Source organism: Oryctolagus cuniculus, chromosome 4, assembly GCF_051225735.1.
Source record: "Oryctolagus cuniculus isolate XC-2025 breed Fujian yellow rabbit chromosome 4, ASM5122573v1, whole genome shotgun sequence".
In the NCBI taxonomy this organism is placed as follows: domain Eukaryota; kingdom Metazoa; phylum Chordata; class Mammalia; order Lagomorpha; family Leporidae; genus Oryctolagus; species Oryctolagus cuniculus.
The window spans coordinates 147,663,803-147,787,809 of record NC_142870.1 but is presented as its reverse complement, the minus strand read 5'-3'; the positions used below and the strand labels follow the sequence as shown (position 1 = coordinate 147,787,809).

The 124,007-nt window shown below is 44.5% G+C and overlaps 1 protein-coding gene across 2 annotated transcripts; it reads left to right on the top strand.

Annotated features, from left to right (window-relative positions):
- Nucleotides 1-51,346: 51,346 nt before the first annotated feature.
- Nucleotides 51,347-100,199, top strand: LOC100345698 (inhibitor of carbonic anhydrase). Of its 2 annotated transcripts, XM_008266203.4 has the most exons (17): nucleotides 51,347-51,417; nucleotides 58,078-58,250; nucleotides 62,881-62,992; nucleotides 63,851-63,997; nucleotides 65,030-65,177; nucleotides 65,866-65,921; nucleotides 69,907-70,085; nucleotides 70,910-71,063; nucleotides 72,104-72,246; nucleotides 82,042-82,132; nucleotides 82,771-82,821; nucleotides 86,495-86,650; nucleotides 89,687-89,828; nucleotides 96,654-96,718; nucleotides 97,640-97,824; nucleotides 99,132-99,321; nucleotides 100,018-100,199. In XM_008266203.4, the coding sequence occupies exons 1-17, from the start codon at nucleotides 51,375-51,377 to the stop codon at nucleotides 100,050-100,052; spliced, it is 2,070 nt and encodes a 689-aa protein (XP_008264425.4). In that variant the 5' UTR covers nucleotides 51,347-51,374; the 3' UTR covers nucleotides 100,053-100,199. The 2 variants fall into 2 exon arrangements, with proteins under 2 accessions (XP_008264425.4, XP_089188374.1); XM_089332248.1 differs by lacking the exon at nucleotides 58,078-58,250.
- The last annotated feature ends 23,808 nt before the right edge of the window (nucleotides 100,200-124,007 follow it).

Here is a 124,007-nt window from a genome sequence, read left to right as displayed (position 1 = left end):
CTCACATAGGGATAAGAAGCAGGAGTTGGTTCCTTGGTTCTTTTCTGTCTCCCATCTCTGAGCCTCTTATTCATCTAGTTTCCAACAAGCACGACTGTCTCCTGAGAGCAGAAGGTGCAAAGTAGAGCAAAGACAAACTCTCACATTGTACTCGTAGCATTTAGAGAGTCTAGGAGGGACAGTAAGTGTAAGAAAAAGGAAATTATGAGGATCAAACAAAGTTGCATCTGTGGGAAGAGCTGCACTGGAGAGATTCACAGTTCCTGGGCAGAAATGTCAGGAAAGGCTCTGTGTAGAGAAGCTGAGTTAAAATTGGAAATGATGAGAATTCCTACATACAGAGACATTTGGCAATATGGAATTTAGAGAGTGCAAAGAACTTGCAGGAAGGACATCGTAGCTGGGATAGATGCTGGACACTGTGTGAAAGTAGAAAAGGGTGGGGGCTGGCGCCGTGGCATAGTGGGCTAAGCCTTCGCCTGTGGCATCAGCATTCCATATAGGTGCCAGTTCGAGACCTGGCTGCTTCTCTTCTGATCCAGCTCTCTGCTATATCCTGGGAAAGCAGTAGAAGATAGCCCTCAACTGAGAGACTTGGAGGAAGCTCCGGACTCCTGGCTTTAGATTGGCCCAGCTCGGGCCATTGTGGCTATTTAGGGCAGTGAATCAGCAGATCGAAAACCTTTTCTCTCTGTCTCTCCCTCTCTCTGTCTCTCCCTCTCTCTGTCTATAACTCTACCTATCAAACAAATAAATAAGATCTTTTAAAAAATAAAGAAAGTAGAAGAGGGTGAAGAAGTGGGCAGGAGCTGGAGAATTCTGGACTGGGTAAGGCATCTTTAAGAGTTCCCTTTCTAACTCCAAAGCAAAAAGAAAATTTATTTTGGTTCATGGTATTGGGGTTCACATCCCAAGATCAGATAGGTCCCACTGGTTATGCTGTCTAATGAAGCGTGAGGATGGCAGGGGTAGAACGTGGGAATATGTAGGAAGCATCACAAGGCAAGCCAGGAAGCAGAGAGAGAGAGAGAGAGAGAGAGAGAGCACGTACAACTGAGCCCAACTCAGGCCTTTATAACTGGTCTCTCACAAGAAGGGTTTTCCAAGAGCACATTACCAATGACCTAAAGACCTTCTACTAAGCCTACCTCTTAAATAGCCTATTTGAGTCAGGTCTCCATCCTCTCCATGACTTTGGGCCTTAATCAATGCATACATTTGGAAGCTGTATCCTATTCAAACCATACCAGGGCCCATAGTGGAGACCCCATCTTCCAAGGGCTCTGTGTGTTTCCTGCTCCCATTCAGCTGCCTCTAGCTCAGAATTCTTTCATTTCAACTAAAGCTACTTATTAAACCTCACAGCAAATTTCTATGTTTTGCTGGAAATGTCTATAGTTCTCAGCTTCTGGCTAGCACTTAGAATACTGACAGATCTTGAGTTGAGTGAATTCAACTTAGCTCAACTCAATCACAAATTCCAGGCTGGTTTGACAGCTGGTTTGACAGCTAGCTACCTCAAAGGGAATTTTTGAATCTCATGCCTTTGGTATCATAACAGAAAGATACTTGGAAAACACAGGAAGAATTACAATTCATTTCTTTCCAAAAGAGCTGGATCAGGTTCAACATATAGTTGTCTATTTTTAACTGTTGATTGATTCTTTCACTTATTTTTTTTAATTTATTCCACAAACTTTTCCTAGGCCCCTTTTCCTAGGTTGAATTAGATGGAAGAAGGAAGAATTACTTCCATGTATTTCACTTAGTAATTGGCAAAGGAAATGTCTGCTATTTAATTAATACAGGAAAAAAGAAATAATTCCTGTACCCCTGGAACAGTAATTTTTAACATATTTCATTACTTCAATTTTTTAAAATTTATTTTTATTTGAGAGGCAAAGAGTCAGGGACAGAGAGATAGAGAGAAACAGGGCTCCCAACTGCTCGTTCTCTCCCCAAATGTCTACAATGAGAGCCAGGAATCCAATCCAGGTCTCCCACATGAATGAAAGGAGCCCAACTGCTTGAACATCTCCTGTTGCCTCCCAGGGTCCACATTAGCATGAAGCTAGAATTGGCAACAGAGCTGGGACTCAAACCCAGGCACTCAGATATGAGATACGGTCATCCTACTGGTGTCAACCACTAGTCCAAAGGCTCAACCCTATCATTTTCAGTTGTGACTAAAGTATACCAACAGTACATTTTATGGGATACAGAACATTTTTAAGTTCTTTAGAAAATATATAAGTACATCATTGTGAACTATAGTCACTCCACTGCTCTGTGGAATACCTCCATCTGGCTGTGACTTGGTACCACATTTACACTCCTCCTCATCGCTTGCCAGCCTCTAGTAATTGCTATTCTAAATTCAGATCAACAGTTTTTTTTAACTTCTGCATATGAGAGAGAATATGTGGTGATGTCTTTCTGTGTCTGGCTTTATTTTACTTAATGATCCCCAGTTCCATTCATTTTGTTGCAATTGACAGAATTTCATTCCCATTTTAGGGCTGAGGAACATTCCATCATGTATACACGATTCATCCTTGGTTGATTTAATGCAGTGGCTACTGTGAATAGTGCTTCAATAAACATAGGAGTTCTGGTATTGCTTTCTTTTTTAAAGATTTATTTATTTATTGAAAGTCAGAGTTACAGAGAGAGAAAAAGAGAGGGAGATAAAGGAAAGGAGGGAGGGAATGAGAGATGAGAGAGAGAGAGATCTATCTTCCATCTGCTAGCTCACTCCCCAAATGGCTGCAACACCCAGGGCTGGTCCAGGCAGAAGCCAGGAGCCAGGAGATTCTTATAGGTTTATCATGTGGGTGGTAGGGGTCTAAGCACTTAGGCCATCTTCTATTGCCTTCCCAGGAACATTAGCAGGAAGCTAGATTGGAAGTGGAGCAGCCTTAACTCAAACTGGTGCTGTAATATGTGCTGCAGGTGTCACAAGCTTAATCTGTGCCACCATAGGGCCACCATACCAGGGTGCTCCTCCCACCCCCATTCACACCGAATAGTCCTTTATATTTTGTGGTAGCAATTAGGATTTTCTTTTTCATCACTGATTTTATTTATCTGAGTCTTCCTTCCTCCTTAATCTAGCTAAGAGTTTATCAGTTTTTTCTTTTCAAAGAACCAACAGTTGAGTTCATTGATATTTTTATATTTTTGTATTTTCTATTCATTTATGTCTGCTCTGATGTTAATTATTTTCTTTCCTTTACTGACTTTGAGTTTGCTTTCCTTTTGTTTTTTGAGGTCCTTGAACTACATAATTAGATTGTTTGTTTGATATCTTTTTATTTTTCTTCATTTAGGGGCTTATTGCTATACAATTTCCTCTTAGTTTGATTTTTGCTGCATCCTATAAGTTTTGGTATGTTGTGTTTCTATTTTTGTTCATTTCAAGGAATTTAAAAACTTAAATTAATTGCTTAATTTTGAGTTTTTCCGTGACCCATTGTTTATTCAGAAGTATATTGTTTGACTCCTATATATTTCTCCTGTAAATTTCTGCAGATTTTTTATTGTTGATTTCTACTTTTATTCCACTGTGATAAAAAAAAGATGCACCTGATCCCAATTTTTTTGAATTTGTTGAGACTTATTTTGTGACCTAATATGTAGTCTATCCTACAAAATATTCCATGTGTTCATTAAAGGGGCATGTATTCCATAACTGTTGGATGAAATATTCTCTAAATGTTTGTTAGATCCAGTTGGTTTATATATAGTTTAACTCTGATGTTTCTTGGTTGATTATTCTGTCTGGATGATCTATGCCTCAACAAAAGTGGGGTAGTGAAGACTCTCACTGTTATTGCATTGTAATTTATCTCTCCCTTTGGATCTAATATTCTTTGTTTTATAAAATTAGGTGCTCTGGTATTGGATGCATTTACACTTAAAAATCACATATTCTTATTGAATTGGTCCATTTATCATTATATAGTGGCATTCTTTTTACAGTTTTTTGTCTAAAAATCCTTTTTTTCTGATACAAATATAGCTACTATTGCTCACATTTGCTTCCCATTTTCATGAAATATCTTTTCCATCCTTTCACTTACAATGTGTGTGTGCCTTTACTGGTGAAGTGAATTTCTTATAGGAAGATATGTTATCTAAATGTTTGTTTTTTCAAAATCAGCTTAACCAATCGGTATCTTTTAACTGGGGTGTTTGACTATTTACATTCAAAGTTATTATTGATAAATAATAAATTAGTCCTTTCATTAAAAAATCCTTATGTTTATTTTGGACATCTTTCTTTTGATTTTTCTAATGGGGTTTATTTGACTACAACATATTATGGAGACGATCTTTCTATTTGGGGTCCCCTGGACCTCCTGTATTCCCAGGTCCATATCTTTCTCTAGTTTGGGGATGTTTGTAGCTACTCTGTCATTGAATAAGTTTTGGGCAATGTTATTCTTCTCTTCTCCCTCAGGAATTCCCATAATTTGAATCCTAGTTCCTTTAATGGTGTCCCAAAAGTCTCAGAAGCTTTCTTCACTCTTTCTCTTTCTATCTCCCTCTCTCTCTTTCTGTCTGATATTTCAAAAGACCTATGTTCAACTTCAGGTATTCTTTATTTTTCTTGGTCTGGTCTGTGCTTAATACTTTCAACTGTATTTTTTTACTTGAAATACTGAGGTCTTAATTTCTAAGCTTTCTGATTAGTTTTTTAAAAATGAATTTATTGATAGAGAAAGAGATACAGATACACATACAGATTTTCTATCTTCTGATTCATTCCCCCAGAAGGCTTCAATGGCAGTATCTGGACCATGCCAAAGCCAGGATCAAGGAACTCCATCCGGGTCTCCCATGTGGGTGCAGGGGCCCAAGCACTTGGGCCATCTTCTGCTGCCTTCTCAGGAGCATTAGCAGGGAGCTGGATCACAAGCAGAGTATCTGAACTCAAATCCAAACTCCAATACATGATAGCAGCATTATGAGGTGGTGGCTTAAACCATACATGCAGTGCCAGATCCCAATAGATTCTTTTCAAGACCTCTCTTTACAGAATTTTTCATTTATATCTCATATTAATATTCTAATTTCATTTAACTGCCTATCTTTATTCCTTGGTAACTCTTTGAGTATCCTTATAATCATTCTTTTGAATTCTTTATTGGGCATTTAAATCATCAGTGTCTCTGTGGAGTCTGATACTCAAGTGTTATTGGACTCCTTTTGGGGCATGATATTGCTTTTCTTTTCCATATTTCTTGTGTCCCTACATTCATACTTGCATTTTTGGCAGATTTGTTGTCTCTACTACTTTGAGAGGGTGACTTTCATGGGCTGAAGGCTTTTTCCTGATGATGTGTCTTTGGTATCAGTTTGGCATGCTGCTTTGGCTTAAGCTCCAGTTGGGTGCTGAAGTATAGTCTTCTTACATCTTCCTGTACTGTAATTGATGACAGTGGCAGCCGGGACATCATCTCAATCCCAGCAGAGGGTGTGGTCTAACTAGTAGTGGCCAGAGTCAGGGCAGTCTCAGGCCGAAAACCAAGGCATGTGTGCTTGGCCACCTGCACCACCAAGCCAGAATGCATTTGTACATCTATGGGATTAGAGTCCAGGCACTCACTAAAGCCAAGGAAGGCTCAACAAGGGAGCTGCAGGGTCCAGGTGTATGTGTGTGCTACCAACCAAGCCCACCAATACTGGTGTACACTTGGGCTGCTTTGGGGGTACTCACCAAAGTTGGGGTGGGTTGGGAAAGGGAGCCACAGAGTCTTGGTGAGTATGAGCAACCAATCACGACTACCAAAGTTGGGGCAGGCTTGGAAGGGATCCATGGAAGGGGTGGTCCAGTGCAGGGCTGGTATGTGCTTTCCTGGTAGGGAGAGAAGGAATGTAGGGGGATGGCTCCAAGTCCACAGAGATGAGCACCTGACTTCCAAGGTCCAGGGAGCAGGACCTACTCTGTTGTGCCACACACCCTGTCCTGTGTAATGCAGGACACTGCTTGGGCTAAGGTGCTGGTTGGATCTGTGAGCTTGCAGTCCATTTCGCTAGTGTGTGTGTTATATCTGACATGTCCAATTCCCACCATTTAAGACCACCAAGAGCCAAGGCTGCTACAAGCACAAGAGTTTAATTTCAAACTCGAGTTTGGACCGACGTCCGCACCAGACAAGCTGGGTTGGATCAGCGGCCCCTATAATAAGGTCATTAAGGTTTTCATAGGGTCCAAGCCACTAGGGTGTAGGTGCCAAACTGCAGGATTTCGGGATGTGATCAGTCACCTTAACTGCCTGAAAAGACACCTGCAACTTTAGGTATTTCCCTGTTATCTGCTAATTGGATGTTGCTAGGAGAGTTTATTGAAAGGGGAGTTTATTTTTTTTCTTTCAGGAGATTTTGGCTTAGGGTTCAGGGCCCAGTCAGGCCCAAGTTATAAGATGGAGGCCTCATCTAAAATAGCTGCGCCTTGATCCAGGCTCAGGTTCTTCCTATTCATGCGGAATATGTCTGTGATTCCAGGGATGGAGATGTGCAGCATGGATTCCAACAATGACTGGAGCAGCAAGGATTCCAGCAGTGACTGCTTCCTCTAGATGACGCCACACTGCCATTGCCTGTGCTGTGGGCGTTGAGGAGGAGGACACCACGCTGAGTTCTTTCAGTGCAGAAAAGTGACTGTGAGTTCTCCAGGTCACACCCCTTCGTGGGCACCTGCTCCGTGATGACTGTGGACCCCTCCTGCAGCTAAGGTGGCTGATGTCGCGCATCCCTGGAGGTGCAGTCTGCTGGGCCTCTCCTGCTTGTCCTTCCCCTGCAGGCGGGCTCCTCCAGCCATGGGGCACCGTCATGGCCGCTGTTGCTCTTTGTTCCTCCCTCTGTGCTGCTGCCCAGACCTCTGTGTCCGGTGAGGCTCCCATGTGTTCTCCCTCAGGCACTCACCTGGAAACGCAGCTCTCTGCTGTTGCTTTGATTCTTCTCTTCTGAGGAGGTGAACGCTATGGACACCTTTTCCCAGTCAGCTGTTGTCTGCAGGGTTAATTAAATCTGACCCAATGGTTTGAAAACGTAATTCTCAAAAAAAAAAAAAAAAATGCAGAAAATCCCTCAATTGTTTGCTAAAAGCACTTTATTTCTCAATATTTCATTCTTAGTACATTAAAGATGCTGACTGGAATGTTTAAAACTCATAAACGTCACTCACGATTCTGTCGAATCTACCTAGTCAGAAGATTCTTATTTTGGGAGGTAGCACTGTGGTATACCTGAGGGGTTGGCATCCCATATGGCCACCGGTTCGAGTCCTGACTACTCCACTTCCCATCCAGCTTCCTGCTGATGGCCTAGGAAAGCAATAGAAGATGGCCCAAGTGCTTGGGCCCCTGTACCCGTGTGGGACCTAGACGAAGCTCAGATCAGCCCAGTTCCAGCAGTCATGGAATTTGAGAGTGAACCAGCAGATGGAAGACCTCTTTCTCTGTCTCTCCCTCTCTCTGTCTGTAATTCTACCTCTCTAGTAAATAAATAAATCTTTAAAAAGAAAAAGACAGCTATTCTTATTTTTGTCTATGTAGAGTGCAGGTTACAGTTTTCTATACCATCTTTTAAGAATCATAGGTAAAAGTGTTATGTTAGATGATTTTAAAAACCTCACACAGATTCACAAAAGTAAAATAAGATATTTGAGTCATATAAGAAATAAGGAATATAATTTTATGTTGGATATATGAAGAAATTGAGTTGCAGAGCAGTGAAATATCCAGTAAAGATCATTCAATCAATGTGCAGCCTGTGGAGACAAATCCATTCTCTGGGAGCCAATCACACGGTTCAAATGGGTGCCGCTACATCCCCTCGACCACTATGCCCACTCCCTGGTGAGTCTGTACTGTTTCTCTTCCTTTAGAGTCTCTGTTACACACTCAAGCATGGCCAGTCTCATCCTGTTTATTTTTTGTTCAAATTCTGTTTATTATTGTAAGTGGTTTTGGATATAGACTGTGGCTGCTGGAGAGCAAGGGCTACAATTTATTTTCTCTCTCTGAGATAAACATACAATTATGGGCAGGAGAGTTTCTTCTGTTTCCTTAGTGGGTAGGCTGCAGTGATAAACATAGAATTAGTGGACAGAGGTTTAGCTAATTCTGGATCTGTGTTTCCCGTCTTGTAGTGTTTTGAGTGACTGGCTGCTGACGAAATCCGGTCATTGAGATCTTTTCCCCTGGGTATCTACCACCCAAAGCTTTGTATGTAACTATTCACAGTGGTTTTAGTCATCATAACCCCAGCTGGCAAATGAACCCAGGGCAAACTGGCAAATGAATGGGTCAATAAACTCTGCTATGTCCATACAACAGACTAGTACTTAGCCAGAAAAATAGCTGAACTAGTGAGAAAAGTAACAACATGCATAAGCCTCTAAGTCATCATGCCGAGTGAAAGCAGCCAGACACAAAAGAAGACACACTGTATGAGTCCATTTATATAAAATGCTGGGAAATGTGAACTGATGCTGATAGGCTGCCAAGGGTCCGTGGTGAGGGGAGGGGTCAGCTGAATGACCATGGAGGCAGCATGGAAATGCTCTGTTTTGACTATGGCCCTGGTTTCCCAGGTGTACACATGAATATGTCAAAACTCATCTAGGGATTAACTCAGCAGGTTAATGCACTGACCTGAAGTGCAGCATCCCATGTGGGCACCGGTTCCAGTCCCAGCTGCTGCTCTTCCCATCCAACTCTCCGCTATGGCCTGGGAAAGCAGTAGAAGATGGCTCAAGTCCTTAGGCCCCTACACCCATATGGGAGACCCAGAGGAAGATCCTGGCTCCTGGCTTCAGATTGGTGTAGCTCCAGCCATTGAGGCCACCTGGGGAGTGAACCAGAAGATGGATGACCTTTCTGTTTCTACCTCTCTCTGTGATTCTGTCTTTCAAATGAATACAATAAATCTTTTTAAAAAACTCATCAAACTGCACTCCTTAAAGAGATGCAATTTATTTTTTTCATAAATCGTACCTCAATAAAACTGGTGAAAAAGAGCATACATCAAATGATGAATAACCCATGTTCTGGACTTGATCAAAGCATCCTGGAGGGAACTGGAATAAACAGTGCCCTCCTACGATTCCACACCCCAAAGAAAATCCAAGCTAACTTGAGCAGCATGTGTGCAAGGGGGCAGGATGGCCCCACCCCCACAGCCTTGGTATTGGAGGGTTAGGGTGGGGAGAGCCCTGTGCGCAATAGGGGAAGGGGCTTGTCAAGTAGGTGCAGAAGACAGACAGCATACCTGTTATTGGACTGAAGGAATTTAAAGGCAAAAAGAGAATCCTGAGGTATGAGGGAGGTAACACTTGCAGAATGTGGCCACAGTCCTTGGAGCTGCAGGAAAAGATGGGATTGTTTAGAATGATCAAAATTAGAAACGAAAAGTCTCATCTTGCGGGCCAGGAATCTGACCTCTGAGGAGGAACCTGGGGTGCGATCAGGCCAGTTTCATAAGTGTTGAAGGAAAGGAAAGCTGAATCACCTGCTGGTGCTGGGTTAGCACTTAGGGTTAGGGAAGCAAACAGGAAAGCACCCCTCCTTCTGCCCCCTGTCTGCCTACAGCATGTACAACATGATGGCTGTGAAAACCCCAGCTGTGGAGGGTAGAGTCCTAGCTCCAGCCTCATGGAGCATACATAGCACAGAAAGGGGGGAACAGCAGTTTGAAGTTGAAATCGGGCCTCGGACTGCTTTGTGTTTAAATCTTGGCTTGGCCTATTACTTGTTGTGTGATTTTGGGCAACTTTCTTACCTGCTTTGAGCCTCAAACCCACAACAATAAAATGAAGATAATATTCCATGCTAGGTTGTGTTAGTGAGCCTTCTTTGAGACTTTCAAACTTCAACTCTTCGTTTATGTAGCACCAGTGCCTCTCCTTACCTCCTCTCATATTGCCCCCATACTGTGGACCAAACAACCTGATCCTTGGGATGACTTTGCTTGGAGGCACCTTCCAGTCTTCTCCTGGGAAGCCCTTAGGACTCAAGATTGGGAGCACTGACATGTGACGGGGTTGGGTTACAGTCCCTAGTGCAGTGCTTGGGTCAAGCAGCTGGCCAGTGAGATTTCCCTCCTGTTACAGAAGGGCATTCTAGGAGAGAAGGAAAGCAAATGGCTCAGAAACACACTCACAATTGACCTCCTGGCAAATAAACTAATGAGATGGATAGGAGGGGAATCCCCTCCCATGGAGAATTTCTAGCAAGAAAGACCATGGATTGCATTGCTGGTGTAACACTAACCTAGAATCTGTGGATCTAGGAGGCATTTCTCCTGCAGAATTTCACATCATATAATGATCTGGGTATAAAATGGAGAAGATTCATAACCTAAAATCTCCCTGCCGTATGAGGCAACCAACACATCTCATTGAAAGCTCTCTCTCTCTTTTTTAAAGTTTCATTTATTTCATTTGAAAGGCAGAGTTATAGAGAGGCAGAGAGGGAGAGAGAAAGAGAGAGGTCTTCCATCCCCTGGTTCATTCCCCAGATGACCACAACGACTGGAGCTGCGCTGATCCAAAGCCAGGAGCCAGGAGCTTCTTCCATGTCTTCCACATGAGTGCAGGGGCCCAAGGACTTAGGCCATCTTCTACTGCTTTCCCAGGCCATAGCAGAGAGCTGGATGGCAAGTAGAGCAACCAGCACTCAAACGGCACCCATATGGGATGCTGGCACTACAGGTGGTGGCTTTACCCATTAGGCCACAGCGCCCACACCTGGAGGTTCTCTTAATTCTTAGGGCCAGAGAATCCATGCCCCCTAGGCAGGATGACCCCAGGAGGTCTCCTTTTGCTTCATCAGGACTCCCACATTAGTCAAGGTTGTCTTTAGAAATAGGACCTACACAGAGGTTGTGAAAGGAATTGACTCACGTGATTACAGAGGCTGACACTGATGAGTCCCGAGACCTACAGTCAGCAAGCTGGTGACTCAGGAAAGCCAGCGTTGTAGCACTTGAGACCTGGGCCACTTCCACTTCTTGTAGCCATTGCTTTGGTTGTGCTTTGTCTTCCAGATCACACTGGTAAAGCCATGTTTCTTTCTTTTTTTTTTTTTTTTTGAAGATTTATTTATTTATTTCAAAGGCAGAGTTACAGAGAGGCAGAGAGAAAGAGAGAGAGAGAGAGAGGTCTTCCATCTGTTGGTTCGCTCCCCCAAATGGCCACAACAGCCGGAGCTGCAGCAATCTGAAGCCAGGAGCCAGGAGCTTCTTCCGGGTCTCTCACGTGGGTGCAGGGGCCCAAGGACTTGGGCCATTTTCTACTGCTTTCCCAGGCCATAGTAGAGAGCTGGATTGGAAGTGGAGCAGCTGGGAATTGAACCAGTGCCCATACATGATGCCAGCACTGCAGGCAGCAGCTTTATCTGCTAAGCCACAGCACCTGCTCCCATGTTTCATTTCTTGTTACAATCCTTGTAAGAAATGCCTCAGGGCCAGAATTGTGATGTAACAGGTTAATCTGCCACCTGCAATGCCAGCACCCCACATGGGCACTGGTTCCAGTCCTGGCTGTTCCACTTCTGATCCAGCTCCCTGCTAATGCCCCTGAGAAAGCAAAGGAAGATGGCCCCAGTACTTGGAACCCTGCACCCATGTGGGAGACCCGGATGAAGCTCATCGCTCCTGACTTCCACCTGGACCAGTCCTGCCTGTTGTGGCCATTTGGGGAGTGAACCAGCAAACAGAAGATCTCTATTTATCTCTCTATCTCTCTATATATATCTCTATCTCATTCTGTCTTTCAAATAATTAATTCTTTTAAAAAAAGAAATAAATGTTTCAGGATCTCGATGCCACTTGTTTAAAATTCCTCTAGAATGTTCTGCCTTTGTCTGCATCTGGTCTGGGCGTGATAGTTTTGGCATCCACTGAGCAAAGTCTGCCTCACTATAATTTCTCATTCAGAATTGTGTAATCTGAGCCAACTGAGAAGTCCTGTCGTCTATTGCTTCTGCTGTAATGCACCAGTCCTCCTCAATGAGGGCACCAGCAAGATGAACTTTTTTCCCATGAGTTGATGTGGATGCTCTGCTGCTGTGGACTTAATCTTCAACATAATCTCATCCTTTTATATATATATATATATATATACACACACACATATATATATATATATAAATATATATATATATATACACACACACACACAATGAGTCATCCTTGTCAAATTGCTGATTTCTTTAGAGGCATGGCACCTGTAAACTTCCTAAAGCATCAGTGATTTCACCGCTCTTCCACCCAAGCTTTGATGTTTGCTCCTGCTTCAGTTGCCGCAGAATTCCTGTTGCTCTGATAGGGACCTTTTCAAACTGATGTCTTAACCTTAGACTAGATCCAGTTCAGAAATGTTGAGTTTATTTTTGTGCAAAAAGTTTTGAAATTCATAGTTTTTTCATAAATCTTATTTTCTATGAAATTTTTGAAGACCTTCACATAAACCTTTATATAAACACACCTTTTCCTCTCTTTTGGACAAATACCTGGGAATTGAACTATAAAATCATAGAGTAAATGATATATGAGGGCACTTCAAAAATGTATGATAAAATGAAATTAAACATTTAATTTACGGCCAAAATTTTGAAATCCATGCAGTTTTTTTCATAATGTACATTTTCATAAGCTTTTTGAAGACTCTTATATGTTTAACTCTTTTTATAAGTTTTTTTTTTTATTTGACAGGTAGAGATATAGACAGTGAGAGAGAGAGAGAGAGAGAGAGAGAGAGAGAGAGAAAGGTCTTTCTTCCGTTGGTTCACTCCCCAAATGGCTGCTACCGCCAGCGCTGTGCCGATCCAAAGCCAGGAACCAGGCGCTTCCTCCTGGTCTCCCATGCTGGTGCAGGAGCCCAAGCACTTGGGCCATCCTCCACTGCCCTCCTGGACCACAGCAGAGAGCTGGACTGGAAGAGGAGCAGCCGGAACTAGAACCCAGTGCCCATATGGGATGCCGGTGCCTCAGGCGGAGGGTTAACCAAGTGAGCCACGGCGCCAGCCCTATATGTTTAGCTTTTTAAGAAACTGCTGAACAGTTTTCTAAAGTGTTTGAGAGTTCTGTTTGACTTTGTCAGAGTTTTCTCATTATAGTCATGGTGTCTCTGATTCCTTCTCTTTTAAAGTTTTGTTGGATTCTTAATCAGGTATCTATCTAATCCCTTTAGGTATATTCATAAAGTTATATGCACAACTGTATGCCTTCTTACCTTTTTGCAAAAACAGTCTGTTAATTTCACTTAAGGCAGTCCCTCATCTTCCCAAAAGTTAAAGTTATGCAAATAACAGTCTCCAAAGATGTGATTTCTGGTCATTCTGATAGGGTAGGCCATAATAAACCAACAAGAATAAACTATGCTCTCACTTTCTCAAATTTTTATTTTATTGTAACATGCAGTTAAATGTAACACAAAGTCTTACCAGGTTTTTATGTCTTAAAATACCACTTGGCCCAGAGGACGGCACTGTGGCGCAGTGGATTTACGCCCTGGCCTAAAGCGCTAGCATCCCATATGGGCGTCAGTTCAAGACCCGGCTGCTCCACTTCCAATCCAGCTCTCTGCTATGGCCTGAGAAGGCGGTGGAAGATGGCCCAAGTCCTTGGGCCCTTGCACCCACATGGGAGATCCGGAAGAAGCTCCTGGCTCCTGGCTTCTCATCGGCTCAGCTCTAGCCGTTGCAGCCAATTGGGGAGTGAACCATGAATAGAAGACCTCTCTCTCTCTCTCTCTCTCTCTCTTTCTCTCTTTGTGTGTGTGTGTGTGTGTGTAACTCTGACTTTCAAATAAATAAATCTTTAAAAAAATACTTCTTGGCCCAGATGGTCCTCAGTCCTTTCTATAAAAAAAATCATGTTCTCTGGGCCCTGTGCTATTGAAAGGAAATTTGTATTCTTTATTTGATTAAAGAAAAAATCATTCTTGGATCCTTCCACAGTGGATGTCTCTGGTCTCCCTGCAGCTTGAGTAAAGGAAACAGAGAGGGATCATTACTGAGACATTCTGCATCTCTGAAAGTCCCTAATTATGACTGTCATTAACTTCATCATTGCAGTCTTCTAGAAATTCACTTCCTAAAGTGTTGCTTATTTTCACATGCACAACCAAGCAAAGATTTTCCAGGCATCATTATAACTTACCATAAGTTATTACTATAACTTCATAAGCCAAGGATATTCAAAAGGGACAGAGTTTCCTTTTTGCAAATCCTCATGTTCTCTTTTATAATTCACACTGAATGGATTCAAGGATTAAAGAAGAAATTGAGAAATGCTTGTTCATTCTGTGGATGTCTTATTTATGCTTCATTCATAGTGTGTGATTAATTAGTAATAGTCATTTCCAGTATAGTCAGGAAAAAAGAGCTGGTTTCCTGCTTTCATTATAGAAAATGTCAGGAGTTTGAGTTAGGATAAAAGTAACATAGAATTTTGTGCTGGCCAACCCAAATTGACTGAATATTAAAATAATGGAGACACAATAGGATGGATGGTGCTGTCATTCTAAATGACCGGTCATACAGGCATCCATTTGTATCTTGGTGATGGCTGCCAGATATGAATAGGGAAAGTGGAGCAAGGTAGTAATAGTTTCATTGATATGTAATTCTCAAACTATGCAGCTCATCCTCTTAAAGTGGATAATTCAAGGGATTTCAGTATACTTGCAGAATTGTGCAATATTCATGATCAGAACATTTTTATCATTCCGAAGAAATCCCATGCCTGTTAGCAGTCACACCCACCACCATTTCTCCTGACCCTTCCCAGCACTGTGTAACTGTGGATCTACTTGCTGTCTTTGGATTTTTACAGATTTTCCTATTCTGGACATCTCATATACATGGGAGCATACAAAATATGGTGTTTTGTGACTGCCTTCTTTCAATTAATATAATATTTGGGAGGCTCATCCATATTACAGGGAGTACCTGTTGTTCTTTCCTTTTCATTGTTGAAGAATAATCCATCCTATGGGATATTACACCAATTTTGTTTATCCATTCATCACTGATTGCTGTTTATGTTCTTTGCACTTTTGAGCTATTGTGAATAATACTGCTCTGAACATTTGTGTAGAACTTTTTGTAACCTATGTTTGCAGTCTTCTTGGATATATGCATAGTAGAATTGTTGGATCCAATGGAAAGTCTATGTTTAGCTATTAAAGGAACTGTCAAACTATGCATGTTTTCCAAGCAGCTCCACACTCCTGCTAGCGTATATCAGGGTTCTGATTTCTCCACATCCTCAATAACACTTGTTATCATCTGTCTCTTTTATCTTAGTCATTGTAATGGGTGGAAAGTGATACCTAATTGTGGCTTTGCTTTGTGTTTCCTTTCTGGTTACGGTCTTACGCATCTTTTCATGTACTTTTTGATCATATGTATATATTCTTTGAAGAAATGTCTTTTCAGATCTTTTGCTAACTTTTTAATTGGGTTGTCTTATCATTGAATTGTAAGAAATTCTTGATATTCTTTTGAGTAATACCATAAAATAAATTTTTAAAAAATGTAATATGAGCATCTCCAAAATGGTAGTAACGTAAATGCATTGAAATACATGGATCATGGAACTTAAAAATCTTTTGTAGATGAAGAAACTAATTACCAGGAAGTTTAAAGGACTCCTTAAGTTATAGCCAGGAAGTCACACAACTAAGACTCAAGCCTACGTGTTCTTGTGCAGACTTTGCACTCTGTTGATGTGATTCATGATTCACTGCCTGGAGATGGAGCAAGAGGCTGTTCTGTCAAGCATTCTTCAATCTTTGTTTGACTCTTGTTCTTTAAAGCTGAGCACAGATTCATATGTATTCCTTTGGATTACGTTGGGTTTCGGTTTCAGGCAGGGCTAACAGATAGTGAGTTAGAACAGCAGTGCTTCTCAAACTTGGGAAAATATCAGAATTATCTAGTGATCTTGTGAAAACACATCATGGGCAATACATATAATATGTAATGTCATGCTAATATACTTTTTAAAAAAATAACTATATATGATAACAATTGCCTTGACAAAGGTTGAATGTTATATAGCACTTGACTCCAAATTAATACTGAGTGCAATTCGAGAAACAATATGTAATCATAGTTCTGAAACTGAGTATGTGTCAAAATCACTCAGAGGGGTTGTTAACAATACATGTTCGGTTCCCTCCCCAGGAGTTCTGATTCAGTACATTCAGGGAGAGACCCATTAGTTTGTGTTTCTAACAGGTAGCTCCCACACTACAAGAATCACTGTGTCAATGGAGGGAAGGCCATGGAAGCCAGACAGAGAGCAGAGTGATAAGGCTTTATTGGGGATAGGGCATTTGTCAGAGCAGAAGAGACAGTCGCTAGGACTGGGGGAGAGTAAGGTTACATGGTTGAACGGAGAGAATATGCCTGGGCAGGCCAGGTGGGCGGTTCAGCAGAGAGGCAGAGGGCTGAGCATGCAGTCTGTTTGGACTCCCTAGGTTTTTAAAGGAGTCTGTTTACCCACCTCCCCCTCTCCTCCACGACAAAGGATGGAGAGTCCTGGCAGAAGGATTTGTTGGGTGAAAATTAGCAAATTCCTCCCCAGATTTGCTGGTGACTGGGCAGAGTAGGAGGGCTTCCCTTAGGTCGTCTGAGAAGGTTTTATTGCCCTGTGTTATCAGGAAACCCATTTAGTCTTGAAGAGAGAGAATTCTCCTGGGAGCTTTCCTTGGTGGAAGGCCTGGGACCACCTGGAAGGTTATCAGGGTCTTAGCAGGATTTGAAGTGCAAGATGCTGGGCTTCTGGAGCTTCCACAGTAGGAGCTGGTCTTCAGGCCCTTCTCACACACACATAGGCTAAATCTGACTTCCTACCTAACAACTGCACTAGAGGAAAGAAGACATTTCAGTGCCTAGGGGCAGGAATGTTGTGGCAGAGGGCAGCCTAAAAGATAAGATAATGTCATTTGGCATCCATAGTCTTTGGATGCCCTTAAATCATTTCGGTCTAATTCAATGTATATTGTGCATACATGACTTATTTTTATGCTAGCTTCAAAGGGAGAAAATAACAAAATGCCAGTACTTTTTACTTCCTTAAGCATAAACTGCAGAATTTTATGCCATCCAAACCTTAGACCATAATTTTCCATAGAGAGTACTTGACAAGGATGTGACTTTTAAATATAATATTTGGCATGGATGTTTGTCTTCTCTAGTGACATGCAATGAGTACTTGCTCTAGAACAAGATAGCAAGAAGATACAGTTATTCAGCAGCTGGAAAGCCAACCAAGTTTTCTGGAAGAGGTGAGCCATGACTGGGCTGCTCAGAATCCAGGCGAAGCATGAGTGTTCTGCAAACATTTGCTCAGTGGATGACTGCTTTATCTTCCATGAGCATTACTTTGGCTCAGTCATGACAACTTTCAGGTTGTGTGAAATGACTCATGGAATTTAGCTGTGCTTGTCAGACCAATATCCAGGTGAGAGGCATATTCATTTCAGTGAGGCTTCTGAATTCCTGCTCATCTTTCTCTCCTGGGAGTTCTGAACCAATAGCTGTCCTTAGCCATAAGGCCTTAGGTGATAGATATATAAATGAGAGCCACACATCTAATACAAGTTATACTGCTACTCAATTATTCCTGAATTTCAAGACTAAGCATTTGGAAGCTACCCAATGAATAAGCATAGATAGAACTTTCTTTTTAAAAAAGTATTTATTTGAAAGAGACAGAGACAGAGATAGAGAGACAAAGAGAAAGAGATCTTCTAGCCTCTGGTTTACTCCCCAAATGGCCTCAGTGGTCAGAGCTTGCCTGGCCAGAACCAGGAGCCAGGAACACTATGTAGGTCTCCCACATGGGTTGCAGGGGCTCAAATGTTAGGGACATCTTCTGCTGCCTTCCCAGAGACATTAGCAGGGATCTAGGTCATAAGCAGAGCAGGTGGCCTCAAACTGGCACTCATATGGGCCGCCAGAACCACAGGCAGAGGATTAACTGGGTGCACCAGAATGCTAGCCCATCCCTCCAGATTTTGATCCTGAAAATATTCCCCAATAAACTTCCTGAACACAAACTCCAGCTCGGAAATTGCTTCCAAGAAACTCAATGTGCGACAGTGATCTTTTATACATTATTTAACTTCTTTGATCCTAAAAAAAAGTTCCCTATGACTGTGTCTCTCTCATGTAAAGATGTCATTAGAACCAAATTCAGTAATGTATTTGAATGGCCCCAGCACAATGTCAGACACAAAATAGTGTCCATGATGTTAAGTTCCTCTCTACTCTTTTTTTTTTTAAGATTTTATTTATTTATTTATATGACAAGTAGAGTTACAGACAGTGAGAGAGAGACAGAGAAAAAGGTCTTCCTTCCATTGGTTCACTCTCCAAATGGCTGCAACAGCCAGAGCTGCACCAATTCGAAGCCACAAATGTTTCAAATTGCCCCCATGTGGAATAGTACCATTTATTAAAAATATAGAAAAGTTATAATCCTTTTTTTAAAAAAGAACCCCATCATGTAGATGTCAGAGACCCAAGTACTTGGGCCATTATTTGTGGCCTTCCTGGGCATATTAGGAATTTGGATTGGAGGCAGAGGAGCTGAGACCTGAACCAGGCATTCCACATGGCATCTTAGCCTGCTATACCACACAGTATATACTAATCTCTTTTTGCTCCCGTTAAGACTATATATATAGTCTCTTTTTTCGTTAGACTATACAACCTTAAGTCTCATGCCTCTTTAAATGCTCAGAGTTTGGCAATGTGCTTGACCAAGTGTTTGTTGATTCTCTGTTGTTATGGAAAGAATGCTTGTGATTTCCCCAAATTTCACAGGCTGAAATCTAATCCTAGTGTGACAATATTTGGAGGCGAGGCCTGTAGGAGGTATATCAATCCACTGTTCACTGATATAATGAAATGCCTGAGGCAGTTTCCTTAGGAAGAAAAGAGGTTTATTTTAGCTTACAACTTTAGAAGATCAAGTGCCCGACACCTGTACTGGCTCAGCTCTGGTGAGTACCTGCTCAGCTGTGTCAGATCTTGGCAAACAGCAATGGTGGGAGCACATGATCACATCTCACTTTGGGAAGAGAGAAGCTGGGTAGAGCCTGGCTCAAGCTTCTACAGCAACACTCTCATGAGAACTAACAAGATCCTATGGGAAATGCCTTATTTCCCCTTAAGGACCCGCCTCCCAATCAACCTCAGCACCTCGCACTGGGCCTCTCCTCTTAACAGTTCCACATCATCACCCAACGCCACCACCTGGGTGCAAACTCTCAACACATGGACTTTAGGGGACAAGTTATGTGCAAATCATTGTAGGAGGCAACCAAGTCTTGAGGGTAAGGCCTCACATCTGAGATTAACACCTCGCACGAGAGGCCAGAGAGCTGTCACCCCTACCCCTTGGCCATGTGAAAATGCAAGAGGCAGGAGTCTGCACTCTGAAAAAGTGCCTTTGCCAGCCAAAAACCTGCTATACCCTAATATTGGGTTAAACAGCAAAGATTTGATTCTCATAGTTCTGGAGGCTCAATACCCAGTATTAACATTAATCTATATTTAGTGCTGGTTATAGCTTCCAAGCTGAGACACCTGTATAACCCTGCCTTGCTTCTATGCCCTTAAAGAAAAGGAGTAATCTCCTTCCAGAAAAAAAAATGTATTGTACAAACCCCCCTTAAGATGCAGAATTGTCCATAACCCTAGACAGTGTCCCTGAGATCTGAGCACTTGGACAGTAATTCTGTTAGGTAGGAAGTCAGAAATGAGCTTATGTGTGTGTGACAAGGGCCTAAGGAACTGACAGCAACATCTCAAAGTCATCCCGATAGCCTTCCAGGTGTAGTCTAATATCTACACTTCAAAGTCCTGCCTGGATCCTGATAACCTTCCAAGGAGTCCTGTCCTTCTACCTGGCTTGATAAACATCCTTCCTCTAAGGCAGGCAAAGCCAGCCAGGCTTCCCCTGTCTGATAACTTCAGTGGGAAAAACTCAGAAAGGAATTTTTCTTATTTACACCCAACAAGTCCTTTGTTCGGGAGAAGAAGGAGAGGGGGAGAGAAAAGGCTGGAAGGCAAGACCCATCCCCTTAAAAACCCCAGCCTATATGTGAACTACGCACTCTCTCTCAGGTTCTGTCTGGAGAGGTGCCCATCCATTCTTACAGATGTCCCTACCCTAATAAACCTTGCTATTTTACTTTCCACTGCTCTCTGTCTCATGCCTGAATTCTTTCTTGCACAAAGACAAGGACCCTTTGCTTCTCTGGTAACAATTCCAGTGAACTGTGCACAGCCCACTCTGTTCTCTTTTCACTATGCCTGGAAGAGCAAGCACATTGTCTTCTGGTGGCTGGCAATGTCTCTGTGGAAGATCTCTCCAGCAGACAAGGAAGTTGGAAGCCAAAAGAAAAGCAGATTATGTAAGAAAAATAAACACATCGCCCAGCGGGGTGAGGAGAAAATCATGCTGCCAGTTTAAAATGTTCTTTTCTCGTGGAAACTCTGAACAACAGTGCTGGCTTCCATCCCTTACCACTGGATTCCCAGAGATGATGTGATTTTAAATCTTTTTTTAAAGAACAATATTCTGTTTCCTGGCCTCAACCCAATCTCCCCAAGTGCCAACCTGAACCTGGGTGTTTCCAAACAGTCCACATGATTTTCCTAATTCAGAGGTCTAACTTGTTACTATGTTTTACTGATATTTTAATAGAAACAATCAATCAAAGAGAAAAATGTCTTGGATATCCCCAAAGCCAGCAAGGGTCTTCACACAGAATAACAGGCGAGTTCTTGAATAGTGTTTAGCTGTCTCCCCTTACAATTAAGTGTTGAGATGATGCAATTTCTGCATTTCAGACCAGAGATGTATATAGATAACCTCGTTATTTCCAGAAATCCATGATCATAAGTCTATTGATCGTGTGATTATGTAAGCTAAGTTATCTTAAATCTGCTATATTCAGCCAAGATCATTATATAATAAGGACTCTGCCACAAGAATAAATAGTATATTTACCCGGATATCCAGGTGTCAACTGATTCCATTGATCACATGCAATACTTTTCTTCCTGATCATTTGCTTTTAGAAAAAAAAATAACTGGCCAAGTTACTTTTGTTTAATTGATTAAATAATTAATCAGGTTGAAAGAAAACCATAATTCCTGCCAGGAACAAATCAGTTACCATCTGAGTACTTGGTATCTTCTGCACCTCTCACACATGTTTTAAATTTTTGATTATTTACTTTTTGTTTTATGATTAAAACAGGTTTATTTTGAATTAAAAGTCATAAATTAAGTTGAACTCCCTAAATTTTTCCTTTTTTAAACTTTATGTATTATTTACTGAAATGGCATATTTTTAACATACATTATGGTCAAAGACTTAATGCTCCACTAGATAAAGAGTTCAATAGTTAAAAAGTAAAAAGCCCATAGTTCAGCAGGAATATAGGCAAGGGCTTTAAACAACAGTCAAATGGAAAGACGTTCAACTTCATTCATATAAAGGAAATTTTTAAATAGTCACAAAATCATTAATAATTCTTCAAAATTTATTTGAAAAAGGTTGAAAGCAAAGTTTGACAAAATACTGTATTTGCAGCAAGACTGATACACACAGGCATTAATTTTTTAATTTTGCTTTTTATTTTTTTTGTTATATGGAGTTCATAGATACAGTTCCAAGAATACAATGGTACTTTCCTCCCTCCCACCTTCCTCCTTCCTTTCCTATCTATCAATTGTTTGTGATAACATACTTTGAATTTCCTTTGCAATCACAGGCTCAGTGCTTCTCTAAACAAAGAGCTGCAGGTGGGCCACTGCTCCACAGGGGATAGACACAGACTAATCACAGAGTGCAGTTTGGCTTGATATACATTCAGGGTTTGCTTTTTGTTTTTTTTTTTTTTGTTTTTTTTTTTTTGTTTGTTTGTTTGTTTTTCTCTCTATATTAGCTACAACTAATCAGAGAAAACATATTTTTTGGGGGGTCTGACTTATGTCACTAAGAATAATGGTCTCCACTTTCATCCATTCTGTTATTTTTTATGGCTGAGTAGTATTCCATTATGTATATGTATCACCTTTTTTAGCTCCCACATTTAAGGAAGAACACGCAGTATTTGTCTTTCTGTACCAGGCTTATTTCACTCAATATGATGTTCTCCAGTTCCAACCATTTTGTTGTAAATGATAGAATTTCACTCTTTTTTTCTTTTTAAAGATTTATTTATTTTATTTGAAAGTCAGAGTTACACAAAGGGAAAGGAGAGGCAGAAAGAGAGAAAGGTCTTCCATCCACTTGTTCACTCCCAAGCTGGCCACAATGGTCGGAGCTGCGCCAATCTGAAGCCAGGAGTCAGGAGCTTCTTCCAGGTCTCCCATGTGGGTGCAGGGGCCCAAGGCCTTGAGCCATCTTCTACTGCTTTCCCAGGCTACAGCAGAGTGCTGGATCAGAAGTGGAACAGCTGGGTTTCGAACTAATGCCCATATGGAATGCCAGAACTGCAGGCGGAGGCTATGCCTGCTATGCCACAGAAGTGGCCCCATGATTTTCACTCTTTTTATAACTGAATAATATTTTGTTATGTGTGTATTAACTTGTTTTTAAAATCCATTATCCAATGATGGACATCTTGTTTGAGTCTGTATTTTGGTTATTATGAACAGTGCTGCTATAAACATGCAGGAATCTCTATTTTTATATATAAAGATTTATTTATTTGAGAGGCAGAAAGAGGGAGACACAAAGATAGAGTAAACCAACCACTGGTTTACTTCCCAGATGACTGCAACAGCCAGAGCTGAGCCAATCTGAAGCCAGGCACCAGGAGCTTCTTCTAGGTCTCCCATGTGGGTGCAGGGTCCCAAGCACTTGGGACATCTTCCACTGCTTTCCCAGGTCATTAGCAGGGAACTGGATGGGAAGTGGTGCAGCCGGGACTTGAACCCATATGCAGGCGGAGGCTTAACCTACCATACCACAGCTCCAGCCCCCAACAGCTATCCCTTTGATATAATGTTTTCATGTCTTTTGGGCATATGACCAGTAGTGGGATTGCTGAATCATAAGGCAAGTCTATTTCCAGTTTTTAGAGAAATCTCCACACTATTTTCCACAGTGGTTGAACTAATTTACGTTAGCTAATTTACAGCAACATTGTATAAGAGTTCCCCTTTCTCCACATCTTTGCTGGCATTCGTTACTTTCTATGTTTTGGATTTTGACCATTCTAACAGGGGTGAGGTGGTTTTGTTTGCATTTACGGTTGGCTAGTGATGTTGAGCATTTTTTCATATGTTGGTTGACCATTTGCATTTCTTCTTTTGAAAACCGTCTCTTCAGGTGCTTTGCCAGTTTCTTAACTGGATTATTTCTGTTCTTGTTTTTGAGTTGTTTGAGTTGCTGATATATTCCAGATATTAATCCTTTGTTACGTAAGTGGCTTGCAAGTGTTTTTTCACATGCTGTTGGATGTCTCTTCACTTGATTATTTCTTTTGATGTATAGTAGTTTCTGAGTTTGATATAATCCCATTTATGTAATTTTGTCTTTGTTTCCTGGACTTTGGGGGTCTTATCCAAGAAGTCATCACCTACACCAATGTCTTGAAGTGTTTCTGCTTCATTTTCTTCTATCAGTTTCATAGTCTCAGGTATTAAATTTAAGGCTTTCTGGCCAGCACAGTGGCTCACTAGGCTAATCCTCTGCCTGTGGTGCCGGCACCCCGGGTTCTAGTCCTGGTTGAGGCACCGGATTCTGTCCCGGTTGCTCCTCTTCCAGTCCAGCTCTCTGCTGTGGCCCCGGAGGGCAGTGGAGGATGGCCCAGGTCCTTGGGCCCTGCACCTGCATGGGAGACCAGAAGGAAGCACCTGTCTTCTGGCTTCGGATCAGCGTAGTGCGCCAGCCACAGCGGCCATTGGGGGGTGAACCAACAGAAAAAGAAGACCTTTCTCTCTGTCTCTCTCTCTCTCTCCCTGTTCACTCAGCCTGTCCAAAAAATAAATAAATAAATAAATAAATAAATAAATAAATAAAATAAAAAAAATTTAAGGCTTTCGTCCATCTTGAGTTGGTTTTTGTACATGGTGAGAGGTGGAGATAGAATTTCATTCTTCAACATATATATACCCAGTTTTAGCAGCCCTATTTATTGAGGTGACTATCCTTTCTCCAGTGTGTATAGTCTGGGTGCTTTGGTCAAAAATCAGTTGGCTATATGTTCATGGATTAGTTTCTGAATTCTCTATTCTGCTCCATTTATCTATGTGTCAGTTTTTATGCAATTTCCAACTGATTTAATTACTATAGCTTTATAGTATGCTTTAAAGTCAGGTATTCTGATGTCTCTAGCTTGATTTTTATTTTTTGCTCAGGATCACTTTGGCTATTCTGAGTCTTTTGTGATCCCATATGAATTCTTTCATCAATGCTTTATCATGTTCATTGCAGATCTTTCCCTTCTTTGGTTTTTCACTAATATTTAATTTTTTGTGGTGGCTATCATGAAAGAGATTTCTTTCTTGATTTATTTTTGTTGAATTAATTATTGGCATATAAGAAACTACTTTTCATATGTTGCTTTTGTAACTTGCAACTTTACTGAATTGGTTTATCAGTTCTAGCAGTTTTCTCATCTACAACATCATCTCCTTTTCAAACTTGGATATTTTGCCTTCCTCTTTTCCAGTTTTGGAGCCCTTTCTCTTCCCTAGTTGCTCTTGCTTAATACTTCCAATACTATATTGCTTAAGTGTGGTAGACGTGGACATCCTTGTTTTGTTCAAGATCTGAGGGGAAGGATGCAAGATGGCTGAATAGGGGGTGGCTACGCTGACTTCAGCTGCCCTAGGAGACACACGCACATGCACACGCACGCACACACACACACACAGAAAGGAAGAAAGGAAGGAAGGGAGGGAAGGAGGGAGGGAGGGAAAGAGGGAGGGAGGGAGGGAGGAGAGGACGGGCCATGTTTTCAGGGATGAGATAGAAATTACCAGTGGAGGGGTCAGCGCCTTGGCTCACTAGGCTAATCCTCGCCTGCAGCACCGGCACCCTGGGTTCTAGTCCCAGTTGCTCTTCTTCCAGTCCAGCTCTCTGCTGTGGCCCGGAAGGCAGTGGAGGATGGCCCAGGTGCTTGGGCCCTGCACCTGTGTGGGAGACCAGGAGGAAGCACCTGGCTCCTGGCTTCAGATCAGTGCAGTGCAAGCTGTAGCGGCCATTTGGGGGGTGAACCAATGGAAGGAAGACCTTTCTCTCTGTCTCTCTCTCACACTGTCTAACTCTGTCAAATAAAAAAAAAGAAAAGAAAAAGAAATTATCAGCGGAGAAGTAACAAAACAATGAAGACTCAGTAGAACAATGAAGTAAGAGGACAGAGACAGACACTGCTGAGACCGGCCTTGCGCCCTAGCCATCTGCCCAACTGGGAGTTGCCATCTTCTCAAGCCCAGGTAGGAAGAAATTTCCACATGCCTGTCACTGGCAGCTTTAGCCAAGAGAGAATTCTGTAGTCAGTCACCCATAGACTTTTACTCCAGCCTGGGGAGCTGACTGGGGTCTGAGCAACTGCTGGTCTATGAGAAGGGAAGGCACATTACCTCCCTCCCTCCCCAACCCCTGCAGAACACCAGACTCGGCTGTGAATATCGTGCAGTTAGATCTCTGTCCTGCTACTACAGAAGCGACCAGAGCCAGAGTGAGGGCAAGGTTCAGGGCAGAGATCAGATGAAACTGTGGGAGTTTTGGCACATCAGCCCTAGATTGTGCTCACTTACTCTGTGCGATCCAAAGCAGTTCCCCCTTAGCTTCTGGGGCTAGGACCAGCAGCAGCCCATTAAAAAATCTCCCATGCTGGGAGATCTGGGTAATGACCCCACTGTACCCTATGACACCAAGACTATAACAGTTCTAATTTCCTCAAACCCACTGGAATCTACCGGGGACCAAGGAAAGAACCTGCTTGCATTCCACCTCTCTGGACACAGATCCGCCAGAGCAAAATCTTTGTACTTTATAGTCACCTGGTAGCTCTAGAGCAGGGTTCAGTTCATGTCCCCCAGTCCCAGAACTAGGGCTGCTGGTGTTATAAGCCACGTGACCAGTTGTACTGTCCTGACAGGATCTGAGAAAGGGCTCATCTACATCACTCAGACCTAAAGCCGCAGTGATTTGTGACACAAGCCCCAGCCTCACTCGGGCTTGCCAGTGGGACAAGGAGACAGTCACTGCGTCTCCCTTAGCGCCAAGAAGGAGGTCCTGGTTATGGCTGACACAGAACTCTGTGGACTGAAGACACACACCCTAGGAAACCTCCATTCATTGCAAAGCCACACCTCTGTCCCAAAAACTTCAGCAGACTACACCACTGTGTCACTTACAGACACAGCTGACATTGATTAAAGCAAAAGAAATCACTCAGAGACCACATTTCTGGGTTCACCTAGAACCAAACCCAACATAACAGGCCAAGTGATACCCTGCATTCTCTCTAAAGCGTAAGTTCTTTTCCAATAAAACCAACTCCATAAAGAAGACTCCAGAAGACTGTTATACCAGATGTGCAGACATCAACATAGGGACACAGGAGACATGAAGACGCAAGGTCGCATGGCACCTCCAAAAGAACACAGGAGTTCCCCCGAACTGAAGAAAATCTATGAAATTCCTGAAATAAAATTAAAAATAATGATTGTAAGGAAACTCAATGTGATGCAAGAGAGTACAGATAGACATCTTTAAGAAATGAGGAAATCAATGAGTGACATGATTGAAAATATTGCTCAGGAGATATAAATCATTAGGAAGAACCAAATAGAAATGATGGAGATGAAGTCATCAAACAATGAAATAAAAGAGAATAAAAGCCCCATCACCGGCACTGTGGCACAGCGGGTTAACACCCTGGCCTGAAGCACCGGTTCCAGTCCTGGCTGCTCCTCTTCTGATCCAGCTTTCTGCTGTGGCCTACAAAAGCAGTAGAGGATGGCCTAAGTCCTTGGGCCCCTGCACCCACATGGGAGACCCAGAAGAAGCTCCTGGCTCCTGGCTCCTGGCTCCTGGCTCCTGGCTTCAGATCAGCACAGCTCCAGCCGTTGCACCCATCTGGGGAGTGAACCAGCAGATGGAAGACCTCTCTCTCTGTCTCTGCCTCTCACTGTAACTCTGCCTTTCAAACAAATAAAATAAATCTTTTTTTAAAAAAAAAAAGCCCCATCATATGCTTCTCACAAGACTGAACGCGAAGGGCTGGAAAAATATATACCAGGTAAGAGGAAACCAAACTCAAACAGGAATAGTCAGCCTCACAGCAGGTAAAAGGCTTTAAAATAAAAAACGCTAAAAGAGACGAAGAATGGCATTTTGATAACATGTGCATTTCAGCAAGAAGTTACAACAACCACAAATATATGTGCAGCCAACACAACACCACCCAGATAGTTACAGCAAATACTATAAGACCTAAAGGGAGAGACAAACTCCAATACTATAATAGAGGGTGATGTTAACACCCCACTGTCACCAATGGCAGGCCATCCAGATTGGAGTTGAGCAAATGGACCTAACAGGCATTTACAGAACATTTCATCCAATAGCTACAGAATACACATGGAACATTTTCTAGGATAGACCACACACTAGGCCACAAATAAAGTCTCAGTAAATTTAAAAGACTGAAATTATACCATGTGTCTCCTCAGACCACAAAGAAATAAGACTAGAAATCAACAGAAAGAACAATGGAACACTCATAAATTCATGGAAATTAAATAACATGCTACTGAATGATCAATGAGTCACTGAAGAAATTAAAAGGAAATAAAAAACTTACTCAAAATAAATGAAGTGAAAACACAACACATCAAAACCTGTTGAAGCAGTAATCAAAAATCTTCCATCAAGGAAAAGTCTAGGACATGAAGCCTTTACTACTGAATTCTACAAGAAAATTTAAAGAGAAACTAACTTCAATGTTTTTCAAACTACTCGGAAATATTGAACAGGATGAAACTCTTCCAAACTCTTTTTATGAAGCCAAAACTGAACTAAGACACAACATGAAAAGAAAACTATAGACCTACATCCTTGATGAACATAGATATAAAGATTCTCAAAAAATACTAGCAAACTCAATCTAAAACCACATTGAAAGATTATAAATCACAATCAAGTAGGATTTATCCCAGAATTGCAAGGGTGGTTCAACATTCACTAATAAATAAACTTCCTAAATCACATCAACTGAATGAAGAACAAAAACCATATGGTTATCTCAGTAGATGCAGAGAAAGCATTTGATAAGATCCAACACCCCTTCATGATAAAAACCCTCCACAAATTAGGTACAGAAGAAACATACTCAAAATTATAAAGGCTATATATGACAAACTAACAGTCAATATACAGCATAGAGAAAAGTTGAAAACATTTCCCCTCAGATTTGGAACAAGACAAGGATGTACACTTTTACCACTTATTCAATTTAGAACTAGAAATATTGGCAAAAGCAATTAGGGAGGAGAAAGAAAGGGCATCAAAATTTGAAAAGAAAATGTCAAAATATCTATATTTGCTGATGACGTGATGTTATACGTAGAATAACCTAAACACACCACTAAAAAGCTATTAGAATTAATCAACCAATGCAGTGAGTTTGTACATTACAAAACAAACACACAAAAAAGTACTATTTTATACACTAATGATAAACTCACTGAAAGAAAAATCAAGAAATCCCATTCACATTAGCCACCAAATAAAATATTTATGAATAAATTTAACCAAAAAAGTGAAATATGTCTACAACAAAAATTGCAAAATGTTGATGAAAGAAATTAGCAAGACACACAAAAAATGGAAAGTTATCCCTTGTTTATGCATTGGAAGAATCAATACCACGAAAATGTCTATACTACCTAAACATCTGCAATTCAATGTAATCTCTATCTAAATAAAAGTGACATTCCTTACAGAATTAGAAAAAGGAATCCTAAAATTCATATGGACTCACAAAACACACAGAATACCCAAAGTGATCCTGAGCAAAAAAAAAAAAAATTATTCAAGTTGGAGGCATCTCAATACCTGATTTCCAAGCATACTACTGGCATAAAACAACATGATACCAGCATAAAAACTAACACATAGATCAATGGAACAGAATAGAGAGCCCAGAAATTAATCTATATACATATAGCCAGCTGATCCTTGACAAAAGTGCCTAGACCCTGCAGTGAATTAAGGATAATCTCTTCAATAAAAGGTGCTGGCAAACCTGGATGTATACCTGTAGAAGAATTAAATTAGATCTATACCTTTCACCATATACCAAAATTAACTCTAACAGGATCAGACACCTAAATTTATGAGCTAAGACTATGAAGTTGATGTAAGAAAATGTAAGGGAAACACTCCAAGACATTGATGTGGGTAACAACTTCTTAGATAAGACACCAAAACACAAGCAAAAGCGAAACTAAACAAATGGGATTCTGTCAAACTTAGAAGCTTCTGCACAGCAAAGGAAATAATTAATACAGGGAGGAGACATCCAACAGAATGGGAAAAAACATTTGTGAGCTATGTATCTGACAAAACATTAATATCTAACATATGTCAGCAACTTAAAGAACTCAACAACAAAAGAAACCAATCCAGTTAAGAAATTGGCAAAGGATCTGAACAAATAGTTCTCAAAAGAAGAAATACAAAGGGCTAACAAACATATGAATAAATACTCAACATCATTAGCCATCAGGGAAATGCAAATCAAAACCACAATGAGATAGCACCTCATCCCTATTAGAATGGCTAAAATACAAAAGGCAGAATAACAACATGTTTGCAAGGATGTAGAGAAAGGGGAACACTTATACACTGTTGGTGGGAATGTAAATTAGTGTAGCCACTGTGGAAAACAGTATGGAGTTTTCTTAGAAGCTAGAAATAGACCTTCCATATGTTCCAGAAATCTCAATACTGGGTATATATCCAAAAGACATGAACATTTTGTATCAAACAGATATATGCATCACAATAGTTATAGCAATACTGTTCACAATAGCCAAAATATGAAATCAACCAAGGTGTCCATCATCAGATGAATGGAAAAAGAAAATATTGTATAAATGCACAATGAAATATTATTCAACTATAAAGAGAATGATACCTTACCATCTGCAGCAAAATCAATGCAACTAGAGGACATCACGTTAAGTGAAACAAGCCAGGCACAGAAAGACAAATACCACATGTTCTCCATTATAAGTGGAAATTAAAATTTTTTAAAAATCAAAACACAGAAACTAAAAAAAAGAAATGCCTGTATCTATCAGTATTGCTGCCAATATAGTTTTGTCAAACTTTGTTTTATGTTTGTCAAATTTATAATGAATAATGTTACAATACTATAGTCTTAATGATCTGTGATTATTTTAAAATTTAGAATATTTGAGTGAAGTGGTCATATTTCCATTTGGTTATTACATATAGCTCTTGTCTATATTCTTGTTAAACTGGGGTCTTTTTACACTTTACTTGTTGAACTCATTATTTGGTGGAGCATTAAACTCTTGACTGTAACGTAAACTAAAAATAGTTTACATCAAAAGCTGAAAGAAAGAGAAAGAAAGAAAGAAAGAAAGGGAATATTATTATTTTTCCCCATAAACCTTTTATTTAAGTAATGCTAGCTTCACACACTTCATAATTACAACTTTATGAACAAGGTGACTCTTCCCACCATACCTGCCCTCCGACCCCTCTACCTCCTTCCTCTCCTATTCTCATTCTTATTTTTTACTAAGATCTATTTTCAATGAACTTTATACACATATAATTAACTCTATGTTAAGTAGAGTTCAACTAGCTATTGTGAATGGGATTGATCTTAGAAATTCTTTGTTGGGGCTGGTGATGTGGTGCAGCTGGTTAAAGCCCTGGTCTACAGCGCCAGCACCCCATATAGGCACCAGTTCAAGTCCCTGCTCCACTTCTGATCCAGCTCATTTCTATGGCCTGGGAAATCAGTAGAAGATGGCCCAAGTCCTTAGACCCCTGAGCCCACATGGGAGCCCTGGAAGAAGCTCCTGGCTCCTAGCTTTGGACCAGCTCAGCTCTTGCCATTGCGGTCATTTGGGGAATGAACCAGTGATGGAAGACCTCTCTCTCTCTCGCTCTCTGGATATACCTCTCTCTGTGACTTTCAAGTAAATACAACAAATCTTAAAAAAATAAGTTCTTTGTCAGCTGTGGCATTGGGCATTGTCTGTGTATAGAAAGGCTGCTGATTTTGTATTTTGGTTTTATATTCTGTCACTTTACTGAGAATATTGCTTTATTCTTAGAATTGTATTTATGAACTACATTGAATCTGTTAAAAAACTAAGAAGCTAAATAAATTTTTAAAAATGGTCTGAGGGGAAATGCTTTCATCTTTTAACTTGTGGAATATGACATTGCCTATTGGTTTGTCATATATAACCTTTATAATTTTAAAGTATGTTCTTTCCATACCTAATTTGTGGAGGGTTTTTATCTTGAAGGGATGTTAAATCCTATCAAATGCTTTTTTAAAAGATTTATTTATTTATTTAGAAGTCAGAGTTACACAGAGAGAAAAGGGGAGGCAGAGATAGAGAAAGAGAGAGAGAGATGTCTTCCATCTGCTGGTTCACTCCCCAATTGACCACAAGGGCTGGAGCTGTGCTATTCCGAAGCCAGGAGCCAGGAGCTTCTTCTGGGTCTCCCACGTGGATGCAGGGACCTAAGGACTGGGCCATCTTCCACTGCTTTCCCAGGCCATAGCAGAGAGCTGTATTGGAAGTGGAGCAGCTGAGACTTGAACCAGCGCTCATATGGGATGCCGGCACTGCAGACAAAGGCTTTACCCGCTACACCACAGTGCCAGTCCCAAATTTTTTTTCCACATCGATTGAGATGATCCTATGGTTTTTGTTCTTCATTTTGTTGATGTGATTTATAACCTTTATTTATCTGTGACTGTTGGACCACTTCCATAGCTCTGGGATAAATCTCACTTGATTGTGATGGATGATCTTTTTGATGTAGTGTTGGATTTGGTTAACTAGCATTTTGTTGATAATTTTTACATCTGTGTTAATCAAAGATATTGGTCTGTGGTTTTCTTTATGTGTTGTCTTTTGTTCTGGTATCAGAATGGTGCTGGCCTCATAAAAACAATGCAGCAGAGTCAATCTCATAAAATATTTTGGAATATTTTAAAAGAATTGTAGTTCCTCATTAAATGTTTTGTAGAATTCATTAGTAAAGCCATCAGGTCCTGCACTTCTCTTTTTTAAATTTATTTATTTATTTGAGAGGTAAAGTTACAGAGAATGAGAGGGAGAGACAGAGAGAAAGTTCTTCCTTCTGTTGGTTCACTCCCAGATGGCCGCAACAGCCGGAGCTGCACCAATGCGAAGCCAGGAGCCAGGTGTTTCTTTCCAGTCTCCTATGCAGAAACAGGGCCCAAGCATTTGGGCCATCTTCTACTGCTTTCCCAGGGTTAGGGTTGGATAGCTGGATTGGAAGAGAGGCAGCTGGGACTAGAACCAGCTCCATATGGGATGCCGGCACTGCAGACAGAGAATTAACCTACTGAGTCACGGAGCCAGCTCGCTGCACTTCTCTTTAATTAGAGAATTTTAATTCCTACTTAAATTTTATTGCTTGTTTTGGGTCTGTTTAGATTTTCTGTATATTCTTGGCTTAATCTTTGTAGATTCACATGTATCTACGAGTTTATCCATTCATTTGAAGTTTTCCAATTTGTTAGCATACAGTTGTTCATAATAGTTGTTATGATTCTTTGTATCTCTACTTTGGCTAATATTTTGTCTCTTTTGTTTGTATTCTCAAAAAGCCGGTGTTTCTAAAAAGATCTATTCATTATTTGAAAGGCAGAGTTACAGAGAGAAAGGTCTTCCATCCACTAGTTCACTCCCCAAATGGCCTCAATGGCCGGAGCTGGGTTGATCTGAAATCAAGAGCCAGGAGCCTCTTCCGGGTCTCCCACATGGCTGCAGGGGCCCAGTTGCTTTCCCAATTGCATTATCAGGGAGTTGGATTGGAAAGGAAGCAGCTGGGACTCAAACAGGCACCCATATGGGATGTTGGTGCTACAGGAGGAGGTTTTACCCACTATGCCACAGGACCAGCCCCCCAAAAACAGTGTTTTGTTTTATATTATTTTAGCTTCAATTTCATTTATTTCTGCTCCAACTCATTATTTCTCTCTTCCTGCTAATTTGGGGCTTAGCTTGTTCTTGTTTTTTTCTGTTTTTGTAATGCATCATAAGATAAATTATTTGAGAATTTTCTATTTTTATGTAAGTATTTATTGTAATAAATTTCCCTCTTAATACTGCTTTTACTGTATCTCACAGGTTTTGTTGTGTTTTCATTTTCGTTTATTTAAAGAAAGCTTTTTGTTTACTTTTTAATTTCCCATTGGTCATTAAGTGGTATGTTGTTTAATTTCCACGTTTATAAATATTCTTTGTCAATTTTTCTTCTTGGTTTTTAGTTTTATTCCTTTGTGGTGTAAGAAGATACTTGGTATGATTTCAATGTTTTAAAATTCACTGCGAGTTGATTTGTGGCCTAATGCATAATCTATCCTAGAAAATGCTCCATCTGCTGCTGAGAAGGATGTATGCTCTGTAGCCGTTGGGTGAAATGTTCTGTAAATGTCCGTTAGACCCATTTGCTCAATAGTATGTTTTAACTCTGATTTATCTTTGTTGATTTTCTGTCTGGATGATCTGTCCATTGATGTCAGTGGGGTGTTGAAGTCTCCTACTATTACTGAATTGGAGTCTTTCTCTCCCTTTAGGTCTAATAGTATTTGCTATTATATATCTGGCTGGTCTTGTGTTAAGTATATATATATATATGTATGTATAATTTTTATATCTTCTTATTGAATCCTTCCTTTTATCAAAATACAATGTCTTTCTTTGTCTCCTTTAAAAAAAGATTTTAATTTTTTTACTTGAGAGTTAGTTACAGACAATGAGAGGGAGAGACAGAGAAAGGTCTTCCATCCAGTGGTTCACTCCCCAAATGGCTGCAATGGTAGGAGCTGGGCCGATCCAAAACCAGGAGCTTCTTCTGGGTTTCCCATGCAGGTGCAGGGGCCCAAGCGCTTGGGCCATCTTCTACTGCTTTTCCAGGTCATAGCAGAGAGCTGGATCAGAAGACAAGCAGCTGGGACTAGAACCGGTACCCATATGGGATGCCAGTGCCACAGGTAGAGGATTAACCTACTACACCACAGCGCCAGCCCCTGTCTCTTTTTACAGGTTTTGAATTAAAGTCTGTTTATCTGCTATAAGTATAGCTATTCCTGCTCATTTTTGGTTTCCATTTGCCTGCTATGTCTTTTTCTATTCTTTCACTTTAAGTCTACATGTATCTTTACTTGTGAAGTGAGTTTCTTGTAGGCAGCATATAATTAGATCTTCTTTTTAATCCATTCAGCCAAGCTACCTATTCTGAATGGGTAATTAAATCCATTTATATTCAAGGTTAGTATTGATAGATAGGAAATTACATCTGTCATTTTGTTGATTGGTTACTGATTATATCTGCTATGTTAGTGAGCTTGGTGGTGTTTTGTTTTCACAATGCTTACTTCTAATGTAGGAATCCCCTCAGAATTTCTTGTAAGACTGGTCTGGTGATGAATTCTCTATTTTTGCTAACATGGGAAAATATTTCTTTTCTCCTTCACTTCTAAAAGGATATCTTCACTGGATACTGTCGCTCCCCCTCTCACGGAGGAATGACACCGGACCCTGCGCTGTTCTCTTTTCCTGGCCCTTCCCAGGTTTGCTGCCGCCCCCCACCCCGCCTCCGCAGAGGGGCGGCACCCCCGCCGCTTCCCGCACTTCTGAGGAGGAGTGGCACACCACCGGCCGGCTCTCTCAGGGGTTGCTCAGATGTTCCTGGTGCATGTTGTCTCTCTCCTCCTTTATAATCCTCTTCCACCAATCCCAACCCTGCTGGCGTTCTCTCCCCACGCGCTGAGCACGCTGCTCTCCTCCAATCAGGAGCAGGATCAGCTCCTGCAGCTTGTTAGTCGAATTGGTGAGGCAGCTGTGTGGAAGTTGTTTATTCTCTCTCAGCACCATATGGTGGGAGATCAGATGCATAGAATTAGTCTTAGCAGTTCCAGGAATTTAGTCTAGTCTCGGTTGCTCCCCACAGATAACAACATTCTTGGATGGAAGTTCTTTCTGTTAAGATTGTTGAATATATCATCCCGCTCTCTCGTGGCCTATTGTATTTCTGCTGAGAAATATGCTGTTAGCCTAATTGAGGTTCTATATACATAATTTAATGCTGGTCTCTTAGCTTCTGTAAGATTCTCTTCTTGTCCTTAACTGTTGATAATTTGGTTACAATATGCCCTGGGGAGGTCTTTTTTTGAGCCTGCCTCAGACCCTTTGAGCTTCCTTTATACAGATGTCTATGTCTCTTTCAAGATTTGGGAAGTTTCCAACTATTATTTCATTTTTTAAAGAATATTTATTTATTTATTTATTTGTTTTTAAACTTTATTTAGTAAATATAAATTTCCAAAGTACAGTTTATGGATTACAATGGCTTTTTCCCCCCATAACTTCCCTCCCATCCACACCCCTCCCATCTCCCGCTCCCTCTCCATTCACATCAAGATTCATTTTCAATTATCTTTATATACAGAAGATCGATTTAGTATTTATTAAGTAAAGATTTCATCAGTTTGCACCCACATAGAAACATAAAGTGAAAAATACTGTTTCAGTACTAGTTATAGCATTAATTCACATTGAACTACACATTAAGGACAGAGATCCTACATGAGGAGTAAGTACACAGTGACTCCTGTTGTTGACTTAACAATTTGACACTCTTGTTTATGGCATCAGTAATCTCCCTAGGCTCTAGTCATGAGTTGCCAAGGCTATGGAGGCCTTTTGAGTTCGCCAACTCTGATCTTATTTAGACAAGGTCATAGTCAAAGTGGAAGTTCTCTCCTCCCTTCAGAGAAAGGTACCTCCTTCTTTGATGGCCCGTTCTTTCTACTGGGATCTCACTTGCAGTCATCTTTCATTTAGGTCTTCTTTTTTTTCCAGGGTGTCTTGGCTTTCCATCCCTAAAATACTCTCATGGGCTCTTCAGCCAGATCCGAATGCCTCAAGGGCTGATTCTGAGGCCAGAGTGCTGTTTAGGACATCTGCCATTCTATGAGTCTGCTGTGTATCCCACTTCCCATGTTGGATCGTTCTCTCCCTTTTTGATTCTATCAGTTAGTATTAGCAGACACTAGTCTTGTTTGTGTGATCCCTTTGAATCTTAGACCTATCAGTGTGATCAATTGTGAACTGAAATTGATCACTTGGACTAGTGAGATGGCATTGGTACATGCAATCTTGATGGGATTGTATTGGAATCCCCTGGCACATTTCTAACTCCACCATTTGGGACAAGGCCAATTGAGCATGTCCCAAATTGTACATCTCTTCCCTCTCTTATTCCCACTCTTATACTTAACAGGGATCACTTTTCAGTTAAATTTAAACACCTAAGAATAATTGTGTGTTAATTACAGAGTTCAACCAATAGTATTAACTAGAACAAAAAAATACTAAAAGGGATAAAGTATTAAATTGTACATCAACAGTCAGGACAAGGGCTGATCAAGTCACTGTTTCTCATAGTGTCCCTTTCACTTCAACAGGTTTCCTTTTTTGTGCTCAGTTAGTTGTCACCGATCAGGGAGAACATATGACATTTGTCCCTTTGGGACTTGCTTATTTCACTCAGCATGATGTTTTCCAGATTCCTCTATTTTGTTGCAAATGACAGGATTTCATTGTTTTTGACTGCTGTATAGTATTCTATAGAGTACATGTCCCATAATTTCTTTATCCAACTATTATTTCATTTAGTTGGTTCCAATGGTTTTCTCTCTTTTCCTTCAGCCCAGAACCATTTCCAAGCCCCGTACAGCTCCTCAGTTGAGCTCTGAAGAGAAGAGGATCTCAGGGAAAAGTCTGATCTTTCGCAATGTTTTTAGACGTTTTGTTTCAAGGTTTCTACAGGCCCTGGTGTACCAGATTCTTGGTAGTTAATTGGTTTAATAATATAGCTGACCATCAGGACATGAATATTATGTCTTATTCTTCCCAGGCTTCTGTATCAAAGCACTCCAGACTGGATGTCTCATCAACAACAGAAATTTATTTCTCACGGTGCAGAAGGCTGGAAGCCTGTGAACAGGGGACCAGTCTGTGTTCTGGGGCGGTCACCTTGCAGGTTGGAGACCACTAGCCTCTCATCGTAACCTCACATGGCGGAAAGCATAGAGCAGTCAGCTCTTTCATGACTCCTGTAGGTCTCATGACTGGTCCCATATCCTCTCCTAATCCTTATTACCTCTCCAAGCCTCACCCCTCACTCACACTGCAGTATAAATTTGGGAGGACACAAACATTCAGCCCATAATAATATTCTATAAAAACTATAATGTACAACTACAATTTTCTTTTGTTGTTCTAATGTGGATACAGACCATGGTGGTTGACCTTTTAGAAAAAGGCAGCGTGAGGGCCAGCACTGTGTAGTAGTGGGTAAAGCCACCAACTGCAGTGTCAGCATCCCATATGGGTGCCGGTTCAAGACCTGGCTTCTCCACTTCTGATCCTGCTCTCTGCTATGGCCTGGGAAAGCAGTAGAAGATGGTCCAATGCTTTGAGCCCCTGGGAGACCCAGAAGAAGCTCCTGGCTCCTGGCTTCAGATCAGCTCAGCTCCAGCCATTGTGGCCAACTGGCAAGTGAACCAGTAGATGAAAGACCTCTCTCTCTCTCTCATTCTCTCTCTGCCTCTCCTTCTCTCTATGTAACTCTGTCTTTCAAATAAATAAATAAATACTATTAAAGAAAAAGGCAGCATAACTACAAGACCCCCACTTTACCATAAGATGGCAAGGTGAGACAGGCTGAATCACAATGTTGACTTTTATTGAAGTAGGATCTGTATACTTGTGAAACATTTAGTGTTGGTCCGGAAGCAGCAAATACATGACTGTCAGACTGCACTCACCTGACCCAGCCCTGCTGAGCCCAAGCACATCTTCAGAATCCTCAACAGAGCACTAGGTTCTATGGGGGGAAGCCTGGGCTCTGAAGTCAGAACAGGCTGTGTTGGAGGACATGCTCCCGTACTCACTAGAGACTTGTCCTTGAGCAAGGGCCTAATTTCTAAGCCTTAGTGTTCATCAACAGAGGTAATAGTACCTATCTCACAGAGCTCCAATAAACTTAAATAGTGGAAGGCACACACATCACCAACCCAAGGTTCTTCAACTTGCTTACAAGAGAAATTGACAAGAAGCCATACATTTAACCCAGACAAGGTGTTCTAGGTGCTTTTTCTTGAGCACAAGGGAGACAGCAGCACAGAGAGGGGTACCACCAACTGGCTCTGATGAGAGCTGAGCAGGGGCTTTTCCTGGGCTGGGGAGATGTGGCAGTGTTCCTCTCGCTCGCTGACTTGCTCTGCTCAGCACATGTCATGTAGGTTTACACCTGGCTCAGCACTCTCAGCAAGTGCTTTGGCTCCTCTTGCACGGGACATGCTCAGAGTGGTGGCGCTGCTCACAACCACCTGCCCAGGAACGTCACGTGTAGTCTGGGCACACGTGCACACGGGAGTGCTCTAAGGGAGCTAAAGGGAGTCTTGAGCATCTTAGAGTCTGGGTACTTTCTTTCCCCTCCTTATTGGTTCAGAGCTGGGTGGAGTGGCCTGTGGTTGCAGTCAGGTGGGTTGGTGCCTGACTGGAAATCCAACTTGGTGAGCCAAGTCCTGTCCCTATTCGGCCTCATACCACCCCTCTCCCCAAGAGCTGTTACCCTTTTATCCCTCAGGAGGGTGCACTGAAGGTCTCTTTTCTGCCATTGCTTCCATAAGAGGAGGAGAATTTGAACACTGAGTCTTGGAGGCATGAAAACTTCTCACTGTCCATTCTCATGACTTCTATGGATCTGCTCTTCTGATGGAGGAATGGGTTTACACCTAAAAATTCCATTCTGTGGGTGCAGAAGTGTGGCATAGCAGATGAAACCTCGACCTGCTGTACTGGTTTGTGTCCCAGCTGCTCCACCTCTCCAGCTCCCTGCTAATGGACTGGGAAAGCAGCAGAGATGGCTGAAGTGCTAGGGTCCCTGCACCCATGCGGGAGACCTGGATGAAACTTCTGGCCTCTGGCTTTGTGGCCATCTGGGCAGTGAATCAGTGGAAGGAAGATCTCTGTCTCTCCCTCTCTATGTGTAATTCTTGACTTTCAAATAAATAAATCAATCTTTAAAAAATAAATTCTATCCTGCAAATGAAAAATTATTTTGCCTTTTTAAGACATGTTTTAAACATTTTTCTATTTTCATTTTATTTAAAAGGCATAGAGGCAGAGAAGGATCTTCCATTCATTGATTCACTCCCCAAACACCTGCGCAACCAGCACTAACCCGGGCTGAAGCCAGGGGCCTGAAACACAATCCAGGTTTTCCACATGGGTGGCAGGGACCCAAGCCATCATCTGCTGCTTCCCTGGGTACATATTAGCAGCAAGCTGGATTGGAAGTGGAATAATCAAGAAGTAGATACTTGGATTTGGCATGCAGGTGTCCCTGTGGTGACTAAACCCTTGTGCTAGTAGGCCCTATACCCCGCACACACTTTTTAAATGTCATATCCGGCCGGCACCACAGCTCACTACCCTAATCCTCCGCCTGCGGCACTGGCACTCTGGGTTCTAGTCCCAGTTGGGGCACCAGTCCTGTCCCAGTTGCTCCTCTTCCAGTCCAGCTCTCTGCTGTGGCCTGGGAAGGCAGTGGAGGATGGCCCAAGTGCTTGGTCCCCTGCACCCGCATGGGAGACCAGGAGAAGCACCTGGCTCCTGGCTTCGGATCAGTGCAGCGCCGGCCATAGCGGCCATTTTGGGTGTGAACCAATGGAGAGAAAGACCTTTGTCTGTGTGTGTCTCTCTCTCACTGTCTAACTCTGCCTGTCAATAAATAAATAAATAAATAAATATGTCATATCCACTAAAGCAAAAAAAAAAATAGAATTCCATTTTGTGCATTTTCTATGTAACCAATTATACTACAGGAAATACCCAAAGAAACACTCTCAAACTGTTACTATGTTAAATTGATTCCCCTCAAATTATTATAAAGTTGTCATTTGTATCACTTCTTTTCTTTTTAAAGATTTATTTATTTATTGGAAAGTCAGAGTTACACAAAGAAAGAGAGGCAGAGAAAGTGAGGGGAGGGGAGAGAGAGAGAGGTTTTACATCCGCTGGTTCACTCCCCAATTGGTCGCAATAACAGTGACATTTGACCTCATATGCAGAAGCCAAGGAAACAGATGACAGCAGTACCTCCAAAGCACTTACGGCACTTGCCTAGAACTGGATGCCCAGCAGAATTTCTTTCAAGGAGAAAAGTAGACGTCCTCAGGTAAACAAAAACTGAAGGAATTGGTAAAGGATATGTTTCAGGAAGAAAGTGATTCCAGAAAAGAGGTCTCAGATACAAAAATAAATGGGGAACAAAGAAATAAACTTGTTGGTAACTCAATACAAATACTGCATGAGGCACTGGTTCGAGTCCCAGATGCTCCTCTTCCCATCCAGCTCTCTTCTATGGCCTGGGAGGGCAGTGGAGGATGGCCCAAGTGCTTGGGCCCTGCACCCACAAGGGAGACCCAGAAGAAGCTCCTGGCTCCTGGCTTCAGATCCACCCAGCTCTGGCCATTTCAGCCTTCTGGGGAGTGAACCAGCAGATGGAAGACCTTTCTCTCTGTCTCTTGCTCTGTCTGTAGCTCTGCCTCTCAAATAAATAAAATCTTAAAAAAAAAAAATACTGACCATGTAAAACAATAATGCCTAATTGTGAGATTGAAAAAGAAAATATGGCCAGTGCCGTGGCTCAATAGGCTAATCCTCCACCTGCGGTGCCGGCACCCTGGGTTCTAGTCCCAGTCGGGGCGCCGGATTCTGTCCCAGTTGCCCCTCTTCCAGACCAGCTCTCTGCTGTAGCCCCGGAGGACAGTGGAGGATGGCCCAAGTCCTTGGGCCCTGCACCTGCATGGGAGACCAGGAGAAGCACCTGGCTCCTGGCTTTGGATCAGTGCAGTGTGCCTGCTGCAGCGGCCACTGGGGGATGAACCAACGGCAAAAGGAAGACCTTTCTCTCTGTGTCTCTCTCTCACTGTCCACTCTGCCTGTCCAAAAAAAAAAAAAAAAAAAAAAAAGAGAGAGAGAAAGAAAGAAAAGAAAGAAAGAAAAAGAAAAAAGAAAAGAAAATAAAAATACTAGACAAAAAAACACAAAAGATACATGAGCATGTGTGTGGGAGAGAGGAGAGGTTAGTTGTGATCATAAAAGATGAAGTACTCTGGGGCAGGCATTTGGCCTAGAGGTTGAACCATCAGTATCATATCCTGTATCAAAACATCTTGGTTGAGTTCCCAATTCTGGCTCCTGATGCCAGCTTCCAGCTCATGCAGAGCCTAAGAGGCAATGCTAATGGCTCAAGTAAATGGGTCCCTGTCACCCACATGAGAGACTTGGACTGAATTCTCTGCCTCTGGTCTCAGCTCTGGCCCTGGCCGTCATAACCATTGCAGGTATTTGGGGAGTGAACCACTTCTTCTTCAGTGTGTGCTTTCATTTTGCACATAAATACATCTTTCCTCTCTGCCATGAATTCCTTCTTGTGTCAGAGACAAGAACCCAGACCCAGCCATCCCATGGCACTATCGGCAGTTAGCAAGACATTTTAGTAAGTAAATATTTACGTATATTGTTTCTGCTAAGTTTCCCGAGTTTTAAGTTAAACTCACCCCTTTCTTAAAGTTTTATATTTGCAGCTATTTTTCTGAGCAGGCACAGCCATTGGGTTCTGAACATTTTAACCCTCTCTCTTCTCTTCAGTCGGCTGGCTCCATTTTGATCCGTTCAACATGCAGGCATTGGCTGGTTTGTATGTGGGTTTGTAACAGCAGGACCTTTTTATTGAAAGCTTGTAACAGATGCCTCTCCACAGAATTACTGTGGTTTTTAATGCAAATAGGCTGTACTGTGGGCCTGATCAATGTGGTATGGTACATTGCCAGTCAAGAGTCATGGTTCGGAGCTCCAGTTCCAGTGTACACACTGAGAGGCAATAGGTGATGGTTCAAGTCCCTGAGTTCCTGCTGCCCATGTGGGAGACCTGGGCTGAGTTCCAGGTTCTGCCTTTGGCTTGGCCCAGCCCTGGCTATTAAGAGCATTTGGGGAGTGAAACAGTTGGTGGAAGATGTCTGTCTGTCTTTCAAATTAATGTTTTATGAAATATTTACATTACCCAAGAAGATATAAAGAGTAATGTGATGAGTAAATGAATAGTACTCTCTAGTTATAAAAAAAAAAAAAAAAAAAAAAAAAAAAAACCAGGAGCATGGGGTGGTGTCTGCAGCTAGGCTTAATTACATATGCAAAGAGGGTAGAGTTAGGGGCAGGGCTTGAGGACCACCCACTTCATTGCCTTCTCTTGAAAAGTGGGAAGTGTGTGTGACAGATAGTAGGAGTGTAGGCCATGGTAGTTTTATGATAAATGGCATTGTAATGAGATAAAGGCCATCATCAGGGACATAGGTGACAGCCGTATTAGATATGTTTAGCTGGTGCCAGTTTTAAGTGAAAAAAAAAACACAGAAGCTGTGGTTTTCTGCTGCACAGAAGGTCGGGATTTGGGTGGTGCAGGCAGGACTGAGGGGAGGTACTAGCAGGGAGGAGTGGATCTCAGCTACCTCCCTGCCTATGGGATACTACTCCACCAGTTCTTACCTACTGCGCGGTTATTACATATTGAAAGAGCACATTGTTGGCCAGCTAATCCTCTGCCTGCGGCGCTGGCACTCTGGGTTCTAGTCCCAGTTGGGGCGCCGGTTCTGTCCCGGCTGCTCCTCTTCCAGTCCAGCTCTCTGCTGTGGCCCAGGAGGGCAGTGGAGGATGGCCCAAGTGCTTGGGCCCTGCACCCCACGGGAGACCAGGAGGAAGCACCTGGCTCCTGCCTTCGGATTGGCACATTGCGTCGGTAGCAATGCACCGGCCATAGCGGCCACTTGGGGGGTGAACCAACAGAAAAAGGAAGACCTTTGTCTCTCTCTCTCTCTCTCTCTCTCTCTCACTGTCTAACTCTGCCTGTCAAAAATAAATAAATAAATAAAAATTAATTAATTAATTTTAAAAAAAGAGCACATTGTCGTCAGCTTGCCCATGCTTTACATTAGGGGCCACGTCTGTCTTAGAAAAGCTGTTATTCTCTTTTGAAAGAGATATTTTAGTTTCAAGTTGATCTTAGGACATCCGCCGCCTGGTAGTTAGCATGAGTGTGTGGTTCTCCAGGAAGCACATAACTAAACTCACTCGTAACCATTGCCCCACTACAGGGACTGAGCAAAACAGCTCAGTTACCTATTACAGACGAAAAGACCACATCCTGCTTGCCCGGCAGGTGTATTCCAAAAGTGCTTCCATGCATCACCATAATCTCCCACAGCATGAGTTACATTTTGCTAAGCTGGTTAAAACGGCCTCCGCTGTAGACGAGCCTTCTCTGTTTATCTAGCTTTCTGCTGCTGGAATCACATGTATCTGTGCAGAAAACAAATATTTCCGTTGGTGTATTGAAAATTCTTAACTTTTTTCCATAGAAGGAAATTGATTACAAAATCTATTTCTAAATGTGTATCTTGTTTATATCTTCATAAAGAAGACAACTGTGGACATTTTAAGAAGCGAAGTGTATTCTGAAACTTTGACTTTTTTCTTAGCAATCCAATAGCATTATTCATTTCTTTTTTTATCAACATTTGAGGACTTAAATAAAACAAAGCAAGCATCTAATGTCCTCTGAACGTTTGTGCATAGCAGTTTCTAAAATGTAGGTAGCTTTTTAAACTGTGAAGGTTTTACCACTTGTGAATCTTAATTATAGAAATAATCTGTAGTTAAATGTCTGAACTCAGAAAACCTTTGCTTAAATTGTTTTGTTGTGTGTGTGTGTGTGTGTGTGTGTGTGTGTTTCAGGTACTAACAATTAGCCACATGATCACAGGCAAGTTCCTTAAGCTCTTTAAACCAACTTCCTTCCCTGTAAATTAAGCTATTTTTTTCAGAACTGATTAAAATAACATGTCCTCAACATGGGTGTTAGGGACCCAGCTGTTTGAGCCATCACCTGCCTGCAGGAAGCTGGAGTCAAGACAGGAATCCAGGCACTCTGATATGGGGCGCGGGCATTCCGTCCAGTGTCTTACCCACTAGGCCAAGTGCTCACTCCACTTGGTATCATTTTAACGATCTGTGTTGCCCGATGAAATGTCATCTTCCTACAAAAGCCCATGGAAAGAGGAAAGTGTGGATTTTGCTCCAGAGACAAATGTCAAGCAGGGAAGAACAGAGACTGTGGAATGGAGATGCCTAGTCTGAATGCCAGCCCAACATGTACTCACTATCTGACCTTGGCGAGTTTGTTAATTTTCTCTGCTTCATTATTTTCGTGTATGAAAATGAAGTGACAATAACACCTACCTGTGGGATTACTATAAATCAATATTTGGAAAGCCCTTAGCATGGCACTTGATACACAGTTAGTGATAAATTTACAAACTGCTTGTTTTCCAAACACCATCCTTGCCGCAAATATAGTCTTCTGCCCTATCTGTGACAGCCTAGGCCAAAGCAAAGAGATGGCTTTAGCACTTTGGAAGTCCTTACCTTGCAATATGACTTTGTCCTTGCACTTAGAAAGCCTGCCATTTGCTCCACTCTGGGTTCAGAGGGTACCTTGACCCTACTGGATTTGGGCTGTGTTAGCTTTAGGTGGATCATTAATCTGGGGAGGAAGGGTCACTTCTGGCCCTATTTTGTTTTTGTCCACCAACCTGCAACTATTACTCAATCTATTTTTTTCACTCTTTAATTTTTAAAATTTTGTATTTATAGAAAGGAGCAATTTCATGTATTTCATATATGCAGTTTCAAAAGCATAACTGTACTTACTACCCTCCCTACCCCCTCCTTCCTTTCTTATTTTTCTTTTAATTTTTACCATGACATGCTTTCAATTTACTTTTAATCAGAAGCTTAACCCTTCACTAATAAAGACTTCAACATGTAGTAATATAAAAATCACTCCTCAAGGGTACAGACAGAGCTATAAACAATAATCGAATCTCAAAATGTCAACTGCTCATATACATTAATTTTTTTGTACTCTGCATATTAATTACCACAAATCAGGGAAAACACATTTGCCTTTTGGGGACTGGCTTATTTCACTATGCATAACTATCTCCAATTGCATCCATTTTTGTTGCAAAAGGTGGGATTTCATTCTTTTTTATGGCTGAGTAGTATTCCATCATGTACACGTACCACATTTTCTTTATCCAGTCATCAGTTGATGGCCATTTGGGTTGATTCCATATCTTAGCTATTTTGATCTTAGCTGCTAAGAACATGGGGCTACAGATAACTCAATCCACTTTTAAGACATTTATGGGCATATATCTACCTATTTGGTAAGTTTTTGAGCCTTAGATGTATCAAGCACTATTTTTCAACCTAAGAGTAGAATGTTGAGTGGTACCTTTCTCTGAAGGGAGGAGAGAACTTCCACTTTGACTATGACCTTGTCTAAATAAGATCAAAGTAGGAAAACTCAAAAGGCCTCCATAGCCTTGGCATCTCATGACAAGAGCCTAGGGTGATTACTGATGCCATAAACAAGAGTGTCAATTTGTTAAGTCAACAACAGGAGTCACTGTGCACTTACTCCTCATGTAGGATCTCTGTCCTAAATGTGCTGTACATTGAGATTTAATGCTATAACTAGTACTCAAACAGTATTTTACACTTTGTGTTTCTGTGTGGGTGCTAACTGTTAAAATCTTTACTTAATATGTACTAAATCGATCTTCTGTATATAAAGATAATTGAAAATGAATCTTGATGTGAATGGAAGGGGAGAGGGAGCGGGAGAGGGGAGGGTTGCAGGTGTGAGGGAAGTGTTTGTGGGGGGGGAAGCCATTGTAATCCATAAGCTGTACTTTGGAAATTTATATTCATTAAATAAAAGTTAAAAAAAAAAGAAAGAAAAAAGAAAAACGTCATATCTGCCCTGTTAGATTCTATTGTCATTCAGACATCAATAAGAGGAGGAAGAGCCAGGACAGAGGCAGGGGGCTGTCTGGATTACAGAGAAACCTGCAGAGTTCATGGGCACGTCAGGCTGGAAAGATCACAATGAGAAGGCAGGTTGACAAGGGGCCAGTGTTCTTCAGATCCCTGGCACAAGCTGATGTTCCATGGAGGAGCAGCTAGGAAAAATAATGCCGGACCTTGCACATTGGTAAATACTCCAGGTGCATCAGCTTCCTGGTTTCCTATAACACATTACCACAAGCTACTGTTGAAGGTCAGTAATGGGTCTTAGCGGGCTAAAGTCAAGACAGCAGCATCATGGCTTAGCAGCAGGTTAAGCTGCTGCCTGCAATCCCAGCATGCCACGTAGAGCATCAGTTCAGGTCTAGCTGTTCTGTTTCCAATCCAGCTCCCTGGTAATGCATCTAGAAAGGCCTCAGAAGATGGTCCAAGATGCACCTCTGACACCCAATATGGAAGACCCAGTTGGAGTTCCGTTCCTGGCTGTGGCCTGGCTCAGCCCCAACCAGCAGATGGAAGATCTCTTTCTCTGTGTCTCTCCCCTCCCTTGCCATTCAAATAAGTAAAATAAATCTTAAGAAAGAAAGAAAGAAAGAAAGAAATACGACAGCAGGGCTATGTTGCTTTCTAGAAGCCCTTTGGAAGAAGCTTTTCCAGCTTCAGAGCTGCCCACAGTTCTTGGCATGCCTGCACCTTCTACGGGGAAGCCAGCAAGTGCAGTGTCTTTCCCACATCGCATCACTGAGACACTAACGGGCCTGCTGCCCTCCTCCTCCTTTGAAAGCTCCTTGTGATTCTGTTGGCCCACAGGCTAATTAAGCAATGCATTTCTAAACAAACCATGAGTTGACTAAGAAATCACAAGGAAAACTGGAATATATTTTGAACTGAATAACCAAGAGGTTATACAACACATCAGAAAAAAAATGCTGGGCAGGTGTGGTGGGCAGCAATTAAGACGCTGCTCAGGATGCCCGCACCCCATATCTAAGTGCCTCAGTTCCTCCGCTTCTGAGCTCAGCATTCCTGCTACTGTGTACCCTGGGAGGCAGGCAATGATGGCTCAAGCACATGGTTCCCAACCACCCATGTGAGGGGCTGGGACGGAGCTTTGTGCTCCTGGCTTCGGCCTGGAGCCCTGGCTGTCGTGGGCATTTGGGGGGTGAACCAACAAATGAAAGCTCTCTTTCTCTGTCACTCTGCCTTTCAAATAAATAAAAAAGAAATGGATAAAGAAAGAAATCCTTTAAATTACCAATATTATAAGATTACAGTAAGAATCATTCACGTGGGGCTGGCATTTTAGTGTAGTAGGTTCGGCCTCCACCTGTGGCACCAGTGTCCCATGTAGGCACCAGTTGAAGTCCTGGCTGCTCCTCTTCTGATCCATCTCCTTGCTGGTGGCCTGGAAAAGCAGTGGAGGATGGCCCAAGTGCTTAAGTCCCTGCACGCACATGGGAGACCTGGAAGAAATTCCTGGCTTCTGGCTTCAGATCAGCTCAGGTCCAGCCATTGCAGCCATCTGGGGGAGTAAACCAATGGATGGAAGACCTCTCTCTCTGTTTGTAATTCTGCCTCTCAAATAAACAAATCTTTAATTTAAAAAAGAACCATTCACACATTAAAAATGTCAGAACGTAATCTCATGAATGATTTTACATCAACAAGAGCTATTAGTACTGAAACTTAAAGAATCACAAAATCTGAATATTTCTCGAGCTATTAAAAGAAACAATCTGTTATTGAAAACCTTTCCACATATAAAATTCTAGATACCTGCAGTGTCTCCCAGGGAATAAGGTACGAGGCAGTATTTCTCAATTCATTTTACGAGCTGGCATAACCTTGAACCCAAACTTACAGAGAAATTCAAATGAAGGAAAATTGCTAAATTATTTCTTTCATGAAAATACAAGGGTACTTCAAAAGGTTCATGAAAAAGATAATTAACAAATTAACAGTTACATTTACTTTGATGCAAAAAATGCATGCAAGTAGATGCAAAATAAAGTCCCAAACAAAATATTATAAATTGAAGTTCAGCAATATATAAAAAGCATTATATCTAAGGATTTATGTCAGAAATGTAATAGTAGCTTAACATTTAAAAAATCAATTAGAGGGCCGGCACCATGGCTCATTTGGCTAGTCCTCTGCCTGCGGCGCCTGCATCCCATATGGGCGCTGAGTTCTAGTCCCAGTTGCTCTTCTTCCAGTCTCGTTCTCTGCTGTGGTCCAGGAGGGCAGTGGAGGATGGCCCAAGTGCTTGGGCCCTGCACCCGCATGGGAGACCAGGAGGAAGCACCTGGCTCCTGGCTTCAGATCAGCACAGCGCCAGCTGTAGCGGCCATTTGGGGAGTGAACCAATGGAAGGAAGACCTTTCTCTCTCTCTCTCACTGTCTATAACTCTATTTGTCAAATAAATTTTTAAAAAATCAATTAGAGTAGTTCCCATAAAAAGATACAGGACTCATCCAGTTATCCCAATAGATGCAGAAAACAGAACTGGATACAATTCAACACCAATTCATGGTTTTTAAAAAGTATAGACAACTAGCTGCCATTTGGGGAGTGAACCAATGGAAGGAGGACCTTTCTCTCTGTCTCTCTCTCTCTCACTGTCTAACTCTGCCTGTCAAAAAAAAAAAAAAAAAAAAAGTATAGGTGTGGGGAGCAACCCGGACTGGACTGAGTTACTGGAATTAAGACTTATTCTATGCATCTGCTCTCCCACAATATGGCGCTGGGAGAGAAGAAAACAGCTTCTACGCAGCTGCCTCTTGCCAACTTGAGTGCTGACCTCCAGGAGCTGATCCTGCTCCTGATTGGAGGAGAGTACTCGGTGTGTGGGCAGCCGAGTTGGGATTGGCAGAGGAGGACTATAAAGGAGGAGAGAGACAACATGCACCAGGAACATCTAAGGGGAACATCTATCTGAGGGAACACCTGTGCAGCCCCCGAGAGAGCCGGCTGGCGGTGTGCCGCTCCCCCGCGGAAGTGGGGAATGTGGCAGGGGGAACCGCCCTTCCACGGAGGTGGAAGGGTCAGTAGCCAACCCGGGAAGAACCAGCAGCAAACCCGGGGAGGGCCGAGCAGACGAAAGAACAGCGCAGGGTCCTGTGTCATTCCTCCACGAAGACGGGGAGCGACATATAGGCAACCAAGGAAAGAACTTCCTTAATATGATTAGTTGTAACTGAAACAAAAGGCCAGCAAATATTTTGAGCAATGACAACTTATAGAAAACTTCCCTTTTCTGTACCATTATTTATATCCAGTATTGTACTAATTGGCCCTCTCTAACAAAGCTGAACAATGAAGGAGGAGAGCCAGAAGGATGTCCTTCACCATGTCAAAGTTTCCATTCCAAAAATCCCCACTCCACTCCCAATCATCTGCAGGTAGCAGAAGGAAGTGGATGTGTCTATCCGTAGCTATGGCATGGAAAACTGATAGTTGGGAATTTGTAACCTGATGATTGCATTCTCCTCCCTTTCCGTGTTTTGGCTGACAAGGACCAACTGCTGGTGGCATAGACGACCTGCGAGTAGTGAACGTTTGCATGGGGACCTCAGAGCCTACTGAAAGATGACCTGGAAAGGCAGATCTCACACCCAGCTGTGGAGAGCGCATGCGGCCTCCACCTGCAGACTGCTAAGCACCATTATCAAGAGGCCGCCACCAGGACCATCCTCATAACAGACCTGAAAATCTGCTTGGTTGTCAGGCCGGCGCCACGGCTCACTAGGCTAATCCTCCGCCTAGCGGCGCCGGCACACCGGGTTCTAGTCCCGCTAGGGGCGCCGGATTCTGTCCCGGTTGCCCCTCTTCCAGGCCAGCCCTCTGCTGTGGCCAGGGAGTGCAGTGGAGGATGGCAAAAGTGCTTGGGCCCTGCACCCCATGGGAGACCAGGAAAAGCACCTGGCTCCTGCCATCGGATCAGCGCGGTGCGCCGGCCGCGGCGGCCATTGGAGGGTGAACCAACGGCAAAAGGAACACCTTTCTCTCTGTCTCTCTCTCTCACTGTCCACTCTGCCTGTCAAAAAAAAAAATCTGCTTGGTTGTCAATGGACTGCACCCATTATTTCTCCTGCCTCCACCTGCAGCCACCCTTTCCCTTTAAAACCCTTTTTTCTGACTCACTGGGCAGAAAGGGCACATTTTGGATCCAGAGATCACGCTTTCCCCAAGACTGCTGCTTCTTGAAATCGGCTCTTCTCTCTGACACACTCTGCTCCGTGTCTAGCAGCGAGCAGCAAGGGCCTGATCATTTTGTCCAGTAACACTAGCAGCTCTACCCATCAGGAGGAAAGAAGACCGTGGTGTGCGGCATACACCACGTGGACTGTGCAACACCAAGATGGGCGGAAGGGCGGGCACACAGCAATGCACGCGAATTTCACGCGAAAGAAGCCACGGCACGAAACTACACACTGAATCCCACTGAGGAGGGCAGGAGCATATGAACGTTCAATCTGGGTTCTTGCCTCAGCAGAGACTAGTAAGGTGGGCAAATAGGAACAGGGTTTATTTAACAGTCGGAAGAAACACACGGTCACTCGCGCGCCAGTGTGGGCCTCCCACACCCATCGTGAGCCGCCAGAGGTTTGCCGTGAAAGAGAATGAGAACCATACCTTTCTGAGCATTGTTCCTGGCAGACCCAAACCTCTCCCAGCAGTGGGGGCGGGGGAGGGGCGCGGGGCGAGGTTGGGGCGTGGCGCAGGTCGCTTGCGGGGAGCTTTGGGGAGAAGGAATTGAAAACCCGTAGCTGGGGTTTGAGCGTTGTCTGGGCGCGCGGGTTTCTCCCTATGGACAGCCCCCCATTAGTCCGGAGTGAGACTGACTAGAGAAAGGTCCGGAGGTTGCAAGCCTGGGCCCCGGGAGCAGGGCTCGCCCTGCAGCAGAGGTCCATCCGGCAGCACCTGCGGCCTGCGGAAGGTGGGGGCGTGGCGATCGCCACCCAGGAGGAGGCGGACCCAGGCCATCCCCGGGGTAAAGCGGAGGGCCGAGCCGCGGGAGCCGCGTGGGTGACGCGCGCCCGCAGCGGAGATGAGGCTCCCGGCCTGCGTCCTACTGTGCGTGGGGGCCTTGGGTGAGTGCGCGCCGCCGGCGGCCGGGCGCGGCAGGCCTCTGAGGTGCTTCAGCAAATGGAAGGGGGCCTGTGGCCGGCCAAGCAGCTCCGCCTGTGGGCCGATATGTTCCAGGGGAGGCAGCCTAATGTCTGGCTGAGCCAAGGGCACCACGGGGGCAACTGACATTTTGGGCCAGGACAGGGTTTCACAAACCAACCAGTCCATCGGGGCCTGATGCCCCGGACTGGGCCGTCTTTTCTTTAAATGGCTGGCGAGAAAATCGAGGGGACAGTATTTTGTGCAGGAAAATGGTAGGAAAAGCAGTTTTCAGCGTCCGTGGGTAACATTTTACTGGAACATGGTCTGCCCGTTGGGTTCGGGATTGTCTGTGCTGGCTGCTCTGAGGCCTCAGGTGTGGGGAGCAACTCGGACTAGACTGTTACTGGAATTAAGACTTATTCTATGCATCTGCTCTCCCACAATATGGCGCTGGGAGAGGAGGAAACAGCTTCTACTCAGCTGCCTCCAGTTCAACCAATAAACTGTAGGACCTGCTCCTGATTGGAGGAGAGCAGCGTACTCGGCGTGTGGGTAGCAGAGTTGGGATTGGTGGAAGAGGACTATAAAGGAGGAGAGAGACAACATGCACCAGGAACATCTGAGGGAACACCTGTGCAGCCCCCGAGAGAGCCGGCTGGCGGTGTGCCGCTCCCCCGCGGAAGTGGGGAAAGTGGCAGGGGGAACCGCCCTTCCACGGAGGTGGAAGGGTCAGTAGCCAACCCGGGAAGAACCAGCAGCAAACCCGGGGAGGGCCGAGCAGACAAAAGAACAGCGCAGGGTCCTGTGTCGTTCCTCCAGGAAGACGGGGAGCGACATAATGGTGCCGTGACTCGGATATGAAGCCTAGGCAGGGTCTTGTGTCGTTCCTCCATGAAGAGGGGGAGTGACACTCAGGAATAGAGCTGAGGAGTTGTGGCCGCCGGTATGGCCCACAAAGCTGCAATGTGCACTAGCAAAAGTATGCCCCCTGCCCAGAGCCTGTGGGTCCTGTTTGCAGGTCAGAGCAGATAAAGGTCGGACCTCAGGGTCACTAATGAGCTGAGGTGGGGGAGAGGGGAGGAGGGGGGAGCAACAGACATGCCTGACTTCTAACCAGATGCATTTTTCTAGCCCTGAACTGGACAGGCACCTCCCACTTCAACCATGCAACAGGGGAGCCCTGGGATGCAGGGGCAAACAGTCACCCTAGAATAGGTCCCACCTGCCTCCCATTGCCTCCGTGCTCTCCCTTGAACTCCTTGAGCTGGATTCCTTCATTAGGAATTGCCTCGTCACAGCAAACACGCAGCTGTTGTGCAAATGAGCTAATGTGCCTAGTGGCAGACAGAGCTCTGGGCACAGAGCTGACCCTGCTAAGATCTTGCAGTAAGCCCTCGGGGCCCCCCCTGTGCTGAGAAGGTGGGCTTTCCAGGGCTTTTGGTTTGATGTGTGCGTGTGTGTGTGTGTGTGTGTGCGCTGTCAACCAACTCCTGCATGTGAAAAGCCCTCCCTGGCCCAACAGCTGTTGACAGTCTCAGGCTGTCAGGTCTCACTGGGGTCCATGGTGTCTGGGGCAGGCTGTCCTCCATGGGGACAGGAGATAACCATGGAAGGGCAGCTCCAAGGAAGGGCAGGGACTGCTGTGGCTGCCTCTCCCTGGCCCAGCACTGCCACATGGGGCCAGGCAGGGCTCTCCTGGGCCTGGGAAGTCTGGGAAGGAAGAGCATTGTTTTGGTCCAGCCATAGTCCCAAGGAAACCCCAAGTGCAGCCCTCTGGTCTCTGCCCCAAATTCTTGCTGAGTGGAGCTTGTGTTGTTTGTTCTTCCTCTGTCTCCTCTCCTGGCCATGTCAGGGGCTGAGCAAAAGTTCATTTGCCCAATTGGCTAGATATTAACAAACCAGAGACCAGAGCTGCCCTTTTTGGCCACCATTCTCCCACATTGACTGCTTCACGGCCCTGGACTTGATGTTCCATTCTGGCCAGAACTCTCCTGGTGGCAAATGATGAAATCACAGCCAAAGATAGTAACTCCAGATGAAAAGGCCAAGAGGAGATTCCAGTGATAGGTAGGTAGGCCCTGCAAGAGCCAGGAACCAAGGGCGCAGACAACCTGTCCTCCACCTTGGTCTGCATCTGAAGCCTCTTACTCCCCTGGACCTTAGAACTTCCTTTACTTGCTATGCATGTTGCCACTGGCAGCTTTCTCCCTCCGGGGTCAATGGGTTCCCATTACCCCCTCGTGAACCTGTCACGTGGCCAGAGTACAAGGTCATGATTGGTCCAGGCAACTTGGCTCCATCTTCTCTGAGTTTGTTGACACATACTCTTTCATTTTAAAATCATTTCTATTGAAGTATAATTTACATACAGAGGGACTTCAAAAAGTTCATGAAAAATGTACATTATTCTTTGGCTGATACTCTTGGGGAGGGGTGTGTCTCTGCCTATACCATCCTGGCAATAGGTGCTCATTGCTTCTTAAGGCAGCACATTCCACCAAGTTTGTACACTTTTATTGCACCAAAATAAACTTACATTTTAATTTCACTTTCCATGAATGTTTTGAGTCACGCTCATATAAAATGCACCCCTTTTAAGTTTACTGGAATACAGTTCAATGGATTTCTGCAAATAAAACTATCCACTTGATACACAGCAGACTCATAGAATGACAAATGCCCTAAACAGCACTCTGGCCTCAGAATCAGCCCTTAAGGCATTTGGATCTGGCTATAAAGCCCATTAGAGTTTCTCAGGCATGGAAAGCCAAGACACTGAGGCAAAAAATGACCTAAATGAAAGACCTCTGTGAGTGAGATCCCAGTGGAAAGAACAGGCCATAAAACAAGGAAGTACCTTTCGCTGAAGGGAGGAGAGAACTTCCACTTTGATTATGGCCTTGTTAAATAAGGTTGCAGTTTATGAACTCAAGAGGCTTCCATAGCCTTGGTGGCTCATAACAAGAGCCTCGGGTGATTACTGACGCCATAAACAAGGGTGTCAATTGTTAAATCAACAACAGGAGTCACTGTGCACTTACTCCCCATGTAGGATCTCTGTCCTTAATGTATTGTACTATGCAAGTTAATGGTAAAACCAGTCTTCAAACAGTACTTTATACTTTGTGTGTCTGTGTGGGTGCAATCTGTTGAAACCTTTATTCAGTATATACTAAGTTGATCTTCTGTATATAATGATAATTAAAAATGAATCTTGATGAAGAATGAGATGGGAGAGGGAGTAGGAGATGAGATGGTTTGTGGATAGAAGGGTGGTTATAGGGGAAGAACCACTATAATCCCAAAGTTGTACTTTTGAAATTTATATTTATTAAATAAAAGTTTTCTAAATAAATAAAGAAGAACAACAACAAAAAACTATCCACTTAACTACCACCAACAAAACAAAGAACACTTTTGATGCTGGCATTGTGGTACAGCAGCTTAAGCTGTCACTTAACCACACCAGCAGCCCATATCAGAGTGCCAGGTTTGAGTTCCAGCTACTCTTCTTTTGATCCAGCTCCCTGCTGTTGCGTCTGGGAAGATAGTGGATAACAGCTGATACTCTTAAGTTCCTGCCACCCATATGGGAGACCTCAATGGAATTCCAAGCTCCTGACCTTGTCCTGGACCAGCACCGACTGTTGCCACCATTTGGGAAGTGAACAAGTGGATGGAAGATCTCTCCCTTCCTCTCCCCTCTGTAACTCTCCCTTTCATTTTTTTTTAAAGATTTATTTATTTATTTGAAACTCAGAGTTACACACAGAGAGAAGGAGAGGCAGGGAAAGAGAGAGGTCTTCCCTCTACTGGTTCACTCCCCAGTTGGCCACAATGTCAGAGCTCCACAGATCCGAAGCCAGGAGCCAGGTGCTTCTTCCAAGTCTCTCACATGGGTGCAGGGGCCCAAGCACTTGGGCCATCTTCTACTGCTTTCCCAGGCCATAGCAGAGAGCTGGATTGGAAAAGGGGCAGCCGGGACTAGAACCAATGCCCATATGGGATGCCAACACTGCAGGTGGCAGCTTTACCTGCTCTGCCACAGCCCTGGCCCCAACTCTGCATTTCAAACAAATACTCTTTAAAAAGAATACTTCTGTCACCTCCAAATTGCCCACTATCTCTTCCCAGTCATTCCCACTTTCTACTAAGAAAGATGCATTTTGCCTTTTCTAGGATTTCTTAAATGGAATCATACAGTACATAGTTTTCCGTTTTTATTGCTTGGCTATTTTTTTTCTCAGCATACCTGCTGTCCCCAGAGAATATTTGGGTAAATGTGAAGGATTATTGAGTCACCGTGGGAAATGCATGTTGAACTTGTAAAGAAAATGCCAAATATTTTTGAGTACTTGTGCCCTTTTCCATCCCTATCACAATGTAAAAGAATTTCAGCTGCTCCCTATCATGCCAGCATGAGGTGGTACTGGTCTTTTCACTGGCAGCCACTCCCATAGGCTCATCATGGAATCTTTCTGAGGCTATCATATGTATCTCTATGGTGACTAATGATGGAAACATTCTTATGAAGTTTATGTGCAAATCTTTCAAATGTAAGCATGATGGCGACTGGAGATACAGATGTTCACAGAGGGCATTGCCTTGGCATCCGTGCAAGGGCGTGCCCCACACAGCTCTGTCCCCCCCACTGGCTCTTCTTTCCCTGTGTGGATGAAGTTAAGGGCTCTTTCAGACTGGCATGAGGAGCTCGATTTGTCTCTTCCCATCTTTGGCCTGCGGCCATCTAAAACAACATGGTGTCTCCTGTCCCACATCTTTTGATATTTCCTGTTTCAGACAGGTTTCAGACAGTAGTACAGGTTTTGGACTCAGACAGATCCAGGTAGTTGAAATATTAGTTTCATCTCAAGTTATTTAATGTCCCTAATGGGGTTTTTTAAAGTCTCATCTCTAAAACAGGGACAAGTCTTCAATAGGTCACTGTGAAAATTACAGGGCAGTAAGTGCTTGGCACACTGGCTGATAGGGGCTTGTTCAAAACTCAGGAGGGGGGAGGTGTTTGGGCCTCTGTGTCCCATATCAGAGGGTCTGCGACCAAGTCTTGGCTCTGCTCCTGTTTCCAGCTTCCTGCTAATGCAGACCCAGGGAGGCAGCAGTGATGGCTCAATTAGTTGGGTCCCTGCCACCCATCACCGTGATCTGAATGGAGTTTTCAGCTCCTGACTTCAGCCTGGTTCATTCCCAGCTCTGTAGTCATTTGGGGATGGAAGATTCTCTTTCTGTCTCTCTCTATATATATCTCCCTCTCTCTCCCCTCTACTTTTCAAATAAAGTAAATAAATGTAACTTTTAAAGTGATAGCTGTTATTACTGTAACTTTTGTCTTCTCTATCTCACTTAAAATTGTATCCAAATACTAAAGACTTAGAAATAACATTTGGAGTGCTATCTACACTAATTGCTACAGCTTGGAATGCCAGTGAAATAAGCAGGCAGCAATTTTAATGGCTGAGCAATTAGTGCCATGTAAGGTTATAGCAGTCAATGTTAAGAGAAAAGATTACATCATTAGCCCCAAAATTTCCTACCTCATTTTGTGTTTTTGAGGTGGCATTCACATAACATACATTAACCATTTTAAAGTATACAATTCATGAGGCAGGTATTGTGGCACAGTGATGAGCTAAGCAGCTGCCTGCAACGCAAGCTTCATGTGTCAGAGGGCTGATTTGGGTCCTAGCTACTCCACTTCCAATCCAGCTCCCTGCTAATGCACCTGGAAAAGCAGCAGAAGATGGCCCATGTCCTGGAGCCCCCGCCACCATGTGGGAGACCTGGAGCTCCTGGGCTCTAGGCTCCTGACTTTGGCCTGGCCCAGTGCTGGCTATTGTGGCTATTTGGAAAGTGAACCAGTAAATGGAATCTCTCTCTCTCTTTCTCTTTCTCTCTCTTTCTCTCTCTCTCTTCCCCTCCCTCCCTCTCTCCCTCACTCCCTCTGTCTGCCTTTCAAATAAGCAAAGTAATATTTATTTTAAAAAATTAGGGGCCAGTATTCCAAAGAAAATCCCTGCACCCCTAAGAAGCCGGCCCATTTTCCCTTCTCACCCCCATGGCAGCCACCAATTTACTTTCTGTCACTATAGGTTGACCTAGTCTAGATAGTCTGTACAAATGGAATCCTATAATACTTGACCTTTTGTGTCTGGTTTCTTTCACTTAACATAATATTCTTGAGACCCATTCACATTGCAGCAGGTAGCACTACTTCATTCTGTTGTACGGGTAGAATACATTTTGTTTACCCATTCATCCATTGATGCACACTTTTGGTGGAGTTTCCAACTGTTAGCTGTTATAAATAGTGCTGCTAGGAACAGCTATGTAATGTGTTTGTTAGAGTCCTTGTTTTCATTTCTTTTGGATATATACCTACTAGTGGAATTGCTGTGCCATATGCTAATTCTGTGTTTGGCTTTTTGGACAATGATGTTGGCATATTTATCCAAGGAGACAGGAAGAATCAGAGAAATGGACCCCGAGAATTCATGAAAGCCAGGCAGCCAGGCCCATTGGTATGTGCCTGCCTCAGCTGACCCTTGATCAGGTCTGTGACCTCCTCTGCCAGCAGAGAAAGGTGAGTGCTGTGAGTGTCCTACAGATCTGGGCTCTCTCCCCAGGGCTCTGTCTGGCTGACGATGAGAGAACCGTGAGATGGTGCACTGTGTCAGATCATGAGACTGCCAAGTGCTCCGCTTTCCGTGACAACATACAGAAAGTCTCTCTGGAAGATGGTCCCTTTGTCAGCTGCGTGAGACGAACCTCTTACCTGGAGTGCTTCCTGGCCATTAGGGTAAGTCGTGTGGTTTAGAGAAGAAAGAAGGAAGTCAGAGATCTAAAATACGGGACTGTGTAGAGAACAAGGCCGCTGCTCAGCTGTCACTAGCAGGAAAAGTCACAATCAACTGAGCAGCCGATACGGCAGGAGTCCGTCTCAGCAAGCACTCACTGATGAAGCGAAGCCAGCAGTGTGCCGCAAAGCATCTATAAAGTCTCAGAGAGACACAAGAGGCTCTGCTGCTGCTGCTGTGATTACATAACACCGTTTACTGAATTTCCTAGAAGTGCAAGAAGACATAAAAGGCATACAGAACAGAAAGAAACCAACAAAAGCATCCGTATTTTCAGATGAATGTATGTCTAGGAAGTATTGTGAATCAGGGGAAATGTCACTAGTTACAATGAATTATAAATGTCATTAGTTATTAATGAATAAATTAGTTTGGTAAAACATAACTATATCACAGTTAATATCATTTTCGTATACCAACAGTCATTAATTGGCAGAAATTAGCCCCAAGCTGTGATTTCATTTACATTTAAGATAATAGATGGAAATATATTTCTTTTTTTTTTTTTTTTTAACTTTTATTTAATGAATATACGTTTCCAAAGTACGAATAATGGATTACTATTGCTTCCCCCACATACCGTCCCTCCCACCCACAACCCTCCCCTTTCCCACTCCCTCTCCCCTTCCATTCACATCAAGATTCATTTTCGATTATCTTAATATACAGAAGATCAGCTTAGTATACATTAAGTAAGGATTTCAACAGTTTGCTCCCACACAGAAACATAAAGTGAAAAATAATAGATGATTTTTTTTAATGATGATGAAATCAGATCAGACCAATTGTCATGTTTAATCCCAGTGAGAGTCAAGTTGGGAGTTGATAGTTTCTATTCTTTTCTTTTCTTTTTTTTTTTTTTTTTTTTTTTACAGAGGATCAGTTTAGTATGCATTAAGTAAAGATTTCAACAGTTTGCACCCCCATAGAAACACAAAGTGAAATATATTATTTGAGTACTCGTTATAGCATTAAATCTCAATGCACAGCACATTAATGACAGAGATCCTACATGAGGAGTAAGTGCACAGTGACTCCTGTTGTTGACTTTACCAATTGACACTCCTGTCTATGGCATCAGTAATCTCCCTATGCTCCAGTCATGAGTTTCCAAGGCTATGGAAGCCCCTTGAGTTCTCCGACTCTTATCTTGTTTAGACAAGGTCATAGTCAAAGTGGAGGTTCTCTCCTCCCTTCAGAGAAAGGTACCTCCTTCTTTGAAGACCTGTTCTTTTCACTGAGATCTCACTCACAGAGATCTTTTGCCAGAGTGTCTTGGCAATAGATGGAAATATATTTCTGAAAACATACCACATGCAGGGCCAACAAAACTGCTGTACATGTAAAGTATGTGACAGGGGAACAATATTAATAGATGAAAGCATACAGTGTGTCCCCAGATGGCAAGACTACACACCACATACTTGCAGAGCCTCCCAAGGTCAATGAATGCATTTAGTATAATTTTCATCAAAATGTAGACTTTTTGTGAAATACACTTTTATTTTTAATTGACACATAATTATTGTTCATATTTCTGGGATATGGTGTGACATTTCTATATGACTGCATGTAGACAGTGTGTAGTGATCAGATTAGGGCAACTGGAATGTCCATCTCCTTAAATGTGTATCCTTCTGTGTTGGGAGCATTCAAAGTCCTCTCTACTAGCTATTTTGAAATGCATCATTAGTTGTGGTCAGCCATAGTTATCCTGCTGTGGAAGTTGATCCGTCTGTCCACCTGCAGCCCTGCGCTTGTTAAGCATCCATGTCCACCTCTCTCCCTCAACCTCCAGGCTCTGGAAACCACTATTCTATGACCTACTCTGTGAGGTCAATCTTTTACCTTCCACATCTAAGTGAGAATATGTGGCAAAATACAGTCCTTTAAAAGGAAATTAATAAAGTGAAGTCCTTAAGAAAAGCACACTTATGAGATCATAAAAGCATAATCAGAAAAAGCAAAGTAACAGGAGGTGGATGAATCCCACCTTAAACTATGCCATATTCAAATAACAGTGTTTCAAAGAACAGGCTGCTGGAGCAGACGAACAAGATGGGGAAGAGACCATGGCCAACGTAGTCTCAGCTTTCTGTGCGCTCACGCGTCTGTCTAATTATCTACATGATGTGATACTGGTGCAAATTATGACCGATGTTCAACATCAGGCTTCAGGGTCTTACGCTTAATAAATTTAGGTGAGGTATATGTAGATTGAGATACATGTATGAGAAGGCAAGCTTTCCAAACAAATGGCTAAGGAAAGATTCTTTGGATGAACAACTTGGTAACCATACAGGGGAAAAAAATCAAGATAATTATTTGATAAACTTCCTGCTTGGCTCCAGGATGTAACTAGATAAATCACAAAAGTACACAAATTTAGAAATGGAAAAGCCATTTTAAGCCATGACAAAAAATATTTTTAAAAAGTCCTAACCATACAAAAAACATTATAACAAAACATATTGTAAAAACCACTTAATGATGTCATTTCAATGAATAAACTGTAAATAAATTATTACAGAAAAGAAACCACAACTAATAATGAACAATGAACAAAAAACTCATCCTTTTTAATAGTCAAAGAAATGCAAATAAAACTATTCTTAAAGCAGTAGTTTATATCTAGTAATAGAATATTTCTTAAATAAAAACATTTCTTATGGGTAGGTTGCAGTGAAATTGTGTATATATATTGCTATTGGCATTATATACCATAAATTTCTATATCATTTCTGGAAAGCAATTTGGAAATATTCAGTAATGAGCATAAAGATTCACTCAAATTTTTATTTATATATTAGAATCTACATATATGCGTGTATATTTAAAAATATAGAAAGTGTGTATACATATGTATGAGGCTACATATAGAAAGAGAGAGGCACTGATTTGTTGGGATTTCAACTCATGCTGGCTAAGCAGTCTCTGTTGCTGCTTTTCTGCATTTTCTCATAATGGGACTTGAAGAGAAGGCATCAGGTATAGAAGCATGGAAACCGGGGCAAAAGCAAGAACAGCTTGGAACCAGTGGTCATAAAGCTGAAGCCCACAGAGATGAACTGAGAGTTATATCAGTTGTTTTTGTTTTTGTTTTTGTTTTTAAGATTCATTTATTTATTTATTTATTTGATAGGCAGAGTTACAGAGAAAGAGGGAGGGAGAGAAGGAGGGAGGCAGAGCAGGAGGCAGGGTGGGAGGCAGGGGGAGAAAGAGAGAGAGAGAGAGAGAGAGAGAGAGAGAGAGAGAGAGAGAGAGAAGAAAGAAAGAAAGAAAGAAAGAAAGAAAGAAAGAAAGAAAGAAAGAAATCTTCCATCTATTGATTCACTCTCCCAAGTGGCTACAACAGCCAGAGCTGGGATGATCCAAAGCCAGGAGCCAGGAGCTTCTTCTAGGTCTCCCACATGAGTGCAGGGGCTCAAGCACTTGGGCCATCTTCCGCTGCTTTCCCAAGTGAATTAGCAAGGAGCTGGATCAGAAGTGGAGCAGCCAGGTCTCGAACCAGAGCCCCTATGGGATGCCAGCATCACAGGCAGTGGTCTTACCCAGTATGCCACAACCCCAGCCCCTGTGTCAATTGTTGTTGCTTCTGATCTTGATGGCATTCCCAGGGACCAGTGAGTGGCCTTCTTGGTTTTTCAATCTTTATACCAAAGCCCTCCTTTTCTTAAGTTACTTCAAGTTGGTTTCCGACCTGCACGTAATAGAGTCCTAACTCTATACACACGCACATAGATACAACTATATGTATGCAAAGGCAAAAATCTCATGGGAAAATTGAATGGAAAAATAAGTATTTTGAGGCAGAAAACTTTTTGAAATCCATGCACAGTTGCTTCATAGTATGCATTTTCCATGAACTTTTTGAAGACTCCATATATATGTACAGGTATATACAAATATACATATGAATGAAATTCCTAAATTAGAAAGTGAATGGGAAAAAGAGAGGCAATATATAGAAACACAATACTAAATTCAGAAAAACTCAAGATACTTGAAGTGTCATGAAATGAATTGAAAGAAACGATATCCACTCTGGGTGGGGAGATGGGCCACCCTCAGTGCTGAGGGGAGGCTGTGAAGATCCTAGTCCTTGCAGAAGGCAAGGAACCCTTGACTGACAGCTTCCTGGAGAGGGATTCAGATGTGAGAGCACAAGGCATGGCTTCCTGTAGCTGGAAACACTCTGCAGTTTATTCACTCGCTCAACATTTGCCGGGGCTGTGTGCTGCGGTTCAGCAGGAAGTTAACACATAAACGAAACATGTCCTCACCTTCATGGAGTTTACATTCCATGGGGAGGGCGAACAGTAACCTTGTTCAGATGTAGGATACAGGCTAAGGAGAAAGACAAAGTACCGTCCAGCACCCAGGAGATTTTAAGAGGCTGACCAGGGAGAGGCTCGCTAAGCAGATGTCATTTGAGTGCAGGGGCAATGGAGGTGGAGGAGGTAGGAGCCAGGCAGTGTCTGTCTGTCTGTCTCTCTCTCTTTCCCTCTCACTGAGGGATTGGGGGTCATCTTCAGTACGGACAGTCTTCATTCATGGTCTCTTCTCTTCCAGGCAAATGAAGCTGATGCCGTGTCGGTTGATGGAGATTCGATTGTCAGTGCAGGCCAGGAGCCCTACTTGCTGAAACCCATTGTGATAGAATACTATATGTCAAAAGATGGCGGTGAGTTCTCCCTGGGGACCCAGGTCTCTGGTGCGGCACTACAGCCACGGGGGAGTCAGGGACTCTGTCACTGTTCCACCTGCAGGGAGCAAAGTTGCTAAGCTCTTTGGATTGAAGGAAGCTGTCACTAATGTTGGGAGGTTGGCTCTTGCCAGGTAACTGCACTTTGGGCATCCCGGTGGGAAATGCAGTTGCTGTTGCCAGCCATGAAGTCTCCACCGCCCAAGGGGAGGAGTGCCCCTACCCCCATGGAGGTTGCACCAGTGGGCAGCCCATCTCTGCAGACATGCAAGGATCTGACCACGTCTTCCCTGCACGCGCTGCAGAACAGGGGCTGGTGTCTGTTTTAAGGAGAGCTTGCCAGGGAGTCTAAGCCCTCACACAGCAGGCAACGTTACCCCCTCCCCACGCTTGCTCATTAGGCCCTTGAGTGTGTGTAAGCACAGCACACCTTGTATGCCTAGCCATCCCTGGGCCTGCCATGTGTCCTTCCTCTTACTCCTTCACCTTTGTGACAGGCGGGAGAGAAGCACCGGGGGCTGAGAGCCCGTGCTCTCCTGGGAGCACATCCCAGGAGCTGTCATCTCTGGTGCCCCCGCAGTCCCCACTTCCTCCAGCCTAGGGGGACTGGCAGAGAACCAGCTAGCTCTCACTGCCCCGAGAAGGGTCAGCTTCTCTCTCCTTTCAGTGAGGGGCCTTCCTTCATTTCCTCTTCTGCTTGCTTCCCAGGGGATGGTGCAGGTCCTAGGACACCTCCCCTCCTGCCCACCGCTACATTTCCCTTTGCACTCAGTCTGGAAGACAGCTGATAACGATGCAGCATCTTCCCTTAGCCCTCCTGTCTCTGTTGCTTCTCAGAACCACAAACCTACCATTATGTGGTGGCCATGGTGAAGAGGGACACCAGCTTCCAGCTGAACCAGCTGCAAGGCAAGAAGTCCTGCCACCCTGGCTTGTGGAACATCCCTGTGGAAGTACTGACTTCCCATGGCTCCTCTGCAGCAGGTAAGCCATCTGGGGCTTGTGGTATGCTGGGGCCACCCCACCACTATCAAGGAGATGTGTTTCATGGCCTCCAGGATGCAGTGAGGGTATGTGCACCAGCAGCCTGTGGGAGCTGGCTCTGCAAAGATGCATCTGTCTCTATATGTTCCTGTCAGTCCCACATTCCTAGGGATCCAGCCACACTGCCAGCATCCAGGCACCTGTGCCTCAGGCCAGGGCTTCCAACACAGGCGTGGAAGGAATGGCTGGACCCCATGCTCGGATTTGAGGTATACTCTGGATCTCTTGTTCAGTTACGATGAGCCAAGGTGAACCCTTGAGATGATGGCTAAATCTGCTATGCAGAAGGGCATCTTCCTGAGCCCTGCCGGCCTCTGCAGAACTCCTGTCTTGGCTGTGACAGGGACAGGCGGCTGCAGAGATCTGATGACATGCTGCAGCCTGGACCACAGTGCTGGCCATGCCCTGCCCCTTCCTTGGGGCCATCACTACCTCAGTGTCAAATACTCAGGGACATCTATCTGGGCAGACGTGCAGCAGCTGTTGACACACCCCCCACCTCATTGTGAGGCTTGCCAACCCTCTCGGAAGGCAGCCCTAGTGCTGCCACAGTCCCTGGTTCCTGGAGGGGAGGTGGGGTGAACCTACATCCTGAGATGAGAGAGGGCTGTTGGGGGCCAGGAACAGTCCTGCCTGGCCCTAGAGCCTGGGCTGCCATCTGGGTTCAGGTTAGGGCAGCTGTTCTCATGCCCTGTGGCCAACAAGCTGGAGAAGCATTCTCCTGGGCTTGAGTCCAGGGCCCTCCTGTGACTGTGAGGCCTAAATGCACAGGGAGCCATCCACACACCCCAACATGGATGTTGTCGGCCACCCCTGCAGCGCTACACCCCCGTGGCCTAGGTACACGGCTTCCTGCAGGACCAGCCTGGGAAGTGGGTGCAGACTCCTGGCCCTGGGCTAGGGCCTTGCTCTCCCACATGCAGCCAGAGGCCCCAGCCGCTCACGCCCATGTCCACATCTTGTGTTGAGCAGCAGCAGCCAAGGTCTTCTCCAGCAGCTGCGTTCCCTGTGCGGATGCAAAGACGCTGCCCCAGCTGTGTGAGCTGTGTGCCGGGAGAGGGAAGGACAAGTGCGCATGCTCCTCCCACGAACCATACTTTGGCTATTCGGGTGCCTTCAAGTGAGTGAGACCCCTCTGTCCCCCTCAACCTGAAGCCTGAAGACAAAGGCACAGGGAATACACAAGGCCTGTCCCTGGGCCCCCAGAGTGCCAGTGAGAAGTTCAAGGCCTGTGTGCCTCCCTCCCAAGGGACGCTCATCCATGTGGAGCTCCTTCCTGGGCCAGGGAGGGCTGAGAGGACAGACTCATCTCTGGGACTCCAGGATCTACAGACACTGGCCTGGGCAGCCAGCAGGGCCAAAGGCTAGGGACCTGCTCTTGCCTCTCCCCACCCCCCTCTCTCTCAACCCTGGTGATTGCGTGTTCTCTAGGAGACATGGCTGCTACACAAAGCCAAGTAACCTGGTGTGTCTCCAAAATCTCTGTCCTCCCTGTCAAAGGCTTTAAGCCTTTTTGTAAAACCAAAGAAATTGAACAAACTTGGTTGCTTTCCTAGGGCACCATCCCTCCCCAGGTTGCCTAGGATGTCAGTGTCCAGTGCTCCTGTCTGCTTCAGGCCTGGGTGTGGCTGTGGCATTTAGAGGCCCCTCAGGCAAGGTCACACCTCTCAGATGCTCTTGGACAGAGTACTGCCTGGGCAGAGCCCTGGGAGCCAGTGGTCCAGGCAGACCCTCAGAAGAACTTCCTGAGAGAGAGGCGAGGCCCATGCCCCTGATGAGGGACCTGACTGCCCTCCTGTGTCGCCCAGGTGTCTGGAGGACGGCGCTGGGGACGTGTCCTTCGTCAGGCACATGACGGTGTTCGGTGAGTGCTGGAGGAAGAACCACGCGGGCCCCGGCCGAGCCAGAAGCTGGTTCTTGCTCCAAAGTTCCCTTGCATCTTGGGGCAGGTGGTGTCAAGACCTTTAGTGCCACAAGAGAGTGTTTGCATAAATATATCTGTATTTCTGCACATGCTCCTGAACTTATAATGGGGTTACAGCTCAAGAAATTCATCATAAATTGAAAATGTCACAAGTCAAAAATGCATGTGCTCCTCTCCAGCTCCCAAATATCCCAGCTCAGCCACACAGCTCACAGCAGAGTCTAAGAAGGTTTCCTTGAGACCGTGGGGCTGGGTGGGAGCAGGACTCTCTGTCACCACCCAGCCCTGGGAGAGGGGATGGGACCCCACACTGGTAGCCTGGGAGAAAAGACCCAATTCAAAATGCAAATACATATCCCTTCAGCACCATCTAAAAGTCAAAAACCATAAGTTGAGCCATCTGTACTTTGCTCAGTGGTCAATTTTTTACATCTGTAAATCCACCAGATTATCTGAGCATTTAAACAGCACGTATCAACTCGTAAGACAAAGCAAGTTATAACAATCAATTCTCTCTTAATCATTGAAATGTTAGTTACAAATTGAATCACATTCTCGAATATTTCATGATAAATATCCCCTAGGTATTTTAAACATGTACATTATTGTAAATATTTCAGGACTTCTTTTTTTTTTTTTTTTTTTTTTTTTTTTTGGACAGGCAGAGTGGACAGTGAGAGAGAGAGACAGAGAGAAAGGTCTTCCTTTGCCGTTGGTTCACCCTCCAGTGGCTGCCGCGGCCAGCGCGCTGCGGCCGGCGCACCGCACTGATCTGATGGCAGGAGCCAGGTACTTATCCTGGTCTCCCATGGGGTGCAGGGCCCAAGTACTTTTGCCATCCTCCACTGCACTCCCTGGCCACAGCAGAGAGCTGGCCTGGAAGAGGGGCAACCGGGACAGAATCCGGTGCCTCGACCGGGACTAGAACCCGGTGTGCTGGCGCCGCAAGGCGGAGGATTAGCCTAGTGAGCCGCAGCGCCGGCTCAGGACTTCTTAACCCATCTACAGTTAAATCTGTTGCAAATGCTTTATTGCCATGAGTAAAAATGTGTTTCTTCTTTATTTTTAATATATGAAAAAACACCCCAAACTTTCCATAGTTTTGGACAACTTACCACAAGCAAACAAAATAATATTTTATACAAGGCTTTTTTTAAGATTTATTTATTTTTTATTTGAAAAACAGAGAGAGAGAGAGAGAGAGAGATATCTTCCATCTGCTGGTTCACTCCCCAAATGCCTACAACAGCCACATCTGGGCCAGGTGAAACCCAGGAGCCTGGAACTCCAACAGGGTCTCCCAATGTGAATGGCAGGGACCCACATACTTGGGCCACCTTCTGACCCTTTGCAGGCACATTAGCAGGGAGCTGGATCAGAAACAGAGCAACTGCTTCTCAAACAGGGACTGCTCACCGCACCACAGAACCGCCCTTCAGTTAAGTTAATGTTAACAGATTTGGGGTTTTGTAGCCAATTAAATTACTCTCTGAGACACAGCAATCATGTTCTGACCTAGATGTTTAAAACTCAAATGTATATTCACTGTGCTAAGCTCAGTTCTCTCAGAGAGAATTTTTTTTTTTAAGATTCTACTTATGGGCCGGCGCTGTAGCATAGTGGGTAAAGCTGCCACCTGCAGTGCCAGCATCCCACATGGGTGTTGGTTCAAGTTCTGGCTGCTCCACTTAAAATATTTATTTATTTATTTGAGAGGCAGAGGCTGAAACAGAAAGGTCTTCCCCCTGCTCGTTCACTTCCGGGTTTCCCACATGGGTGCAATGGTCCAGGCACTTGGGCCATCTTCCACTGCTTTCTCAAGCCATAGCAGAGAGCTGGATCAGAAGAGGAGCAGTCGGGACTCAAACTGGCACCAGAGGTGGAGACTTAGCCCACTACGTTACAGTGCCGGCGCCTCGGGGAGAATTTCAAGCTCTCCCTTTTCACCCAGGTTTTCGTTCCTTGCGACCTCGTGTCTTTCCCTCACATGCAATGGGATGCCAGTCCCTCAGGCCCCTTCAGCCATCCATAATTCCCCATCTCATTTTTGCTCCTTGCCCTGGTCTGTTAGCATTTGGGCGCTTGGTGGGTGTCTTGTGATCAACAGTGTTACCAATGGGCCTCGACCCCCGAAACCAGCCGTTCCCAAATCATTGTCCTTATGTCCTCCAGATGCTCACGTCCCCATGAGCAGCATCCCCCAGCACTGGCCCTGAAGTATTGGAAAACTTCCTTCCTTTATGGGCACAGAGACGCAGCCCAGACCATCCTGGTTCACCTGCGCTGGGAGTCACTTCCCGGCTGTTGTGCAAGATGCTTTATGGGCCGGAGCCGCGGCTCACTAGGCTAATCCTCCGCCTGCGGCGCCAGCACACCAGGTTCTAGTTCCGGTCAGGGCGCCGGATTCTGTCCCAGTTGCCCCTCTTCCAGGCCAGCTCTCTGCTGTGGCCCAGGAGTGCAGTGGAGGATGGCCCAAGTGCTTGGGCCCTGCACCCCATGGGAGACCAGGAGAAGCACCTGGCTCCTGGCTTCGGATCAACACAATGCGCTGGCCAGAGTGCGCCAGCGGCCATTGGAGAGTGAACCAACAGCAAAAGGAAGTCCTTTCTCTCTGTCTCTCTCTCTCACTGTCCACTCTGCCTGTCCAAAAAAAAAAAAAAATGCTTTACGGTCATTTTAGGGGAATTCACTAGGCTTTTGGGTGGAATTGAGTGTTGATGGTGAGCTAAGGGCCATGGCTTCCACCTCTGGGCCCTGGACTGATCAAGGTAGGGGGTTGTTTCATTCTTAGGTCATACCGATTCTTCTCATTTAAGTCTAGCACAACCAAATCACGAGAAATGCTTTGAGCTAAAGATTCACAGAGTGTTCTCCCTGACATACTGAGTTACCATGGGACCCTTTCTCAAGGACGTTCATTGATCTCATTCTTCTCTCTCCACAAGAGAGTTTGTCAGCCCCAGACAACGCCTCTTTGTTCTGGCCAGGCTCACCCCAGCCAAACCCCACAAACTGTGTGGCTGTACCAACACCAAGCATCATCTCACAGCTCTGGAGGCAGAACTCCAAGACCCAGGTGTGGGGAGAGCTGAGAGGGGACTCAGCTCCCCACGGCCCACGGCTCTCTTTGGTGCTCCTCCCCCCTCTCCACCTCTGTGGGGGAACGGCACTGTCCCCATGTGCATGGTGGTCTGTGTCCACAGTGCCCTTCTAATGCAGACACCTGTCACACCAGAGTACACCCCCTGCCCACCCACCAACTCCAGGACGGCCTCATCCTAAATCAACTAATTACAGCTGCAAGGACCCTCTTTACAGATAAGTCACACTCTGCAGCCCTGGAGGTTAGGACTTTAACGTGCACATTTGTTGACCCCGCAACACCTTCTACCTAGACCATGGGACCCTACAAGCCGGTTTCCTCGGAGGGCCTTTCTGGCCTCGCTCCCTCCCCCTGCCTCCAGCAGGCTCAAACCCCCCGGGGGGAATGTGGCCGCTCGGGTCGGGGGCCTGGGTTGTCAGCCCCACCCTCCCTGAGTCTGACAAGTGACTTCACCCTCAGAGCCTCAGTTTGCTCCACTCTGAAATGGGCTAATCCTGTTATCGGCCTCCCCATGCTGCTGCTGTGAGGAGGGAATGAAGGGGAACACAGAGAGTCTCCTGCAGTCTGGGCTGGGCCCGAGTGCGCGGGAAACGAGCCGCTGTCCCATGGCCATTAACAGAGCCGCAGAGGCATCGGGGCTTGGAGGGTCCCTGAGCCCACCTGCGACAAGGTGGTTCACCAGTCGATCCACGCCAGAAGCCTCCAGGACCCTTGTCTGTACAGAAGGTTCTCTCTCGGGCCCCAGCAGGTCAGAGGGGCTCAGGGAGGAGCAGGGCTCTTGGCTCTGCCTGCACTCGGCTCATCTAGGCTTCCCCTCCCCAGAGAACCTGCCCAACAAGGCCGACAGGGACCGGTATGAGCTGCTGTGCCCGGACAACACCCGCAAGCCGGTGGATGAGTATGAGCAGTGCCACCTGGCTCGGGTCCCTTCCCATGCAGTCGTGGCCCGAAGTGTGGACGGCAAAGAGGACCTGATCTGGGAGCTTCTCGACCGGGCCCAGGTATCCCATGCACCATCCCCTCTTCTGCCTAGGGGTCCCCGCTGGGAGTGAGGGTTTCCCTCCTTGTCTTCTTGCCACTCTGGAAGTGCACAGACATTCAGGATGGAGAGGGACCCATGCCACGCTTGATCCGCGTCACCAACAGGCCGCTCCCTCTGCTCTCTGCTTATAGCACACAGAGCAGAGGCTGTGAAACCATCATCTGTGCTACTTCCTGTTGCCCTCTGCATGCCCTTCCATTCCTGATGGATGCCCCAGATGCAGCACCGGCGCCCCCTGTCTGCTGGATCCCGCCCTCCTGGCTTCCTGATGGCAGGTCCCCTGCCCATTGTGCTGTCCCTGGCCTGTTTGGTGGTTGGAGAGACTGGAGAAGACCCTGGGCCACAGGGACCCCCAAGGGCCTTGGCCACTGCTGTCACTCAGAGGTGCTCATAGCGCTGCTCCCTTACCTGTGAGGGAGAGGTCCCGAGACCCCCAGTGCATGCCTGACACCACAAGTATTTCCAAAGCTCACATAGCCTAAGCTTTTTCATATTTGTAGTATTTACCATAAAGATTTATGTACAAATTGGGCACAGCAAAGAGTAATGACAACAATAGAACTGAACTCTTATAACAATATACTGTAACAATTTATAATGACTTACTTCCAGAATTTTCTGTTTACTATTTTTGGACTGCAGTAGTAGACAGCATGGAGACCAAGGCCAGGGAAAAGGGAGGATGGCTGAGGGTCCCCTCTCTCTGCTCTCCTGGTCTGGTTTGAGGTTGGTTTCCCCCACGCCAGTCTCCTGGCTACACTGCTTCTTTCCCCCTTTGGACAGGCACACTTCGGAAAAGACAGCACGTCAGGTTTTCAGCTCTTTCGTTCACCCTATGGGAGAGACCTGCTGTTCACAGACGCTGCCCAGGGATTTATGAGGGTCTCACCTAAGATAAACACCAAGCATGTTTCTTCTATTCAGAGATTGAAGAGAGGTATGTAGTTCTTGGGCAGCAGGGTGGGGTGGGGCCACCCCAGAGGCATTCCTGGTGAATGCGAGCCTAAAGCAAGCTATGATTTAAAGTTACTTATTTATTTATTGGATAGGCTGGGGTCGGGGGGAGGGGAGTGCTCTTCTGTCCACTGGTTCACTCTCCAAATGTTCTCAACAGCAGGGCTGAGCTAGGATGAAGCCAGGAGCCTGGAGCTCAATCTGGGTGTCCCATGTCCCACGAGGAGTGACAGGGACTGAAGTACTTAGGTCATCACCTTTTGCCTCACATGATGCATATTAGCAAGAAGCAGGAATCAGAGCACAGCAGGAACTGGAATTCAGGCACTCCAGTGAGGGATGTGGGCATCCCAAATGGCATCTTAAGGGCTACACAAGGTGTCTGCACCTACAAAAGGGCTTTGAAGACCTTTGTATTATATAGACTTGAAGTAATGATGTCTCTGGTTACTTTGTATCAGCTGGACCCTGTGTCAGGAATGAGTTTTTCCTAGACTGTAATGGGAGCAGGGCCACTGCGACCAGCAGGGGTAGAGCTGGAATTCCAGAGGCTTACAAGTCCTGCCCGCGCCTCCCACTGGATCCTGTGGGCCCATTTCTTTCTTCTTCTGCTGTCTTCCCCTGCACTAAGTCAACCAATAGGTCCTGAGCCCCAAGCACCTGAGTGTGTGTCCCACGCAGCCACTACATTAAACCAAGGCACACAGTGGGGGTAGAGGCATGGGGAGGGGAGAGTAAGCAGGACTGCCTGGCTGCCAACTGGAGCCTGCTCCCTGGAAGAGGAGCCCAGTCCTGCAACAGAAAACCCCAGTAGGTCTGAGATGGGCGGGGGCTCAGAGAGACCTCCCAGGGGAGGTGATGCCTGAGGAGCTGAGGTCAGGAGGCAGGAAGGAGCGGTGTGCAGGAATGAAACACACCCACTCTGCTGTTGTCAGTGGGAGCCACTCTGCAGCCAGGGGCGGTAAACTCCCAGATCCATCTGTGGCTTCCTTTCCATCCCTGGGTCTTCTCTACCCATCCTAGGTATGGGAGACTCGCACAGGGTGCAGTGGTGTGCAGTGGGCCCCCACGAGAGGGCCAAGTGTGATCAGTGGAGTGCAGTGAGCGGGGGCGCCTTGGCTTGCACCACAGAAGACAGCCCTGAGGACTGCATCGCTGCCATCATGGTAGGAGAGCCCCCTCCACAGCTGGGTGTGGACACACACACACACACACACACACAGCGCCTCTGCCGAGTCTGCCTTTGAAGACTCCATATTACAAGGCACCTGCACCATGGGCCCCGCCAGCTCGGGGATGGGCAGAAATGCAGAGCCAATCCAAGCCTCAGACTCCTTGAGACTCAGCTCTGGAGTCCAGGGAGCTCAAAGGGGCATCTTTCGCAGGAGCCATAGGAAGCGGGGAGATATCTTCCTCTGCCCCTCTTGGGCCCATTGTGGATGCCAATGCAAATCAGACTTCTCAGTGCTTAATTGTGTTTCTATTCATAAAGATACTACATGCTGGAAAAGAAATGAAAAATAAAATCATTCAAAACTTCACTCAGAGATCATTATCCCATACATTTTTTGAGTTTTCCCATCCATGGGTTCTCTCCCCCAAATGCCCACAACAGCTAGGATTGGGTCAGAGCTAAAGCCAAGAGCTGGCAACCTGATGCAGGTCTCCCACATGTATGACAGAAGCCATCACTGCTTCCTCCCAGGGTCTGCATTTTAGTAGGAAGCTAGAATCAGGAACTGGAGCTAAGAACTGAACCTAGGCTGTGGGATGTGGGTGTCTCAACGAGCGTCCTAACTGCTTGGCTAATTTCTTTCTTTCTTTTTTTTTTAATCTTTTATTAAATGAATATAAATTTCCAAAGTACGACTCATGGGTTACAATGGCTTTCCCCCCCATACCGTCCCTCCCACCCACAACCCTCCCCCTTCCCACTCCCTCTCCTCTTCAATTCACATCAAGATTCATTTTCGATTATCTTAATATACAGAAGATCAGCTTAGTATACCTTAAGTAAGGATTTCAACAGTTTGTTCCCACACAGAAACATAAAGTGAAAAATAATAGATGATTTTTTTTAAATGATGATGAAATCAGATCAGACCTATTGTCATGTTTAATCCCAGTGAGAGTCAAGTTGGGAATTGATAATTTCTTTTTTTTTTCTTTTTTTTTTTTTTTTTACAGAAGATCAGTTTAGTGTACATTAAGTAAAGATTTCAATCGTTTGCACCCCCATAGAAACACAAAGTGAAATATACTGTTTGAGTACTCGTTATAGCATTAAGCCTCAGTGTACAGCACATTAAGGACAGAGAACCTTCATGAGGAGTAAGTGCACAGTGACTCCTGTTGTTGACTTTACAAATTGACACTCCTGTTTATGGCATCAGTAATCTCCCTATGCACCAGTCATGAGTTTCCAAGGCTATGGAAGCCCCTTGAGTTCTCCGACTCTTATCTTGTTTAGACAAGGTCATAGTCAAAGTGGAGGTTCTCTCCTCCCTTCAGAGAAAGGCACCTCCCTCTTTGAAGACCTGTTCTTTCCACTGGGATCTCACTCGCAGAGATCTTTTTGCCAGAGTGTCTTGGCTTTCCATGCCTGAAATACTCTCATGGGCTTTTCAGCCAGATCCGAGTGCCTTTAGGGCTGATTCTGAGGCCAGAGTGCTATTTAGGACATCCGCCATTCTATGAGTCTGCTGAGTATCTCACTTCCCATGTTGGATCACTCTCCCCTTTATTTATTCTATCGGTTAGTGTTAGCAGATACTAGACTTGTTTATGTGCTCCCTTTGACTCTTAGTCCTTTCATTATGATCAATTGTGAACTGAAATTGATCACTTGGAATAGTGAGATGGCATTGGCACATGCCACCTTGATGGGATTGAATTGGAATCCCGTGGTATGTTTCTAACTCTACCAATTGGGGCAAGTCAGCCCGAGCATGCCCCAAATTATACATCTCTTCCCTCTCTTATTCCCACTTTTATGTTTAACAGGGATCACATTTCAGTTAATTTTCAACACTTAAGAATAACTGTGTGATAATTACAGAATTAAACCAGTCATATTAAGTAGAACAGACAAAAAAAATACTATGAGGGATAATGTATTAAGTTGTCCATTAGCAGTCAGGGCTATGCTGATCAAGTCACCATTTCTCATAGTGTCCATTTCACTTCAGGAGGTTTCCTTTTTGGTGTTCAGTCAGTTGTCACCGATCAGGGAGAACATATGGTATTTGTCCCTTTGGGACTGGCTTACTTCACTCAGCATGATGTGTTCCAGATTCCTCCATTTTGTTGCAAATGACTGGATTTCGTTGTTTCTTACTGCGGTATAGTATTCTAAAGAATACATATCCCATAATTTCTTTATCCAGTCTACTGTTGATGGGCATTTAGGTTGGTTCCAGGTCTTGGCTATTGTGAATTGTGCTGCAATAAACATTAGGGTGCAGACCGCTTTTTTCTTTATCAATTTAAATTCCTTTGGGTAAATTCCAAGGAGTGGGAGGGCTGGGTCGAACGGTAGGATTATATTCAGGTTTCTGAGGAATCTCCAGACTGATTTCCATAGTGGCTTGACCAGTTTGCATTCCCACCAACAGTGGGTTAGTGTCCCTTTTTCCCCACATCCTCGCCAGCATCTGTTGTTGGTAGATTTCTGTATGTGAGCCATTCTAACCGGGGTGAGGTGAAACCTCATTGTGCTTTTGATTTGCATTTCCCTGATTGCTAGTGACCTTGAACATTTTTTCATGTGCCTGTTGGCCATTTGGATTTCCTCTTTTGAAAAATGTCTATTGAAGTCCTTGGCCCATGTCTTAAGTGGGTTGTTGGTTTTGTTTTTGTGGAGTTTCTTGATCTCTTTGTAGATTCTGGTTATTAACCCTTTATCTGTTGCATAGTTTGCAAATATTTTTTCCCATTCTGTTGGTTGTCTCTTCACTCTCCTGACTGTTTCTTTTGCAGTACAGAAACTTCTCAATTTGATGCAATCCCAATAGTTGATTTTGGCTTTGACTGTCTGTGCCTCCTGGGTCTTTTCCAGAAATTCTTTGCCTGTGCCAATATCTTGAAGGGTTTCTCCAATGTTCTCTAATAACTTAATGGTGTCAGGACGTAGATTTAGGTCTTTAATCCACGTTGAGTGGATTTTTGTGTAAGGTGTAAGGTAGGGGTCTTGCTTCATGCTTCTGCACGTGGAAATCTAGTTTTCCCAGCACCATTTATTGAATAGACTGTCCTTGCTCCAGGAATTAGTTTTAGATCCTTGATCAAATATAAGTTGGCTGTAGATGTTTGGATTGATTTCTGGTGTTTCAATTCTGTTCCATTGGTCTATCCATCTGTTTCTGTACCAGTACCATGCTGTTTTGATTACAACTGCCCTGTAGTATGTCCTGAAGTCTGGTATTGTGATGCCTCCGGCTTTGTTTTTGTTGTACAAGATTGCTTTAGCTATTCGAGGTCTCTTGTGCCTCCATATGAATTTCAGCATCATTTTTTCTAGATCTGAGAAGAATGTCTTTGGTATCTTGATTGGGATTGCATTGAATCTATAAATTGCTTTTGGGAGAATGGACATTTTGATGATGTTGATTCTTCCAATCCATGAGCATGGAAGATTTTTCCATTTCTTGGTATCCTCTTCTATTTCTTTCTTTAAGGTTTTGTAATTTTCATCGTAGAGATCTTTAACGTCCTTGGTTAAGTTTATTCCAAGGTATTTGATTGTTTTTGTAGCTATTGTGAATGGGATTGATCTTAGCAGTTCTTTCTCAGTCATGGCATTACTTGTGTATACAAAGGCTGTTGATTTTTGTGCATTGATTTTATATCCTGCCACTTTGCCAAACTCCTCTATGAGTTCCAATAGTCTCTTAGTAGAGTTCTTTGGATCCTCTAAGTACAGAATCATATCGTCTGCAAAGAGGGATAGTTTGACTTCTTCCTTCTTGATTTGTATTCCTTTGATTTCTTTTTCTTGTCTGATGGCTCTGGCTAAAACTTCCAGAACTATGTTAAATAGCAGTGGTGAGAGTGGGCATCCCTGCCTGGTGCCAGATTTCAGTGGAAATGCTTCCAACTTTTCCCCATTCAATAGGATGCTGGCTGTGGGTTTTTTATAAATTGCTTTGATTATATTGAGGAATGTTCCTTCTATACCCAATTTGCTTAGAGTTTTCATCATGAAAGGGTGTTGAATTTTATCAAATGCTTTCTCTGCATCAATTGAGATAACCATATGGTTTTTCTTCTGCAGTCTGTTAATGTGGTGAATCACATTGATTGATTTGCGAATGTTGAACCATCCCTGCATACCAGGGATGAATCCCACTTGGTCTGGGTGGATGATTTTCCTGATGTGTTGTTGTATTCTATTGGCCAGAATTTTATTGAGGATTTTTGCATCTATGTTCATCAGGGATATTGGTCTGTAATTTTCTTTCAGTGCTGCATCTTTCTCTGGCTTAGGGATTAAGGTGATGCTGGCTTCATAGAAAGAATTTGGGAGGATTCCCTCTTCTTCGATTGTTCTGAATAGTTTGAGAAGAAATGGGATTAGTTCTTCTTTAAATGTCTGGTAGAATTCAGCAGTGAATCCATCTGGTCCTGGGCTTTTCTTTGTTGGGAGGGCCTTTATTACTGTTTCAATTTCTGTTTCAGTTATGGGTCTATTTAGGTTTTTGATGTCTTCATGGTTCAATTTTGGTAGATTGCATGTGTCCAGGAATCTATCCATTTCTGATAGGTTTTCCTGTTTGCTGGCATACAAGTCCTTGTAGTAATTTCTGATGATTCTTTTTATTTCTGTGGTGTCTGTTGTTATGTTTCATCTCTGATTTTATTGATTTGGGTCTTTTCTCTTCTTTTTTTAGTTAGTTGGGCCAATGGGGTGTCAATTTTGTTTATTTTTTTCAAAAAACCAGCTTCTCGCTTGGCTGATTTTTTGTAATGTTTTTTTGGATTCAATCCTGTTAATTTCTTCTCTGGTTTTAATTATTTCTCTTCTCCTACTAGATTTGGGTTTGGTTTGCTGCAGTTTTTCTAGGTCCTTGAGGTGCGCTGAAAGCTCATTTATTTGGTACCTTTCCAATTTCTTGATATAGGCACCTATTGCTATAAATTTGCCTCTCAATACTGCTTTTGCTGTATCCCATAAGTTTTGATATGTTGTGTTGTTGTCTTCATTTACTTCCAGAAAGTTTTTGATTTCTCTTTTGATTTCTTGAATGACCCAGTGTTCATTCAGGAGCATGTTGTTCAGTCTCCATGTGTTTGCATACTTTCTGGGGTTTCCTGAGTTGCTAATTTCCAGCTTCATCCCGCTGTGGTCTGAGAAGCTGCATGGTATGATTCTAATTCTTTTAAATTTGCTGAGACTTGCTTTATGGCCTAGTATGTGATCAATCCTAGAGAAGGTTCCATGCGCTGCTGAGAAGAATGTGAAGTCTGTAGATGTAGGGTTGAAAGTTCTGTAGATATCTGTTAGATCCATTTGGGCAATAGTGTCAATTAAATCTGCTGTTTCCTTGTTGATCTTCTGTCCTGATGATCTGTCTATTTCTGAGAGTGGAGTATTGAAGTCCCCCAGTACTATTGTATTGGAATCTAAATCTCCCTTTAAGTCCCTTAACATATCTTTTAAATAGACCGGTGCCCTGTAATTAGGTGCATATACATTTATAATAGTTACATCTTCCTGTTGAATTGAACCCTTAATCATTATATAGTGTCCCTCTTTGTCTCTCTTAACAGTTTTTGTATTAAAGTTTATTTTGTCTGATATTAATATGGCTACACCTGCTTTTTTTTTTTGGTTTCTGTTGGCATGGAATATCTTTTTCCAACCTTTCACTTTCAGTCTGCATGCCTCTTTGTTAGAGAGATGTGTTTCTTGTAGGCAACAAATAGTTGGGTTGTGCTCTGTGAGCCAGTCAGCCAAACGGTGTCTTTTAACTGAAGAATTCAGACCATTAATGTTCAATGTGACAATTGATACGTAGTGACTTTGCCCTGCCATTTTCCCGGAAATATTTTCTAGTATATGCTTTGAGCTTCCCATGCTCTTTTACTGGTAGGTGTTCTTCCTTTCCCTTCTTTCATATTGATGGCCGTGTTTCTGTGTTTCTGAGTGTAGCACATCTTTAAGCATCTTTTGCAGGGCCGGACGAGTGGCCACAAAGTCTTTCAATTTCTGTTTGCTATGAAAGGTCTTTATTTCACCTTCATTCACAAATGAGAGCTTGGCAGGATATAATATTCTGGGCTGGCAATTTTTCTCTCTTAGCACCTGTGCTATGTCTCGCCATTCCCTCCTAGCTTGTAGGGTTTCTGATGAGAAGTCAGCTGTGAGTCTGATTGGAGATCCTCTGAGAGTAATCTGACGTTTCTCTCTTGCACATTTTAGGATCTTTTCTTTATGTTTCACTGTGGTAAGTTTAATTACCACGTGTCATGGTGAGGATCTCTTTTGGTCATGTTTATTGGGGGTTCTATGAGCTTCCTGTACTAGGATATCTCTGTCCTTCTCCAAACCTGGAAAGTTCTCTGCTAGTATCTTACTAAAAAGGCCTTCCAATCCTTTCTCTCTCTCCATGCCTTCAGGAACTCCTAGAACTCGAATGTTGTTTTTTTTAATAGTATCCTGTAGATTCCCAACAATATTTTTTAGGTTTCTAATTTCCTCTTCTTTTCTTTGGTTTGACTGTATGTTTTCCTGTGCTCTATCTTCTAAGTCCGATATTCTCTCTTCTGCTTCACCCATTCTGTTTTTAAGGCTTTCTAATGTGTTTGTCATTTGATCTATTGAGCTCTTCATTTCATTTTGATTTCTCTTGACTATTACACTTTCCTGTTCTACTAGTTTCTGAGTTTCATTTTGACTCTTCCTTAAAATTTCATTTTCACGAGAGAGATTTTCAATCTTGTCCATTAAGGATTTCTGTAGTTCAAGGATTTGCTTTTGAAAACTTCTAAATGTTCTTATCATAAATTTTTTGAAATCCGTATCTTGCATTTCTTCTATCTCATCATCTTCATACTCTTGGCTTGGGGTGTTTTGCTTATTTGGAGGCATCATAGTGTCATCGTTGATCTTGCTCCCTCTATTTCTGTGTTTGTTACTCGGCATAGTTAATTCTTCTTGCGTCACTGTGCGTTTTTTTTTTTCTTTTTTTTTTTTTTATACTGTGTCCGTGTTAAGTGGACTGCCTGCTGTTGGAGGAGCCTTGGAGGCTTGAGATGGGTGCGGCCTGAGAGCTCTGCCTGGTTCTTCCTGGTTAAGGGTGTGCAAAGGTGACACCCTCAGGTTATGCGTGGTAAATCTCTCTCTTTTTATTTATTTATTTATTTTATTTATTCAGGGGGTAAGTAACACCGCAGGGCAGGGCTGTGCAGAATTGATGGTATTTAGCTTCCAGTCTTTGGCTCCTCTGGACTCCCACTGGGTTGCCTAGGCTACTGAATTGTAGTGACTCAGTTCCTTAACTCTCCCCCATTGATATGTAAATCCAAAGAGGAGGCCTGCTCTTTGTCTCTTGGGAATTCTTCAAGCCTTGCAGCCTTGTAACCTTTGCAAGGTTAGGGGGAAGAAAACCCCAAAGCTTTTTTTTCCTTCTTTCTGGTAGTGAGTTTGCTGCACTTTCCGGCCCCCCTCTAGATTCTAACCCCCGTTTCCCCACCAATGTCTCGGGTTATTGAGCTCACCTCCCCTTCCAGCGCCGATGTGTGGACTCGGAGCCCTGAGCGTCCCAAGTCTCCCCGCTGTTGTCTGTGTGGCATGCACTCCCCTTGGAGCACTGTCGGGCAGATCCTGGGGCTTCTGCGGCTGGGTCCCGCGACTTGGCTTCCGCGCGGTGGGCGACCTTGTTCTCCCAGTAGGTCCTCCGATTCACGCCTGCTCCATCTAGAAGGGTTTCCCCTGCAATTTTTTTTTGGTTCTATTTTCTGCGGCTGCCGTAACTCCCCTTTTATTAAACTAAATTTTCCCGGACTATCGGTGCGCGCCCTCACTATTCCGCCATCTTGGCTCCCTGCTTGGCTAATTTCTGAATGATGATGTTGTGTGATTTACATTTCATGTATCAATGAGAAGATAATGTTTTTGTAATGAATAAAACAAATATGTATAATTATATCTATCTATCTATATAGGAAGAGAAAGAGAGAGAGACTATATAGGGAGAGAAAGAGAGAGAGAGGGAGGGAGGGAGGGAGGGAGAGAGAGAGAGAGAGAGAGAGAGGCTGCACAACAGCTTTTCTTAACTTGGGAAGATCCTAACTTTGGCACCAAGCCATTGATGAAGTTTCTGCTAGTCATGCTCAACATATTGATCGTGTTACAATTTGAGCACTCACCACACTGCCTGTCATACAGTAAGTTGTCAACACATGTCAATCATTGTTTCTGTTGCTTACAATCTTTAGCACAGCTGGTCCACTTTCATGGGGGATGACATGTTCATTTAAATGTGTTTTTAATGATGGTGTAAGGTTCCACCAAATATTTCTGCCTCAACTTATTTAATCAATTTCTCAACATTTACATTGGAGGTGTTTCCAAGTTCTTTGTTAATATAGATAACGTTGGATGGGGAATCTTTGTGTTGTGTACTCTGATATCATTTCTAATATTGATGAAAACTAATACAAGTATTTCTGGAGTTACTATGTACAAGTTTCTGAGCTCTTTTTAAAAGATTTGTTTATTTATTTGAAAGGCAGAATTACAGGGTCGGGGGGAGGATCTTCCATCCACTGATTCACTCCCCAAATGACTGCAGTGGCCAGGGCTGGTCCAGGCAGAAGCCAGGAGCCCAGAGCTCCAGTCTGATCTCCAAGCATTTGGGTCGTCCTCTGCTGCTTTCCCAGGAGCATCAGCAGGGAGCTGAACTGGAAGCATAGTAGCCAAGACTCAAACTGGCCCTCCAACATGGGATGCAAGCATTGCTGCCATATCCTAAGCCACTGCACCACAGTGCCAGCCCTTATGAGCTCTTAACTTGCATTAAATCATTTCATCCTTACAAGACTATCAAGAATGTTTTCCACCTATTTTATGGATTAGAAAATGCACCAAGTAATATATTCACAAATGTGTGCTTTGGGGTCGCCTCGTGACACAGTGGCTGCAAGCCAAAGCTGAGGCATTCACCTGCCTCAGTATTAGTGGTCATGAACTGTGTAACCTCTCTCCGCTTCCACTTGCTAATCTATAAAAGGGGGAGATCACAGTGCCTGTTGCAGGAGTTTGTGAGGAATTCAGGAGGTAATCACTGTTGAGTGCTTAGGAAAGAGCTTGGTGCATAGCGATGGCAGTTAAGCTGTTGCTGCTGTAGTACCTGCTGTTTACATTTCCAGGGGCCAGTTAGCAGGTCAAAAGCCAAGGATGTGTAGGTGTATGTGTGTTTTTGTCTCAATGACCTTATCTATGACAGTAAATACATCTTTTGCTCTGGGTTTGAAAAATAGATGAAGATAAGTTAATTATTAATGAATTATTAACTAGAGAAGTTATGTGTTGAAAATGTGTGTATGTGTGTGTGTTGTACTAGGGCTGTGAGTACAATGCTAATAAGATTCTGGCAACAGATTCGAACTCCATCTTTTGAAAGGAAGCATGTTCCACAGAAACAGATTAAATGCATCCCCCAAGTCTGGCCATGTGGATCATTGAGTTGAGTGACAGTGACCACAAGGAAGGAGTGGTGAGGGCATGCTCTCACGGGAGGACAGTGATTTTCCAGAGTGTGGCCTTTGCTGGGCACCTGTTCCTGAGTCAACAGGCCAAAGGCATGTCCAGTGTTCTAAACCCCACATTTCCATGGGAGAGATCTGAGTGAGCTTGGCTAACTACAAGGACGTGAAGCCAATGGGATGGGAGCCTGCAAGGGTCAGGGGGGTGGGAGACAGCCTCACTGTTGTGCTATTGATTTGCTTTTTCACTTCAGAAAGGAGAAGCTGATGCTGTTAGCTTGGATGGCGCATTCATCTACGTAGCAGGCCGGTGTGGTCTGGTGCCCGTCCTGGCAGAGAGCTACAGTAGGTGGAGGAGGAGCTCCTTGGTGTTTTCTTCTCCCTGGCCATGGACTTAGAAAGATGAGGAAACAAGGTTGCTTGGTGCTGAGATCAAAGTGACCACTGTGGGAGTGTAGGACGCTAGTAGATAAAATCCCCTTTCTCCAAAGTCAGAACCACGTCGGATAACAGACGCAGGAGTTATGCAAAAAGAGATTCAAATAGTACCTTTTTAAAAAAGATTTATTTATTTATTTGAAAGGCAGAGTTATAGAGAGGCAGAGGTGGAGGGAGAGAGAGGTCTTCCATCCGCTGGTTCACTCCCCAAATGGCTGCAACAGCCGGAGCTGCACAATCTGAAGCCAGGAGCCTGAAGCTTCTTCCAGGTCTCCCATGTGTGTGCAGGGGCCCAAGCATTTGGGCCATCCTCCACTGCTTTCCCAGGCACATTAGCAGGGAGCTGGATCAGAAGTTGAGCAGCCAGGACCTGAACTGGCACCCATAAGGGATGCTGGTGCCGCAGGTGGAGGCTTAGCCTTCTACGGCACAGCCCTGTGATTTTATTCTTGGCTCTGGAGCTCGAGAAGTTCATGACTGCTATGGATGCAATAATGTGAGCACGTAATGCCAGATGCCTTGATTGTGCTGCTGCTTATTTTTAGATACTACAAATGCCACCGAGAAGCTTGAGTGTGTGAACAGACCCATAGAAGGTGAGTCAGAATCGGCCGCACTGCAGTTCACAGGTAAAAATTTGTGGTTGGCGAAAGTCGTCGAAAGCCTGAACAATAAACAAAAATTGTCAAAAAAAAAAAAAAAAACAATAAGAAGTCACCATTCATTGCTAAGGCACCAATCTACCCCAGAGCCATAATAATGAAAAGCGTCTTGAGAGCACCTCTCAGTTGGCAAAGGATTACTCTTGCACAACCCCTACTCAGTCTTCTCAGTAGCCTGGGAGGGCGGGGACAGCAGCACCCTGCATTCTGTGGACAAGAAAAGTGGGGCTTGTGGATTTCTCAGGGCCATGCAGCTAGGAGGCGGCTGCATGTGGGCATGGGAAGACGTGGGGTGACTGGGCCCCCAAGCCCTCCTGGTTCCACATGCTGCACCCCCTTGCTGGCTGGCATGAAGCTTGGCATGGGGCAGGAGCCCTTTCTGCTGTGTCTGGGGCCAAGTGGAGAGCTTGCAGGAAGAGGAGAGTCATTGGGAACCTCCCATGCCTCTATTTCACTGGTAGGCAGCTGGGACCTGACAGCAGGGGAGCCAACCTGGTCTTTAAGTAGGAGGGTGCCACTAAGGGACAGGTTGTGTCTCCAGATGGGCAGAGAGAGCCCAGATCTGTCCTTGGAAACCAGACAGAGAGTGACTCTCAGGTGTGTTCTCTGGAGTGCATCCCCTGGCAGTTTGTTGAAGATGAAAATTCTTGGGCTGAGCTTCAGACATACTGAGCCAGGAACTCCAAAGATGGGGCCATCAGTCTTCATCAGGGTGTGTTGTGCCTTGAACCCCACTGTGACAGAGGATCCTGAAATGCAGACCAGGTGCTGCCGTGGGGCTTAGCTCCTGGGTTGACTGCTAGAGGCTTCACTTCCCTGCTTACCTACGGCAGCTGTCCTGCCTGTGCGACAGGACCCAAGCCCTGTGCTTCCCCCTCTTTGACTTGTGTCTTCATCCCCAAACACCAAGGCTGATCTTTTGCCAGCCACTTACTCATTCTGAGCATTTGTGGTCAGAAACAGCTGTCACTTCTCTGAGAGTTGTTGAAATTTCCAGGAATTTAGTGAGAGCTGACATAAATGATGCTCAGAGCTGGTTCAGGCACCAAATGGGAAACTGACTTCAATGCGGAAGGTTCAGTCTGAGTAGAGATGGAGAGGGGTTAACCAGAAACTCACACAACACACATACACACACACAAAGGTAGAGGACAATGATTAATGAAGCAAGGCACTGGAACAGTACTTGGCTACTGGACAGATGTAGCAGAGTCCAGACAGGTAGGCAGGTACTGGCTGGCTCTGGCCTCTGGAGGATCTGCTTGCCTGAGGGCGGCACTGTGCTGCTGCTCTTGCCTCTAGCAGCTCTGCTGGAACCCCCCACCCCCCATACAGCCCACCCCTCCAGTCCCTCACCTACAGCAGGTTCATCATTGTAGCATACCTGGTCCCATCAGTCACCCTCTGCAATGGGTTTCACTGTCACTGTTTTACAGAGGAGAAAAGTGGGCTCCTTTTAGGGGTGACTTGTCATGTAGGAAGTAACTGGAAAGGCAGGTCTTCCACCTGCCATGATGACTCCCAGCTTTTCCAAGCTTGGCTATGTAGAGAACTGGTCTACTTCAGGAAAGGGAGGTGCCTGTGCATATGTGCACACGTGTGGCGAGACACGTTACCACGTTGCCACTAATTCTAAAGATGTATGATTCTAATCTTACCTTCAATTCCAGTCTGCAGCTCAGGCATTACTCAATCAGTAAAATTCATTTCTGCAATGTTGGTATAGCAGTAAATTAGACATTAATTGTGTTCTCTTTAGAATCAAGAGATTAAAGAGAAGAACACCCACTCCCAACAAAGATAATAGGTGTAATTTTGTAAGTGAATGTAATGGGATAAGAAAATCGTTTTTCAATATTGGGGAAGGGAGAAGAAGTTAAATTTTCATTATTGGAAAATTATGCTGTAAGCCTAAACTAGCAGAGGCTTAATGTTAGAAGGAAATCATTAATGTACTTGTTTTGAACTTCCAGTTAACAAAAATACTGGAATGCCAGTTCATATATATAAAGTTGTATGTAAGAAAGTGGTTCATAGCAGGGGGAATTGGGTCACAACACAAATGCCCAGAAGGGGATTATAGACTATGATCCATCCATACAATGGGACATAACATCAATGGATAGCAGAACAAGGTAGCTGTATCTATTTCTACTGAACCAAAAATGCAATTGAGAAGAACAAAACAACTCACAGAAAAGAAAGCATGGCAGAATTGCATTGAAAAAGTACTGTGTGAGTGGCTATATGCGGGTGTCTGTGTGTAGTATAACTGGCAAGCAGTACTGTAAGTCTCTCTGTGTAAGGCTGCCACAAAACACACCAAACACTGGAGTAAGGGAAAGTTTATTGGGAGAAACCTGATAGACTGGAAGGAAGGGGCAAAGAAGGAAAAAGAGGGAGAAAGAGAGCGTAAGAGAGAGAGAGAGAGAGAGGTCAGGAGACAGAGAGAAAGAGAGAGAGAGAGAGACAAGTTCAGGAGTAGGTCCTTTTAAAACTTCACCAGGGTCCGGGGGTGGGGGGGGAGGTGAGGTGGGCAGGAAAGTAGGAGCAGCTAATCCCATTAGGATGGGGGTGGGGCCCTGTAGCTACCTGGCTTCCAGTAATGGGGGCGAGGGCTAGAGCCTAGGATGGTGTCAGGATGTAGATCACGCCATAAATAAGACTGCATCATTTTACTAACACTCTGGCCCAGTGCCTGACAGTTACAGTTATTTGGAGGGTCCTTTGCTATAGGAAGGTGGCGGGGTGGGGGGGTGGGGTGCTACAGCTGTTCCTCTTCCCCAGGAAGAGTGGCAGGCAAGGGCTATAGGCAATTACTCCAGAGGGCCCTGGAGGTGCTGAAATTGTATCTTGGCAAATAGTATCCAGGTAAAAATTGTATCAGGTAAATATATAGACGGGTGATACGTAGATACATACGTAGATACATAGAAACATGAATGTAGATAGATAGACGGACACATATGTAAGTGTATAGTATTTAAGTAAATATATTGGCATAGATAAATAAATATACAAGTTTCTGTGTGTGTTTTTTTCTGAAAGCACAGATGTGTTCACAAGAGGGCCTTGCTCTTTGCTTGAAGCCCAGGGCAGAGTGCACCAGTGAGGGATCCGTGAAAGCAGGAAGGGAGTTACTACAGGAAATTAAATGTTAACACAAAGGGCGAAAGAGAACCAGCTCCCTAGGACAGCTGCTCCCTCCCAGAGAGAGCTACTTCACCAGTACGGTGGCCACCATCCATGGATACGAAGCCAGGATTGATAGTAGCTGTCACTGCTCTAGGGGCCTCTAATCCCCAGGATGGAGAGCTGGACGGGAAAACCCAGCATTTTCAGGGCTTTGCTTCTTCACAGAAAGAGCTGAAAGGGAAGGCAGAGAGACACGGTCACTGCCCCTTCCCAATCCCACGCGTCCTGATTTACACTAAGAACACAGCTGTGGGAAACACTGCAAGTGCAGCTCCTCATCTCCCACCAGACCTGGGTTGGAACAGAACGCAGATGGAGAAGGCCCAGGTGGAGTTCTCCACCATCAGGAGATGCCATTAAATGCTCAGATCTCACTGTTCTCCCCCTCCCCGTGTCTGCACCTCCTGGCCAGGTCATTACGCCGTGGCTGTGGTTAAGAAATCAGATGCTGATATCACCTGGACGTCTCTGCGGGGAAGGAAGTCCTGCCACCCAGCGGTCGGCACATCCGCAGGCTGGAACATCCCCATGGGTTTAATATACAACCAGACTGGGTCCTGCAAACTCGGTGAGTGTGTCCTGGGAAGTGCCCTGGCCTGGGCCTGGGAGAAGTGCAGTTCCATGAAAAGAAAGGAATGCCATCACCAGGTGCAAGGTCAAGAACCCCAGCTCTCGTGACCAGCTCCTTGCCTTTTCCTCTCCCCTTGCTGCTGATGGGAAGGCCTTGGCCCCAGGAATAGCACAGATGGCTCAGTGAACAGGCAAAGCAAGAGAGGGTGCAGAGTGTGTGCGTCTGGGATGTGTGTGGTTATCACATAAGAGGAGACTTCAAAAAGTTCATGAGCCATGAAATTAAAATAAGTTTTAGCGGTGAGCATTCAGTGTAGAATTAAGACACCTGTGACCCACATCGGAGTGCCTGGGTTCAAACCCTGGCTCTGGCTCCTGACTCCACCAGCTTCCTGCTAATGCAGATTCCGGGAAGCAGCAGTGATGGCTCAAGATGGGAGACCTGGACTGCACTCCCAGCTCCTGGCTTTGAGCTTAGCCCACCTCTAGCCACTGCGGGCTTTTGGAGAGTGAACCAGCAGATGGGAACTCTCTCTCTTTCCCTCTCTGTGTGGGAAACAAATAATTTAAAATCTAAGCTTATTCTGGTGTAAAAAATGTTTGAAATCCATGCATAGCTTTTCATAATCCACACTTTTCCATGAACTTTTTGAAGACTGTTTTATGCACAGAATTTTTTTGCTCCCAAATAAACTCATCTTTTAATTCTGTTTTCCATGACCATTTTGAGATACCTGCCTATAAAAGGCACTGGCTGCTTTATATGTTGAACCCTTCCTCTGGTGAGTGGTTGAGGGCTGGGTCTCTCACGCTCGTCTTTGCCTGTCTTGGTTTCTCCCACGTCAGTCACTTGTGCTGCATTCTTGCCAATCCCTAAGAGACTCCTGCTTTGCCGCTTACCAGCTCCTGACCATCTGAGAAATCCCACAGCAGCAGGAACCCCAGCGCCTGCTCTCCTCTGCACCTGTGCCACTGGAGATGGCCCCAGCATGGCTAAGCTGCTTATAGCACTGGGGATGTGCCAGCTGCTGACCGCAGTGGGCCCCAGCTCTCATGAGCATCCACATCATTCCAATGATTATCCCAGTGTCCAAACTGTCTACACCTCCCACTCAGTGTTTCTCAGCAGCCAAAGCTGCCTGCACCTATGTGAGAGAATTGAAACCCTCAGAGAGGCTCCTCCTCACCGCCCCACTGCCTGGGCCCTGGCCTCACCCTTATGCAGCTGCACGGCGTTCCACCTGCACCTGGCTGCGGGCCGCTCCCCTGCTCCCCTCCACAGCCTCCACAGCATCTCACATCCTCCGTGTTGACTTCTCCCTGTGGGACTTCCACCATTTCTCTCAGCTTGTAGACACACCTAATGCCTGCCCCCTTTAAAATCTCCCTGCTCCCATGGTTCTCCTCCAGCTCCTCTTCTCTTTCTCCTGCCCTTCCTGACTGAAACCCCTCACCTCCTGCTCACTCCTGCCTCCCTGCACAGAGTTTGGCCAACACTGCCAGCTGCCTCCACATTGCTCAGCTGGGATGCGCTTCAGTCCACTCCCCGTGACGTCTCATGACATTTCCTCAAACTGCCTTAAAACACCAAGTCCTGGTCCTTAGCTTGGTTTTTCTCCCCTCTCCCCTACAAAATTCCCTTTACAATCTGCTTAAGAAATGTCTGAGTTGCTTAAAGCAAGTCTTTTCCCCAATTTAAACCCAGGCCCTAAGCACTCATGCCCATGCCCAGCCTCAATTACTCCCTAAACAAGCATTGCACAGTTAGGCACATAGTTGGCACTAGATAAATGCCGGCTGCTGTCCTTATTAGTAATATAAGTCACTAGCCCCCAACAAATGGATATTTGCATTTTTCCATAAATCTTTAGAAGTGCCCTGTTATTACATCTGTATGTTGATAACTGTGAAGTTCTTATTCCCTGCACATGCCTCTCTCTGACCTCCAGATATGTGTATAACTTCACTTTGTACCTGACATGTCTGGTCAGATGTCCCCAAAGCACGTTAAGCTCATCTTGTCCAAAGCTGAAGGCATCACTCCTGTTGAGCTGATGCTGTTCTAGAATTTTCTAGCTTGGTGGAGGGCCCTTCAGTCCATCCACTTGTGCCAGCTGGACACCCAGCCATCACCCTGCACACACCTGTCCAAAGCCAGCAATGTCAATTTCCCCCTTCCTCCTGACTACATGGATTGGTCAATTACCTGCCGCCTGAACTCTGTATCAGACCAATTCCCGCTGACCCACTACCAGGCTGATATGTGCAAAGTGCAAAGATGTGATTGCATCCTGCCCACCACCACTGGTCCGGCATCATCTAAAACCTTCAGAGGCTGAAAATAAAGACCCAAAGCTGCACAAAGCTTCCGTGTGGCCTGGACCCTGCCTACTCCCCTCTCACTGCCTCCTCTCGGTGGCCTCACACTGGCAGCCTCTCTGTGTGGTGAGCCCAGCCACCTCGACACAGGTCTTTGCACATGCTGGCGCCGTGTGCACCCTTTTCTCTTTGCTCAGGGAACTCCTCCTCACCCTTCCTCTCTCCCTGGCTCCAGCTCTGTGGCTGCAACTCATGGAATTGTGTTCTTTTTCCCTAAGCAAGAGGAGAAACAAATTCACTGGTGTGCTTTCTTGAGTTCTGAATGTTGCATCTGGGGCTGCAAGTTTCTGGAGAGCAGAGCCCCAGGGTCACATGGCAACCTTGTAAAGGAGGACCAGGGCAGCAGAGCCCAGAAAACACATGGTTCCCATTCAACCAGCCAGGCCTTTCATTTTGTCAGCTCTTAGGGTCAACATCTGCATTCGCCTTTCCACACAGGGTGGACTCCTGTGAGCCATGGACCCCTGATCCACCTCTTGCCAGTTCTTTTCTTTGCTCCAGCAGCAGCTGTTTTTAATTTCCCAGGTTCTTGTTCTTGCAAGGACAAAGTACCTGCAAGTGTCTTTGCATTACTTAGAGAATTTTAGGGACAGAAGCCCAGACGGTCTTGCTAACACAGGCAGCAAGGGCTGACAGCAGTTGTTCTTCCTTACAGATGAGTTCTTCAGCCACAGCTGTGCACCTGGGTCTGCCCCGGATTCCCGCCTCTGTGCCCTGTGTGGTGGCGGCAGCGACTCAGCCCATGTGTGTGCTCCCAACAGCCAAGAGAAATACTACGGCTCCAGTGGGGCTTTCAGGCGAGTAGTGTCTGTGCACCATGTTTTTCATCATGCCAATCTAGTGGGCTTCTTGTCTGCTCCCTGTTTTCACCCTCCTAGCATCTGAGTGTTGCATTTAAAAGGAGCTAGAATTAGCAAACAGAGCTACTGCAAATTCTGAGTGGCCTAAAGAACTTGTGGCTAGTCCCAGTCTGGAGCCCTCTTCTGCAGGCTCAGCTGACTTGGGGTACCACAAGAGACTGGGGACAGGGCAATGGTGATGGCTGCAGAGCCACCACCCTGCCTCTGCTGTGGACTTGTCCTAAGAGGCCCACACTGTCGGGATGCTGGGGTGATGGCGTTCTTTGACAAGAAGCACCAGAGACAAGCTTTGGTGAACATGTCCGTCTGTTAACGATGGGGCACAAGCTTTTAAAGGGCAGGCAAAGAGGAGTAGCTAGTTCAGTATAACAACACTAATTCTTTAGGATAAAGCAGATACTGGCACCTCTAGGCTTCTCCAATCAGCTTGAAGGTCATAGCATCCCAGGTGGTCTTTATGGGTCTGGGCCACACCCAGGAGCTGTTTACCTTGTTGACAATTACAAGGCCCTTCAGCAGGAAGTGAGGATGTGGGAAATGTCCCTGAGGTCCCTACTGCCTGCCAGCAGCCAGGTCATGTGTGGGGGTCCCAGTATGCTGAGCCCTCTACCAGGGTTTTCCTGGGGGGCATGGCATGCCATGCCATCTTAACCTCTTGCATGGGCTAGGCAGGCAGTCTCCCAGCCAAGCATAGGATCACCCACACTACTTCTGCAACTTTCTTCCATGTGGTTGTGGACAGGTCAAAATTTAATATCAAAGGAGAGACATCAGACAGCTGAGTATATTTGAAAAAAAAAAAAAAAACAGTATTCCTGAGCTACTCCATGCATTCAAGAAATTTGAATTGAGAACTTAATGCATGGTGGTCCCTGCCCCTGCCCCCAGGCTCATGGGGAGGGTACAACAATGAACACAGAAATAAAGAACAAGACACTTGGCATTGTAAGTGCTACAGAGGAACAGAGGGTGGAGGTGGTGGGGTCTGGGGTGGGGGACAATGTTAGGACAATGTTTAGTCAGTGAACAGAGTGGCCAAGTGAGCTGAGAATTAGACAACGAGGAAGAATAAGCCAGGAGGAAGGGACAGCAAGGACAAAGTACTGGAGCTGGGACAAACCACTCTGTGCTGGGGCCAGAAAAGAAGGCCTGAGGATTTGATCTGCAGATGGAGGGGTGCAGGGTGGGATCCCGAGGAGCTTCAGGTGTTGGCCTGGCAGAGGAGGCAGACTCAATTATAAGCATGACAGGCAGGACTGGACACTTGGAGGCAGGAGGGCCAGGTAGCGTGGATCAGTTATGCTGCTGTCTTGTGGACAGTGGACGAGGCTCTAGAAAAGGAGTGGGGAATCTTTTTTCTTCCAAGGGCCTTTTGGACAGTTATAACATCATTCATGGGCCATACAAAATTATCAGCTTAAAAATTAGCCTGCTATAGAGTTATTGACTTTAGAGTCCCACCTGCAGTTGCCTTGGCAGAGCCGGAGCAGGCCTCATACAGACCATGGGAGGGACGTTCCCCACCCCTGCTCTAGAAAGTAGCCTTTTATCCATAGACACTATGTTACTGGATCACTTTGGCCTGCTCCAAATTGCTAGCTTTTTCTTTTCTGTTTCCTTTAAAAAAAAAAAAAAGATTATTTATTTGTAAAGCAGAGTTACAGAGAGAGAGAGAGAGATTTTCCATCTGCTGGTACATTCTTCAAATGGCCACAATGGCCAGTGGTGAGCCACGCCAAAGCAAGGAGCCCAAACTCCATCCAGGTCCCCCTAGTGGGATGCAGGGACCCAAGCATTTGGACCATCTTCTGCTACTTTCCCAAGTGTGTTAGCAGGAAGCTGGATCAGAAGCAGAGTAGCCAGTGCTCATATGGGATGCCAGCACTGCTGGTGGCAGATCAACCAGTTGTATCACAATACCAGCTCCCAGATCAATATTTTTTTCTTTAAAAAGAAAACCACAAGGTATTATATACAAAGAAGATGTGAGCTATATAAATAAACAGCAAACAAAGATAATATATTATCAAACTAGAATTGCTATCTGCGTGGCATGAAATCTTTTAAAGAGCTATAGAAGCAATACTTTTATGTCAGTATTCATTTATCCCCAAAGATAACCAAAAGGAGGAAGGAGGAGAAGAAAAAGAAGGGGAAAGTGGTGTTTTTAATACTAAATATGATCATCTTTTTTTTTTTTGAAGATTTTGTTTATTTATTTGAGAGGCAGAGTTACTAGAGAGTAAGAGAGAGAGACAGAGAGAGATCTTCTATCCGCTGGTTCACTCCCTAAATGTCCACAATGGCTGGAGCTGGGCTGTTCTGAGAACAGAAGCCAGGAGTTTCTTCTGGGTCTCCCACATGGGTTCAGAGGCCCAAGGAGTTGGGCCATCTTTCACTGCTTTCCCACCATCTGCAATGCCAGCATCCCATGTGGGTGCTGGTTTGAGTCCCCACTTCTCCACTTCTGATCCAGCTCCCTGCTAAAGCACTTGGGAAAGCAGCAGAAGATGGCCTAAGTGCTTGGGCCCCTGCACCTATATGGGAGACCTGGAAGAAGCTCCTGGCTCTTGGCTTTGGGTCAACCCAGCTCCAGCTGGGTTGCAGCTATTGGAGAGTTGCAGCTATTTGGAGAGTGAACCAGCAGATGGGAGACCTTTCTCTCTGTCTCTCTCTGTCTCTCTCCCTCTCTCTGTGTAACTCTGACTTTCAAATAAATAAGTAAATCTTAAAAAAAAAATAATTCTCCTCATGACCAGCTGCCTATTTTTTTCACATCTTCAAGTCTCTTGAAGCAGCCACTCCTGCTTGCCTGGGATCACTGACCCTGCAAGCCCGTTGCTGCTCTCACACCCACCCTCATGTCACACACACCACTGCTGTCTGTACCCAGTGTAAGTTTCACAGCCAAGTGCCATCATTATTCCCCTGGGCAAATGTCTCATCACTTTCCCCAGTTAAACCATGACCCATGACATTGCTTTGGTCTCCCATCCAGCTACCTGCTGTCTGCACTTCCAGGCCTGCATTCCCCTTTAAAGTGGTGAGCACTCAGCTCAAATGAGCCCCTGTGTCTCAGTCTACCCACTCCCCGCTGCCCTAGACCCTGATTCCATACTTATCCTCTCCTCAAACATCCAACACTCCTTCCCCGTCTGTCAGACCTTTATCTTGAGACAGTCAAGCAATCAAAGGTGAAATCTCACAATGCCCCCAACACACCTACCTACACAGGGCTGCTGTCTGTACCCACCACCCCTATCAGATCTTCTTCCCTGCTGGGTCATTCCTATCAGTGTGAAAGCATGCTGCTGTTTCTTCCTATCTTAAACCTAAGTAAATACAAGGTCTTGGTCTCAATTTCCTCTCCAGCAATTGCCCATTCTTCTCCTTCTCTTTCCAACAAAATGTTCTTGAAGGAGTTAAATACCCTAGCTCACTCCAGTTTCTCTCTTTTCCTTTGCCCCAGGACTGAGGTTAAGAATCTGCTCACTTCCTCTACCCCAGCCAGGAAGGCTGATATTCTTTTGCTTTCTAGTTATCAATAGAAAACACACCTCCTTCTGATGGCAACCTGTTCGGCCCCACCTCCTACCTCAGTCCACCACACAGCTGAAGACATACCCTAAGTCACCAATGGCCTCCTTGATGCTAAACCTCGAGGCTGGCTCTTAGTCCTTTCGGTAGCAGCAACATCAGCACCCCCAGTCACCTCCTCCTCCAGTTTTCTTCTTTGGCTTCCAGAACGTGACACTCTTCTGTTCCCCCCCCCCCTTCTGCTTCTACGCCCCAGTCTCTGATTCTCCCTCACTTCCTCCAGCTCCACTTGTTGGCATGCCCCAGGCCCCTGTTTTGGGTGATTTTACCCAGTTTTGATCCTTTTATATACCCACATTCTACTCTGATGTCTCCCTGAAGGAAGCACCAGACAGATCTCCAGACTCATGTATCCAACTTCCTAGCAGTCGTCTCCACTTGGATTTCTATTCACCATCAGATTTAAATATCCAAAACTGAACTTCTGAAATTCCACACCTAGGCCCCTGCCACCTGCATGGGAGACCTGGGTGGTGTTCCTGGCCCCCAGCTTCAGCCTGGCCCAGACTTGGCTGTTGTGGCCATTTAGGGAGTGAACCAGTGGATGGAAGATCTCTCTCTCTCTCTCTCTCTCTCTCTCTCTCTCTCTCTCTCTCTCACTTTGCCTTTCAAATAAAGAAATCTTTTTTTAAAAGTCTATGGAACACATGATTATGAAAAACTATGCATGGACTTCAAAATTTTTTCCACTAAAATAAACATCATTCCATTTTCCACAGATTGTTTGAAGTCCCCTCACAGGAGGGAACACACACTATTTGTTCCTGTCTGCCTGCGTCATTCGGCCTCATTTCTCTCTTTCCCTGCAGGGTGGTTTCTTGGTCTATGGTAGGAAGTGTTTGCAACCAGCAGGCCCCATGTTGTTAGGGCTGCTTGGTCAGAGAGGAGCCTCACATATTAGTCCCAGTTGCCAGGAAAGGGGACTGGCAGCCCGGTCTGGGTACAAGTTTCCTGCCTGCACACCTCCTGCAGAGGAGTCACCCAGTAAAACTACAGCTGCCTCCCCTGGCCCAAGTGGATTGAGGTGGGCTGGATGGGAGAATCAGTTCTCAAAAAAAAAAAAAAAAAAGCAATATATAAGGGACCACACCAGTGATCAGAAATTTTAAAAGTGAAATTATGAAAAGGGAATTTTGTTTTCCTAGATATAAAAATCAGATCATAATGCCATGGCAATAATGAACAGACTGTTCAAGTGCAAGAAGTAAGTGGAAGAGAACAGAGTTCCAAGAGAGATTCATGGACATATTGCAATTTGGTCCACAGCAAAAGTGACCTTTCCAATCCAGAGGGGAAGGGTGAACTTAAGATATCACCAATCAAAGGTGATTTCTTAAGACTGGTGAGCCTGGGGGCAGCACTGTTAGTCCTGAGTCCTGGGACAGTCCTGACAAGGGGCCAGGGTGGTGTGGCAGCTGCAGGAGGAAAACGAGGGTGACCCTCTTGGGTGCTGGGATGAGTGAGGAGGACAGGCCCATTGCTGGGGCACAGTGTGAGATCAACATAGGGTTTACTGTTTTGTTTTGTTTTGTTTTGTTTTGTTTTTTAAAGAAGGACATGTAAGTGCTGATGGAAAGAGCCCAGTGAACATGGAAAAGTTACAACTGTGTGAGAGAAAGAGCATAGAAATGGGTGAAAGTTCCTGAAGCTGGGGGCAGGATTAGGATGTGGAGGACCTGGGGAGGATGCCTGTGCTGGGAGGGACCCTTCCCTCCTCCTCTGCACCTGGATGGCAGGAGCAGCGCGGTGGGGAGAGACTGGCTGATCTGGTGGAGGGGTGCAGAGAGGCCTGTGTGCAGCTTCTGTGTTCTCTCTGAGAAGTGGGGAGCGCATGTCAGGGTCTGTGAGGCTGGGGAGGAGGGTGTGGAGGGACACAGTCTGTAGGAAGTGGGAAGTGTGCCCTACGAAATGCACAGGTGGCTGTCCAAAACAGCCATCCAGGATGGGCTTGTGAGCACAGGTTCTACCCCTAGAGATTCTTAGCCAGTTATCTGGGACTAGACAAGAGTATGTGTTTCTAGAACTTCACAGCTGAAGCTGATGCTGCCTGCCCCAGCCTACAACTTAAGAGACCTGTTGGTCTAGAGTAGAGCGACGAAGAAAGGAACATGCAGGTGCAGTAAATGATCCAAGGGGTCTCTGTCTAGAGAGGAGATGCAGGCATATGTGAGAGGCATGGTCAAGCTCATTCAGGGCTGGAATTCTATGAAGGAGACACCAGGAAGGAGGTAGGGCAAGGGAGCTTAGGAACCCTGAGTGGGAGTGACTGATGCTAGCTGGGAATGGAGGCCAGAAGACAGGTGAGAGTAAACTGGAGGTGTGCTCCTGACAGTCACCATTTCCAACTGACCAAAAGCCGGGGAACTGACTTTCAGTGTGCTCAACATCTCTCCTAAAAAGTGCACCTGAAACAGGCTGTTTTTCATGGGGTTAAGACTGAACGACGTTTTGATGATGCACATTCACTTTCATTACTACTGAGCAGACAGAAGTGACAAAACTCACAATCCCGTCTTCCATGCTGATTGTAATCCCTGACAGGAAGTTTGATCTAACCAGAGGGACATCCCTTGGATATTCCTGGTAAGAGGAGAATATAAATACCTCCTCTGGGGAAATTAATCTGCATTTATTTATTTATATTTAGTTTATTTATTTGAGAGACAGAGAGAAAGAGAGAGAGAGATGGACAAAGACAAAGGTAGAGCTTGTAGGTGCTGGTTCACTCCACAAATGCCCACAAAGCTAGGGCTGAAGCCAGGATCTGGGAACTCATCTGGGTCTCCCATGTGGGTGGCAAGGACTCAATTAGTTGAGCCATCACCTGTTATCTCCCAGGGTGTGCATTAGCAGGAAGCTGGAGTCAGGAACCAGAGCCGGAAGTTGAACCCAGTCACCGCACTGTGAGATGAGGGCCCCCAACCAGTGTCTTAACCACCATGCCAAATGCCCGCACCTGCCCAGGGACTGAAACAGCAGCTAGCCATAATAGAACCCAAATAGGGGGCTTTCTCCTTCTATTGCCTCTCTCCCTCCCTGATAAGGTGCCAGCATGGCAGCTGCTTGTGTGGAAATGCTGGGCCTGGGTGCAAGGGCTGTGAGCCTCCTGGGGTCTCCCTCCCACTCCTCTGGACCCCCCTTGCTGACCTGAGCCTTGCTGTGCAGGTGTCTGGTTGAGAAGGGCGACGTGGCCTTCGTGAAGCACAGCACGGTCCTGCACAACACCGGTGGTAGGTTCCCGCGTGGTCTTGTCCGCCCCCGGAAATTCTCCCTGTCTGCTCGGACTTGACCAGTGCAGCTTATCACACTGGCCTTGGACCCAGCTGGCAGGCGTGCAGAGGCCGTATTGGTGTGAGCACAACTGACCCTCTGTGTACACCTGCATGCAAGTCCTTGTCAGCTCCACATGCTGGAAACGTCTCCCCCTCGCTGTGGTTTGCTTCTCACTTCCTTCATGGTGCCTTTTGATGAATGAGCCCTCTTAATCTTTTTTTTTTTTTTTTTTTTTTTTTTTTTTTTTTTTTTGACAGGCAGAGTGGACAGTGAGAGAGAGAGACAGAGAGAAAGGTCTTTCTTTTGCCGTTGGTTCACCCTCCAATGGCCACCGCGGCCGGCTCACCGCGCTGATCCGAAGGCAGGAGCCAGGTGCTTATCCTGGCCTCCCATGGGGTGCAGGGCCCAAGCACTTGGGCCATCCTCCACTGCACTCCCTGGCCACAGCAGAGAGCTGGCCTGGAAGAGGGGCAACCGGGACAGAATCCGGTGCCCCGACCGGGACTAGAACCCGGTATGCCGGCGGCGCAAGGCAGAGGATTAGCCTAGTGAGCCGTGGCGCCAGCCATCCCTCTTAATCTTAATACACACATAGTTCTATTTAGCATCCCTTTCTTCCTGGCCAGTGCATTTCCAGACCTGATTAAGAAACCTTGCCTCTCATAGCACTGAGAAAGCACTAACCAGAAAGGCTATGAATTCATGAACGTGTGGATGTTTCTCTTCTGTTTTATTTTAGAAGCTTTCTGGTGTTATTCCTTTGTGTCTCTGTGACTCTCCCAGGCACTAGGGATCAGCCGCACGTCCTCAGCCCCCTGTGAGGCCACAGAGGCCAAGGCTATCAGCAGTGGCCAGTCCACCTTCTTTCTCTCCCCCAGGAAGGAACCCTGAAGCATGGGCTAAGGACCTGAAACCGGAAGACTTTGAGTTGCTGTGCCCCAATGGCACCAGGAAGCCTGTGACGGAGGCTCACAGCTGCCACCTGGGCATAGTGCCAAACCACGCTGTGGTCTCGAGGAAAGAGAAGGCAGATTTTGTCCGCAGAATACTCTTCAACCAACAGGTACGGGCGCCCAGGGCTCCCTGGCCCCCCAGCTGAGGGCTCTGTCCACTACGGAGGGGCCCAGACATGACCTCGCCCAGCCTCGCCACTCCTTCAGTGGGCCCTGGTGCTCCCAGCCCTGCCTCTCATCCAGCAGAAAGCTGGCGGCTGCCTGCAGCTTCTTGCTCCGAGTGAACCAGGAAGGCCTGAGACACGAGGGCTTCTAGGGCGTCCGCCCAAGGCTCACTCGACGCTCTGAGCAGATTCGTGGCGCATCGATCCTTTCTCTCCTCTGTCACAGAAGTAGGGGATCTGGCTCAGTGCCCTTCACACTAGGCTGAGCTGCAGGTGAGAAAAACAGAATGGAGGTCACTCAACGTGATCCAGGGTCGACCCAAGGGCAGGCTGGGCACTGTCCTGGGCTTCAGGAAAGAGACAGTCAATATGGAGACTCCTGTGCCCCTTACAGGAGGCTGTCTAGGCCTGACCCAAGAAGAGTAGCCGGCTGCTGAAATCAAAGGATCTTACAGAAGACGCAAAGCTTCCTGCGCCTTTGGCACTAGCATAACCCCTCCTTGGAAGTTCCCTGAATTAGAAATCCGTGTCTTAGCATCTGCCACCTGCACAGCCCAGAGGAAGGATGACAACCCAGGGAGAGCTGGCAAAGTAAGAGGCGCCCAGCTGACACCTTAAAAATTGGACAAAGGAAGAGAGAGGAGGAGGAAAAGAGAGATGGGAATGGCCAGGCTCCTGAGGCAGACCGAGCACAGACGCAGCAAGACGGCAAGGGCTCCAGGCGGTGGGGAGCCCTGCAGGTGTGATCCCGGATGCTGGGAACATCTGGCAGCAGCCGGTGAAACAGTAATGCAGTAGCAAGCTACTTGCTTTCCGTGTAAGTGGTCTTTCAAAAAGTTCAGTAAAAACACACATTTTGAAAAAAAGATGGCATGCATTTTAAAAATTTCTTACACGAAGTACACATCTTTGAATCCCATTTTCCCAGGAACCCTTTGAAGTTCCTGCATCCCCTACCTCACTATTTCATGTTTTCGTCTCCATTTACAAATGAGCTGACTGGGCTTCACTGAACTGCGGAGGGTCTTCCAGAAGTCACTCAAGAAAAGACAGGGCCCACAGCCGAACCCAGAGACTGTGCTTTTCGTCATTTTACGACAGAGCCTCCTAAACTCTTGCTGTGTCCAGGATTTCGCAGGCGCTGGAGCTGAGCAGACTAGGGTCCTCAGACAGAAGTTGCAAACCCACCCCCATCTCCCACCCCCACATCCGCACTCCCCGCCACTTCCTCACGGTTTGTCTGTCTGCCCCAGGAGCTCTTCGGAAGAGACGGGTTTGAATACAGGATGTTCCAGCTGTTTGGCTCCTCCTCCTCCAAGGATCTGCTGTTCAGTGACGATACAGAATGCCTGGCTAACCTTCAGAACAAAACCACCTATGAAAAATACCTCGGGCCGGAGTACCTTACGGCCATTGCCGACGTGAAGCAATGCTTAACCTCCAGTAAGTAGGGAATGAAACGCCGGTGAGACACAGCACCGGGATCAAGGTAGACGCATGTGCTAAGGGCTGTGTTGTGCAAGCCTTGGGCGGTACTGAGAGGAAGACAAAGGTGTAAGGGGTCTGCCCCTTGCCCTGCAGGGGATTCACACCCACCAAGGATTGACTCAGACAGCAGCGAAACATCCTGTGAAGGACACAGGGAATACAGCAGAACCTGAGGTCACTCGGGAATTGAACTTGTCTTTGTGTGTTTTTCCATTTTTGCTGATAGGGTAAAAACATATGCAGATGAGCACTTAAGTGTAAGGAGAAGGCTCGGGAAAGACAGATACTTCTCAGTGATTTCAGGTCCAGTGTGGAAATAATATTAACAAGCAAATTAAGCCGAGTTGGCACTATAGCAGGCCCTTGCTGCTGCTCCTATTTCGGGGTGGCAAGGCTGCCTCAAAAAGACATAAACCGGATGAATCACGTTAGAAGCTGGGATAAACACATACTTGGGAGTAGGCCTGAATTTTTGTTGAATTATAATATGTGTTGAAGATGATGAGAGCAACAAGAAAAGAAAATGCAGGTCCTTAAGGATAGCATTTATGGTGCTACGGAAAGAGAGTCCTTATGAATGACCGTTTACTTTTAGAAACTGCTCAGCAAGCCTGGCAGGCACTGAATTCCTTCTCTTATTCTGCTTCACAGAACTTCTGGATGCCTGCACGCTCCACGGGAATTAGAAGCGGACCCCAGTGGGCAGCTCAAGTACAGCGGGGCCTCAGACTCCCTTGTCTTCCTGAATTCACAGCAATCATCTAAGTAATTCTGTGCTATAAATGATGCAAAAACTAAAATGAATAAAAATTGTGTCTTTTCTGGAAACTTCACTACATGTTTCTTTTTTGTGTAGAAAAAGACTATTCTTTATACTAGAACTGTGCTTCTGTGTTTTGTATTTCTTAAGCTATACTGTTCTTTTTTAAAAAAAATTACTTTATTTTTATTTGAGAGACAGAGTTACAGAGAGAGGTAGAGACAGAAAGAGAGAGGTCTTCCATGCACTGGTTCACTCCCCAAATGGCCACAATAGCTAGAGCTGAGCAGATCAGAAGCCAGGAGCAAGGAGCTTCTTCTAGGTCTCTCACATGGGTTCAGGGGCCCAGGCACTTGGGCCATCCTCTGCTTCTTTCCCAGGCACATTAGCAGGTAGCTGGATTAGAAGTGGAGCAGCCAGGACTTGAACCAGCACCCATATGGGATGCCTGTGCTGCAGGCTGGGGCTTTAGCCCGCTGCACCACAGTACTGGCCCCTGTACTGTTCTTTCTTTAAATTGGAAAAGTCCAGCTCAGCTTTTCCCCCTATACTTTGATTTTTTTTTTACCTGAGTCATGTCCTTTAAATATAATTTAAGCAAAAAATCTGTCTGGAGAAAGTTTGAGTGGTGATGATCAGGGGTCAGGCAGGTAGTGTGTGGAGTATTAAGGACTGGCTATTGAAGAGAAAGGATAGGAATGATTTTGTGTAGTTTTAAAATATATGCTAACACTTTAGATTGACAATGTTGAGTGGAATCAAGCTCTTGATTCAGATTAATGGGAAAACATTAAAATTACTGCTTTTCAAGAATCAACTTCCTGAAAGTGTGACATGCACTCATTTCATTTAAGTCAGTTTCTTACCAGAGATTTGCAATGTCTACTATCAGCACAGTCCAGATTGTGGTAATGTCTCCACAGATGCTGTTGAGTGGGAACCTGAGTCTCATGTATGGTCAAAAGGCATGTGCTTCTGCCCAGGAGAGAGTAATCAGTGCAGGACTCGCCTTCCTTCTGTAACAGGGAAAAACTGCACCAAACACGGAGGACGACTCTTCGCAAACATGGGACAATATAAGTGCAGGTCTCTCAGAGTCTCTGAAAGATCAGAAGCCAAAAAGGTGAGCAGGAACCAGTGTTTGACCCAGTGGTTAAGATGCCCACACCTCCCACTGGAGTGCCTGGGTTCAATTCCCAGCTCGGGCTCCTGACTCCAGCTTCCCACCAATGCAGACCCTGGGAGGCAGTGAGGATGGCTCAAGTAACTGGGTGCCTATTACACATGGGAGACCTGCTGCCAGCTCCTGACTTAGGCTCTGGCCTTAGTCCAGTCCTGGCTGTTGCAGACATTTAAGGAGGGAACCAGTAAATGAGAGCTCTTTCTGCCTCTCAAATAAATTTTCTTTAAAGTTTATTTATTTATTTCCATCTTACTTAAAAGGCAGAGTGACAGAGATTGAGAGAGACAGAGAGATCTCATCTACTGGTTCACTTCCCAATTGCCCCCAACAGTCAGGACTGGACCAGGCCAAACCCAGGGGCCCAGAACTACATGTAGGTCTCCCATATGGGTTGCAGGTGCCCAAGTACTTGAGCCATCATCCAGTGCCTTCCAAGATGCATAAGCAAGAAGCTGTATTGGAAGAAGAAGAGCCAGGACTTGAACCAGCACTCAAGTACGGCAGGTAGGCATTCCAAGTAGCAGCTTAAACTTTGTGCCAAAATGCCTGCCCCTCAAATAAATCTTTTTTTTATGTTTTTTTTTAACTTTTATTTAATGAATATAAATTTCCAAAGTACGATTTATGGATTACAATGGCTTCCCCCCCATACCGTCCCTCCCACCCACAACCCTCCCCTTTCCCACTCCCTCTCCCCTTCCATTCACATCAAGATTCATTTTCGATTATCTTAATATACAGAAGATCAGCTTAGTATACATTAAGTAAGGATTTCAACAGTTTGCTCCCACACAGAAACATAAAGTGAAAAATAATGGATGATTTTTTTTAAATGATGATGAAATCAGATCAGACCTATTGTCATGTTTAATCCCAGTGAGAGTCAAGTTGGGAGTTGATAATTTCTTTTTTTTTTTTTTTTTTTACAGAGGATCAGTTTAGTATGCATTAAGTAAAGATTTCAACCGTTTGCACCCCCATAGAAACACAAAGTGAAATATATTGTTTGAGTACTCGTTATAGCATTAAATCTCAATGTACAGCACATTAAGGACAGAGATCCTACATGAGGAGTAAGTGCACAGTGACTCCTGTTGTTGACTTTACCAATTGACACTCCTGTCTATGGCATCATTAATATCCCTATGCTCCAGTCATGAGTTTCCAAGGCTATGGAAGCCCTATGAGTTCTCCAATTCTTATCTTCTTTAGACAAGGTCATAGTCAAAGTGGAGGTTCTCTCCTCCCTTCAGAGAAAGGTACCTCCTTCTTTGAAGACCTGTTCTTTCCACTGAGATCTCACTCACAGAGATCTTTTGCCAGAGTGTCTTGGCTTTCCATGCCTGAAATACTCTCATGGGCTTTTCAGCCAGATCCGAATGCCTTTAGGGCTGATTCTGAGGCCAGAGTGCTATTTAGAACATCTGCCATTCTATGAGTCTGCTGAGTATCTCACTTCCCATGTTGGATCACTCTCCCCTTTATTTATTCCATCGGTTAGTGTTAGCAGGTACTAGACTTGTTTATGGGCTCCCTTTGACTCTTAGTCCTTTCATTATGATCAATTGTGAACTGAAATTGATCACTTGGACTAGTGAGATGGCATTGGTACATGCCACCTTGATGGGATTAAATTGGAGTCCCCTGGTATGTTTCTAACTCTACCATTTGGGGCAAGTCAGCTTGAGCATGTCCCAAATTATACATCTCTTCCCTCTCTTATTCCTACTCTTATGTTTAACAGGGATCACATTTCAGTTAAATTTCAACACTTAAGAATAACTGTATATTAATTACAGAATTAAACCAGTCATATTAAGTAGAACAGACAAAAAAAACTACTAAGAGGGATAATGTATTAAGTTGTCCATTAGCAGTCAGGGCTATGCTGATCAAGTCACCATTTCTCATAGTGTCCATTTCACTTCAGGAGGTTTCCTTTTTGGTGTTCAGTCAGTTGTCACCGATCAGGGAGAACATATGGTATTTGTCCCTTTGGGACTGGCTTATTTCACTCAGCATGATGTGTTCCAGATTCCTCCATTTTGTTGCAAATGACTGGATTTCGTTGTTTCTTACTGCGGTATAGTATTCTAAAGAGTGCATATCCCATAATTTCTTTATCCAGTCTGCCGTTGATGGGCATTTAGGTTGGTTCCAGGTCTTGGTTATTGTGAATTGTGCTGCAATGAACATTAGGGTGCAGACAGCTTTTTTGTTTGCCAATTTAAATTCCTTTGGGTAAATTCCAAGGAGTGGGATGGCTGGGTCGAACGGTAGGGTTATATTCAGGTTTCTGAGGAATCTCCAGACTGACTTCCATAGTGGCTTAACCAGTTTGCATTCCCACCAACAGTGGGTTAGTGTCCCTTTTTCCCCACATCCTCCCCAGCATCTGCTGTTGGTAGATTTCTGTATGTGAGCTATTCTAACTGGGGTGAGGTGAAACCTCATTGTGGTTTTGATTTGCATTTCCCTGATTGCTAGTGACCTTGAACATTTTTTCATGTGCCTGTTGGCCATTTGGATTTCCTCTTTTGAAAAATGTCTATTGAGGTCCTTGGCCCATCTCTTAATTGGGTTGTTTGTTTTGTTTTTAAACGTGGAGTTTCTTGATGTCTTTGTAGATTCTGGTTATTAACCCTTTATCTGTTGCATAGTTTGCAAATATTTTTTCCCATTCTGTCGGTTGTCTCTTCACTCTCCTGACTGTTTCTTTTGCAGTAAAGAAACTTCTCAATTTGATGCAATCCCAATAGTTGATTTTGGCTTTGACTGCCTGTGCCTCCCGGGTCTTTTCCAGAAACTCTTTGCCTGTGCCAATATCTTGAAGGGTTTCTCCAATGTTCTCTAGTAACTTGATGGTGTCAGGTCGTAGATTTAGGTCTTTAATCCATGTTGAGTGGATTTTTGTGTAAGGTGTAAGGTAGGGGTCTTGCTTCATGATTCTGCACGTGGAAATCCAATTTTCCCAGCACCATTTATTGAATAGACTGTCCTTGCTCCAGGAATTAGTTTTAGATCCTTGATCAAATATAAGTTGGCTGTAGATGTTTGGGTTGATTTCTGGTGTTTCAATTCTGTTCCATTGGTCTATCCATCTGTTTCTGTACCAGTACCATGCTGTTTTGATTACAACTGCCCTGTAGTATGTCCTGAAATCTGGTATTGTGATGCCTCCGGCTTTGTTTTTGTTGTACAAGATTGCTTTAGCTATTCGAGGTCTCTTGTGCCTCCATATAAATTTCAGCACCATTTTTTTCCAGATCTGAGAAGAAGGTCTTCGGTATCTTGATTGGTATTGCATTGAATCTATAAATTGCTTTTGGGAGAATGGACATTTTGATGATATTGATTCTTCCAATCCATGAGCATGGAAGATTTTTCCATTTCTTGGTATCCTCTTCTATTTCTTTCTTTAAGGTTTTGTAATTTTCATCGTAGAGATCTTTAACGTCCTTGGTTAAGTTTATTCCAAGGTATTTGATTGTTTTTGTAGCTATTGTGAATGTGATTGGTCTTAGAAGTTCTTCCTCAGCCATGGCATTGTCTGTCTATACAAAGGCTGTTGATTTTTGTGCATTGATTTTATACCCTGCTACTTTGCCAAACTCTTCTATGAGTTCCAATAGTCTTTTAGTAGAGTTCTTTGGGTCCTCTAAATAAAGAATCATGTCATCTGCAAAGAGGGATAGTTTGAGTTCTTCCTTCCCAATTTGTATCCCTTTAATTTCTTTTTCTTGCCTAATAGCTCTGGCTAGAACTTCCAGAACTATATTGAATAGCAATGGTGAGAGTGGGCATCCCTGTCTGGTCCCAGATCTCAGTGGAAATGCTTCCAACTTTTCCCCATTCAATAGGATGTTGGCTGTGGGTTTTTCATAGATTGCTTTGATTGTATGGAGGAATGTTCCTTCCAAACCCAGTTTGCTTAGAGTTTTCATCATGAACAGGTGTTGTATTTTATCAAATGCTTTCTCGGCGTCTATTGAGATAATCATATGGTTTTTCTTCTGCAGTCTGTTAATGTGGTGTATCACATTGATTGTTTTGCACACATTAAACCATCCCTGCATACCAGGGATAAATCCCACTTGGTCTGGGTGGATGATCTTTCTGATGTGTTGTTGCATTCTATTGGCGAGAATTTTATTGAGGATTTTTGCATCTATGTTCATCAGGGATATTGGTCTGTAATTCTCTTTCAGTGCTGCATCTTTTTCCGGCTTAGGAATTAAGGTGATGCTGGCTTCATAGAAAGAATTTGGGAGGACTCCCTCTTTTTCGATTGTTCTGAATAGTTTGAGAAGAATTGGAGTTAGTTCTTCTTTAAATGTCTGGTAGAATTCAGCAGTGAATCCATCTGGTCCTGGGCTTTTCTTTGTTGGGAGGGCCTTTATTACTGTTTCAATTTCTGTCTCAGTTATGGGTCTGTTTAGGTTTTCGATGTCTTCCTGGTTCAATTTAGGTAGGTTGCATGTGTCCAGGAATGTATCCATTTCTGATAGGTTTCCCTGTTTGCTGGCATACAAGTCCTTGTAGTAATTTCTGATGATTCTTTTTATTTCTGTGGTGTCTGTTGTTATGTTTCATCTCTGATTTTATTGATTTGGGTCTTTTCTCTTCTTTTTTTAGTTAGTTGGGCCAATGGGGTGTCAATTTTGTTTATTTTTTCAAAAATCCAGCTCCTCGTTTGGCTGATTTTTTGTAATGTTTTTCTTGATTCAATCCTGTTGATTTCTTCTCTGATTTTAATTATTTCTCTTCTCCTACTAGATTTGGGTCTGGTTTGCTGTAGGTTTTCTAGATCCTTGAGGTGAATTGAAAGTTCATCTATTTGGTGTCTTTCCAATTTCTTGATGTAGGCACCTATTGATATAAACTTCCCTCTTAACACTGCTTTTGCTGCGTCCCATAAGTTTTGGTATGTTGTGCTGTTATCCTCATTTACTTCCAGAAAGTTTTTGATTTCTCTTTCGATTTCTTCTATGACCCATTGTTCATTCAGGAGCATGTTGTTCAATCTCCATGTGTTTGCATATGCTCTAGGGATTCCTGAGTTGCTAATTTCCAACTTCATTCCTTTATGGTCTGAGAAGCTGGAAGCTGCATGGTATGATTCTAATTCTTTTGAATTTGCTGAGACTTGCTTTATGGCCTAGTATGTGGTCAATCCTAGAAAAGGTTCCATGCACTGCTGAGAAGAATGTAAAATCTTTAGCTGTAGGATTGAAAGTTCTGTATATATCTGTTAGATCCATTTGGGCTATAGTGTCGTTTAAATCTACTGTATCCTTGTTGATCTTCTGTCCTATTGATCTGTCTATTTCTGAGAGTGGAGTATTGAAGTCCCCCAGTACTATTGTATTGGGGTCTAAGTCTCCCTTTAATTCCCTTAACAAATCTTTTAGATAAACCGGTGCCCTGTAGTTTGGTGCATATACATTGATAATTGTTATATCTTCCTGTTGAATTGATCCCTTAATCATTATGTAGTGTCCCTCTTTGTCTCTCTTAACGGTTTTTGTGGTAAAGTTTATGGTGTCTGATATTAAGATGGCTACGCCCGCTCTTTTTTCATTTCTGTTGGCATGGTATATCTTTTTCCAGCCTTTCACTTTCAGTCTGTATGTATCTTTGTTGGAAAGATGTGTTTCTTGTAAGCAGCAAATAGATGGGTTTTGTTCCTTAACCCAATCAGCCAATCGGTGTCTTTTAACTGGACAGTTCAGGCCATTCACGTTCAATGTGACTAATGATAAGTGGTAACTTTGCCCTGCCATTTGCCAAAGATAAGTTCTAATATATGCTTTGAATTCCCTGTGGTCTTTTGCTGTGAGGTTTCCTTCCTTGGTTTCCTTCCTTTACCTTCTTTCATATTGATGACCGTGTTTCTGTGTTTCTGTGTGTAACACATCTTTAAGCATCTTTTGCAGGGCTGGACGAGTGGCAACAAATTCTTTCAATTTCTCTTTGCTATGAAAAGTCTTTATTTCACCTTCATTCACAAATGATAGCTTTGCAGGATATAATATTCTGGGCTGGCAGTTGTTCTCTCTTAGTACCTGGGCTATATCTCGCCATTCCCTCCTAGCTTGTAGAGTTTCTGATGAGAAGTCAGCTGTGAGTCTGATTGGAGATCCTCTGAGGGTAATCTGACGTTTCTCTCTTGCACATTTTAGGATCTTTTCTTTATGTTTCACTGTGGAGAGTTTAATTACAACGTGTCGTGGTGAGGATCTCTTTTGGTCGTGTTTATTAGGGGTTCTGTGAGCTTCCTGTACTAGGATTTCTCTGTCCTTCTCCAAACCTGGGAAATTTTCTGCTAATATCTCACTAAAAAGGCCTTCTAATCCTTTCTCCCTCTCCATGCCTTCAGGAACTCCTAGAACCCGAATGTTGGGTTTTTTAATAGTATCCTGAACATTCCCGACAATATGTTTTAGATTTCTAATTTCCTCTTCTTTTCTTTAGTTTGACTGTATCCTTTCCTGTTCTCTGTCTTCTAAGTCCGATATTCTCTCTTCTGCTTCTCCCATTCTGTTTGTAAGGCTCTCTATTGTGTTTTTCATTTGATCTATTGAATTCTTCACTTCAGTCACTATCCCAGTTTCCTGTTGTACTAGTTGTTTCGTTTCATTTTGATTCCTCCTTAATATTTCATTTTCACGAGAGAGATTTTCTATCTTGTCCATTAAGGATTTCTGTAGTTCACGAATTTGTTTTTGAGAACTTCTTAATGTTCTTATCAATTTTTTGAGATCTGCTTCTTGCATTTCTTCTATGTCATCATCCTCATAATCTTGAATTTGGGTGTCTTTTTCATTTGAGGGCTTCATGGTGACTTCCTTGTTTTTATTACCTTGGTTTTTGCGTTTGTTATTTGGCATATTGGAGATATTTGGTTTCTTCACTGTGGTGCTTTTTCTTGTTATACTATGGCTCTAGATTAAGTGGACTATCTGTTTTTGATGGAGCCTTAGGGCTTGAGATGGGTGTGGCCTGAGAGCTCTGTTTGGTGTGCCAAAGGTGACACTCCCAGGTTAGGCATGGTAAACCTCTCTCTCTCTCTCTCTCTCTCTCTCTCTCTCTCTCTCTCTCTCTCTCTTAATTCAAAAGGGAAGTTATTCTGCACAGCTGAACGAAGTTGGAGGTAGTTAGCAGGCAAATGATATACCCGCAGGAGCCAGAGATCGGAAGCTCTTTCCCAAGGACCACACAGGGAATCTGTTCTGCCCTCAGAGTGGGCTCAAATTCTCCTTCAGTCTCCCACTGGGTTGCCAAAGTTACGGAATTGTAGCGTCTCTGGAGAGTACTCACGTGAATTCCGTGAGTTCTCTCCCCCACCGTCTCTTTTTTCACAGTCTCAGTTCAGTAGCACCACAAATTTACTAGGTCCTAATCTCCTGTTAATTTGCCCCGCCCAGAGTCAGGTTTTTCTGCTAGGCTCAGGGCCGGTGCAGACCTGAGGTCGCTCTGCTTATGACGTATGTCCAAGATGGCGCCTGCTCTTTGTCTTGCTCGCCCTTGAGAGGTGAGCGGAGAGAGAGAAACCCGTGTCCGTACCAGTCACCTTTTTTTTTTTCCTCTCTCTCTCTTCCAGGTAGCCTGGTGAAGTTCCCCCCCTCCGGGGGTCGTTCCCTCTAGTCTCCTCTCTCCGCTTGCCTGCCGGTGTCTCGGGCTATTGAGGTTCGGCTCACCTCGCGTTCCAGCGCTGGTGTGTTGAGTCTGCCGCTGGTGTCCCGAACTGTGGGCTCCCACGCTCTCCACGCAGGTCTGTTCCCCTTCCAGTGCCGATGTGTGGACTCGGAGCCCTGGACGTCCCAAGTCTCCCCGCTGTTGTCTGTGTGGCACGCACTCCCCTTCTCAAATAAATCTTAAAATTTTTTTTGAATGGGGGAAATTTCCATATCATGGTACTGGGAGAGAGAACCCACAAGAGTCCAACACATTGAGTTGAGGAAACATATTAAAACTTTTGGCGGTCAAGGGAGCTGGAATGTGTGGGGTTGCGAACCAGAACAGGCAAAGACTTGCAGAGAAAACATTCTAGAGATCTGCACAGGAGTATCCTGGAGTCCTGAGCAAAATACTAATCTGCATGTGAGCAGAATAGGCCCAAGATACACGAGCTGGACAAAGAATAACTGTGCAGACATTCCAACACGTGGCCTTCCTTGGGTCTTTCCCGAATGCCCTGTGTGTTTAGTGAGATCATCCCAGTGCAACCAGAAAATCTCCAGAAGTTCTTCAACTTATTGTTTCCTGGGCAGCTGCTGTTTGCTGGGCCTCACGGAGTCACACTTCTCATAACAATTTCTATATATTCCTGTGTAGCCAAAACTTCTAAGGGGCCCTATGCAGATTTCAGGCCATCTTTCTCTGCCTACCTCTCTCCTCCTCAGCACAACGCCCCCACCATCAATAACTCTGATCTCTGTTCCTTCAACACAGTGAGACTGCCCTGCTCCACGTGGCCCCTCATCCTTGTGTTGAGTGAGTGAAATTGTATGACTCACTTCACATGTCTCTCTCTCTCTTCTCAAGAATTACAACCTGGGGGGTGGGGATGGGGCTGGTGCTGTGGTGTAGTGGGCTGGGCCTCTGCCTATGGTGTCAACATCTCATATGGGTGCCAGTTTGTGTCCTGGCTGTTCCTCTTGCAATCCAGCTCTCTGCTTATTGCCTGGGAGGGCAGTGGAGGAAGGCACAAATGCTTGGGCCCCTGCACCTGCGTGGGAGACCCTAAAGAAGCTCCTGGCTCCTGGCTTCAGATTGGCACAGCTCTCGCGATTGTGGTCATTTGGGGAGTGAACCAGTGGGTGGAAGACCTTTCTCTCTGTCTCCCCTTCTTTCTGTCTATAACTCTACCTCTCAAAGAAATAAATAGAATCTTTAAAAAAGAATTACAACCTGTAACTGACAAGTATCTGAAAACAGTTGTTCAATGCATTTGGCTAATTTTCTACCCATTTATGATGGGGGGTCATCTAAGACTGGTTGCTCCATCAGGGACGGAAGGGGAAGTCCTTCTAGCAGTTCTTTTGGACTTGATTTCAAACTGGGCTCTTCCCTCCAATATCAGCAATGTTAGCTTTCATATGCTCATTGTCTCCAGTGTACTGTACTTGTTGGTGAACAGCCCTGGAAAGGGCCAGAAACCTAGGTTGCAACTCAGAGAAACTGAGCACCTTTGGCTTTGAGGAGCTGGAGTTGGTGCAGTGCAGAGGGAGCCCAGGGAAATGGAAGGAAATGATGACTTCAGACTAAGCCCCACCACCAAACGGCCCCTAATGCCTGTGCTCTCCAGGCTCAAGCTCCTTATCTACATGTCAGCCTGCAAAAAGAAACTCAGAGACAGGCTTTCTAGACCAAAAGGTCTTGTTAGGAACAGCGAACAGTTGCAATTCATGGTATATGCAAGTTACGGGAATCATAAGCCCACCAGAAAAAAAAAATGGCACAAAAAATATTTTTAAAAATCTTTATTTATTTGAAAGGCAGAATTACAGAGAGCAAGATCTTCCATCCACTGGTTTACACCCCAAATGGCCACAACAAATGGTACTGGGCCAGGCCAGAGCCAGGAGCCATGAGCTTCTTTCAGGTCTCCCACATGAGTGATGGGGCCCAAGGACTTGGGCCATCTTCTGTGGCTTTCCCAGGTGCATACGCAGGAAACAGGGTATGAAGTCAAGCAGCCAGGACATGAACTGATGCCCATGTGGATGTCAGCACTGCAGGCCATGGCTTACCCCATTGAGCCACAGTGCTGACCCCAAAAGGAAGCTTTTTTTTAATTTTTAATTTTTTATTTTTTTGACTTTTAAGATAAAGAAAGGAGTCCATGCAAAGTTCTTGAACAAACTCACTGATCAAAGGAACTCATTGGAGGAGCCGGCATTTGTTCACTGGAGACAGCCATTGCTAGGTTACTGTCCTGGTCCAACGGTTTTAGCTAAACTGTTGCAATTCCTGGGGAATTTCTCCTGGTGAATTCTGCCAGCTCCGCTTGTAAGGTATGGACAGTTAGGTAGTTCAGGAATGTAAGCATGAATACTTAGTTTTTATGGCCTTCCATGACTCCATTTTTGTTAGAGTTTTGACGTAAGTGACTCCATTTTGTGTTATTAACTTCTACATTCCCCAGTGAGATACCAAGTTTTCTCTCCCAGCACATGTAGCTAGCAGAGCTGAAGAATCCAATAGAAGGTTTTGGGGGCAAACCTCTCCCAGCCTGCAGTCCAGTTCAACAACCTCTATTAACATAATCTTAAAATCAGACTTTGCTTGCACACACCCAAATTCTCCATCCCTCACCCCCACCCCAGGATTCTTCACAGCTGTCTTGCACCCTGCTTCCTCCATATGTAAATCTGTTGAGGAGAGATGTGCAGAAAGGGCCATGGCTCTGCAGCTTCCTGACCAGGCTAGGGCCTTTCCCATTCTGGGAATGACATTTTCTTTTTCTTTTTTTTTTTTTTTATTTGGCAGGTAGAGTTATAGACAGTGAGAGAGACAGACAGAGACAGAGAGAAAGGTCTTCCTTCTGTTGGTTCACTCCCCAAATGGCCGCCACAGCCAGCACTGCGCCGATTCAAAGCCAGGAGCCAGGTGTTTCTTCCTGATCTCCCACGCAGGTGCAGGGCCCAAGCACTTGGGCCATCCTCCACTGCCCTCCCAGGCCACAGCAGAGAGCTGGACTGGAAGAGGAGCAACTGGGACTAGAACCCAGTGCCCATATGGGATGCTCGTGCTGCAGGTGGAGGATTAACCAAGTGAGCCACGGCAATGGCCTGAGAATGACATTTTCACATCTGGTCCTATATCATTTCTCTAAAACCTGCTCCCAGGTAGTCGTAGACATGCCTATCCATTATGTTGGAACACATGAAAGATCTCCCATTAGTGTTCCACCTGTTACAAAGTCCTTAGGCTCTGCTGCCCAACGCTGTAGAAGCTGTTGGCTGTGATGGGCTTGAGTTTCTGCCCCCATCTTCCTCACTAAGAGAGCCAACCTGGCATTCCTATGTGACACAGACATAGAGCTTGAGGATCCTGATCCAACAGGGGTCTTTTGCTGATGCTGGGGGCCTGGGGGAATTGTCAAGTCCCTCATCTCCATGGTCTTCCAACTGCAAGAACTTGGAGATAAAGCCAGGGCAGATAACTAAGATGTGACTTTTTCACACATTTAGGGTACCAATGGACCCTATAAGGAGCAATAAAAGCCAGAGGCACTTACCCTAATCACACACACACACACACACACACACACACACCCCCTTTTGCACACAGTTTTGGTGCAGTCACGGCTTCAGTTCAGTGGTTGCTCTGTTACCTCCTGAATCCTTCCTGTCAGAGGTAGAAGGCTAGGGAGAGAGGTTTATTCATCCATCTTTAGGTAGACGCTGTCCTGTGGGGCTGGTGAATCTTCACAAAGTAGACATGTAGACGAGCTGCATAGATGTATATGAAAGGCTCACCTGAAAGAGCTAAAAGGCTATGGCTGCTTGATTACAGAAACCAACAGTTGGCAGCACTTGTTTGTCCGTCCACGTGGGTCAGAGGTTTACTTTGCACAGCTCAAAACCCAGGTGGACGTTGGTCTTCTCTTCCCCCTGGAGAGTGGGGACATTAAACAATGGGGGCAGTAGAGAGATCAGCGATCTGTTTGTTTTGGCCCCAAAATCACTGGACTCTGCTCAACTTAACCAGTCACCTGTGATGGGCCGACCTGAAGATCTCGGGACGTGGCAATGAGAAGAAAAATCCCTAAATCACCTAGAAAGAAACAGTTTGCTAGAGGGTTCAGTAGCTATGGAGGAAACCAGGCCAAAGCCACACACACTGGCTGCTCCGCTTCCAATCCAGCTCTCTGCTATGGCCTGGGAAAGCAGTAGAAGATGGCCCAAGTCCCTGGGCCCCTGCACCCACGTGGGGGAACCAGAAGAGGCTCCTGGCTCCTGGCTTCGGATCAGCATAGCTCCAGCCATGCAGCCATCTGGGGAGTGAACAAGCAGATGGAAGACCTTTCTCTCTCTCTCTCTGTCTCTCCCTCTCTCTCTCTCTCCCTCCCTCTCTCTCTCTCTCTTTCCCCTTTCTGTAACTCTGTCTTTAAATAAATAAATATATCTTTAAAAAATGATAATGTTGGTTATCATCCACAGAATGAAGAGATCAATGAGATCATGCTGATAAAAGATCAAAACAAATAATGGAAAAGAGCCCCTCTTTGGAATACCAATTGATAGACAAGTGTAGAAGGAATGATGCAACCAGAAAATCATTTGGCAACCGATACAGTGCTAATTCATTGTGGCAACAACCATCAGTGAATGATAGTGAGCAAAAGGCTTAGTGGGGGGAAAATTAGTCTCAAGCATCTCTCTACAAATAACTCCTTGATTACAAAAGGGAAAAAATGTGATTTTTCAGTGAAGAAACCTGTCAGATAGCACTTCAACCAAAGTTAGCAGAAGCAGCAGTAGGAGCAATCCCCATTAGGTTTCCCATTAAGTGAGGCAGGAGGAGCATGGCACATCCGTGCTGCCACTGGCCAGGGTGCCTACCCTGAGTCCACTTGTGACGTAGCACCAGAAAAACCCACCCAGAAGGACCATCTGAAAAGCAGCCGGTAAATATCAGACCATGTGACATCACACCACAGGACACGGATCAGCCAGACCCAGAACCCTGGGAATGCCAAAGGATGAGTGGGCAACAGCAAGCACCAGTGTACAATGCAGCGCTTGTTTCAGAGTCAAAGAGATGGAAGAGCTGTAACCCACGCAGCATGTGGGGCTTGTTGAGATCCAATTTGGGCAATCTAACCTCGTTTTTTTAAGACAATCATGAGATGGTAATAAGGAATAACCATTGGGGTCAGCGCTGTGGCGCAGTAGGTTAACACCCTGGCCTGAAGCACCAGCATCCCATATGGGTGCTGGTTTGAGACCCAGCTGATCCTCTTCTGATCCAGCTCTCTGCTGTGGCCTGGGAAAGCAGTGAAAGATGGCCCAAGTGCTTGGGCCCCTGCACCCACATAGGAGACCCAGAAGAAGCTCCTGGCTTCAGATCGGTGCAGCTCTGGCCATTGCAGTCAACTGGGGAATGAACCATCAGATGGAAGACCTCTCTCTCTCTTTGTCTCTCTCTCTTTCTCTCTCTCTCTCCGTGTGTATGTGTGTGTGTGTGTGTGTGTGTGTAACTCTGACTTTCAAATAAATCATTAATGAAATTATTTTTAAAAAAAGAATAACTGTTAATTTTGGTAGATGTGATAATAGCATTAAGGTTACCTAGGAGCCGGCACTGTTGTCATAGCAGGTAAATCCACCACCTGCTACTCTGGCATCCCATAAGGGCACCAGTTCAAGTCCTGGGTGCTCCACTTCCAATCCAGCTCCCTGCTAATGTGCCTGGGAAAGCGGCAGAGGATGGCCCAAGTGCTTGGGTCCCTGTATCCATGTGGGAGACCAGGAGGAAGCTCTGGGCTCCTGGTTCTGTCCTGACCCAGCCCCGGTCATTGTGGCCATTTGGGGAGTGAATCAGTGGATGGAAGATATCTCTCCCTCTTTCTCTCTCTCTCTGTCAACTCTGCCTTTTAAATAAATATTTAAATATTTATTATAATATTAAAGTCTTTAAATCAATCAATCAATAAAGGTTGCATAAAAATATTTTGACATGTTAAGGATGCATACTTTTGTGGGACAAGTAATATGACAACTTTTACTCTAAATAAAAATTGTGGCAGGACAATTGGCAAAACAGGATTGACAAAGGAAATTATTAGATCAGTTTCTTATTTATGTGTATGCTTGAAACTTTTCATATACGTATGAACAAGAAGGAGGAGGAAGAGGAGCAGAATCTAAAACCATAGTCAATCAAAAGTTTAATCTATGGTCCAGCACTGTGGCACAGTGGGTTAACGCCCTGGCCTGCGGTGCCTGCATCCCATATGGGTGCCGCTTCAAGACCCAGCTGCTCCACTTCCAATCCAGCTCTCTGCTATGGCCTGGGAAAGCAGTAGATGATGGCCCAAGTCCTTGGGCCCCTGCACCCATGTGGGAGACCTAGAAGAAGCTCCTGGCTCCTGGCTTCGGATGGGCACAGCTCTGGCCATTGCAGCAAACTGGGGAGTGAACCAGCGGGTAGAAGATCTCTCTCTCTCTCTCTGCCTCTCCTCTCTCTGTGTAACGCTGACTTTCAAATAAATAAATAAATCTTTTAAAAAAGTTTAATTTATTTCTTAGCATGGAAGAATTGGAATGAATATGAAAACAGAGTGTACAGCAATTGTTGTGGATGTGTGTGCACATGTCCCCAGGTATGTGGTTGGCTCTATGCAAGAGGACTTCAAAAAGTTTATGGAAAACAGAATAAAAAGCCAAATCTATTTTTGATGGAATACAATTTTGAAATCCATGCATAGTTTTTTCCATAATATGCATTTTCCATGAACTCTTTGAAAACCTGTCATGTGGCCGGCGCCGCAGCTCACTAGGCTAATCCTCTGCCTTGCGGCGCCAGCACACCAGGTTCTAACCCACTGTGCCATAATACCCACCCATTTAGATGTCTTTTAATAGATTTGTTCATAGGCATTAGTTTTCCTTATGCTATTTTAGACAGGTTTTTTTTTCTATTTGTATATAGAAATATAATTGATGCACACATATCTATGTTACATCCAGCTGTACTTCTTAGCTCATTTATCTTAATATATCATCTAACTTCTTCAGAATTTTACATATATACAATTATATCAACTATAAAAATGAAAGTTTATTGCTTCCTTTTCACTCCTTTTACTTGCTATTTCTTTTCCTCGCCTGACTGGGCTGGCAAGGATCTTCTGTAAAAATGTGGACAAGAAATGACACAGTAGACCTTCCAGTCTTCTTGATCTCAAAGAGAAGGCTTGCAACCAATGGTGCACAGCCAAGTGTGACTTCCGAAGCTTTCATGATGGGCAAACACTTGCTCTGATTGAGGACAGACTTGCTCAGGGGTCTATTATGAATGGATATGCAATTTTATCAAGTGGCGTCCTACACTGATCTGCTCAGATAATTTTTCTCCATCACTCTTAATATGACCAATGACACTAGTTAACATTTCAAAAGATAACTTGTGTTCCTGGAATAAATCCTATTTGGTAATTATCTATTACTATTTTCATATTTTGCTATTTTCTGTCTGCTAATCATTTTTAAAAATTTTTGAGTCATTTGTTTTATTTGTTTGAAAGGCAGAGACAGACAGACATATCCTATCCACTGGTTCCTTCCCAAATGCCCATAACAGCCAGAGTTCAGCCAGGCCCAGGACAGGAACAAAGAACTCAATCCAAGTCTCCCATGTGGTGGAGAGACCCAAATACTTGAGCTGTCACTCAGTCTTCTGGGGTGTGCATTAACCCAAAGTTGGAATTGGCAGTAGAACTGGGAGTCAAACCCAGGCACTCCTATGGAGTACACAAGCATTCCAAGTGACATCTTAACCACTGCACAAAAACTCTCCCCTTATCCACTAATCTCTCACACAGGATTTTGCATCTATGTTCATAAAGGATTTTTTTTTAACTTTGCCATGATCTTAGTTGATTTTTCCTTTCAAAATATACATGCTGTCTTCAAAACATTAGTTAGGGAATGTTCCTCCTATTTTCTGTTCCCTGGAAGAATATAGGTAAGATTGATATCATTATTCTTAAATATTTCGTTCCTCCTGTCCCTGGACTATTCTTCTTGTGAGGGTATTTTTATGGAGTCCTCTACAAAAAGAACAGAAACGAGGGCTGGCATCATGCAGTGGGTTAAGCCGCCTCCTGCAAAGCCAGCATCCCATATCAGAGCGCAGTTTGAGTACTGGCTGCTCTGCTTCCAACCCAGCTCTCTGCTAAGGCACCTGGGAAAGCAGTGGAAGGTGGCCCAAATGCTTGGGCTCCTACCACCCACATGGGAAACTCAAATGAAATTCCAAACTCCTGGGGGAGGAGGCAAGATGGCGGAATAGGAAGGGAGCACACTGATAGTCCGGGGAGAGACAGTTTAATAAAAGTGGAGACACTGCAGGTTCAAGGAAGAGTAGGGGAGGAAACAGCAGAAGAAACTCTTCCGGAACGCGTGATTCACAGTGGACCTGCGTGGAGAGTGTGGGAGCCCACAGTTCGGGACACCAGCGGCAGACTCAACACACCAGCGCTGGAACGCGAGGTGAGCCGAACCTCAATAGCCCGAGACACCGGCAGGCAAGCGGAGAGAGGAGACTAGAGGGAATGACCCCCGGGGGGGGGGAAATTTCACCAGGCTAACTGGAAGAGAGAGAGAGAGAAAAAAAAAGGTGACTGGTACGGACACGGGTTTCTCTCTCTCTACTCACCTCTCAAGGGCGAGCAAGACAAAGAGCAGGCGCCATCTTGGATATACGTCATAAGCAGAGCGACCTCAGGTCTGCACCGGCCCTGAGCCTAGCAGAAAAACCTGACTCTGGGCGGGGCAAATTAACAGGAGATTAGGACCTAGTAAATTTGTGGTGCTACTGAACTGAGACTGTGAAAAAAGAGACGGTGGGGGAGAGAACTCACAGAATTCACGTGAGTACTCTCCAGAGACACTACAATTCCGTAACTTTGGCAACCCAGTGGGAGACTGAAGGAGAATTTGAGCCCACTCTGAGGGCAGAACAGATTCCCTGTGTGGTCCTTGGGAAAGAGCTTCTGATCTCTGGCTCCTGTGGGTATATCATTTGCCTGCTAACTACCTCCAACATCGTTCAGCTGTGCAGAATTACTTCCCTTTTGAATCAGAAAAAGAAAGAGAGAGAGATCTACCATGCCTAACCTGGGAGTGTCTGTCACCTTTGGCACACCAAACAGAGCTCTCAGGCCACACCCATCTCAAGCCTCTACGGCTCCATCAAAAACAGACAGTCCACTTAATCTAGAGTCATAGTATAACAAGAAAAAGCACCACAGTGAAGAAACCAAATATCTCCAATATGCCACATAACAAACGCAAAAACCAAGGTAATAAAAACAAGGAAGTCACCATGATGCCCCCAAATGAAAAAGACACCCCAATTCAAGATTATGAAGATGACGACATAGAAGAAATGCAAGAAGCAGGTCTCAAAAAATTGATAAGAACATTAAGAAGTTCTCAAAAACAAATTCTTGAACTACAGAAATCCTTAATGGACAAGATAAAATCTCTCTCGTGAAAATGAAATATTAAGGAGGAATCAAAATGAAACAAAACAACTAGTACAACAGGAAACTGTGATAATGACGAGAAATCATAATGAAGTGAAGAATTCAATAGATCAAATGAAAAACACAATAGAGAGCTTTACAAACAAAATGGGTGAAGCAGAAGAGAGAATATCGGACTTAGAAGACAGAGAACAGGAAAGGATACAGTCAGACCAAAGAAAAGAAGAGGAAATTAGAAATCTAAAACATATTGTCAGGAATCTTCAGGATACTATTAAAAAATCCAACATTCGGGTTCTAGGAGTTCCTGAAGGCATGGAGAGGGAGAAAGGATTAGAAGGCCTTTTTAGTGAGATATTAGCAGAAAATTTCCCAGGTTTGGAGAAGGACAGAGAAATCCTAGTACAGGAAGCTCACAGAACCCCTAATAAACACGACCAAAAGAGATCCTCACCACGACACGTTGTAATTAAACTCTCCACAGTGAAACATAAAGAAAAGATCCTAAAGTGTGCAAGAGAGAAACGTCAGATTACTCTCAGAGGATCTCCAATCAGACTCACAGCTGACTTCTCATCAGAAACCCTACAAGCTAGAAGGGAATGGCGAGATATAGCCCAGGTACTAAGAGAGAACAACTGCCAGCCCAGAATATTATATCCTGCAAAGCTATCATTTGTGAATGAAGGTGAAATAAAGACTTTTCATAGCAAAGAGAAATTGAAAGAATTTGTTGCCACTCGTCCAGCCCTGCAAAAGATGCTTAAAGATGTGTTACACACAGAAACACAGAAACATGGTCATCAATATGAAAGAAGGTAAAGGAAGGAAACCTCACAGCAAAAGACCACAGGGAATTCAAAGCATATATTAGAACTTATCTTTGGCAAATGGCAGGGCAAAGTTACCACTTATCATTAGTCACATTGAACGTGAATGGCCTGAACTGTCCAGTTAAAAGACACCGATTGGCTGATTGGGTTAAGGAACAAAACCCATCTATTTGCTGCTTACAAGAAACACATCTTTCCAACAAAGATACATACAGACTGAAAGTGAAAGGCTGGAAAAAGATATACCATGCCAACAGAAATGAAAAAAGAGCGGGCATAGCCATCTTAATATCGGACAACATAAACTTTACCACAAACACTGTTAAGAATGACAAAGAGGGACACAATATAATGATTAAGGGATCAATACAAGAAGAAGATATAACAATTATCAATGTATATGCACCTAACTACAGGGCACTGGTTTATCTAAAAGATTTGTTAAGGGAATTAAAGGGAGACTTAGACCCCAATACAATAGTACTGGGGGACTTCAATACTCCACTCTCAGAAATAGACAGATCAACAGGACAGAAGATCAACAAGGATACAGTAGATTTAAACGACACTATAGCCCAAATGGATATAACAGATATATACAGAACTTTCAATCCTACAGCTAAAGATTTTACATTCTTCTCAGCAGTACATGGAACCTTGTCTAGGATTGACCACATACTAGGCCCTAAAGCAAGTCTCAGCAAATTCAAAAGAATTAGAATCATACCATGCAGCTTCTCAGACCATAAAGGAATGAAGTTGGAAATTAGCAACTCAGGAATCCCTAGAGCATACACAAACACATGGAGATTGAACAACATGCTCCTGAATGAACAATGGGTCATAGAAGAAATCGAAAGAGAAATCAAAAACTTTCTGGAAGTAAATGAGGATAACAGCACAACATACCAAAACTTATGGGACACAGCAAAAGCAGTGTTAAGAGGGAAGTTTATATCAATAGGTGCCTACATCAAGAAATTGCAAAGGCACCAAATAGATGAGCTTTCAATTCACCTCAAGGATCTAGAAAACCTACAGCAAACCAGACCCAAATCTAGTAGGAGAAGAGAAATAATTAAAATCAGAGAAGAAATCAACAGGATTGAATCCAAAAAAAAACAAAAAACAAAAAACAAAAAAAAAAATTACAAAAAATCAGCCAAACCAGGAGCTGGTTTTTTGAAAAAATAAACAAAATTGACACCCCATTGGCCCAACTAACTAAAAAAAGAAAAGACCCAAATCAATAAAATCAGAGATGAAACGTAACAACAGACACCACAGAAATAAAAAGAATCATCAGAAATTACTACAAGGACTTGTATGCCAGCAAACAGGGAAACCTATCAGAAATGTATAGATTCCTAGACACATGCAACCTACCTAAATTGAACCAGGGAGACATCGAAAACCTAAACAGACCCATAACTGAGACAGAAATTGAAACAGTAATAAAGGCCCTCCCAACAAAGAAAAGCCCAGGACCAGATGGATTCACTGCTGAATTCTACCAGACATTTAAAGAAGAACTAACTCCAATTCTTCTCAAACTATTCAGAACAATCGAAAAAGAGGGAGTCCTCCCAAATTCTTTCTATGAAGCCAGCATCACCTTAATTCCTAAGCCGGAAAAAGATGCAGCACTGAAAGAGAATTACAGACCAATATCCCTGATGAACATAGATGCAAAAATCCTCAATAAAATTCTCGCCAATAGAATGCAACAATACATCAGAAAGATCATCCACCCAGACCAAGTGGGATTTATCCCTGGTATGCAGGGATGGTTTAATGTGTGCAAAACAATCAATGTGATACACCACATTAACAGACTGCAGAAGAAAAACCATATGATTATCTCAATAGACGCCGAGAAAGCATTTGATAAAATACAACACCTGTTCATGATGAAAACTCTAAGCAAACTGGGTTTGGAAGGAACATTCCTCCATACAATCAAAGCAATCTATGAAAAACCCACAGCCAACATCCTATTGAATGGGGAAAAGTTGGAAGCATTTCCACTGAGATCTGGGACCAGACAGGGATGCCCACTCTCACCATTGCTATTCAATATAGTTCTGGAAGTTCTAGCCAGAGCTATTAGGCAAGAAAAAGAAATTAAAGGGATACAAATTGGGAAGGAAGAACTCAAACTATCCCTCTTTGCAGATGACATGATTCTTTATTTAGAGGACCCAAAGAACTCTACTAAAAGACTATTGGAACTCATAGAAGAGTTTGGCAAAGTAGCAGGGTATAAAATCAATGCACAAAAATCAACAGCCTTTGTATAGACAGACAATGCCATGGCTGAGGAAGAACTTCTAAGACCAATCACATTCACAATAGCTACAAAAACAATCAAATACCTTGGAATAAACTTAACCAAGGACGTTAAAGATCTCTACGATGAAAATTACAAAACCTTAAAGAAAGAAATAGAAGAGGATACCAAGAAATGGAAAAATCTTCCATGCTCATGGATTGGAAGAATCAATATCATCAAAATGTCCATTCTCCCAAAAGCAATTTATAGATTCAATGCAATACCAATCAAGATACCGAAGACCTTCTTCTCAGATCTGGAAAAAATGGTGCTGAAATTTATATGGAGGCACAAGAGACCTCGAATAGCTAAAGCAATCTTGTACAACAAAAACAAAGCCGGAGGCATCACAATACCAGATTTCAGGACATACTACAGGGCAGTTGTAATCAAAACAGCATGGTACTGGTACAGAAACAGATGGATAGACCAATGGAACAGAATTGAAACACCAGAAATCAACCCAAACATCTACAGCCAACTTATATTTGATCAAGGATCTAAAACTAATTCCTGGAGCAAGGACAGTCTATTCAATAAATGGTGCTGGGAAAACTGGATTTCCACGTGCAGAATCATGAAGCAAGACCCCTACCTTACACCTTACACAAAAATCCACTCAACATGGATTAAAGACCTAAATCTACGACCTGACACCATCAAGTTATTAGAGAACATTGGAGAAACCCTTCAAGATATTGGCACAGGCAAAGAGTTTCTGGAAAAGACCCGGGAGGCACAGGCAGTCAAAGCCAAAATCAACTATTGGGATTGCATCAAATTGAGAAGTTTCTTTACTGCAAAAGAAACAGTCAGGAGAGTGAAGAGACAACCGACAGAATGGGAAAAAATATTTGCAAACTATGCAACAGATAAAGGGTTAATAACCAGAATCTACAAAGACATCAAGAAACTCCACGTTTAAAAACAAAACAAACAACCCAATTAAGAGATGGGCCAAGGACCTCAATAGACATTTTTCAAAAGAGGAAATCCAAATGGCCAACAGGCACATGAAAAAATGTTCAAGGTCACTAGCAATCAGGGAAATGCAAATCAAAACCACAATGAGGTTTCACCTCACCCCAGTTAGAATAGCTCACATACAGAAATCTACCAACAGCAGATGCTGGGGAGGATGTGGGGAAAAAGGGACACTAACCCACTGTTGGTGGGAATGCAAACTGGTTAAGCCACTATGGAAGTCAGTCTGGAGATTCCTCAGAAACCTGAATATAACCCTACCGTTCGACCCAGCCATCCCACTCCTTGGAATTTACCCAAAGGAATTTAAATTGGCAAACAAAAAAGCTGTCTGCACCCTAATGTTCATTGCAGCACAATTCACAATAACCAAGACCTGGAACCAACCTAAATGCCCATCAACGGCAGACTGGATAAAGAAATTATGGGATATGCACTCTTTAGAATACTATACCGCAGTAAGAAACAACGAAATCCAGTCATTTGCAACAAAATGGAGGAATCTGGAACACATCATGCTGAGTGAAATAAGCCAGTCCCAAAGGGACAAATACCATATGTTCGCCCTGATCGGTGACAACTGACTGAACACCAAAAAGGAAACCTGTTGAAGTGAAATCGACACTATGAGAAACGGTGACTTGATCAGCATAGCCCTGACTGTTAATGAACAACTTAATACATTATCCCTCTTAGTAGTTTTTTTGTCTGTTCTACTTAATATGACAGGTTTAATTCTGTAATTATCACACAGTTATTCTTAAGTGTTAAAAATTAACTGAAATGTGATCCCTGTTAAACATAAGAGTGGGAATAAGAGAGGGAAGAGATGTATAATTTGGGACATGCTCAAGCTGACTTGCCCCAATTGGTAGAGTTAGAAACATACCAGGGGATTCCAATTTAATCCCATCAAGGTGGCATGTACCAATGCCATCTCACTAGTCCAAGTGATCAATTTCAGTTCACAATTGATCATAATGAAAGGACTAAGAGTCAAAGGGAGCCCATAAACAAGTCTAGTACCTGCTAACACTAACCGATAGAATAAAGGGGAGAGTGATCCAACATGGGAAGTGAGATACTCAGCAGACTCATAGAATGGCAGATGTCCTAAATAGCACTCTGGCCTCAGAATCAGCCCTAAAGGCACTCAGATCTGGCTGAAAAGCCCATGAGAGTATTTCAGGCATGGAAAGCCAAGACACTCTGGCAAAAAGATCTCTGTGAGTGAGATCCCAGTGGAAAGAACAGGTCTTCAAAGAAGGAGGTACCTTTCTCTGAAGGGAGGAGAGAACCTCCACTTTGACTATGACCTTGTCTAA

Bases quoted from the DNA above. Each gene is read 5' to 3' on its own strand.
- LOC100345698 (XM_008266203.4), top strand. From the start codon at position 51,375: ATGAGGCTCCCGGCCTGCGTCCTACTGTGCGTGGGGGCCTTGG. The intron at 89,829-96,653 runs GCGAGTAGTGTC...CTTGCTGTGCAG, and splicing joins GGCTCCAGTGGGGCTTTCAG to GTGTCTGGTTGAGAAGGGCG. The intron at 96,719-97,639 runs GTAGGTTCCCGC...TCTCTCCCCCAG, and splicing joins GGTCCTGCACAACACCGGTG to GAAGGAACCCTGAAGCATGG.